This window comes from Rhyacophila brunnea, unplaced genomic scaffold (assembly GCF_057557595.1).
Source record: "Rhyacophila brunnea isolate RB1 unplaced genomic scaffold, BYU_Rbru_1.0 scaffold_24, whole genome shotgun sequence".
In the NCBI taxonomy this organism is placed as follows: Eukaryota; Metazoa; Arthropoda; class Insecta; order Trichoptera; family Rhyacophilidae; genus Rhyacophila; species Rhyacophila brunnea.
The window spans coordinates 5622432-5758995 of record NW_028232904.1 but is presented as its reverse complement, the minus strand read 5'-3'; the positions used below and the strand labels follow the sequence as shown (position 1 = coordinate 5758995).

At 33.7% G+C, this 136564-nt stretch overlaps 17 protein-coding genes across 17 annotated transcripts in view; all 17 read right to left on the bottom strand.

Moving 5' to 3' along the window:
• Positions 1 to 7543: 7543 nt before the first annotated feature.
• On the bottom strand, positions 7544 to 10116 carry LOC147068951 (uncharacterized). Its single transcript, XM_085951528.1, has 4 exons — positions 10102 to 10116; positions 8979 to 9413; positions 8249 to 8345; positions 7544 to 7689 (listed from the first exon to the last, which is right to left on the bottom strand). Exons 1-4 carry the CDS (start codon positions 10114 to 10116, stop codon positions 7544 to 7546), a joined length of 693 nt encoding a protein of 230 aa, XP_085807654.1.
• Positions 10117 to 13953: 3837 nt separating this feature from the next.
• Positions 13954 to 22250, bottom strand: LOC147068950 (uncharacterized). The gene is made up of 5 exons (XM_085951576.1): positions 22247 to 22250; positions 20002 to 20114; positions 14827 to 15246; positions 14569 to 14665; positions 13954 to 14096 (listed from the first exon to the last, which is right to left on the bottom strand). The coding sequence occupies exons 1-5, from the start codon at positions 22248 to 22250 to the stop codon at positions 13954 to 13956; spliced, it is 777 nt and encodes a 258-aa protein (XP_085807702.1).
• A 2305-nt stretch (positions 22251 to 24555) lies between these two features.
• On the bottom strand, positions 24556 to 27192 carry LOC147068949 (uncharacterized). Its single transcript, XM_085951265.1, has 3 exons — positions 26803 to 27192; positions 25823 to 25917; positions 24556 to 24938 (listed from the first exon to the last, which is right to left on the bottom strand). The coding sequence occupies exons 1-3, from the start codon at positions 27137 to 27139 to the stop codon at positions 24591 to 24593; spliced, it is 780 nt and encodes a 259-aa protein (XP_085807391.1). The 5' UTR covers positions 27140 to 27192; the 3' UTR covers positions 24556 to 24590.
• A 1890-nt stretch (positions 27193 to 29082) lies between these two features.
• LOC147068948 (uncharacterized) lies at positions 29083 to 31053 on the bottom strand. Its single transcript, XM_085951575.1, has 4 exons — positions 31039 to 31053; positions 29960 to 30379; positions 29696 to 29792; positions 29083 to 29225 (listed from the first exon to the last, which is right to left on the bottom strand). The coding sequence occupies exons 1-4, from the start codon at positions 31051 to 31053 to the stop codon at positions 29083 to 29085; spliced, it is 675 nt and encodes a 224-aa protein (XP_085807701.1).
• A 3173-nt stretch (positions 31054 to 34226) lies between these two features.
• Positions 34227 to 36819, bottom strand: LOC147068947 (uncharacterized). Its single transcript, XM_085951529.1, has 4 exons — positions 36805 to 36819; positions 35677 to 36111; positions 34949 to 35045; positions 34227 to 34372 (listed from the first exon to the last, which is right to left on the bottom strand). Exons 1-4 carry the CDS (start codon positions 36817 to 36819, stop codon positions 34227 to 34229), a joined length of 693 nt encoding a protein of 230 aa, XP_085807655.1.
• A 3845-nt stretch (positions 36820 to 40664) lies between these two features.
• On the bottom strand, positions 40665 to 41957 carry LOC147068946 (uncharacterized; the record flags this gene model as incomplete). The annotated part of the gene is made up of 3 exons (XM_085951663.1): positions 40665 to 40807; positions 41280 to 41376; positions 41538 to 41957. Coding segments are annotated over 3 exons (660 nt in total), but the record flags the coding sequence as incomplete, so codon positions are not given.
• A 3412-nt stretch (positions 41958 to 45369) lies between these two features.
• On the bottom strand, positions 45370 to 47271 carry LOC147068945 (uncharacterized; the record flags this gene model as incomplete). The annotated part of the gene is given in 3 exon segments (XM_085951509.1): positions 45370 to 45515; positions 46100 to 46196; positions 46828 to 47271. Coding segments are annotated over 3 exon segments (687 nt in total), but the record flags the coding sequence as incomplete, so codon positions are not given.
• A 4537-nt stretch (positions 47272 to 51808) lies between these two features.
• LOC147068944 (uncharacterized) lies at positions 51809 to 62794 on the bottom strand. Its single transcript, XM_085951574.1, has 6 exons — positions 62780 to 62794; positions 59225 to 59321; positions 57841 to 57953; positions 52682 to 53101; positions 52424 to 52520; positions 51809 to 51951 (listed from the first exon to the last, which is right to left on the bottom strand). Exons 1-6 carry the CDS (start codon positions 62792 to 62794, stop codon positions 51809 to 51811), a joined length of 885 nt encoding a protein of 294 aa, XP_085807700.1.
• A 197-nt stretch (positions 62795 to 62991) lies between these two features.
• On the bottom strand, positions 62992 to 64962 carry LOC147068943 (uncharacterized). Its single transcript, XM_085951573.1, has 4 exons — positions 64948 to 64962; positions 63869 to 64288; positions 63605 to 63701; positions 62992 to 63134 (listed from the first exon to the last, which is right to left on the bottom strand). Exons 1-4 carry the CDS (start codon positions 64960 to 64962, stop codon positions 62992 to 62994), a joined length of 675 nt encoding a protein of 224 aa, XP_085807699.1.
• Positions 64963 to 68135: 3173 nt separating this feature from the next.
• LOC147068942 (uncharacterized) lies at positions 68136 to 70727 on the bottom strand. The gene is made up of 4 exons (XM_085951487.1): positions 70713 to 70727; positions 69590 to 70024; positions 68862 to 68958; positions 68136 to 68281 (listed from the first exon to the last, which is right to left on the bottom strand). Exons 1-4 carry the CDS (start codon positions 70725 to 70727, stop codon positions 68136 to 68138), a joined length of 693 nt encoding a protein of 230 aa, XP_085807613.1.
• A 3856-nt stretch (positions 70728 to 74583) lies between these two features.
• On the bottom strand, positions 74584 to 85523 carry LOC147068941 (uncharacterized). The gene is made up of 6 exons (XM_085951572.1): positions 85509 to 85523; positions 82001 to 82097; positions 80617 to 80729; positions 75458 to 75868; positions 75199 to 75295; positions 74584 to 74726 (listed from the first exon to the last, which is right to left on the bottom strand). The coding sequence occupies exons 1-6, from the start codon at positions 85521 to 85523 to the stop codon at positions 74584 to 74586; spliced, it is 876 nt and encodes a 291-aa protein (XP_085807698.1).
• Positions 85524 to 85720: 197 nt separating this feature from the next.
• Positions 85721 to 96707, bottom strand: LOC147068940 (uncharacterized). The gene is made up of 6 exons (XM_085951571.1): positions 96693 to 96707; positions 93138 to 93234; positions 91753 to 91865; positions 86591 to 87001; positions 86327 to 86423; positions 85721 to 85863 (listed from the first exon to the last, which is right to left on the bottom strand). Exons 1-6 carry the CDS (start codon positions 96705 to 96707, stop codon positions 85721 to 85723), a joined length of 876 nt encoding a protein of 291 aa, XP_085807697.1.
• Positions 96708 to 96904: 197 nt separating this feature from the next.
• On the bottom strand, positions 96905 to 98875 carry LOC147068939 (uncharacterized). The gene is made up of 4 exons (XM_085951570.1): positions 98861 to 98875; positions 97782 to 98201; positions 97518 to 97614; positions 96905 to 97047 (listed from the first exon to the last, which is right to left on the bottom strand). The coding sequence occupies exons 1-4, from the start codon at positions 98873 to 98875 to the stop codon at positions 96905 to 96907; spliced, it is 675 nt and encodes a 224-aa protein (XP_085807696.1).
• A 3171-nt stretch (positions 98876 to 102046) lies between these two features.
• On the bottom strand, positions 102047 to 104638 carry LOC147068938 (uncharacterized). Its single transcript, XM_085951478.1, has 4 exons — positions 104624 to 104638; positions 103501 to 103935; positions 102773 to 102869; positions 102047 to 102192 (listed from the first exon to the last, which is right to left on the bottom strand). The coding sequence occupies exons 1-4, from the start codon at positions 104636 to 104638 to the stop codon at positions 102047 to 102049; spliced, it is 693 nt and encodes a 230-aa protein (XP_085807604.1).
• Positions 104639 to 108483: 3845 nt separating this feature from the next.
• LOC147068937 (uncharacterized) lies at positions 108484 to 109776 on the bottom strand (the record flags this gene model as incomplete). The annotated part of the gene is made up of 3 exons (XM_085951376.1): positions 108484 to 108626; positions 109099 to 109195; positions 109357 to 109776. Coding segments are annotated over 3 exons (660 nt in total), but the record flags the coding sequence as incomplete, so codon positions are not given.
• A 3410-nt stretch (positions 109777 to 113186) lies between these two features.
• LOC147068936 (uncharacterized) lies at positions 113187 to 115712 on the bottom strand. The gene is made up of 4 exons (XM_085951489.1): positions 115698 to 115712; positions 114570 to 115004; positions 113841 to 113937; positions 113187 to 113332 (listed from the first exon to the last, which is right to left on the bottom strand). Exons 1-4 carry the CDS (start codon positions 115710 to 115712, stop codon positions 113187 to 113189), a joined length of 693 nt encoding a protein of 230 aa, XP_085807615.1.
• Positions 115713 to 135999: 20287 nt separating this feature from the next.
• Positions 136000 to 136564, bottom strand: part of LOC147068935 (uncharacterized) — a 10196-nt gene continuing 9631 nt past the window's right edge. Inside the window, exons 4-5 of the mRNA XM_085951569.1 lie at positions 136532 to 136564; positions 136000 to 136145 (exon numbers count right to left, since the gene is read on the bottom strand). The exon at positions 136532 to 136564 is cut by the window's right edge and continues 64 nt beyond it. Of these exons, the coding sequence (XP_085807695.1) occupies positions 136000 to 136145; positions 136532 to 136564 (179 nt within the window). The remainder of the gene's footprint in view (positions 136146 to 136531) is intronic.

The window sequence follows — 136564 nt, the reverse complement described above, 5'->3', positions numbered from 1 at the left end:
TAGCTCATTGTTTGTTTTTGTTCTAGTCACTCACCATCCTAGTAATTTAATTCATTTGCAATTTCCACCCATATTAACTCTTTAATTGTATTTTATGGTATAATATATGTGCTTAGTATCATATAAACACAATGCACCTCGTACTGATTCAATCAATAATTCACTCATGTTGAAATTAATTTAGTTAAAAGCACGTACACAACCGGAAAATATTTCCGTTCAATTTATTTCGTTTCGTATTACATTTGAATTAGGAATTTCCCCGAAACACTGCTTGGTGTACTTTCTTTTTATTACTTTTATGGCTACAAAATGGAGGTATATTGATGAAGTAATTTAATATTATGTACACTTTGGATGTAGGTACTGTAGGGACGAATTTAAAATTGTGTATACACAACACAATAAAGGAGGGACTTGGATCACTGAGGTGGGTGCAAAATCATGGTTGCTATACAAGTTAACATATAACACGTTTTCTTTTATGAAATAATCGTGGATATTAAGTATGTGCTTATAGCAAAATTATCAAATCATTTATTCGTTAAACTATACTGAATTTGAACCCATAACCTGTTTCACAAGTGGAAATTTTTCCAATCGATCATGTAACTGCATTTGATGTCTTACTGTGTAATATTTTGCCAACTAACTTTGAGACGGTCCAGCGGTAACAATATTTTCTCACACGCCCTAGCAATTTATTGGTATGTTATATTTTTATCTTGAAGGTTGTCTTGTATCAAGTTAAATAATTATGTATGTACTTGAGTAGGTTTTCATCGAAATCATTTGGAATTTTCTAACTAAGATTCGTTTGTTAAGCTATACATAATAATAATTGTAATATAACGCCCGATTCCAGTAATTGAATTCTTCATGCATCGATAAAAAATCGTTATTTTGCTTAAATTTGCTTTTGTTTTTTAAAATGATTTTTCTTCTCGTATCATTGTTGCACATTACAAAGGATTTATTGGTAAGTAACAAACATCGATATTATGTTATCCTTTTGATCCTAGGACTTCATCGTCAAAGGAAAGACAGAGACTAGACGTATTTGTCAAATTCTATTTGAAGTGTGGCGCTGGATGTGGAATTGATACTGAAAGTCTCCCAGTTGGATGCAGTTATGAGTTTGACTGTGCCGATCACTCTATTTTTTAGCTTCAACCTTGAGGAAGATAACATGGAAAAATTCGTAGTATTTGGACTTGTTTAAGAGTGTGAGAAACAACTTCCTTCAGAGGGATGGCGTAAATCATGAGTGTCAAATGATTTTTCAGCCGATTATACGTGACGCGTAATACCAAGTCATGGAGAAAGCTACGGTGGCTACTGTTCTGGATACATTCTTTTGAAAACATTCTTCGCCCCTGATATATTTTACATTTTTTGTCAAAACTATTTCGTGTCAACTTTATAATTGTGTATATTTTAAAAAAATGTATGTTTTGGATGTTTACTTCTGCTATACTGTGCTTTTGTTTTATTTAAAAAAAAAGTATTAGCGAATATTAAAGTGCCCAAGAGTTGTGGAAAAATAAGAATATTACTCTGGATATATTTACATATCGACGTCTTCATTTAAATAAACAGCAACCTTTCATTGTATTTTCTCTGATCTAAGTTCATAATCTCTGCCATTTTTTTGAAAATATGTTCCTATTGTGGATCAAAATAAATTTTGAGGCAAATTGACACTGCAGTGTCATTTGATGTAGGTCAGTAATTTAAAACCTTTTTGGATGGCAAAAGCCTTGAAACATTTTGTATAATCTCAAAGAACCACTACCTTGATGACACACTACGGTCCAGAGATATACATTACAGAATAAACGCGTAAGTAATGACATACATAAGCAAAGAACTGCCTATACGAAAGCTCAAATGCCCGCCCCTAACTGTAGAGTGTAGGTATTGTCAAATTTTATGAAAGTAAGTATTTTCATAATTTTCTTCATTTTATTATTTCTGCAAGGCTTATCATAAACGGTTACAATAAAATAAAGCCCACGATGGCCGAGTGGCTTAAATGCCGGCCTATAGAGTCGAGGGTCCCAGGTTCGAATCCTGGGTCTGGCAAGTACACATATTGTTTTTCAATTTGTGTATGAGTCAGAGTAATAAGTTGAGCAAGTGGCCGACATCCATTTCTCGTAAAAACAAAAATCTGTTAATACAAACCTCCACTCTGTGGAGGCCCATATGATCCTATTAAGATCGGACATGGTCGAAAAAAAATCCTTTAATATTAAGATGGGGAGAAAGAATAGAAAGGAGATTTGTAAACATTACACAATGTGTCTCCAGAGTATTGGTATATCCCTATCTTTTGGTATTGCAGCCCCCAAGCTATCCTCCTCTGATGGTAAAAGGCAATGTCCAGATTAAAGAGGTTTAAAAAATGGTCGATTGATAAATCGGAAAATCATAAAATTCGGTTAATAACGATGGCTTTACCCATTTTACATTGTAAACAAAACAGAAACACTTTTTTAAATAATATTATTGCGATGTATTTATTTATATGCTTTCATACATAATTATTATCTAGGTCCTAGATGAATTTACACATTAATTATTTACAAATATCATTCATTCGAGTATCATAGGCAATGGCAGTTTGCAGTTCTTGGTGGGTAGGTATAATAATGGTTTATTTTAGTAACGTCCATAGTGGCCTTGTGGCACGACGTGGATTGTTGGGCCACTCTTCTTGACGACGGCGTTGAAGCCATGCACATCATCAGCGGTGTAATCTACGACGCGAACTGAACCATCTGGCTCTACCAAGGAGTACTGGCCTGAAAAAAAACCAATATTGTTTATACATGGCTTATTGTTATTCGGCACAAGGATATGTGGGACCAAATTCTAATAATATTAAAACGAATGATTGTCGTTTATTTGTAATCAAAAAACACGGGGACAGAAATAAGTTTGATTACATCTTTTTGTGTCTATTTAATGGCATTAACTGTTAAATATTAGTAGAAACACATTGTTTTACATAATATTTATTATATGTAGTGTATTTGGATGACATGAATATAATGGTTTTGTCTATGGGTGGAATTAGTGTATTATTATTGTCTTACTGTGTAATCTCGTGTGTTTTGGAGAGATGATCTATTGGATAATATAAGTACGTTTATTTTATTATATCTAGAAAATAAGAAGAGGTTTTTACCCTTGACAACATCACCATCTCTGACTTCTTGTTGTGACTTCACATCTCCTGTATGACTATCTTTCACTCCATAGTTAAACGCGTATTTTGGATGGGCCTATAATAGAGAAAATATATATTTTATTTTATTGTAACAATCGCAGAAAGATTGCGTAATTTCTTTTAGAGAATATATAAGTCTCTATGTACAGTGCAAATAGTTGAAAAGTTTATTAGCAGATAATAATATATGCATAGGAATTCATTTATATAATTACTACTTACATAGTGATCCCTTCCATATAACCCATATCCATGACCATGTCCAACGCCTCCATATCCCAATCCATTAAGAGCCAAGCTGTTGTGACCCAGTCCATTGTAATTTAATCCGTTGTACCCAAGACCACTATAGCCTAAACCGCTGTGCCCCAGTCCATTGTAGCCCAAGCCGTTATACGCCAGTTCATTGTAATCTAAGCTGTTGTACCCCAGTCCACTGTATCCAATGTTATTGTGAGCGAGTCTACCGTAGCCTAAGCTGCCGTAGCCTAAACTGCTGTAGCTTGAGCCGCCGTAGCCCAAATGATTGCTAACGAGTCCCAGCGAATGGTGGCCAACGTCTCCTCGTACAATATTACTGTGTGAGACTGCAACTCCGTGACCATTGCACATCGCGGCTAGTGCCACGACGCAAAGAGACAACTGAAAATATATACAAAAACAACGTATTATTATATTTAGCTACCATAGTAAAATCAAAATGTGAAAGCAATGAGTTAATTTGATGTGTGAAAGAATCAATACTTTTTAGAGGCATAAAGAAAATTTAGTGTTGAACCACATTGTTTGGGATCTTCTATATATTTCTATTCGAAATTTATTAGATCGGCAAGATCGAACTCACTTATTACTTTTACATATTCGGAAGTATTTATTAGTTTAATTTAGAATATTTATTTAAATTCAATTTTTAATAATATGTTAGATTTATCTCTCTTTTCCTTTCGCACACATTTTTTTTTGACAACATACGAAATACATAATTATTTGCAACAATCCCAGATGTATAGTAGGTACCTACATTGGAAAAAAATATGTTTTTGACTTTATGTAGGTATACTAATCAATATAATATTCTTAAATATTGTGTATATTTCAATTAATAATACACTAATAAATAGCAAAAATATGTTGATATTTGTATATATCAGCATTCGTCTGTCAACAAACGAATGATACTTGTATGAGAAGACCTAGATGTCTATGAGTTTGGTCTATTTAGTATTTATTTTACAAACTACATCCACTGGGATATATTATAGTAAATAATGACGATTTACCTTGATGAACACCATCGTTATGGTAGTATTGTTGACTAAACTGAAGACCTGATTGGACTGATCACTTGGTACAACTGATGTTTCTACTCCTCGAGGAGTGGGCTTATATACTCGTTCGATTGCTTTTCTGTTTCCGTTATGACAAGAATTTATATCAGTTTCAATGCCAACAGAAATGTGCGTAAAAGTTGATGAATACACATATATTTAGCAATTGCATTTGTTTTATATAGAATTGAATGCCATACCTAAAAATAAATGGCAAACATTAAACGCTTACCAGAGATACCTTAACGATATCTACATGATAAGAATAATAATGCATATTTGTTCAATAGGGATTTGCTACTTTCCAGTTCTTCACTGTGGTTTTGCGTGCAAGTTCTGTTAGGTTCATTTCCCACTGTCTCATAGAGATTATGTAGTTAATATATTGATAATATTTTCTGAGAGTGCACCTATATGTCGGTTGGAAGGTAAGAGCTTTTGTAGACGGCTACTCATTTGAAGCTCTCACTTGAAGCAGTTGGCCATTGCAACTTGGTTTCCACAAGAGAAAATCATGTTACGGCGAGCGAGAAAGTCTCTTAATAATCAAACTAGCTTCATCATAATGTCACATACACCAAAATATAGACCACGCACACTCTAGTGGGCATCAACCAAGTTTTTCTTGTGGGATACTCTTTCCACAATATTGAAAGTTACCTACCTTTCGTTACGCCACGTTAAGGAGTGTAGATGCGTGGTGGTTAGTGGACGGCAAATTACACCTTGCAAAAATAACTCGTTTTTAGAATTAAAATATATGGATTGAGGCCCACCTGATTGAGAACGCACCCCTTTCAGAAATCAATTCGATTTCTGAAGACTCAAGAAGCCATTGTCCTTAAATGTCCGGGTAGTAGTCTAAAGTAAGTACACGGCCGTCCACACTCCATGGGGGATAAAGGATACTAGAGAATACTAAAAGCATCCAAGTTACTCACCTTCCTTGGCGTTCGAATGTATAATATGTTAAATGTCGATTATCTTCAATTAGAATAATTTATTTTTCTTAACTTTCTGTACTTATTTCTCCTATGGGCACTTTTTATTAAATTAAGTCTCGGTAAACTCAGTCAACGCACACTTGAGTGCGTGGCGACCCGAGTCTTTGGCATCTGCTCCTGAAATATTCCCAGGTGTAAACAACTGCTGATGCTTAACATCCAGAAATAGGGCTTCGTGGTACGCTCGATTAAGATCCAGTATGGAGCGGGGTGGTTGGTTTGGAGGAAAGTATTAGATAGGTAAATGGAGCAAAATTCAACTTATTGCGAAATATCTGGTTTAATGTTAAAACCGAATGCCATCTGTTCAATGCTTGTATTCTTACAGTGATGGTTTAGAATTATGCATCATTGTACTTAACCTTATAGGGCAAGTTAGGAAAATGCATCCCTCTGTTAATCCAAAACAATATTGGAAATTTTAAACACTGCGGTAAGTGCAATATTCTTACTCAAATTAACAACATGAGTATTGAATGTTTACAGCAGGGAATAGAAAAATAAAGTGTTTTGCCTTCTACATGGGCTGTAAGGAGGTACATTTGTGTAGTGCAGAGAAATGGTTTGTTAAAGAAAATGTTATTTTCTTATTAACGTCTGTAATATTATAATATTCATAAATATTCCTTCGCGTAAACGATAATGTGCGCATTCAATATTGGAATATTGCATGTAGAGACCGGAACATTATTAAATCATAAACCAAAACTGACTACTAAGCCCTAGTCTATGCCGACCGGCTTTCGGATTTTTATGTTATTAAACTGTCCTGTGGTGTGTGGACTGCAGACATCACCGGAGCTGCCGAATCTTCACTCGGCCGATGTAAACCAAAGCCTTCCGGCCAGTCGCAGTGGTGGACACAGCATGTGTCGGACCTGCACGCACGACGTAGACAATACCTAATGGGGTTTTTTGTTATTTTGCAAGAAAGACTTTTTATGCGATTTCAATTTCTATTTAATTCCCACTTTTCGGGATGGTATTGATATAAAAAAATACCGTCCTTATTACAGTTTTTTTTTCCTGTGGCACTGATTATAAATCTCCCTGTGATACATAATGTGATATTATAACGCCAGACTTGATTAGTGAAAAATGCTATATTCGTAATGAAAAATGCCAAGTTTGCAATTCTGAATACTGAGATACCTACGCACTTCGTTATCTGAATGATATTTTCCGGAACAATGTTCAACTCAATTCGTAATATCAAGGCGTCAAAGTTGTTTTCGGATAAAACTAACCCCCCCCGTTTAAAGATTAAATTCTGTTTATGCTGTTTTGTGGCAGCGAGTCAAAGCGAATTATAAATATTAAACTCATCGCCGTTTTTGAGTCTTTCAGAATTTATCAATGGTTCTGTGTTCCTTCAGGATGTCCAGTGCATGATTTTATAATTCATTTTTGTAAGCTCAATTTTCTAAAGCCACATTTTCTTTGAAATAGTGGTCAACCATTTTTAAACCCTAAAAAGTATGTTTTCTGAAGTATTTCAAAATAATGTATTTTTATTACATTATAGTTTTGTCAATAGATCCACAATAAGATAATCAAGATAACTTTGCACAACAATTTATTAAATTAACTCATTTTGAATCACAAATTCAATTGTAACAATATTTTCGCGGATGTGGCTGAAAGTGAAGACTATTTTGAAATTCCGAAACATATCTCTACTTTGTCAAAGCCAAAACTCATCTCGAGTTATCCATCCCATGATAATGGAAAATAATATTCACATTGTATAATCCATCAGAAAGAATTCATCAATTTCATATGTTATTAAGAAAAGACATCTTTAAAACATCATCGCGACGTATTTATTTATATGCTTTCATACACAATTTACACAAAAAGCTATTATTAATAGCTTGCTATATACAATAATCATTTACAGAGTTCAATGTTGGATAATCATTCATAGTCAAAGCACGTTTGCGTTTTTCGGTGGGTAGGTATATTAATCATTTATTTTAATAATGTCCATAGTGTCCAGTGTGTGGTACTGCATGGATTGTTGGTCCGGTCTTCTTGACGACGGCGTTGAAGCCATTGACATCATCAGCGGTATAGTCCACGACGCGAACTGAACCGTCCGGCTCCACCAAGGAGTACTGGCCTTAAAAGAAAACAATCAATATTATAATAACGTATTTGACAACAGGACGGTGATCATGCGAGACTATTCAAATAATATTGGTGAAGCTATAAAATTCAAAACTATAATCTCTGTTGATAAGTAAGTGGGTTTTTCATTCATTATTTCATTGCACATTTGACGCACACATTCATTCATTTTATTTATAATTTATTTATTTATTTAAGAATACAAAACATTGTGGACATAACAAATTTTGATGACATACATAATATAAATCGATTACGTTATCTATGGAATCTGTCTCGTATATACGGAACATTTAGTTGCCCTAATTACATTATATATATATTATGTACTATTATGTATTCAAAAAGTAAGAAGGTCATGGTTTGAGTTATTGGCTAATAATCAATCATACTTAAATAGTCTGCTACATCTTGACCATGACTTCCTACGAATACATAAAATAAAGGCCATTCTTGGAGTAGGATAAATATTTTCTTCCATCTGTCCTTTATTTGGAAATTAGATCAACTAGTTTATCAACGACGTGCAAATATAATATATTTGTTCGTACCTTTGACAACGCCACCATCTCTGACTTCTTGTTGAGATTTCACATCTCCAGTGTGACCGTCTTTTACTCCATAATTATACGAGTATTTTGGATGAGCCTTTAATATAAGAAAACACGAATTAATGCTAGTATTAACTCAGTGGAAAACCTGTCCATGGATATACAAAATAATATCAAAATTCTTGTTAAGTATAAATAATTTTATGCTGGAATCTATAAAGCGGATATCTAGAAACGTGTCTCATGTAAAATAACTGAATAAGATTTCCTGAAGTCCCAATATAATATTGGTAACTAATTCCAATATTACTCTTTTACCACTGTCAAGGTAATTAAAATAATGTTTTGATTATGCAAAAGTATTATTTTTACAATTAAATAATACAACGTATGAAGTCATTCCAATTACCAGAATATCTTCAAAAAACGCTCATTCAATCATTTTATTGCCTGAACTATCACACTATATTTTAATATTAGGCACGTTTCTTTTGATTTATAGGCAACTATTTTTCACAGCGTAATTCGAATGACAGAAACACGATTTAAATTTATGTTATTCATCTGTCATCTGATTCAAATCTAAAAAAATTTAAAAGGATATCTAAAATAATTAATTATTGTAGAAAATGAGTTAATTTATAGCGCGATACAAAGCAGTGGAAGACATTTTATGAACACCAGAATAGATTAACAATTTAACAAAAACATTTATATCTAGAATACTCACATAGTGATCTCCTCCATGTATTCCGTTTCCATAGCCATGCCCAACGCTTCCATATCCTAATCCATTAAGAGCCAAGCTGTTGTGACCGAGTCCATTGTAGCCTAATCCGTTGTACCCAAGTCCACTATAGTCTAAACTACTGTGTCCCAGTCCATTGTAGCCCAAGCCGTTATAGCCGAGCCCATTGTAACCTAAGCTATTGTAGCCTAGTCCATTGTAACCTAAGCTATTGTCGCCCAGTGTACTGTATCCGATGTTATTGTGAGAGAGTCCCCCGTAGCCTAAGCTGCCGTAGCTTGAGCCGCCGTAGCCTAAATGATTGCCAGCGAGTCCCAGCGAATGGTGGCCAACGTCTCCTCGTACAATATTACTGTGCGATACTGCGACTCCGTGACCATTGCACACCGCAGCTAGTGCCACGATGCAGAAAGATAACTGAAATCAACATAAAATGTGAAAGCAATGAGTTAATTTTGTGTGAGAAAGAATTAATATTTTTTTGGAGGTGATGATGAAGATTGAGTATTTAACCACTTTGTATGGGATCTTTTTATATTTTTATACAAAATTGACTAGTTCGGTAGCATCGATTTTATTCACATAATCCTTTCCATATTCGCATTTATGTATTATGTTTAATTTAAAATATTTAACTCAATGTTAGATTTATATTTCTTTTCGTTACGAACACAGATTTTTTGACAACATACAAAATAAATAATTTGGAAAAATCTCAGAGAAATAGTATATATTATATATAAAAAAAATATGTTTTAGTTTATTTAGGTGTTCTAAACAATGTTGCATTCTAACATATTGTATATAATTGAATGAATAATAAAGTAATTTAATTTAAAATTCTATATTTTGATATTATTTGCAAATATATAGGTACGTTATCAAAATAGATAAAACTGCTATAGAGACATGAATGTCTACTTACAACTGTCAATGGCTGTTATTACATATTCGTTTTTTTAACACATTTATCTGCGTCTACTTATTAAACAAAGTACTGGTATTTTTATAAGAAGTCCTAGATTTCTATGAATTGGGCCTATTTCGTATTTATTTTATAGACTACACTCACTAATAAGTATTACAATAAACACTGACGATTTACCTTAATGAACACCATTGTCACGTTTGTATTTGACTAAGCTGAAGACTTAGTTGAACTAATAACTTGGTAAAACTGATGCGTGTACTCCTTGAGGAGTAGGCTTATATACTCACGCGATAGGTTTCTGCTTCCGTTATTACAAGAGTTTCTGTCAGTTTCAATGTTAATAAGTAATAATATTATGCATGCAATTTGATGGATAAAAATAATTTTAACTAGTGCATTTATTAACGATTAATACCGATTTGATGGCTATTCTATTAGTAGTGAAGATGAAATGAAAAATCTGAAAAATGGTAGTATTATATATTTGGACACTAGGGATTCACTTCACGATACTATATGGAAAAGGCTGGAGCAACATTCATTTGAATTTAATTGATTCACAGATGTATTGTATCATAAACAGATTTCGCCTGTTCAACGCTTGTATTCTTGACGGTTCTGGTTTCCAGTTGCGAGTCATAGCATCTTACCATATGCGCGGTGAGAATGAATACGTATTATAACACGGATACGTATTAAAATTGCTCGAATTTCCAAAGTTTATACACAACGGCCAAAGAACCACTTTTGTATCACCGGTTCCTCTTTCTGATTTTCGATTACCTTTTTTCTAGATATTTTGCATCTGGTACATCATACGAGATTCTCCGTTACAGCTGCAGATAAGACGGAACGGTGTCAGGCATAGTTGAAGATGTGTCAGATGCGGTATGGAAATGCATTCAACCTCTCTATATGCCATATACAGATCAAGAGGAATGGAAACAGATTGCAGTTGACTTTGAGCAAAGATGGCATTTTTCGAATCGTTGTGGTGCTTTTGATGGACAACTTGGGAAAACTTTTTAAATCGTGCTTATGGCAACCGTGAATACGAACTATAAATTAATAACAATCGATAAGGTCAATGGGTAGATTCAGTGATGGATTTATTATTGCAAATAATTTTAATCTTAATAACCCCTTCGGAAAATAAATAGGAATAACACACCTAATCTTAAGCCATTAAACGGCCAAGAAGAAACTATACCTACCAACCATATATTATGTTGTAGCGTTAAACCAGAAATTGTCTTTGATAATCGAATTATTACTGCTGGGAAGTCCAAAACATAATACAAAGATAATATTCAAATTCACATAGACTATGCCATACTATGCAAGAAAAAAGCTAGATAATTGTATATAAGATAAAAAACAAATTTATCATATATCTACATATTTATATTAATAAGTGAAGCAGTTCCATTGAAGGAAAATCTAGTGCGTCCATTTCCGAATGAACAGGACTTTAGACTTTCGTACGCGACAAACAGTTGCGGCACTTGCTCTCACAGTACGAAACAGATTTACAAATTATTTTTATGCACAAAATGCTCTTTCCTGACAAGCAGAGGCTGTAGTAAGTGGTCGTTCTTAGCTCATTGTTTGTTTTTGTTTTAGTTACTCACCATCCTAGTAATTTAATTCATATGCAATTTTCGCCCATATTAACTCTTTAATTGTATTTTATGGTATAATATATGTGCTCAGTATCATATAAACACAGTCCACCTCGTACTGATTCAGTCAATAATTCATTCATGTTGAAATTAATTTGGTTAAAAGCACGTACACAACCGGAAAATATTTCCGTCCAATTTATTTTTGACGTTTGGTTGTTTCGCATTTCATTTGAATTAGGAATTTCCCCAATTCACTGCTTGGTGTACTTTCTTTTTATTAGTTTAATGGCTACAAAATGGAGGTATATTGATTAATTAATTTAATATGTACACTTTGGATGTAGGTACTGTAAGGACGAATTTAAAATGGTGTATACACAATAAGGGAGGGACTTGGATCACCGGGGTGGGTGCAAAATCATGGTTGTTATACAAGGTAACGTATAATACGTTTTCTTTTATGAAATAATCGTGGATATTGAGTATGTGCTTCTAGCAAAATTATCAAATCATTTATTCGTTAAGCTAAGTGGAATTTGAACCCATAACCTGTTTCAGAAGCGAACATTTTTCCACTCGACCATGTAAATGCATTCGAAGTCTCATTGTGTAATATTTTGGCAACTAACTTTGAGACGGTCCAGCGGTATCAATATTTTTTCACACACCCTAGCAATTAATTGGTATGTTATATTTTTATCTTGAAGGTTGTCTTGTATCAAGCTTAATAATTATGTATGTACTTGAGTAGGTTTTCATAGAAATCATTTGAAATTTTCTAAATAAGATTAATTTGTTAAGATATATATAATAATTGTAATATATCGCCAGATTTCAGTAATTGAATTCTTCACGCATCGATTAGAAAATTGTAATTTTACTTAAATTCAAAATATGGTAAAAAAAAACAATGTAAGTATCTTTAATGCAACCAATTTAGATCAGTGAACGCTTTAACAAAATGGCTGAAATCCGTCGATTGTGTTTCCGATAATCTATTATAATATTATTATGTTAGTGACAATACATTGATATTGTATTTATAACAGTTTTAAATTTGGCAATACTGCTAAAAGGATAGCTTCTTCTTTCAAATCATAATTTCTTTTGTTTTTTAAAATGATTTTTCTTCTCGTGTCATTGTTGCACGTTACAAAGGATTTATTGGTCAGTAATAAACATCGATATTATGTTATCCTTTTGATCCTAGGACTTTAACGTCAAGGGAGAGACTAGATGTATTTGTCAATGTGAATGGAATGGATACTGAAAGTCTCCAAGTTGGATGCAATTATGAGTTTGACTGTGCCAATCACTATAATTTTTGGCTCCACCCTTGAGGAAGATGTCATGGGAAAATTCGTAGTATTTGGACAGGTTGAAGTGTGTGAGGCAGTTTCTTCAAATGGATGGCGCTAATTATGAGTGCCAAATGATTTTTCCATCGATTTTACGTGACGCGGAATGCCAAGCCATGTAGAAAGCTACATTCGCCACTATCCTGGATCCATTCTTTTGAAAACATTTTTCACCCCTGATATATTTTACATATTTGTCAAAACTGTTTCGTGTAGTCTTAAAAATTGTGTATATATAAAAAAAATGGTATGGTTTGGATGCTTAAATCTGTTTCACAATGCGTTTGTTGTATTTAAAAAAAATATCAAAGTATTAGCGAGTATTAAAGTGCCCAAGAAAAAAATAAGAATGTTACTCTGGATATGATTACGGACCGACGTCTTCATTTAAATAAACAGCAACGTTTCCTTGTATGTTCTCTTATTACTGTGATCTATGTAAGTATCATAATCTCTGCCATTTCATTAAAAGATTGTTTCTGATGCGAATCAAAATACATTTTGAGGCAAATTGACACTGTGGAGTCATTTGATGTAGGTCGGTAATTTTCAACATTTTTGGATCGCAGAAGCTTTGAAACATTTTGTTCAATCTCAAAGAACCACTACCTTGATGACACACTACGGTCCAGAGAGATACATAACAGAATAGATGCTTAAGTGATGACATACATAAACAAAGAACTGCCTATACGAAAGCTCAAATGCCCGCCCTTAACTGTAGGTAGTGTCAAATTTTATATTATTAGGACGGCAATGTCCAGATTAAAGAGGTTTATGGTCGATTAATAAATCGGCAAATCATAAAATTCGGCTAATTACGATGGCTTTACTTATTTTTCATTTAACAAAACAAAAACATCTTTTTAAATAATATCATCGCGATGTATTTATTTATATGCTTCCATACATAATTTCCACAAATAGTTATTACCTAGATGAATTTATACAATAATTATTTACAAATATCAAACATTCGATTATCATCGTCAATATCACTTCTGTTTGCGATTATTGGTGGGTAAGTATATTAATGATTTATTTTAATAATGTCTATAGTGTCTATGTGGCACGACATGGATTGTTGGGCCACTCTTCTTGACGACGGCGTTGAAGCCATTGACATCATCAGCGGTGTAATCTACGACGCGAACTGAACCATCTGGCTCTACCAAGGAGTACTGGCCTGAAAAGAAAATATTCAATATTGTTTATACCTACATGGCTTATTGGTATTCGGCACAAGGATATGTGGGACCAAATTTTAATATAATTAAAACGTATGATTGTCGTTTATTTGTAATCAAAAAACACGGGGACAGAAATAAGTTTGAATACATCTTTTTGTGTCTATTTAATGGCATTAACTGTTAAATATTAGTAGAAACTCATTGTTTTACATAATATTTATTACATGTAGTGTATTTGGATGACATGTATACAATGGTTTTGACTATTGACTGATCATTCTAAAAAAGGCTGTTAATTTCATGTTAATTATGTCCATGCAAGTTTATATTTTAATGATCAGTCTTGGGGTGGAATTAGTGTATTATTATTGTCTTACTGTGTAATCTCATGTGCTTTGGAGAGATGATCTATTAGATAATATAAGTACGTTTTATTTATTATATCTAGAAAATAAGAAGAGGTTTTACCCTTGACAACATCACCATCTCTGACTTCTTGTTGTGACTTCACATCTCCTGTATGACTATCTTTCACTCCATAGTTAAACGCGTATTTTGGATGAGTCTTTAAAAGAAAAAAATACTTATTTATTTTATTGTGACAATCGCAAGAAGGGTTTCGTAATTTCTTTTAGAGAATATATAAGTCTCTATGTACAGTGCAAATAGTTGAAAAGTTTATTAGTAGATAATAATATATGCAATTCATTTATATATACTACTTACATAGTGATCCCTTCCATATAACCCATGTCCATGTCCATGTCCAACGCCTCCATATCCTAATCCATTAAGAGCCAAGCTGTTGTGACCCAGTCCATTGTAGCCTAATCCGTTGTACCCAAGACCACTATAGCCTAAACCGTTGTGTCCCAGTCCATTGTAGCCTAAGCCGTTATAGCCCAGCTCATTGTAACCTAAGCTGTTGTACCCCTGTCCACTGTATCCGATGCTATTGTGAGCAAGCCCACTATAGCCCAAGTTCCCGTAACCGTAGCTTAAGTCGCCGTAACTTAGTTGATTGCTAGCAAGTCCCAGCGAATGATGGCCAACGTCTCCTCGTACAATATTACTGTGTGAGACTGCAACTCCGTGACCATTGCACATCGCGGCTAGTGCCACGACGCAAAGAGACAACTGGAAATATATTATAATAATGTAATATTATAATTATTTGTAATTACTTAAACAGTAAAATTAAATGTAAAAGCCATGAGTTATTTTTGTGTGTGAAAGAACTAATTATTTTTATAGACATAAAGAAAATTGAGTGTTGAACCACGTTGTGTGGGATCTTCTTTTTAAATATAATATAGCAGATCCTACACTATCCAAACATTACAACAAATTAATGATATTTGTATGAGAAGACCTTGGTCTATAAATTGGGCCTACAAACTACATCCAATGGGAAATATTATAGTAAATAATGACGATTTACCTTGATGAACACCATCGTTATGGTAGTATTGTTGACTAAACTGAAGACCTGATTGGACTGATCACTTGGTACAACTGATGTTTGTACTCCTCGAGGAGTGGGCTTATATACTCATTCGATTGCTTTTCTGTTTCGGTTATTACAAGAATTTCCATAACTTTCAATGCCAACAGAAATGTGCGTAAAAGTTGATGAATAGACATATTTTTAGCAATTGCATTTATTAACATGATTTATATCAAATTGAATGCCATACCTAAAAATAAATGGCAAACACTAAATGCTTAACAGAGATACCTACACGATGAGTAGGTACCTACATGAATGCATATTTGTTAAATAGGGATTTGCTACTTTTCAGTTCTTCACTGTGGTTTTGCGTGCAAGTTGTAAACAACTGCTGATACTTAATATCCAGACGTAGGGCTTAGTGGTACACTCGATTAAGATCTAGTATGGAGCGGGGTGTTTGGTTTGGAGGAAAGTATTATATATGTAAATGGAGCAAAATTCAACTTATTGCGGAATATTTGGTTGAATGTTAAAACCGAATTCCATCTTTCAATGCTTGTAGTATTACAGTGATGGTTTAGAATTATGCATCATTATACTTAACCTTATAGGGGAAGATAGGAAAATGCATCCCTCTGTTAATCCAAAACAATATTGGAAATTTTAAACACTGCGGTAAGTGCAATATTTTTACTCAAATTAACAACATGAGTATTGAATGTTTACAGCAGGGAATATAAAAATAAAGTGGTTTTCCTTGTACATGGGCTATAGGAGGTACATTTTTGGAGTGTAGAGAAATGGATTAAACTTAAACACGTTGTGTTAAAGAAAATGTTATTTTCTTATTAACGTCTGTAATATAATATTCATAAATATTCCTTCGCGTAAACGATAATAATATCTTATTGTTATATTAAGGTTGAGCCAAATTGTGGTGGCATTCATCCTTAGTCCCTCTACTCAAATTCCCTTATTAAGTATTACTTCAAGATGAGACGATGAGCAATTATGGGTCAAAGAAGACCATAATTGCGAACCACATTCAATTACTCCAAAACCGTTGAGTGCGTAGGCTTGCTAATAGCTGTCGATCTATATCTGATATGATAACAAGGCCGTGTTAGATACAGAGTTATTCAAAAGTTAGTTCAAGACACTGGTGTGTGTGTGCCTGTTAACGCTAAACAACCGTTATTGATTAATTCAATCCTACATGCATTCCTATCCTCATCAAACATACAACTCGTCATCATTCATCAACCACATTATCATCCATAAACAAGTGTACCGTCAAGTGCCGCGCACCAGGTAACCCAAAAAAACAATACCGCGCGAGTGACAGCGCAACCAGACCACGGTGCCATTCTAAATCATCATTGTCTGGTCTGGTCAATGTCTGGTATTCTGTTAAATCACCTCCACCCGTAGATCCGGAATCCACGTCATTCTTAAAATTACAGTCTACTCGCGAAAAGTGCCGCCATATTATGTAAATTGATTTGTGTCGTTTAGTAGTACTTTAGTTTTGTTACTTCTCAATTCTGCTCTCACCCAAGGCCAGTTTTTATTAAATTAAGTCTCAGTAAACTCAGTCATATCTCACTTGAGTGCTTGGCGACCTCGGTCTTTGGCATCCTCTCCTGAGACATTCCCAGGTATATGGGAGATATTTCACACCCACGTAGGGTCTCGTGATTCGCTCGATTGTGTGCTGCGGGCGGGTTGGTTTGGTGGAACTATTAGGTAGATAGAGCAACATTCAACTAATATCAAATTTATATAATTAAAAATATTGTGGATATAAAAAATCAATATTCAGGACGTTCACAACATTATAGTAAATATTACACTCACAAGAGAGAAAAAAAACCTAAATAATTTTATACAGTAAAATAATGTTTCAAAAACAAAATATTATATAGTTTATATCTTTGGGACAGCATTGACTAGACTTACTTAGTTAAAACCAAATGCAACCTGTTCGATGCTAGTATTCTTACAGTGTTGGTTTAGGGTTATGCATCATGGCATTTTACCATAATTATATGGGTAGATAGGAAAATGCATCCCTCTATTCTTCTTATTGTGCCATCCCCTAGCGGAGGTCGGCCACCATCAAGGCAATCTTATCTCTGTCGTCTGCTACCCGGAACAGTTCAGTGGAGCTGCACACGTACCAATCACGAAGGTTCTTAAGCCACGAAATGTGGCGCCGTCCTCTGCTACGCTTTCCATTGATCTTTCCTTGAATGACAAGCTGGGGAATGCTGTATTTTTGTCCTCTCATAATCTCTCATAAGCCCTCTATTAATCCAACAATTAATGAAAATTTTAAACACTAGGTATGCAGTAGCAGTTGGCGCGATATAATTACCCAAATTAACAATATGTATTGTAAGCAAGAGGAGTGTTTTGCTTTCTGGGTAGGCTGTAAGATGGTACATTTGTGGAGTGTGGAGAAATATGGATAAACCTAAACACGTGTTTAATAAAATGTTGTTTTTCGATTAACGTCTGTAATATAATTGCATAAAAGTTCCTTCAGGTAAACGATATGCGCATTCATTATTGGATTATTGCATGTAGAGACCGGAACATCATTGAATCATAAGCCAAAACTGACTACAGAGTCCTGGTGTATGGCGACTGGTTTTTTGTGTAAACTGCAGAAATCACCGAAGTTACCGAATCTTCACTCGGTCGCTGCATACAACAGCCTCCCGGCCCGTTGCACTGGTGAATGCAGCATATTGTGTCGTAAAAAATAATGCTAAGTTTGCATCGCTGATTACGTACCATTACACCCATGATTATTGGCCTCTTCCGATAGTCTAAATGATATAATTATTAGGTGTAACCATGTCACCTGACCTCTAGTCAACAATGGCCGTAAGCATGTCCAAAATTCCTTGATTAACTGTCAAAATGTTCAACATGTACTTAGCACGTAAGAATTGTATCTAATTATAATAATAGTATGTCAGAGAAGAATGTGATTTGCCGAATAAAAGAGACGAAAGCCAGAGGAATTTAATAATAAGAATAATAATGAGTATGTAAGGGAAGGATGGCAACACTGCTCGATATAAAAACGTCAGTCTAGGGTCGCCATTAAAAGAGTGAGCATCGTCCTGCGTCCAAGTGATACGGAGTGAAAGGCCATAGATTAAAAGTTGTGAACGATAATAATTATTAATAACGAAACTAAAATTAAGAGCATAAAACATTTGGAAGTGTAACTAACATGAGTAATAAGAAACAGAGAGCAATTTAATTAATTTTTGTGAACCCCGGGTCCTACCAACATCCCGAGCTAGCCACGGAACCCGGGATATCACAGTACCTACAAAGGTGCGCACTTTGCAAAGAAACCTCGCTATCCGAATGATATTTTTCGGACCAATGTTCAACTCAATTCATAATTCTTGTGCGTCAAAGTTGTTTTCGGTTAAGACCAAACCCGCCTGTTAAAAGTTGAAATTCTGACTGTGCTGTTATAATACTTTTATAATATTATACTGTGAAAGCGAATTATAAATATTAAACTCACCGCCATTTTTGAATCTTACAGAATTCACCAATGGTTACGTGTTCCTTCAGAATGTCCGGTGCATGATTTAATTCTTTTGTGTAGGCTCCATTTTCTAAAGCTATAATTTCTTCGATCTGGGTTAGATGCGAAGTTTCACAATTATAAGTTAGCATTAGCACGGACTGTATTGAGAGTGTACATTTGATACACAAGCAACAAAAAAAAATAACTTGAATAATTGAATAAAGGTCGATATCAAAGGATATAAGCAGTCACAATAGATGTGAGGTTAGTGCTCCATTTAGTCTACTTTAATTTTAGGGTTTCCCTGAAAAGTATGTTTTCTGAAGTATTTCAACATAATGTAATTTCGTTACGCTATAATCGTTCTTAAAAGATCCACAAAAAGATAATCAAGTTTACTTTGTCCTATATCCAGATATAGCATTAATACATACATTAAATAAGCTCATTTCGAACCACATATTCAATAAATTGTAGCATTATTTTCCACGAATGTGGCTATACCGACCGACCAAATGTGAAAGATAGTCCTCAAAGACAAAGCCCGAAAGAGATCTTTAGGTACTGGGATGGATCAAGAAGGTCAAAGCCCATCTTGATCCATCCCACGAAAGTCAGAAATAATATTCACATTGCACGGAGAGAATCCACCAATTTTACATTACATTTAAAAAGAAAAGACATTTTAAAATATCATCGCAACGTATTTATGAATATTATGCTTTCATACATAATTTATACAATTAGCTATTTAATAGCTTGTTATATACAAGATCATTTACAGAGTTCAATGTTGGATAATCATAGTCGTGGTTCGTTTGCGTTTTTCGGTTGGTAGGTATATTAATGATTTATTTTAATAATGTCCATAGTGTCCAGTATGTGGTACTGCGTGGATTGTTGGTCCGGTCTTCTTGACGACGGCGTTGAAGCCATTTACAACATCAACGGTATAGTCCACGACGCGAACTGAACCCTCCGGAACCACGAAGGAGTACTGGCCTGAAAAGATAACAATCAAGATTATTATAACGTATTGGTATTTGACAACAGGACGGTGATCATGTGAGACATATTATATTAATACATCAGTTATAATACTGTTAAACTATTGGTGAAGTTATAAAATTCAAAACCATCATCTCTGTTGATAAGTGCGTTTTTCGTTCATTATTTCATTTAAAATTTGACGCACACATATTCATTAATTTTGATTACATACATGATTATAGTGTAAAGTATAGTAAAACCTCTACATCACGTCGGGGTCACCATTTAGCGGGGGTGTTTGGAGTTGTCATCTTACCCCCGGTTAATATTTCATATTCAGACGGTTGTGTTTTTGTTGTGTTATTACATCGGCCTCTATTAAGAAATACGCGTGGTCATTTATATTGTTATATATTTTGTATATATATAAATGGGTTCGATACATAGCTCGAAGACAGGAAAATCATTGGTCAAATTTAGTCTTCTAGTAGTATCCAAGAGGTACAAAGATGGTACAAAATGTCCGCAAGGTAGTCCTAGAGGCCGCTGGATCGATGAAATGATAAAGTTCTGTGGTAGTACGTGGCAACGCAACGCACAAGACCGAGAGAAGTGTAATCAGCTTAAAGGGGCCTTATCCAGCAGTGGATAGATTCAGGCTGATGATATTTTGCATGAAGCACATTTGTATTACATTAGTGATGTTACATGGCAGGATAACACGAAAGTATAATTATTAATGTATGAATTTACATGTACAAGTACATAATGATACTTCTACATTTGATATTGTAAGGTAAGGCCGAGCGTCTCGTAACGTCTACATTTTTGAAGCTCTAATTGACAACCGGTAAAGTTTACGTCTCGTTATTGTCTATGCTCTAAACATGTCAGTTGTAGAGTTGGATAAAACATCTACAATAGATTGTTACTAATGATTAAGTAAATACGGGACATTTACTCAAGTTTCCTGACCAACGTTATATTTTATGTAATCTGTCTCGTATATTCGGGACGTTCGGCCACCCTAATTACTACATAATGTATACTATTAAGTATTCGGAATATATGAAGATCATGGTTTGAATTATTGTCTTATAATCAATCATTCTTAAATAGTCTGCTACGTCCTGATTCCTGACCATGACTTCCAACCAAGACGTAATAATGTAACGCCCTGTATTTGAGTAGGAAAATTAAATATTTTCTTCCATCTGTCTTTATTTGGAAATTAGTTCAACTACTTTGTTATCGACATGATAGTATTAGATATTTGTTTGTACCTTTGACAACGACACCATTTCTGACTTCTTGTTGAGACTTCACATCTCCAGTGTGACCATCTTTTACTCCATAATTATACGAGTATTTTGGATGAGCCTTTTATATAAGAAAACACAAATTAATATTAGTATTAACTCAGTGGAAAACTTATCCATGGATATACGAAATAATATCAAAACTCTTGTTGAGTATTAGAACAATTATGCTGGTATCGATAATTATTGAAGAACTTTTTCAATGGAAAATAACTGAATAAGATTTTCTAAAGTCCCAACATAATGTTGGTAACTAATCCCAATATTACTCATTTACCACTGCCAAGGTAATTAAAATAATGTTTTGAGCATGCAAAAGTGTTTAATTAACACAACACCTTCAGAAAACGTTCATTAAATCATTTTATTGCCTGAACTATCACACTATATTACAATATTAGGCATGCTTCTTTTGATTTTTAGGTAACTATTTTTCAGTAACAGAAACACGATTTTAATTTATTTTGTTCATGTATCATCTGATTCAAATCTATTTAAAAAAAATAATGTAAAAGTATACTAAAATAATGAATTGTTGTAGAAAAGGCATTATCATATGACTGCTATAATTTATAGCACGATACAAAGCTATGAGACATTTTATGAAAACCGGAAAAGATTCAAGTTTCTAGGTACACAGAAAGGTGGCTGGGTATAACGAATTGAATTCCATACCTATAATGCATAATATATTTTATTCAGTAGGGATATGCTACTTTTCATTTCTTCACTGCGGTTTTGTCTCAAAGCTCTGGCTGATTGATTAATTACTATATCATACGAATATAGTTATTATTATGTTGATCACATCCCCTGAAACTGTACCCATATTAAGTCGGTTGAAAGGGAAGAGCTTTTAAAGTCGGTCCGGCTCTCACTTGAACTTGTATGCAATTGCAACTTGTTTTCTTTAAAGAAAAATCATCTTATGGCAAGTAAGAATTTCTTTTTATCATCAAGACTTGATAACATATTAAATTTCGTTCACCATGCAAAGACCCAGGTCCACGAGGACGGGATAGCTTTTGTGAGATGGGGTCTGAAGATAAGGGCGCTCAGAATAGCCTATGACGCCATTTTCATGGGGATCGCTGCCAGCGTATGGTGCATGCGCATCCACAAAAGTGTGAAATTAAAAATTCTCTTTTAACTGGCAGCGCAGTGAGCTGTTGTCATTCACTAATGCCTACTGTTCAACAACCACGGACGTCCTCTTTGTACTTCCTGTTGACCTGCACATACAGGTATGCGGTGAGAAGGCCGTTAATGGTGAATTTCACCCTGCCCCGCTTCTAAGCCCTGATGCTGATAAAGTAACACTGAGGAAGCAGATAATACATCAGTTATAACGTCAAATATATGGTTAGTGTATAATAAGCACTGTGTACCTCGCACTGCTGCAATCAATAATATTTTTAGCGGTGAAATTAACGTTAAAAGCACGTACCTACACATCCGGAAAATATTTCCGTTCAATTTATTTTTGACGTTTGATTGTTTTGCATTTCATTTGAATTAGGAATTTTCCCGAGTCACTGCTTGGTTTACTTCCTTTTTTATTACTTTTATGGCTACAAAATGGAAGTATATTGACATTGGTTAAGTAATTTAATATGTATTGTATGTCATATAATATGGTATTGACTTGGATCACCGGGGTGGGTGCAAAATCATGATTGCTATACAAGGTAACGCATGTTACGTTCAATTTTATAAAATAATAGCGAACATTGAGTATATGCTCCTAGTAAAATTATCATATCATTTATTCGTATGTTATAATATAGGTATATTGGTAAATAATATATCTTGAAGGTTGTCTTGTATCAAATTAAATAATTATGTATGGAAATAGGTTTTCATCGAAATCATTTGGAATTTTCTAAATAAGATGCGTTAGTTAATATTATAATATAATAATTGTAATATATCGTCAGATTCTAGTAATTGAATTCTTCACGCATCGTTTAGAAAATTGTAATGTTACTTTAAATCCAAAATTATGTTAAAAAAACAATGTATCTTTAATGCAACCAATTTAGATCAGTAAACACTCTAATGCCAGCGCTCCATTGGCGAGCCAAAAGTCCGACGACAATAAGTCTTCAGATTTTTCTACGTTCTGCTACTGGCCAACAGACGTTCAACGAAACGAGTATATAATTAATTTGACGAGTAAAACAGTCGACTTTGACAGCATAGATAATATACGTATATCTGACAGTTAAATCGTGATGGCGTTAAATGATACCGACGTTTTATGTTTTTTGGGTTATTGGGTGGCAGATAATGTAATAACGAAGCAAAGGGTACACAAATACTGGGTGAAACATTGGATAAGGAAACGAACGACATTATCCCACACAAATTTAATACGAGAATTGCGTTTGCAACCGAGCGATTTCCGCAATTATTTGCGAATGTCGGAGGATGTATACACAGAACTGTATAATTTGGTCTCCCCATTTATTAAAAAAAAAAATACTATGATGAGGGAAGCTATTTCTCCTCATGATAGATTATGTGCAACCCTGCGATTTTTGGCTGCCGGCGGAACATTCACTGACTTGCATTATAGAACTGCGATTGGAAGACAAACTCTGGGCAAGATAATTCCCGAAACTTGCCAAGTCATCATTGACGTTTTGAAAGGAGAATATTTCAAGGTGTGTATTATATTATACGTCATCTAATAAAGTTGGGCAAATTTACAAATATATCATTAACAAGTAGACATTGGTTGGTCTTATAAAGTGAACGTTTAGTGGATTGTTTTACCTATATAAATCATAGACGGCAACATCATAAGAATGGCAGACAAGATGCATTTGAGATAGGTATATATATAGTCACAAATAAGGCCATCGTTGACATGCTAAATATTCAATAGACCATTAGAATGCTGTACCTAGCCAGGACTCTCCATATAGGCTGTAAGCAAGCTGCTTAATTATTCCTGTTGAATGTATTGTAATACTAGTCATATTCTTCGAAAAGCAAGCATGGAATTTGATTTCTAAATGAGGCCACATAATAATATAGGTTTGCTAACATAGCTCAAATACTTACCATTTGTTGTATCGCTTAAGCTAAGGTTTATAGGCATAAAAACAAACAAAAAAACAAATATTTTTACAAGATATTTATTCATACAAAAAACATTAATTTATTATACCGGCTTTTGTACATTTTTGCTTAATATACGATAAACTGGTTGAGTATGAACAGTAGTTGCTGGCATTATTTTGTCACTTTGTCCCATAAAGGCAACTTCATGCATCAGCTTCTCGGCCAGCAATCTTTGTCCCTGTGACATCGATCGTAGTTTCATGGCCATCATTTTGCCAAAAACATCAAATTCATCTTCAGTCTTGCTTAGTTTGTCGGTGATTAATTCTAACACTTTGTTGGCGCTATCATTCGATTTTTTTCGTTTGAACGATGGGGGTTCTGGTGCTCTATTGAGATTCGACCTTGGAGTAGTCGACAACGTGGATGTTGAAGGCGAATATTCTATCTGTAAATAAAATGTTGATTATTTTTTGTTGCAGTTCCCTGATACGCACGAAGAAATGGAGACGATTGCAGAAGAATTTAATAGTAAATGGCAATTTCCAAATTGCCTGGGCGCAGTTGATGGGAAACACATTGCAATCGTGCCACCTGCAGGCGCCGGCTCCCACTTTTATAATTACAAACATTTCCACAGCATTGTTTTGATGGCGATTGCAAATGCTAATTATGAATTTATTTATGTTGATGTTGGAACAAATGGACGTATTTCTGATGGAGGCGTACTGAGAAAATCTGATTTTTTCAAACGTTTAGACGAAGGCAGATTAAAAATACCTGCACCAAAAAAACCTACTGCTAATTCTGATGCACTGCCATTTGTTTATATTGGCGATGAAGCCTTTGCATTACGTAACGATTTCATAAAGCCGTATTCACAAAGGCAATTAAATCACAGTAAAAGAATATATAATTATCGGACATGCAGAGCCAGGCGAATTATAGAAAATGTTTTTGGCATTTTAGCTGCTAGATTCCGCATTTTTCAAGCTCCAATAAACATGAAAATTGAAAATATCAATACAGTTGTATTAACTTGCTGTGTGCTGCACAACTTTCTTCGTCGCAAATCAACACATACTTATACTCCTTCTCATGACCTTGATAGGGAAAATCCTGAGACAGGTTTAATAGAGCTTGGACTGAGGTCACAGGACACCTTAGCGCCTTTGGAAGCAACGACTAATCGGAACTCGACTGCCAATGCTAAGAAAGCGCGAGGAGATTTCGAAAAATATTTTAATACTACCGGGGCTGTCACATGGCAAGAAAGTATGATAAGCAATAGATAAATTAAACCAATGTAACAATTTAGTTAAAATGTTTTACCTCAATACAATCTTCGTTGTTTAACGAGTTGGAGTAACTCTCATCAGGAGACATGTTTTCCAAATCGTCCACCATGCTGGATATTGAGCTCGATTCTGTAAAACAAAATGTAAATTGTTAAAATACAACATAATACTCAAACTTGTTTTTTATTATCTCTCCCCTAAGTACCCATTCCTTCATACGGTTAATATTGATATTGGTATAATTGGTGTAATCCAGTATATCGGGTATTTTCAAAATGTGTTTTCCGCTGTATTCCTCATATCCAAACTGTACCATTAATTTTGATTGATGATTGACGATTTATTGATTGTCTCTGAAGGAACCTAACTCGAGCGATTTTTGATTTTATGATCATTTCTTTTCTTCTTCTTTCGACCATGTCCGATCATAATATGGACCTCCACGGAGTGGAGGTTTGTATTGACAGATTTTGTTTTTACGAGAAATGGATGTCAGCCACTTGCTCAACATATTAGGTCCATACTCTGACTCATACACAAATTGAAATTCAATGTGTACTTGTCAGACCCAGGATTTGAACCTGGGACCCGACCACGACTCAATAAGCCGCGCTTCCACCGCCATGATCGTACCTATATATTATTATTTCTTACCTACCTCAGCAAAGAATAAATAATTTTATTGTGACTAGAAATGATTCATAGCTGTATGTTTTAATTGCTTAATAGTAGCTAATCTAATGCGATGTCACTTTCAGAGATACGACAATGTCATAGTCTGCACGTGTATAATAAATAGCTTTAAAGCATTCCCTCGTACCTATATATTATTATTATTTATTACCTACCTCGGCAAAGAATAAGAAATTTTATTGTGACTAGAAATGATTCATAGCTGTATGTTTTAATTGCTTAATAGTAGCTAATCTAATGCGATGTCACTTTCAGAGCTAGGTACGACAATTTCATAATCTGCACGTGTATAATAAATAGCTTTAAAGCATTCCTACGTACCTTCCATTTGGTCGTTCAAGAACTCCAAATTTTTATAGTACCACAGTTTGGGTAGATAAACTGCGTCTGTGCCGGCTCCGCTTCGATATGATGTCCTTACTTTATTTCTCTCCTTTCTGTAACCCGACCTCAATGTCTGTATTTTCTTTTTAACATCGTCGACCCTTGCCTGCGGCTCCACCTTGATTAAAATCTCCAAAAGTTCCGCATACGCCAAGGACTTGGCATCACGATTCTTGTATAGTGGGCTGGTCGTCTTCCACAACGATGGGTTGTCTTTAAAACAACTAATAAAATCTTCCAAGAAACTTTTCGAATGCACTCGTAGATCTACCATTGTTGTTATCGATGTGAGATGTCCGAACACTTTGAATGACAGTAAAATAATGATGGCGCTGTCGTCCGTCGGCATAGATATAAATAATGTGACGGTAAAGCGTGGTGAACGTACGAATTTCAGCGGCTCGGCGAGTAAAATATCAAACATGTTTGAAATCCAACGAGCCTGGTCTGCGGATTAAAAAGTCCGCAGACCTGGGGTGCTCCACGCGAAAAAAAAGTCCGAAGACTGTAAATCGTCTGACTTGCGTGCCAATGGAGCGCCGGCATCAAAACGGCTGAAATGCGTCAATAATTGTGTTTCCAATAATTGATATGTTATTGATTATTATGTTAGTGAAAATACATTGATATTGTATTTATGAAAGTTTTAAATTTGGCAATACTGCTTAAAGGATAGCTTCTTTTTTCAAATTATATTTTCTTTTGTTTTTTGTTTTAATGATTTTTCTTCTCGTGTCATTGTTGCCCGTCACAAAGGATTATTGGTCGGTAATAAACATCAATATTATATTATCCTTTTGATTCTAGGACTTTAACGTCAAGGGAGAGATAAAGACTAGATGTATTTGTCAAATTCCATTTGAAGTGTGGTGCTAGATGTGGAATGGATGCTGAAAGTCTCCGAGTTTGACTGTGCCGAGCACTCTAATTTTTGGCTTCACGCCCATGTCATCTTCGTGGGAAAATTCGTAGTATTTGGACTTGTTGAAGAGTGTGATAAACTACTTACTTCAGAGGGATGTCGTAAATCATGAGTGACAAATAATTTTTCAACCGTTTTCACGTGACACGGAAATCCTAAGCTACGGAGCAAGCTTCGGTCGCTACTGTTCTGGATTCATTTTTTTGAAAACATTCTTCGCCCCTGATATATTTTACATTTGTCAAAACTGTTTTGTGTAGTTTTTAAAATTGACTGTGTATATTAGAAAAAAGTATGTGTTGAATGTTTAATTCTATTTCACTATGCTCTTGTTGTATTCAAAAAAAGTATTAGCGAGTATTAAAGTGCCCAAGAGTTGTGGAAAAATAGGAATGTTACTCTGGATATAATTACGTACCGAAGTCTTCATTTAAATAAACAGCAACGATTTCTTGTATTTTCTCTTATTACAGTGATCTAAGTAAGTATCAAAATCTCTGCCATTTCATTAAAAGTTTGTTCCTGTTGTGGATCAATAATTAACTTTTTAGACAAATTGACACTGTGGTGTCATTTGATGTAGGTCGGTAATTTTCAACCTTTTTGGATGGCAGAAGCTTTGAAACATTTTGTACAATCTCAAAGAACACTACCTTGATGACACATTACGGTCCAGAGAGATACATTACAGAATACATGCGTAAGTAATATACATAGTAAGCATACATACATAAGCAAAGAACTGCCTATACGAAAGCTGAAATGCCCGAACCAAACTATAGAGTGTAGGTAATTTTATGTAAGTGAGTATTTTCATAATTTTCTTCATTTTATTATTTCTACAAGACTATCATAAACGGTTACAAGTAAATAAATCCTTTATTATTTAGATGGGGATAAATAATAGAAAGAACATAGTCTATGGAAAGAACACATTTTTCCAGAGTATTGGTATATCCCTATCTTTTGGTATTGCAGCCCCCAAGCTATCCTCCTCTGATGGTAAAAGGCAATGTCCAGATTAAAGAGATTTAAAAAATGGTCGATTGATAAATCGGCAAATCATAAAATTCGGTTAATAACGATGGCTTTACCCATTTTATATTGTAAACAAAACATAAACACTTTTTTAAATAATATCATCGCGATGCATTTATTTATATGCTTTCATACATAATTATTATCTAGGTCCTAGATGAATTTACACATTAATTATTTACAAATATCATTCATTAGAGTATCATAGGTAATGGCAGTTTGCAGTTCTTGGTGGGTAGGTATAATAATGGTTTATTTTAGTAATGTCCATAGTGGCTATGTGGCACGACGTGGATTGTTGGGCCACTCTTCTTGACGACGGCGTTGAAGCCATGCACATCATCAGCGGTGTAATCTACGACGCGAACTGAACCATCTGGCTCTATCAAGGAGTACTGGCCTGAAAAAAACCAATATTGTTTAAACATGGCTTATTGTTATTCGGCACAAGGATATGTGGGACCAAATTCTAATAATATTAAAACGAACGATTGTCGTTTATATGTAATCAAAAACACGGGGACAGAAATAAGTTTGATTACGTCTATTTATGTCTATTTAATGGCATTAACTGTAAATTAATAGTAAAAACACATTGTTTTATACAATATTTATTACATGTAGTGTATTTAGATGACATGGAAACAATGGTTTTGTCTATTGACTATTGACTGATCATTCTAAAAAAGGCTGTTATTTTCATGTTAATTATGTCCAAGCAAGTTTATATTTTAATGATCAGTCTTGGGGTGGAATTAGTGTATTATTATTGTCTAACTGTGTAATCTCATGTGTTTTGGAGATATGATCTATTGGATAATATAAGAACGTTTATTTCATTATATCTAGAAAATAAGAAGAGGTTTTTACCCTTGACAACATCACCATCTCTGATTTCTTGTTGTGACTTCACATCTCCTGTATGACTATCTTTTACTCCATAGTTATACGCGTATTTTGGATGGGCCTATAATAGAGAAAATACATATTTTATTTTATTGTAACAATCGCAGAAAGATTGCGTAATTTCTTTTAGAGAATATATAAGTCTCTATGTACAGTGCAAATAGTTGAAAAGTTTATTAGCAGATAATAATATATGCATAGGAATTCATTTATATAATTATTACTTACATAGTGATCCCTTCCATATAACCCATGTCCATGACCATGTCCAACGCCTCCATATCCCAATCCATTAAGAGCCAAGCTGTTGTGACCCAGTCCATTGTAATTTAATCCGTTGTACCCAAGACCACTATAGCCTAAACCGCTGTGTCCCAGTCCATTGTTGCCCAAGCCGTTATAGCCCAGTCCATTGTAATCTAAGCTGTTGTACCTCAGTCCACTGTATCCAATGTTATTGTGAGCGAGTCTACCGTAGCCTAAGCTGCCGTAGCCTAAACTGCTGTAGCTTGAGCCGCCGTAGCCCAAATGATTGCTTACGAGTCCCAGCGAATGGTGGCCAACGTCTCCTCGTACAATATTACTGTGTGAGACTGCAACTCCGTGACCATTGCACATCACGGCTATTGCCACGACGCAAAGAGACAACTGAAAATATATACAAAAACAACGTATTATTATATTTAGCTACCATAGTAAAATCAAAATGTGAAAGAACCAATACTTTTTAGAGGCATAAAGAAAATTTAGTGTTGAACCACATTGTTTGGGATCTTCTATATATTTCTATTCGAAATTTATTAGATCGGCAAGATCGAACTCACTTATTACTTTTACATATTCGCAAGTATTTATTAGTTTAATTTAGAATATTTATTTAAATTCAATTTTCAATAATATGTTAGATTTATATCTCTTTTCCTTTCGCACACATTTTTTTTGACAACACACGAAATACATAATTATTTGAAACAATCCCAGATGTATAGTAGGTACCTACATTGGAAAAAAATATGTTTTTGACTTTATGTAGGTATAATAATAAATATAACCTTCTTAAATATTGTGTATATTTCAATTAATAATACAATAATAAATAGCAAAAATATGTTGATATTTGTAGATGAGTTAATTTAGATTTGTAACAATGGCCATGATTACATTTTAGATATTATACATTCTTATACAAATTCATCAGCATTCATCTGTCAAAAAACGAATGATACTTGTATGAGAAGACCTAGATGTCTATGAGTTGGGCCTATTTAGAATTTATTTTACAAACATAAAAAATAATGACGATTTACCTTAATGAACACCATCGTTATGGTAGTATTGTTGACTAAACTGAAGACCTGATTGGACTGATCACTTGGTACAACTGATGTTTGTACTCCTCGAGGAGTGGGCTTATATACTCATTCGATTGCTTTTCAGTTTCCGTTATTACAAGAATTTACATCAGTTTCAATGCCAACAGAAATGTGCGTAAAAGTTAATGAATACCTACACATATTTTAGCCATTGCATTAATTAACATGATCTATATCGAAATGGCAAACACTAAATGCTTCACAGAGATACCTACACGATGATTAACTACCTACATGAAAAGAATAAAAATGTATATCTGTTCAATAGGGATTTGCTACTTTTCAGTTCTTCACTGTGGTTTTGCGTGCAAGTTCTGTTAGCTTTATTTCCCACTGTCTCATACATATTATGTAGTTATTATGTTAATAATACCCTCTGAGAGTGCACATAAATGTCGGTTGGAAGGTAAGAGCTTTTGTCGCGACGGCCCGGCTCTCACTTGAAGCAGTTGGCCATAGCAACTTGGTTTCCACAAGGGAAAATCATGTTACAGCGAGCGAGAAAGTTTCTTCATAATCAAACTAGCTTGATCATAATGGCACATACATCAAAATATAGACCATGCACACTCTAGTGGGCATCAACCAAGTTTTTCTTGTGGGACACTATTTGCAGAATATTGAAAGTTACCTACCCTTCGTTACGCCACGTTAAGGAATATGAAACACTCGTTTTCAGAATTAAAATATATGGATTGAGGCCCACCTGATTGAGAACGCACCGCTTTCAGAAATCAATTCGGTTTCAGAAGAGGCAAGAAGCCATTGTCCTTAAATGTCCAGGTAGTAGTTCAAAGTAAGTACGCGGCCGTCCACACTCCATTGGAGATGGGGGATACTAGAGAATACTAAAAGCATCCAAGTTAGTCACCTTACCTGGCGTTCGAATGTATAATATGTTAAATTTCGATTATCTTCAATTAGAATAATTTATTTGTCTTAATTTTCTGTACTTCTTTCTCCCATGGGCACTTTTTATTAAATTAAGTCTCGGTAAACTCAGTCAACGCACACTTGAGTGCGTGGCGACCCGAGTCTTTGGCATCTGCTCCTGAGATAATCCCAGTTGTAAACAACTTCTGATGCTTAACATCCATACGTAGGGCTTCCTGGTACGCTTGATTAAGATCCAGTAAGTATGGAGCGGGGTGGTCGGTTTGAAGGAAAGTATTAGATAGGTAAATGTAGCAAAATTCAACTTATTGCGGAATATCTGGTTGAATGGTAAAACAGAATGCCTTCTATTCAATGCTTGTATTCTTACAGTGATGGTTTAGAATTATGCATCATTGTACTTAAACTTATATGGGGAAGATAGGAAAATGCATCCCTTTGTTAATCCAAAACTATATTGGAAATTTTAAACACTATGCAGTAAGTGCAATATTCTAACACAAATTAACAACATGAGTATTGAATGTTTACAGCAGAGAATAGAAAAATAAAGTGTTTTGCCTTCTACATGGGGTGTAAGGAGATAAATTTGTGTAGTGTAGAGAAATGGATTGTTAAAGAAAATGTTATTTTCTTATTAACGTCTGTAATATTATTTATAAATATTCCTTCGCGTAAACGATAATGTGCGCATTCAATATTGGAATATTGCATGTAGAGACCGGAACATTATTAAATCATAAACCAAAACTGACTAAGTCTATGCCGACCGGCTTTCGGATTTTTATGTTATTAATCTGTCCTGTGGTGTGTGGACTGCAGACATCACCGGAGCTGCCGAATCTTTACTCGTCCGCTGTAATCCAAAGCCTCCCGGCCAGTCGCAGTGGTGGACACAGCATGTGTCGGACCTGCACCCAGGACGTAGACAATACCTAACGAGATTTTTTGTTATTTCGCAAGAAAATTTTTTTATGCGATTTCAATTTCTATTTAATTCCCACCTTTCGGGATGGTATTGATATAAAAAAATACCGTCCTTACAGCTTATATTTTTTTATTGCCTGTGGCACTGATTATAAAAATCTCTGTGATATATAATGTGATATTATAACGCCAGACTTGATTAGTGGAAAATTGCTAGATTCGTAAAGAAAAATGCCAAGTTTTCAACTCCGAATAATGAGATACCTACGCATCTCGCTATCTAAATGATATTTTCCGGAACAATGTTCAACTCGATATGTAATATCAGGGCGTCAAAGTTGTTTTCGGATAAAACTAAATCCCCCCCCCCCCCGTTTAAAGATTAAATTCTGACAATGCTGTTTTGTGGCAGCGAGTCAAAGCGAATTATAAATATTAAACTTATCGCCGTTTTTGAGTCTTTCAGAATTTACTAATGGTTCTGTGTTCCTTCAGGATGTTCAGTGCATGATTTAATAATTCATTTTTGTAAGCTCAATTTTCTAAAGCCACATTTTCTTTGAAATAGTGATAAACCATTTTTTTTCAAGATATCAAGTTTCACAACGATAAGTTTACACCAGCACTGACTGATCTGAGAATGTACATTTGACGCATGAGCTATTGTAATAGACAACAGATTACATGAACTCAAAATAAATCAAGGTCAATATCAAAGGATATAAGCAGTCACCGCATCGTCAAAAGATGTGAGGTTTGTATCCCATTCGGTTTAATTTAATTGCAAGGTTTTCCCTGAAAGGTATGTTTTCAGAGGTATTTAGAGATAATGTATTTTTGTTACCATTATAGTTTTGTCAAAAATCCACACAAAAAATATTCAAGATAACTTTGTACAAAAATTAAATTAACTCATTTCGAATCACAAATTCAATTGTAACAATATTTTAGCGGATGTGGCTGAAAGTGAAGACTATTTTCAAATTTCGAAACATATCTCTACTTTGTCAAAGCCAAACCTCATTTCAAGTTATCCATCCCATGATAATGGAAAATAATATTTACATTGTATAATCCACCAGAAAGAATTCATAAATTTCAAATGTTATTAAGAAAAGACATTTTTAAAATATCATCGCGACGTATTTATTTATATGCTTTCATACACAATTTACACAAAAAGCTATTATTAATAGCTTGCTATATACAATAATCATTTACAGAGTTCAATGTTGGATAATCATAGTCAAAGCACGTTTGCGTTTTTCGGTGGGTAGGTACGAGTATATTAATCATTTATTTTAATAATGTCCATAGTGTCCAGTGTGTGGTACTGCATGGATTGTTGGTCCGGTCTTCTTGACGACGGCGTTGAAGCCATTGACATCATCAGCTGTGTAGTCCACGACGCGAACTGAACCGTCCGGCTCCACCAAGGAGTACTGGCCTGAAAAGAAAACAATCAATATTATAATAACGTATTGGTATTTGACAACAGGACGGTGATCATGCGAGACTATTCAAATAATATTGGTGAAGTTATAAAATTCAAAACTATAATCTCTTTTGATAAGTAAGTGTGTTTTTCATTCATTATTTCATTGCATATTTGACGCAAACATTCATTCATTTTATTTATTATTTATTTAAGAATACAAAACATTGTGGACATAATAAATTTTGATGACATACATAATATAAATCGATTACGTTATCTATGGAATCTGTCTTGTATATACGGAACATTTAGCTGCCCTAAATACATTACATATATATATATATATATTATATATATCATGTACTATTATGTATTCAAAAAGTAAGAAGGTCATGGTTTGAGCTATTGGCTAATAATCAACAATACTTAAATAGTCTGCTACATCTTGACTATGATTTCCTACCAGGACAGAAAATAAAGGCCATTCTTGGAGTAGGATAAATATTTTCTTCCATCTCTCTTTTATTTGGGAATTAGATCAACTAGTTTGTTATCGACATGTTAATGTAATATATTTGTTTGTACCTTTGACAACGCCACCATCTCTGACTTCTTGTTGAGATTTCACATCTCCAGTGTGACCGTCTTTTACTCCATAATTATACGAGTATTTTGGATGAGCCTTTAGTATAAGAAAAAACGAATTGATGTTAGTATTAACTCAGTGGAAAACCTGTCCATGGATGTACAAAATAATATCAAAATTCTTGATAAGTATAAATAAATTTATGCTGGAATCTATAAAGCGGATATCTAGAAACGTGTCTCATGTAAAATAACTGAATAAGATTTCCTGAAGTCCCAATATAATATTGGTAACTAATCCCAATATTACTCTTTTACACTGCCAAGGTAATTAAAATAATGTTTTGATTATGCAAAAGTATTATTTTTACAATTAAATAATAAAACGTATGAAGTCATTCCAATTACCAGAATATCTTCAAAAAACGCTCGTTCAATCATTTTATTGCCTGAACTATTACACTATATTTTAATATTAGGCATGTTTCTTTTGATTAATAGGCAACTATTTTTCACAGCGTAATTCGAATGACAGAAACACGATTTAAATTTATGTTATTCATCTGTCATCTGATTCAAATCTAAAAAAATTAAAAGGATATCTAAAATAATTAATTATTGTAGAAAATGAGTTAATTTATAGCACGATACAAAGCAGTGGAAGACATTTTATGAAAACCAGAACAGATTAACAATTTAACAAAAACATTTATATCTAGAATACTCACATAGTGATCTCCTCCATGTATTCCGTTTCCATAGCCATGCCCAACGCCTCCATATCCCAATCCATTAAGAGCCAAGCTGTTGTGACCGAGTCCATTGTAGCCTAATACGTTGTACCCAAGTCCACTATAGCCTAAACTACTGTGTCCCAGTACATTGTAGCCCAAGCCGTTATAGCCCAGCCCATTGTAACCTAAGCTATTGTAGCCTAGTCCATTGTAACCTAAGCTATTGTCGCCCAGTGCACTGTATCCGATGTTATTGTGAGAGAGTCCCCCGTAGCCTAAGCTGCCGTAGCTTGAACCGCCGTAGCCTAAATGATTGCCAGCGAGTCCCAGCGAATGGTGGCCAACGTCTCCTCGTACAATATTACTGTGCGATACTGCGACTCCGTGACCATTGCACACCGCAGCTAGTGCCACGATGCAGAAAGATAACTGAAATCAACATAAAATGTGAAAGCAATGAGTTAATTTTGTGTGAGAAAGAATTAATATTTTTTTGGAGGTGATGATGAAGATTGAGTATTTAACCACTTTGTATGGGATCTTTTTATATATCTATACAAAATTGACTAGTTCGGTAGCATCAATTTTATTCACATAATCCTTTTCCATATTCGCATGTATGTATTATGTTTTATTTAAAATATTTAACTCAATGTTAGATTTATATTTTTTTTCGTTATGAACACAGATTTTTTTGACAACATACAAAATAAATAATTTGGAAAAATCTCAGAGAAATAGTACATTATATTTAAAAAAAATATGTTTTAGTTTATTTAGGTATTCTAAACAATGTTGCATTCTAAAATATTGTATATTATTGAATGAATAATAAAATAATTTAATTTAAAATTCTATATGTTGATATTATTTGCAAATATATAGGTACGTTATCAAAATAGATAAAACTGCTATAGAGACATGAATGTCTACTTACAATTGTCAATGACTGTTATTACATATTCGTTTTTTAACTGAATTATATATATGTGCTTCTATTTATTAAACAAAGCACTGGTATTTTTATAAGAAGTCCTAGATTTCTATGAATTGGGCCTATTTCGTATTTATTTTATATACTACACTCACTAATAAGTATTACAATATACACTGACGATTTACCTTAATGAACACCATTGTCACGTTTGTATTTGACTAAGCTGAAGACTCAGTTGAACTAATAACTTGGTAAAACTGATGCGTGTACTCCTTGAGGAGTAGGCTTATATACTCACGCGATAGGTTTCTGCTTCCGTTATTACAAGAGTTTCTGTCAGTTTCAATGTTAATAAGTAATAATATTATGCATGCAATTTGATGGATAAAAATAATTTTAACTAGTGCATTTATTAACGATTAATACCGATTTGATGGCTATTCTATTGGTAGTGAAGATGAAATGAAAAATCTGAAAAATGGTAGTATTATATATTTGGACACTAGGGATTCACTTCACGATACTGTATGGAAAAGGCTGGAGCAACATTCATTTGAATTTAATTGATTCACAGATGTATTGTATCATAAACAGATTTCGCCTGTTTAACGCTTGTATTCTTGACGGTGCTGGTTTACAGTTGCGAGTCATAGCATCTTACCAAATGCGCGGTGAGAATGAATACGTATTATAACACGGATACGTATTAAAAACTCCATTTGTTGCTCGAATTTCCAAAGGTTATACACAACGGCCAAAGAACCACTTTTGTATCACCGGTTCCTCTTTCTGATTTTCGATTACCTTTTTTCTAGATATTTTGTATCTGGTACATCATACGAGATTCTCCGTTACAGCTGCAGATAAGACGGAACGGTGTCAGGCATAGTTGAAGATGTGTCAGATGCGGTATGGAAATGCATTCAACCTCTCTATATGCCATCCACAGATCAAGAGGAATGGAAACAGATTGCAGTTGACTTTGAGCAAAGATGGCATTTTTCGAATTGTTGTGGTGCTCTTGATGGACAACTTGGGAAAACTTTTTAAATCGTGCTTATGGCAACCGTGAATACGAACTATAAATTAATAACAATCGATAAGGTCAATGGGTAGATTCAGTGATGGATTTATTATTGCAAATAATTTTAATCTTAATAACCCCTTCGGAAAATAAATCGGAATAACACACCTAATCTTAAGCCATTAAACGGCCAAGAAGAAACTAACCTACCAACCATATGTTATGTTGTGGCGTTAAACCAGAAATTGTCTTTGATGATCAAATTATTACTGCTGGGAAGTCCAAAACATAATACAAAGATAATATTCAAATTCACATAGACTATGCCATACTATGCAAGAAAAAAGCTAGATATTTGTATATAAGATAAAAAACAAATTTATCATATATTAGTACATATTTATATTAATAAGTGAAGCAGTTCCATTGAAGGAAAATGTAGTGCGTCCATTTCCGAATGAACAGGACTTTAGACTTTCGTACGCGACAAACAGTTGCGGCACTTGCTCTCACAGTACGAAACAGATTTACAAATTATTTTTATGCACAAAATGCTCTTTCCTGACAAGCAGAGGCTGTAGTAAGTGGTCGTTTTTAGCTCATTGTTTGTTTTTGTTTTAGTTACTTACCATCCTAGTAATTTAATTCATTTGCAATTTTCGCCCATATTGAGTCTTTAATAGTATTTTATGGTATAATATATGTGCTTAGTATCATATCAACACAGTGCACCTCGTACTGATTCAATCAATAATTCACTCATGTTGAAATTAATTTGGTTAAAAGCACGTACACATCCGGAAAATATTTCCGTCCAGTTTATTTTTGACGTTTGGTTGTTTCGCATTTCATTTGAATTAGGAATTTCCCCAATTCACTGCTTGGTGTACTTTCTTTTTATTAGTTTAATGGCTACAAAATGGAGGTATATTGATTAATTAATTTAATATGTACACTTTGGATGTAGGTACTGTAAGGACGAATTTAAAATGGTGTATACACAATAAGGGAGGGACTTGGATCACCGGGGTGGGTGCAAAATCATGGTTGTTATACAAGGTAACGTATAATACGTTTTCTTTTATGAAATAATCGTGGATATTGAGTATGTGCTTCTAGCAAAATTATCAAATCATTTATTCGTTAAGCTAAGTGGAATTTGAACCCATAACCTGTTTCAGAAGCGAACATTTTTCCACTCGACCATGTAAATGCATTTGAAGTCTCATTGTGTAATATTTTGGCAACTAACTTTGAGACGGTCCAGCGGTATCAATATTTTTTCACACACCCTAGCAATTTATTGGTATGTTATATTTTTATCTTGAAGGTTGTCTTGTATCAAGCTTAATAATTATGTATGTACTTGAGTAGGTTTTCATAGAAATCATTTGAAATTTTCTAAATAAGATTAATTTGTTAAGATATATATAATAATTGTAATATATCGCCAGATTTCAGTAATTGAATTCTTCACGCATCGATTAGAAAATTGTAATTTTACTTAAATTCAAAATATGGTAAAAAAAAACAATGTAAGTATCTTTAATGCAACCAATTTAGATCAGTGAACGCTTTAACGAAATGGCTGAAATCCGTCGATTGTGTTTCCGATAATTGATTATAATATTATTATGTTAGTGACAATACATTGATATTGTATTTATAACAGTTTTAAATTTGGCAATACTGCTAAAAGGATAGCTTCTTTCAAATCATAATTTCTTTTGTTTTTTAAAATGATTTTTCTTCTCGTGTCATTGTTGCACGTTACAAAGGATTTATTGGTCAGTAATAAACATCGATATTATGTTATCCTTTTGATCCTAGGACTTTAACGTCAAGGGAGAGACTAGATGTATTTGTCAATGTGAATGGAATGGATACTGAAAGTCTCCAAGTTGGATGCAATTATGAGTTTGACTGTGCCGATCACTATAATTTTTGGCTTCACCCTTGAGGAAGATGTCATGGGAAAATTCGTAGTATTTGGACAGGTTGAAGTGTGTGAGGCAGTTCCTTCAAATGGATGGCGCTAATTATGAGTGCCAAATGATTTTTCCATCGATTTTACGTGACGCGGAATGCCAAGCCATGTAGAAAGCTACATTCGCCACTATCCTGGATCCATTCTTTTGAAAACATTTTTCACCCCTGATATATTTTACATATTTGTCAAAACTGTTTCGTGTAGTCTTAAAAATTGTGTATATATAAAAAAAATGGTATGGTTTGGATGCTTTAATCTGTTTCACAATGCGTTTGTTGTATTTAAAAAAAATATCAAAGTATTAGCGAGTATTAAAGTGCCCAAGAAAAAAATAAGAATGTTACTCTGGATATGATTACGGACCGACGTCTTCATTTAAATAAACAGCAACGTTTCCTTGTATGTTCTCTTATTACAGTGATCTATGTAAGTATCATAATCTCTGCCATTTCATTAAAAGATTGTTTCTGATGCGAATCAAAATACATTTTGAGGCAAATTGACACTGTGGAGTCATTTGATGTAGGTCGGTAATTTTCAACATTTTTGGATCGCAGAAGCTTTGAAACATTTTGTACAATCTCAAAGAACCACTACCTTGATGACACACTACGGTCCAGAGAGATACATAACAGAATAGATGCTTAAGTGATGACATACATAAACAAAGAACTGCCTATACGAAAGCTCAAATGCCCGCCCTTAACTGTAGGTAGTGTCAAATTTTATATTATTAGGACGGCAATGTCCAGATTAAAGAGGTTTATGGTCGATTAATAAATCGGCAAATCATAAAATTCGGCTAATTACGATGGCTTTACTTATTTTTCATTTAACAAAACAAAAACATCTTTTTAAATAATATCATCGCGATGTATTTATTTATATGCTTCCATACATAATTTCCACAAATAGTTATTACCTAGATGAATTTATACAATAATTATTTACAAATATCAAACATTCGATTATCATCGTCAATATCACTTCTGTTTGCGATTATTGGTGGGTAAGTATATTAATGATTTATTTTAATAATGTCCATAGTGTCTATGTGGCACGACATGGATTGTTGGGCCACTCTTCTTGACGACGGCGTTGAAGCCATTGACATCATCAGCGGTGTAATCTACGACGCAAACTGAACCATCTGGCTCTACCAAGGAGTACTGGCCTGAAAAGAAAATATCCAATATTGTTTATACCTACATGGCTTATTGGTATTCGGCACAAGGATATGTGGGACCAAATTTTAATATAATTAAAACGTATGATTGTCGTTTATTTGTAATCAAAAAACACGGGGACAGAAATAAGTTTGAATACATCTTTTTGTGTCTATTTAATGGCATTAACTGTTAAATATTAGTAGAAACTCATTGTTTTACATAATATTTATTACATGTAGTGTATTTGGATGACATGTATACAATGGTTTTGACTATTGACTGATCATTCTAAAAAAGGCAGTTAATTTCATGTTAATTATGTCCATGCAAGTTTATATTTTAATGATCAGTCTTGGGGTGGAATTAGTGTATTATTATTGTCTTACTGTGTAATCTCATGTGCTTTGGAGAGATGATCTATTAGATAATATAAGTACGTTTAATTTATTATATCTAGAAAATAAGAAGAGGTTTTACCCTTGACAACATCACCATCTCTGACTTCTTGTTGTGACTTCACATCTCCTGTATGACTATCTTTCACTCCATAGTTAAACGCGTATTTTGGATGAGTCTTTAAAAGAAAAAAATACTTATTTATTTTATTGTGACAATCGCAAGAAGGGTTTCGTAATTTCTTTTAGAGAATATATAAGTCTCTATGTACAGTGCAAATAGTTGAAAAGTTTATTAGTAGATAATAATATATGCAATTCATTTATATATACTACTTACATAGTGATCCCTTCCATATAACCCATGTCCATGTCCATGTCCAACGCCTCCATATCCTAATCCATTAAGAGCCAAGCTGTTGTGACCCAGTCCATTGTAGCCTAATCCGTTGTACCCAAGACCACTATAGCCTAAACCGTTGTGTCCCAGTCCATTGTAGCCTAAGCCGTTATAGCCCAGCTCATTGTAACCTAAGCTGTTGTACCCCTGTCCACTGTATCCGATGCTATTGTGAGCAAGCCCACTATAGCCCAAGTTCCCGTAACCGTAGCTTAAGTCGCCGTAACTTAGTTGATTGCTAGCAAGTCCCAGCGAATGATGGCCAACGTCTCCTCGTACAATATTACTGTGTGAGACTGCAACTCCGTGACCATTGCACATCGCGGCTAGTGCCACGACGCAAAGAGACAACTGGAAATATATTATAATAATGTAATATTATAATTATTTGTAATTACTTAAACAGTAAAATTAAATGTAAAAGCCATGAGTTATTTTTGTGTGTGAAAGAACTAATTATTTTTATAGACATAAAGAAAATTGAGTGTTGAACCACGTTGTGTGGGATCTTCTTTTTAAATATAATATAGCAGATCCTACACTATCCAAACATTACAACAAATTAATGATATTTGTATGAGAAGACCTTGGTCTATAAATTGGGCCTACAAACTACATCCAATGGGAAATATTATAGTAAATAATGACGATTTACCTTGATGAACACCATCGTTATGGTAATATTGTTGACTAAACTGAAGACCTGATTGGACTGATCACTTGGTACAACTGATGTTTGTACTCCTCGAGGAGTGGGCTTATATACTCATTCGATTGCTTTTCTGTTTCCGTTATTACAAGAATTTCCATAACTTTCAATGCCAACAGAAATGTGCGTAAAAGTTAATGAATACCTACACATATTTTAGCGATTGCATTAATTAACATGATCTATATCAAAATGGCAAACACTAAATGCTTCACAGAGATACCTACACGATGATTACCTACATGAAAAGAATAATAATGTGTATCTGTTCAATAGGGATTTGCTACTTTTCAGTTCTTCACTGTGGTTTTGCGTGCAAGTTCTGTTAGCTTCATTTCCCACTGTCTCATACATATTATGTAGTTATTATGTTAATAATACCCTCTGAGAGTGCACATAAATGTCGGTTGGAAAGTAAGAGCTTTTGTCGCGACGGCCCGGCTCTCACTTGAAGCAGTTGGCCATTGGAACTTGGTTTCCACAAGGGAAAATCATGTTACAGCGAGCGAGAAAGTTTCTTCATAATCAAACTAGCTTGATCATAATGGCACATACATCAAAATATAGACCATGCACACTCTAGTGGGCATCAACCAAGTTTTTCTTGTGGGACACTATTTGCAGAATATTGAAAGTTACCTACCCTTCGTTACGCCACGTTAAGGAATATGAAACACTCGTTTTCAGAATTAAAATATATAGATTGAGGCCCACCTGATTGAGAACGCACCGCTTTCAGAAATCAATTCGGTTTCAGAAGAGGCAAGAAGCCATTGTCGTTGTGGGGATACTAGAGAATACTAAAAGCATCCAAGTTAGTCACCTTCCCTGGCGTTCGAATGTATAATATGTTAAATTTCGATTATCTTCAATTAGAATAATTTATTTGTCTTAATTTTCTGTACTTCTTTCTCCCATGGGCACTTTTTATTAAATTAAGTCTCGGTAAACTCAGTCAACGCACACTTGAGTGCGTGGCGACCCGAGTCTTTGGCATCTGCTCCTGAGATAATCCCAGTTGTAAACAACTTCTGATGCTTAACATCCATACGTAGGGCTTCGTGGTACGCTCGATTAAGATCCTGTATGGAGCGGGGTGGTCGGTTTGGAGGAAAGTATTAGATAGGTAAATGGAGCAATATTCAACTTATTGCGGAATATCTGGTTGAATGGTAAAACAGAATGCCTTCTATTCAATGCTTGTATTCTTACAGTGATGGTTTAGAATTATGCATCATTGTACTTAACCTTATATGGGGAAGATAGGAAAATGCATCCCTTTGTTAATCCAAAACTATATTGGAAATTTTAAACACTATGCAGTAAGTGCAATATTCTTACACAAATTAACAACATGAGTATTGAATGTTTACAGCAGAGAATAGAAAAATAAAGTGTTTTGCCTTCTACATGGGGTGTAACGAGATAAATTTGTGTGGTGTAGAGAAATGGATTGTTAAAGAAAATGTTATTTTCTTATTAACGTCTGTAATATTATAATATTCATAAATATTCCTTCGCGTAAACGATAATGTGCGCATTCAATATTGGAATATTGCATGTAGAGACCGGAACATTATTAAATCATAAACCAAAACTGACTTAGTCTATGCCGACCGGCTTTCGGATTTTTATGTTATTTATCTGTCCTGTGGTGTGTGGACTGCAGACATCACCGGAGCTGCCGAATCTTCACTCGTCCGCTGTAATCCAAAGCCTCCCGGCCAGTCGCAGTGGTGGACACAGCATGTGTCGGACCTGCACGCAGGACGTAGACAATACCTAATGAGATTTTTTGTTATTTCGCAAGAAAATTTTTTTATGCGATTTCAATTTCTATTTAATTCCCACCTTTCGGTATGGTATTGATATAAAAAAAATACCGTCTTTATTATGGCTTATATTTTTTATTGCCTGTGGCACTGATTATAAGTCTCCCTGTGATATTATAACGCCAGACTTGATTAGTGAAAAATGCTAGATTCGTAAAGAAAAATGCCAAGTTTGCAACTCTGAAGACTGAGATACCTACGCACTTCGCTATCTGAATGATATTTTCCGGAACAATGTTCAACTCTATTCATAATGTCAGGGCGTCTAAGTTGTTTTCGGATAAAACTAAACCCCCCCCCCCCACCGTTTAAAGATTAAATTCTGTTTATGCTGTTTTGTGGCAGCGAGTCAAAGCGAATTATAAATATTAAACTCATCGCCGTTTTTGAGTCTTTCAGAATTTATCAATGGTTCTGTGTTCCTTCAGGATGTCCAGTGCATGATTTTATAATTCATTTTTGTAAGCTCAATTTTCTAAAGCCACATTTTCTTTGAAATAGTGGTAAACCATTTTTTTTCAAGATATCAAGTTTCACAACTATAAGTTAACACTAGCACTGACTGATCTGAGAATGTACATTTGAGGCATGAGCTATTGTAATAGACAACAGATAACATGAACTCAAAATAAATCAAGGACGATATCAAAGGATATAAGCAGTCACCGCATCGTCAAAAGATGTGAGGTTTGTATCCCATTTGGTTTAATTTAATTGTAAGGTTTTCCCTGAAAGGTATGTTTTCTGAGGTATTTCAAAATAATGTATTTTTATTACATTATAGTTTTGTCAATAGATCCACAATAAGATAATCAAGATAACTTTGCACAACAATTTATTAAATTAACTCATTTTGAATCACAAATTCAATTGTAACAATATTTTCGCGGATGTGGCTGAAAGTGAAGACTATTTTCAAATTCCGAAACATATCTCTACTTTGTCAAAGCCAAAACTCATCTCGAGTTATCCATCCCATGATAATGGAAAATAATATTCACATTGTATAATCCATCAGAAAGAATTAATCAATTTCATGTGTTATTAAGAAAAGACATTTTTAAAATATCATCGCGACGTATTTATTTATATGCTTTCATACACAATTTACAGAAAAAGCTATTATTAATAGCTTGCTATATACAATAATCATTTACAGAGTTCAATGTTGGATAATCATAGTCAAAGCACGTTTGCGTTTTTCGGTGGGTAGGTATATTAATGATTTATTTTAATAATGTGCATAGTGTCCAGTGTGTGGTACTGCATGGATTGTTGGTCCGGTCTTCTTGACGACGGCGTTGAAGCCATTGACATCATCAGCGGTATAGTCCACGACGCGAACTGAACCGTCCGGCTCCACCAAGGAGTACTGGCCTGAAAAGAAAACAATCAATATTATAATAACGTATTGGTATTTGACAACAGGACGGTGATCATGCGAGACTATTCAAATAATATTGGTGAAGTTATAAAATTGAAAACTATAATCTCTTTTGATAAGTAAGTGTGTTTTTCATTCATTATTTCATTGCATATTTGACGCACACATTCATTCATTTTATTTATTATTTATTTAAGAATACAAAACATTGTGGACATAATAAATTTTGATGACATACATAATATAAATCGATTACGTTATCTATGGAATCTGTCTTGTATATACGGAACATTTAGCTGCCCTAAATACATTACATATATATATATATATATATATATATTATATATATCATGTACTATTATGTATTCAAAAAGTAAGAAGGTCATGGTTTGAGCTATTGGCTAATAATCAACAATACTTAAATAGTCTGCTACATCTTGACTATGATTTCCTACCAGGACAGAAAATAAAGGCCATTCTTGGAGTAGGATAAATATTTTCTTCCATCTCTCTTTTATTTGGGAATTAGATCAACTAGTTTGTTATCGACATGTTAATGTAATATATTTGTTTGTACCTTTGACAACGCCACCATCTCTGACTTCTTGTTGAGATTTCACATCTCCAGTGTGACCGTCTTTTACTCCATAATTATACGAGTATTTTGGATGAGCCTTTAGTATAAGAAAAAACGAATTGATGTTAGTATTAACTCAGTGGAAAACCTGTCCATGGATGTACAAAATAATATCAAAATTCTTGATAAGTATAAATAAATTTATGCTGGAATCTATAAAGCGGATATCTAGAAACGTGTCTCATGTAAAATAACTGAATAAGATTTCCTGAAGTCCCAATATAATATTGGTAACTAATCCCAATATTACTCTTTTACACTGCCAAGGTAATTAAAATAATGTTTTGATTATGCAAAAGTATTATTTTTACAATTAAATAATAAAACGTATGAAGTCATTCCAATTACCAGAATATCTTCAAAAAACGCTCATTCAATCATTTTATTGCCTGAACTATCACACTATATTTTAATATTAAGCACGTTTCTTTTGATTAATAGGCAACTATTTTTCACAGCGTAATTCGAATGACAGAAACACGATTTAAATTTATGTTATTCATCTGTCATCTGATTCAAATCTAAAAAAATTAAAAGGATATCTAAAATAATTAATTATTGTAGAAAATGAGTTAATTTATAGCACGATACAAAGCAGTGGAAGACATTTTATGAAAACCAGAACAGATTAACAATTTAACAAAAACATTTATATCTAGAATACTCACATAGTGATCTCCTCCATGTATTCCGTTTCCATAGCCATGCCCAACGCCTCCATATCCCAATCCATTAAGAGCCAAGCTGTTGTGACCGAGTCCATTGTAGCCTAATCCGTTGTACCCAAGTCCACTATAGCCTAAACTACTGTGTCCCAGTCCATTGTAGCCCAAGCCGTTATAGCCAAGCCCATTGTAACCTAAGTTATTGTAGCCTAGTCCATTGTAACCTAAGCTATTGCCGCCCAGTGCACTGTATCCGATGTTATTGTGAGAGAGTCTCCCGTAGCCTAAGCTGCCGTAGCTTGAACCGCCGTAGCCTAAATGATTGCCAGCGAGTCCCAGCGAATGGTGGCCAACGTCTCCTTGTACAATATTACTGTGCGAGACTGCGACTCCGTGACCATTGCACATCGCAGCTAGTGCCACGATGCAGAAAGACAATTATCAACATAAAATGTGAAAGCAATGAGTTAATTTTGTGTGAGAAAGAATTAATATTTTTTTTGGAGGGCATGATGAAAATTAAGTAATAAACCACTTTGTATGTGATCTTTTTATTTCTATACAAAATTGACTAGTTCGGTAGCATCGATTTTATTCACATAATCCTTTTCCGTATTCGTGCATGTATTATGTTTAATTTAGAATATTTAACTCAATGTTAGATTTATATTTTTTTTCGTTACGAACATAGATTTTTTGACAACATACAAAATAAATGATTCGAAAAAACCTCAGAAAAATAGTACATTATATCAAAAAATATATGTTTGAGTTTATTTAGGTATACTAAACAATGTTGTATTCTGAAATATTGTGTATTATTGATTGAATAATAAAATAATTTAATTTAAAATTTTATATGTTGATATTATTTGCAAATAGATAGGTACGTTATCAAAATAGATAAAACTGCTATAGAGACATGAATGTCTACTTACAATTGTCAATGACTGTTATTACATATTCGTTTTTTTAACACATTTATCTGCGTCTACTTATTAAACAAAGTACTGGTATTTTTATAAGAAGTCCTAGATTTCTATGAATTGGGCCTATTTCGTATTTATTTTATATACTACACTCACTAATAAGTATTACAATATACACTGACGATTTACCTTAATGAACACCATTGTCACGTTTGTATTTGACTAAGCTGAAGACTCAGTTGAACTAATAACTTGGTAAAACTGATGCGTGTACTCCTTGAGGAGTAGGCTTATATACTCACGCGATAGGTTTCTGCTTCCGTTATTACAAGAGTTTCTGTCAGTTTCAATGTTAATAAGTAATAATATTATGCATGCAATTTGATGGATAAAAATAATTTTAACTAGTGCATTTATTAACGATTAATACCGATTTGATGGCTATTCTATTGGTAGTGAAGATGAAATGAAAAATCTGAAAAATGGTAGTATTATATATTTGGACACTAGGGATTCACTTCACGATACTGTATGGAAAAGGCTGGAGCAACATTCATTTGAATTTAATTGATTCACAGATGTATTGTATCATAAACAGATTTCGCCTGTTTAACGCTTGTATTCTTGACGGTGCTGGTTTACAGTTGCGAGTCATAGCATCTTACCAAATGCGCGGTGAGAATGAATACGTATTATAACACGGATACGTATTAAAAGCTCCATTTGTTTCTCGAAATTCCAAAGTTTATACACAACGGCCAAAGAACCACTTTTGTATCACCGGTTCCTCTTTCTGATTTTCGATTAAGTACCTTTTTTCTAGATATTTCGCATCTGGTACATCATACGAGATTCTCCGTTACAGCTGCAGATAAGACGGAACGGTGTCAGGCATAGTTGAAGATGTGTCAGATGCGGTATGGAAATGCATTCAACCTCTCTATATGCCATCCACAGATCAAGAGGAATGGAAACAGATTGCAGTTGACTTTGAGCAAAGATGGCATTTTTCGAATTGTTGTGGTGCTCTTGATGGACAACTTGGGAAAACTTTTTAAATCGTGCTTATGGCAACCGTGAATACGAACTATAAATTAATAACAATCGATAAGGTCAATGGGTAGATTCAGTGATGGATTTATTATTGCAAATAATTTTAATCTTAATAACCCCTTCGGAAAATAAATCGGAATAACACACCTAATCTTAAGCCATTAAACGGCCAAGAAGAAACTATACCTACCAACCATATATTATGTTGTAGCGTTAAACCAGAAATTGTCTTTGATGATCAAATTATTACTGCTGGGAAGTCCAAAACATAATACAAAGATAATATTCAAATTCACATAGACTATGCCATACTATGCAAGAAAAAAGCTAGATAATTGTATATAAGATAAAAGACAAATTTATCATATATCTACATATTTATATTAATAAGTGAAGCAGTTCCATTGAAGGAAAATGTAGTGCGTCCATTTCCGAATGAACAGGACTTTAGACTTTCGTACGCGACAAACAGTTGCGGCACTTGCTCTCACAGTACGAAACAGATTTACAAATTATTTTTATGCACAAAATGCTCTTTCCTGACAAGCAGAGGCTGTAGAAAGTGGTCGTTTTTAGCTCATTGTTTGTTTTTGTTTTAGTTACTCACCATCCTAGTAATTTAATTCATATGCAATTTTCGCCCATATTAACTCTTTAATTGTATTTTATGGTATAATATATGTGCTCAGTATCATATAAACACAGTCCACCTCGTACTGATTCAGTCAATAATTCATTCATGTTGAAATTAATTTGGTTAAAAGCACGTACACAACCGGAAAATATTTCCGTCCAATTTATTTTTGACGTTTGGTTGTTTCGCATTTCATTTGAATTAGGAATTTCCCCAATTCACTGCTTGGTGTACTTTCTTTTTATTAGTTTAATGGCTACAAAATGGAGGTATATTGATTAATTAATTTAATATGTACACTTTGGATGTAGGTACTGTAAGGACGAATTTAAAATGGTGTATACACAATAAGGGAGGGACTTGGATCACCGGGGTGGGTGCAAAATCATGGTTGTTATACAAGGTAACGTATAATACGTTTTCTTTTATGAAATAATCGTGGATATTGAGTATGTGCTTCTAGCAAAATTATCAAATCATTTATTCGTTAAGCTAAGTGGAATTTGAACCCATAACCTGTTTCAGAAGCGAACATTTTTCCACTCGACCATGTAAATGCATTCGAAGTCTCATTGTGTAATATTTTGGCAACTAACTTTGAGACGGTCCAGCGGTATCAATATTTTTTCACACACCCTAGCAATTTATTGGTATGTTATATTTTTATCTTGAAGGTTGTCTTGTATCAAGCTTAATAATTATGTATGTACTTGAGTAGGTTTTCATAGAAATCATTTGAAATTTTCTAAATAAGATTAATTTGTTAAGATATATATAATAATTGTAATATATCGCCAGATTTCAGTAATTGAATTCTTCACGCATCGATTAGAAAATTGTAATTTTACTTAAATTCAAAATATGGTAAAAAAAAACAATGTAAGTATCTTTAATGCAACCAATTTAGATCAGTGAACGCTTTAACAAAATGGCTGAAATCCGTCGATTGTGTTTCCGATAATTGATTATAATATTATTATGTTAGTGACAATACATTGATATTGTATTTATAACAGTTTTAAATTTGGCAATACTGCTAAAAGGATAGCTTCTTCTTTCAAATCATAATTTCTTTTGTTTTTTAAAATGATTTTTCTTCTCGTGTCATTGTTGCACGTTACAAAGGATTTATTGGTCAGTAATAAACATCGATATTATGTTATCCTTTTGATCCTAGGACTTTAACGTCAAGGGAGAGACTAGATGTATTTGTCAATGTGAATGGAATGGATACTGAAAGTCTCCAAGTTGGATGCAATTATGAGTTTGACTGTGCCAATCACTATAATTTTTGGCTCCACCCTTGAGGAAGATGTCATGGGAAAATTCGTAGTATTTGGACAGGTTGAAGTGTGTGAGGCAGTTCCTTCAAATGGATGGCGCTAATTATGAGTGCCAAATGATTTTTCCATCGATTTTACGTGACGCGGAATGCCAAGCCATGTAGAAAGCTACATTCGCCACTATCCTGGATCCATTCTTTTGAAAACATTTTTCACCCCTGATATATTTTACATATTTGTCAAAACTGTTTCGTGTAGTCTTAAAAATTGTGTATATATAAAAAAAATGGTATGGTTTGGATGATTAAATCTGTTTCACAATGCGTTTGTTGTATTTAAAAAAAATATCAAAGTATTAGCGAGTATTAAAGTGCCCAAGAAAAAAATAAGAATGTTACTCTGGATATGATTACGGACCGACGTCTTCATTTAAATAAACAGCAACGTTTCCTTGTATGTTCTCTTATTACTGTGATCTATGTAAGTATCATAATCTCTGCCATTTCATTAAAAGATTGTTTCTGATGCGAATCAAAATACATTTTGAGGCAAATTGACACTGTGGAGTCATTTGATGTAGGTCGGTAATTTTCAACATTTTTGGATCGCAGAAGCTTTGAAACATTTTGTTCAATCTCAAAGAACCACTACCTTGATGACACACTACGGTCCAGAGAGATACATTACAGAATAGATGCTTAAGTGATGACATACATAAACAAAGAACTGCCTATACGAAAGCTCAAATGCCCGCCCTTAACTGTAGGTAGTGTCAAATTTTATATTATTAGGACGGCAATGTCCAGATTAAAGAGGTTTATGGTCGATTAATAAATCGGCAAATCATAAAATTCGGCTAATTACGATGGCTTTACTTATTTTTCATTTAACAAAACAAAAACATCTTTTTAAATAATATCATCGCGATGTATTTATTTATATGCTTCCATACATAATTTCCACAAATAGTTATTACCTAGATGAATTTATACAATAATTATTTACAAATATCAAACATTCGATTATCATCGTCAATATCACTTCTGTTTGCGATTATTGGTGGGTAAGTATATTAATGATTTATTTTAATAATGTCCATAGTGTCTATGTGGCACGACATGGATTGTTGGGCCACTCTTCTTGACGACGGCGTTGAAGCCATTGACATCATCAGCGGTGTAATCTACGACGCGAACTGAACCATCTGGCTCTACCAAGGAGTACTGGCCTGAAAAGAAAATATTCAATATTGTTTATACCTACATGGCTTATTGGTATTCGGCACAAGGATATGTGGGACCAAATTTTAATATAATTAAAACGTATGATTGTCGTTTATTTGTAATCAAAAAACACGGGGACAGAAATAAGTTTGAATACATCTTTTTGTGTCTATTTAATGGCATTAACTGTTAAATATTAGTAGAAACTCATTGTTTTACATAATATTTATTACATGTAGTGTATTTGGATGACATGTATACAATGGTTTTGACTATTGACTGATCATTCTAAAAAAGGCTGTTAATTTCATGTTAATTATGTCCATGCAAGTTTATATTTTAATGATCAGTCTTGGGGTGGAATTAGTGTATTATTATTGTCTTACTGTGTAATCTCATGTGCTTTGGAGAGATGATCTATTAGATAATATAAGTACGTTTTATTTATTATATCTAGAAAATAAGAAGAGGTTTTACCCTTGACAACATCACCATCTCTGACTTCTTGTTGTGACTTCACATCTCCTGTATGACTATCTTTCACTCCATAGTTAAACGCGTATTTTGGATGAGTCTTTAAAAGAAAAAAATACTTATTTATTTTATTGTGACAATCGCAAGAAGGGTTTCGTAATTTCTTTTAGAGAATATATAAGTCTCTATGTACAGTGCAAATAGTTGAAAAGTTTATTAGTAGATAATAATATATGCAATTCATTTATATATACTACTTACATAGTGATCCCTTCCATATAACCCATGTCCATGTCCATGTCCAACGCCTCCATATCCTAATCCATTAAGAGCCAAGCTGTTGTGACCCAGTCCATTGTAGCCTAATCCGTTGTACCCAAGACCACTATAGCCTAAACCGTTGTGTCCCAGTCCATTGTAGCCTAAGCCGTTATAGCCCAGCTCATTGTAACCTAAGCTGTTGTACCCCTGTCCACTGTATCCGATGCTATTGTGAGCAAGCCCACTATAGCCCAAGTTCCCGTAACCGTAGCTTAAGTCGCCGTAACTTAGTTGATTGCTAGCAAGTCCCAGCGAATGATGGCCAACGTCTCCTCGTACAATATTACTGTGTGAGACTGCAACTCCGTGACCATTGCACATCGCGGCTAGTGCCACGACGCAAAGAGACAACTGGAAATATATTATAATAATGTAATATTATAATTATTTGTAATTACTTAAACAGTAAAATTAAATGTAAAAGCCATGAGTTATTTTTGTGTGTGAAAGAACTAATTATTTTTATAGACATAAAGAAAATTGAGTGTTGAACCACGTTGTGTGGGATCTTCTTTTTAAATATAATATAGCAGATCCTACACTATCCAAACATTACAACAAATTAATGATATTTGTATGAGAAGACCTTGGTCTATAAATTGGGCCTACAAACTACATCCAATGGGAAATATTATAGTAAATAATGACGATTTACCTTGATGAACACCATCGTTATGGTAGTATTGTTGACTAAACTGAAGACCTGATTGGACTGATCACTTGGTACAACTGATGTTTGTACTCCTCGAGGAGTGGGCTTATATACTCATTCGATTGCTTTTCTGTTTCGGTTATTACAAGAATTTCCATAACTTTCAATGCCAACAGAAATGTGCGTAAAAGTTGATGAATAGACATATTTTTAGCAATTGCATTTATTAACATGATTTATATCAAATTGAATGCCATACCTAAAAATAAATGGCAAACACTAAATGCTTAACAGAGATACCTACACGATGAGTAGGTACCTACATGAATGCATATTTGTTAAATAGGGATTTGCTACTTTTCAGTTCTTCACTGTGGTTTTGCGTGCAAGTTGTAAACAACTGCTGATACTTAATATCCAGACGTAGGGCTTAGTGGTACACTCGATTAAGATCTAGTATGGAGCGGGGTGTTTGGTTTGGAGGAAAGTATTATATATGTAAATGGAGCAAAATTCAACTTATTGCGGAATATTTGGTTGAATGTTAAAACCGAATTCCATCTTTCAATGCTTGTAGTATTACAGTGATGGTTTAGAATTATGCATCATTATACTTAACCTTATAGGGGAAGATAGGAAAATGCATCCCTCTGTTAATCCAAAACAATATTGGAAATTTTAAACACTGCGGTAAGTGCAATATTTTTACTCAAATTAACAACATGAGTATTGAATGTTTACAGCAGGGAATATAAAAATAAAGTGGTTTTCCTTGTACATGGGCTATAGGAGGTACATTTTTGGAGTGTAGAGAAATGGATTAAACTTAAACACGTTGTGTTAAAGAAAATGTTATTTTCTTATTAACGTCTGTAATATAATATTCATAAATATTCCTTCGCGTAAACGATAATAATATCTTATTGTTATATTAAGGTTGAGCCAAATTGTGGTGGCATTCATCCTTAGTCCCTCTACTCAAATTCCCTTATTAAGTATTACTTCAAGATGAGACGATGAGCAATTATGGGTCAAAGAAGACCATAATTGCGAACCACATTCAGTTACTCCAAAACCGTTGAGTGCGTAGGCTTGCTAATAGCTGTCGATCTATATCTGATATGATAACAAGGCCGTGTTAGATACAGAGTTATTCAAAAGTTAGTTCAAGACACTGGTGTGTGTGTGCCTGTTAACGCTAAACAACCGTTATTGATTAATTCAATCCTACATGCATTCCTATCCTCATCAAACATACAACTCGTCATCATTCATCAACCACATTATCATCCATAAACAAGTGTACCGTCAAGTGCCGCGCACCAGGTAACCCAAAAAAACAATACCGCGCGAGTGACAGCGCAACCAGACCACGGTGCCATTCTAAATCATCATTGTCTGGTCTGGTCAATGTCTGGTATTCTGTTAAATCACCTCCACCCGTAGATCCGGAATCCACGTCATTCTTAAAATTACAGTCTACTCGCGAAAAGTGCCGCCATATTATGTAAATTGATTTGTGTCGTTTAGTAGTACTTTAGTTTTGTTACTTCTCAATTCTGCTCTCACCCAAGGCCAGTTTTTATTAAATTAAGTCTCAGTAAACTCAGTCATATCTCACTTGAGTGCTTGGCGACCTCGGTCTTTGGCATCCTCTCCTGAGACATTCCCAGGTATATGGGAGATATTTCACACCCACGTAGGGTCTCGTGATTCGCTCGATTGTGTGCTGCGGGCGGGTTGGTTTGGTGGAACTATTAGGTAGATAGAGCAACATTCAACTAATATCAAATTTATATAATTAAAAATATTGTGGATATAAAAAATCAATATTCAGGACGTTCACAACATTATAGTAAATATTACACTCACAAGAGAGAAAAAAAACCTAAATAATTTTATACAGTAAAATAATGTTTCAAAAACAAAATATTATATAGTTTATATCTTTGGGACAGCATTGACTAGACTTACTTAGTTAAAACCAAATGCAACCTGTTCGATGCTAGTATTCTTACAGTGTTGGTTTAGGGTTATGCATCATGGCATTTTACCATAATTATATGGGTAGATAGGAAAATGCATCCCTCTATTCTTCTTATTGTGCCATCCCCTAGCGGAGGTCGGCCACCATCAAGGCAATCTTATCTCTGTCGTCTGCTACCCGGAACAGTTCAGTGGAGCTGCACTCGTACCAATCACGAAGGTTCTTAAGCCACGAAATGTGGCGCCGTCCTCTGCTACGCTTTCCATTGATCTTTCCTTGAATGACAAGCTGGGGAATGCTGTATTTTTGTCCTCTCATAATCTCTCATAAGCCCTCTATTAATCCAACAATTAATGAAAATTTTAAACACTAGGTATGCAGTAGCAGTTGGCGCGATATAATTACCCAAATTAACAATATGTATTGTAAGCAAGAGGAGTGTTTTGCTTTCTGGGTAGGCTGTAAGATGGTACATTTGTGGAGTGTGGAGAAATATGGATAAACCTAAACACGTGTTTAATAAAATGTTGTTTTTCGATTAACGTCTGTAATATAATTGCATAAAAGTTCCTTCAGGTAAACGATATGCGCATTCATTATTGGATTATTGCATGTAGAGACCGGAACATCATTGAATCATAAGCCAAAACTGACTACAGAGTCCTGGTGTATGGCGACTGGTTTTTTGTGTAAACTGCAGAAATCACCGAAGTTACCGAATCTTCACTCGGTCGCTGCATACAACAGCCTCCCGGCCCGTTGCAGTGGTGAATGCAGCATATTGTGTCGTAAAAAATAATGCTAAGTTTGCATCGCTGATTACGTACCATTACACCCATGATTATTGGCCTCTTCCGATAGTCTAAATGATATAATTATTAGGTGTAACCATGTCACCTGACCTCTAGTCAACAATGGCCGTAAGCATGTCCAAAATTCCTTGATTAACTGTCAAAATGTTCAACATGTACTTAGCACGTAAGAATTGTATCTAATTATAATAATAGTATGTCAGAGAAGAATGTGATTTGCCGAATAAAAGAGACGAAAGCCAAAGGAATTTAATAATAAGAATAATAATGAGTATGTAAGGGAAGGATGGCAACACTGCTCGATATAAAAACGTCAGTCTAGGGTCGCCATTAAAAGAGTGAGCATCGTCCTGCGTCCAAGTGATACGGAGTGAAAGGCCATAGATTAAAAGTTGTGAACGATAATAATTATTAATAACGAAACTAAAATTAAGAGCATAAAACATTTGGAAGTGTAACTAACATGAGTAATAAGAAACAGAGAGCAATTTAATTAATTAGTACCAACATCCCGAGCTAGCCACGGAACCCGGGATATCACAGTACCTACAGAGGTGCGCACTTTGCAAAGAAACCTCGCTATCCGAATGATATTTTTCGGACCAATATTCAACTCAATTCATAATTCTTGTGCGTCAAAGTTGTTTTCGGTTAAGACCAAACCCGCCTGTTAAAAGTTGAAATTCTGACTGTGCTGTTATAATACTGTTATAATATTATACTGTGAAAGCGAATTATAAATATTAAACTCACCGCCATTTTTGAGTCTTACAGAATTCACCAATGGTTACGTGTTCCTTCAGAATGTCCGGTGCATGATTTAATTCTTTTGTGTAGGCTCCATTTTCTAAAGCTATAATTTCTTCGATCTGGGTTAGATGCGAAGTTTCACAATTATAAGTTAGCATTAGCACGGACTGTATTGAGAGTGTACATTTGATACACAAGCAACAAAAAAAAATAACTTGAATAATTGAATAAAGGTCGATATCAAAGGATATAAGCAGTCACAATAGATGTGAGGTTAGTGCTCCATTTAGTCTACTTTAATTTTAGGGTTTCCCTGAAAAGTATGTTTTCTGAAGTATTTCAAAATAATGTAATTTCGTTACGCTATTATCGTTCTTAAAAGATCCACTAAAAGATAATCAAGTTTACTTTGTCCTATATCCAGATATAGCATTAATACATACATTAAATAAGCTCATTTCGAACCACATATTCAATAAATTGTAGCATTATTTTCCACGAATGTGGCTATACCGACCGACCAAATGTGAAAGATAGTCCTCAAAGACAAAGCCCGAAAGAGATCTTTATGTACTGGGATGGATCAAGAAGGTCAAAGCCCATCTTGATCCATCCCACGAAAGTCAGAAATAATATTCACATTGCACGGAGAGAATCCACCAATTTTACATTACATTTAAAAAGAAAAGACATTTTAAAATATCATCGCAACGTATTTATGAATATTATGCTTTCATACATAATTTATACAATTAGCTATTTAATAGCTTGTTATATACAAGATCATTTACAGAGTTCAATGTTGGATAATCATAGTCGTGGTTCGTTTGCGTTTTTCGGTTGGTAGGTATATTAATGATTTATTTTAATAATGTCCATAGTGTCCAGTATGTGGTACTGCGTGGATTGTTGGTCCGGTCTTCTTGACGACGGCGTTGAAGCCATTTACAACATCAACGGTATAGTCCACGACGCGAACTGAACCCTCCGGAACCACGAAGGAGTACTGGCCTGAAAAGATAACAATCAAGATTATTATAACGTATTGGTATTTGACAACAGGACGGTGATCATGTGAGACATATTATATTAATACATCAGTTATAATACTGTTAAACTATTGGTGAAGTTATAAAATTCAAAACCATCATCTCTGTTGATAAGTGCGTTTTTCGTTCATTATTTCATTTAAAATTTGACGCACACATATTCATTAATTTTGATTACATACATGATTATAGTGTAAAGTATAGTAAAACCTCTACATCACGTCGGGGTCACCATTTAGCGGGGGTGTTTGGAGTTGTCATCTTACCCCCGGTTAATATTTCATATTCAGACGGTTGTGTTTTTGTTGTGTTATTACATCGGCCTCTATTAAGAAATACGCGTGGTCATTTATATTGTTATATATTTTGTATATATATAAATGGGTTCGATACATAGCTCGAAGACAGGAAAATCATTGGTCAAATTTAGTCTTCTAGTAGTATCCAAGAGGTACAAAGATGGTACAAAATGTCCGCAAGGTAGTCCTAGAGGCCGCTGGATCGATGAAATGATAAAGTTCTGTGGTAGTACGTGGCAACGCAACGCACAGAACCGAGATAAGTGGAATCAGCTTAAAGGGGCCTTATCCAGCAGTGGATAGATTAAGGCTGATGATATTTTGCATGAAGCACAATAAAATTACATTAGTGATGTTACATGGCAGGATAACACGAAAGTATAATTATTAATGTATGAATTTACATGTACAAGTACATAATGATACTTCTACATTTGATATTGTAAGGTAAGGCCGAGCGTCTCGTAACGTCTACATTTTTGAAGCTCTAATTGACAACCGGTAAAGTTTACGTCTCGTTATTGTCTATGCTCTAAACATGTCAGTTGTAGAGTTGGATAAAACATCTACAATAGATTGTTACTAATGATTAAGTAAATACGGGACATTTACTCAAGTTTCCTGACCAACGTTATATTTTATGTAATCTGTCTCGTATATTCGGGACGTTCGGCCACCCTAATTACTACATAATGTATACTATTAAGTATTCGGAATATATGAAGATCATGGTTTGAATTATTGTCATATAATCAATCATTCTTAAATAGTCTGCTACGTCCTGATTCCTGACCATGACTTCCAACCAAGACATAATAATGTAACGCCCTGTATTTGAGTAGGAAAATTAAATATTTTCTTCCATCTGTCTTTATTTGGAAATTAGTTCAACTACTTTGTTATCGACATGATAGTATTAGATATTTGTTTGTACCTTTGACAACGACACCATTTCTGACTTCTTGTTGAGACTTCACATCTCCAGTGTGACCATCTTTTACTCCATAATTATACGAGTATTTTGGATGAGCCTTTAATATAAGAAAACACAAATTAATATTAGTATTAACTCAGTGGAAAACTTATCCATGGGTATACGAAATAATATCAAAACTCTTGTTGAGTATTAGAACAATTATGCTGGTATCGATAATTATTGAAGAACTTTTTCAATGGAAAATAACTGAATAAGATTTTCTAAAGTCCCAACATAATGTTAGTAACTAATCCCAATATTACTCATTTACCACTGCCAAGGTAATTAAAATAATGTTTTGAGCATGCAAAAGTGTTTAATTAACACAACACCTTCAGAAAACGTTCATTAAATCATTTTATTGCCTGAACTATCACACTATATTACAATATTAGGCATGCTTCTTTTGATTTTTAGGTAACTATTTTTCAGTAACAGAAACACGATTTTAATTTATTTTGTTCATGTATCATCTGATTCAAATCTATTTAAAAAAAAATAATGTAAAAGTATACTAAAATAATGAATTGTTGTAGAAAAGGCATTATCATATGACTGCTATAATTTATAGCACGATACAAAGCTATGAGACATTTTATGAAAACCGGAAAAGATTCAAGTTTCTAGGTACACAGAAAGGTGGCTGGGTATAACGAATTGAATTCCATACCTATAATGCATAATATATTTTATTCAGTAGGGATATGCTACTTTTCATTTCTTCACTGCGGTTTTGTCTCAAAGCTCTGGCTGATTGATTAATTACTATATCATACGAATATAGTTATTATTATGTTGATCACATCCCCTGAAACTGTACCCATATTAAGTCGGTTGAAAGGGAAGAGCTTTTAAAGTCGGTCCGGCTCTCACTTGAACTTGTATGCAATTGCAACTTGTTTTCTTTAAAGAAAAATCATCTTATGGCAAGTAAGAATTTCTTTTTATCATCAAGACTTGATAACATATTAAATTTCGTTCACCATGCAAAGACCCAGGTCCACGAGGACGGGATAGCTTTTGTGAGATGGGGTCTGAAGATAAGGGCGCTCAGAATAGCCTATGACGCCATTTTCATGGGGATCGCTGCCAGCGTATGGTGCATGCGCATCCACAAAAGTGTGAAATTAAAAATTCTCTTTTAACTGGCAGCGCAGTGAGCTGTTGTCATTCACTAATGCCTACTGTTCAACAACCACGGACGTCCTCTTTGTACTTCCTGTTGACCTGCACATACAGGTATGCGGTGAGAAGGCCGTTAATGGTGAATTTCACCCTGCCCCGCTTCTAAGCCCTGATGCTGATAAAGTAACACTGAGGAAGCAGATAATACATCAGTTATAACGTCAAATATATGGTTAGTGTATAATAAGCACTGTGTACCTCGCACTGCTGCAATCAATAATATTTTTAGCGGTGAAATTAACGTTAAAAGCACGTACCTACACATCCGGAAAATATTTCCGTTCAATTTATTTTTGACGTTTGATTGTTTTGCATTTCATTTGAATTAGGAATTTTCCCGAGTCACTGCTTGGTTTACTTCCTTTTTTATTACTTTTATGGCTACAAAATGGAAGTATATTGACATTGGTTAAGTAATTTAATATGTATTGTATGTCATATAATATGGTATTGACTTGGATCACCGGGGTGGGTGCAAAATCATGATTGCTATACAAGGTAACGCATGTTACGTTCAATTTTATAAAATAATAGCGAACATTGAGTATATGCTCCTAGTAAAATTATCATATCATTTATTCGTATGTTATAATATAGGTATATTGGTAAATAATATATCTTGAAGGTTGTCTTGTATCAAATTAAATAATTATGTATGGAAATAGGTTTTCATCGAAATCATTTGGAATTTTCTAAATAAGATGCGTTAGTTAATATTATAATATAATAATTGTAATATATCGTCAGATTCTAGTAATTGAATTCTTCACGCATCGATTAGAAAATTGTAATGTTACTTTAAATCCAAAATTATGTTAAAAAAACAATGTATCTTTAATGCAACCAATTTAGATCAGTAAACACTCTAACAAAACGGCTGAAATGCGTCAATAATTGTGTTTCCAATAATTGATATGTTATTGATTATTATGTTAGTGAAAATACATTGATATTGTATTTATGAAAGTTTTAAATTTGGCAATACTGCTTAAAGGATAGCTTCTTTTTTAAAATTATATTTTCTTTTGTTTTTTGTTTTAATGATTTTTCTTCTCGTGTCATTGTTGCCCGTCACAAAGGATTATTGGTCGGTAATAAACATCAATATTATATTATCCTTTTGATTCTAGGACTTTAACGTCAAGGGAGAGATAAAGACTAGATGTATTTGTCAAATTCCATTTGAAGTGTGGTGCTAGATGTGGAATGGATGCTGAAAGTCTCCGAGTTTGACTGTGCCGAGCACTCTAATTTTTGGCTTCACGCCCATGTCATCTTCGTGGGAAAATTCGTAGTATTTGGACTTGTTGAAGAGTGTGATAAACTACTTACTTCAGAGGGATGTCGTAAATCATGAGTGACAAATAATTTTTCAACCGTTTTCACGTGACACGGAAATCCTAAGCTACGGAGCAAGCTTCGGTCGCTACTGTTCTGGATTCATTTTTTTGAAAACATTCTTCGCCCCTGATATATTTTACATTTGTCAAAACTGTTTTGTGTAGTTTTTAAAATTGACTGTGTATATTAGAAAAAAGTATGTGTTGAATGTTTAATTCTATTTCACTATGCTCTTGTTGTATTCAAAAAAAGTATTAGCGAGTATTAAAGTGCCCAAGAGTTGTGGAAAAATAGGAATGTTACTCTGGATATAATTACGTACCGAAGTCTTCATTTAAATAAACAGCAACGATTTCTTGTATTTTCTCTTATTACAGTGATCTAAGTAAGTATCAAAATCTCTGCCATTTCATTAAAAGTTTGTTCCTGTTGTGGATCAATAATTAACTTTTTAGACAAATTGACACTGTGGTGTCATTTGATGTAGGTCGGTAATTTTCAACCTTTTTGGATGGCAGAAGCTTTGAAACATTTTGTACAATCTCAAAGAACACTACCTTGATGACACATTACGGTCCAGAGAGATACATTACAGAATACATGCGTAAGTAATATACATAGTAAGCATACATACATAAGCAAAGAACTGCCTATACGAAAGCTGAAATGCCCGAACCAAACTATAGAGTGTAGGTAATTTTATGTAAGTGAGTATTTTCATAATTTTCTTCATTTTATTATTTCTACAAGACTATCATAAACGGTTACAAGTAAATAAATCCTTTATTATTTAGATGGGGATAAATAATAGAAAGAACATAGTCTATGGAAAGAACACATTTTTCCAGAGTATTGGTATATCCCTATCTTTTGGTATTGCAGCCCCCAAGCTATCCTCCTCTGATGGTAAAAGGCAATGTCCAGATTAAAGAGATTTAAAAAATGGTCGATTGATAAATCGGCAAATCATAAAATTCGGTTAATAACGATGGCTTTACCCATTTTATATTGTAAACAAAACATAAACACTTTTTTAAATAATATCATCGCGATGCATTTATTTATATGCTTTCATACATAATTATTATCTAGGTCCTAGATGAATTTACACATTAATTATTTACAAATATCATTCATTAGAGTATCATAGGCAATGGCAGTTTGCAGTTCTTGGTGGGTAGGTATAATAATGGTTTATTTTAGTAATGTCCATAGTGGCTATGTGGCACGACGTGGATTGTTGGGCCACTCTTCTTGACGACGGCGTTGAAGCCATGCACATCATCAGCGGTGTAATCTACGACGCGAACTGAACCATCTGGCTCTATCAAGGAGTACTGGCCTGAAAAAAACCAATATTGTTTAAACATGGCTTATTGTTATTCGGCACAAGGATATGTGGGACCAAATTCTAATAATATTTAAACGAACGATTGTCGTTTATATGTAATCAAAAACACGGGGACAGAAATAAGTTTGATTACGTCTATTTATGTCTATTTAATGGCATTAACTGTAAATTAATAGTAAAAACACATTGTTTTATACAATATTTATTACATGTAGTGTATTTAGATGACATGGAAACAATGGTTTTGTCTATTGACTATTGACTGATCATTCTAAAAAAGGCTGTTATTTTCATGTTAATTATGTCCAAGCAAGTTTATATTTTAATGATCAGTCTTGGGGTGGAATTAGTGTATTATTATTGTCTAACTGTGTAATCTCATGTGTTTTGGAGATATGATCTATTGGATAATATAAGAACGTTTATTTCATTATATCTAGAAAATAAGAAGAGGTTTTTACCCTTGACAACATCACCATCTCTGATTTCTTGTTGTGACTTCACATCTCCTGTATGACTATCTTTTACTCCATAGTTATACGCGTATTTTGGATGGGCCTATAATAGAGAAAATACATATTTTATTTTATTGTAACAATCGCAGAAAGATTGCGTAATTTCTTTTAGAGAATATATAAGTCTCTATGTACAGTGCAAATAGTTGAAAAGTTTATTAGCAGATAATAATATATGCATAGGAATTCATTTATATAATTATTACTTACATAGTGATCCCTTCCATATAACCCATGTCCATGACCATGTCCAACGCCTCCATATCCCAATCCATTAAGAGCCAAGCTGTTGTGACCCAGTCCATTGTAATTTAATCCGTTGTACCCAAGACCACTATAGCCTAAACCGCTGTGTCCCAGTCCATTGTTGCCCAAGCCGTTATAGCCCAGTCCATTGTAATCTAAGCTGTTGTACCTCAGTCCACTGTATCCAATGTTATTGTGAGCGAGTCTACCGTAGCCTAAGCTGCCGTAGCCTAAACTGCTGTAGCTTGAGCCGCCGTAGCCCAAATGATTGCTAACGAGTCCCAGCGAATGGTGGCCAACGTCTCCTCGTACAATATTACTGTGTGAGACTGCAACTCCGTGACCATTGCACATCACGGCTATTGCCACGACGCAAAGAGACAACTGAAAATATATACAAAAACAACGTATTATTATATTTAGCTACCATAGTAAAATCAAAATGTGAAAGAACCAATACTTTTTAGAGGCATAAAGAAAATTTAGTGTTGAACCACATTGTTTGGGATCTTCTATATATTTCTATTCGAAATTTATTAGATCGGCAAGATCGAACTCACTTATTACTTTTACATATTCGCAAGTATTTATTAGTTTAATTTAGAATATTTATTTAAATTCAATTTTCAATAATATGTTAGATTTATCTCTCTTTTCCTTTCGCACACATTTTTTTTGACAACACACGAAATACATAATTATTTGAAACAATCCCAGATGTATAGTAGGTACCTACATTGGAAAAAAATATGTTTTTGACTTTATGTAGGTATAATAATAAATATAACCTTCTTAAATATTGTGTATATTTCAATTAATAATACAATAATAAATAGCAAAAATATGTTGATATTTGTAGATGAGTTAATTTAGATTTGTAACAATGGCCATGATTACATTTTAGATATTATACATTCTTATACAAATTCATCAGCATTCATCTGTCAAAAAACGAATGATACTTGTATGAGAAGACCTAGATGTCTATGAGTTGGGCCTATTTAGAATTTATTTTACAAACATAAAAAATAATGACGATTTACCTTAATGAACACCATCGTTATGGTAGTATTGTTGACTAAACTGAAGACCTGATTGGACTGATCACTTGGTACAACTGATGTTTGTACTCCTCGAGGAGTGGGCTTATATACTCATTCGATTGCTTTTCAGTTTCCGTTATTACAAGAATTTACATCAGTTTCAATGCCAACAGAAATGTGCGTAAAAGTTAATGAATACCTACACATATTTTAGCCATTGCATTAATTAACATGATCTATATCGAAATGGCAAACACTAAATGCTTCACAGAGATACCTACACGATGATTAACTACCTACATGAAAAGAATAAAAATGTATATCTGTTCAATAGGGATTTGCTACTTTTCAGTTCTTCACTGTGGTTTTGCGTGCAAGTTCTGTTAGCTTTATTTCCCACTGTCTCATACATATTATGTAGTTATTATGTTAATATTACCCTCTGAGAGTGCACATAAATGTCGGTTGGAAGGTAAGAGCTTTTGTCGCGACGGCCCGGCTCTCACTTGAAGCAGTTGGCCATAGCAACTTGGTTTCCACAAGGGAAAATCATGTTACAGCGAGCGAGAAAGTTTCTTCATAATCAAACTAGCTTGATCATAATGGCACATACATCAAAATATAGACCATGCACACTCTAGTGGGCATCAACCAAGTTTTTCTTGTGGGACACTATTTGCAGAATATTGAAAGTTACCTACCCTTCGTTACGCCACGTTAAGGAATATGAAACACTCGTTTTCAGAATTAAAATATATGGATTGAGGCCCACCTGATTGAGAACGCACCGCTTTCAGAAATCAATTCGGTTTCAGAAGAGGCAAGAAGCCATTGTCCTTAAATGTCCAGGTAGTAGTTCAAAGTAAGTACGCGGCCGTCCACACTCCATTGGAGATGGGGGATACTAGAGAATACTAAAAGCATCCAAGTTAGTCACCTTACCTGGCGTTCGAATGTATAATATGTTAAATTTCGATTATCTTCAATTAGAATAATTTATTTGTCTTAATTTTCTGTACTTCTTTCTCCCATGGGCACTTTTTATTAAATTAAGTCTCGGTAAACTCAGTCAACGCACACTTGAGTGCGTGGCGACCCGAGTCTTTGGCATCTGCTCCTGAGATAATCCCAGTTGTAAACAACTTCTGATGCTTAACATCCATACGTAGGGCTTCCTGGTACGCTTGATTAAGATCCAGTAAGTATGGAGCGGGGTGGTCGGTTTGAAGGAAAGTATTAGATAGGTAAATGTAGCAAAATTCAACTTATTGCGGAATATCTGGTTGAATGGTAAAACAGAATGCCTTCTATTCAATGCTTGTATTCTTACAGTGATGGTTTAGAATTATGCATCATTGTACTTAATCTTATATGGGGAAGATAGGAAAATGCATCCCTTTGTTAATCCAAAACTATATTGGAAATTTTAAACACTATGCAGTAAGTGCAATATTCTAACACAAATTAACAACATGAGTATTGAATGTTTACAGCAGAGAATAGAAAAATAAAGTGTTTTGCCTTCTACATGGGGTGTAAGGAGATAAATTTGTGTAGTGTAGAGAAATGGATTGTTAAAGAAAATGTTATTTTCTTATTAACGTCTGTAATATTATTTATAAATATTCCTTCGCGTAAACGATAATGTGCGCATTCAATATTGGAATATTGCATGTAGAGACCGGAACATTATTAAATCATAAACCAAAACTGACTAAGTCTATGCCGACCGGCTTTCGGATTTTTATGTTATTAATCTGTCCTGTGGTGTGTGGACTGCAGACATCACCGGAGCTGCCGAATCTTTACTCGTCCGCTGTAATCCAAAGCCTCCCGGCCAGTCGCAGTGGTGGACACAGCATGTGTCGGACCTGCACCCAGGACGTAGACAATACCTAACGAGATTTTTTGTTATTTCGCAAGAAAATTTTTTTATGCGATTTCAATTTCTATTTAATTCCCACCTTTCGGGATGGTATTGATATAAAAAAATACCGTCCTTACAGCTTATATTTTTTTATTGCCTGTGGCACTGATTATAAAAATCTCTGTGATATATAATGTGATATTATAACGCCAGACTTGATTAGTGGAAAATTGCTAGATTCGTAAAGAAAAATGCCAAGTTTTCAACTCCGAATAATGAGATACCTACGCATCTCGCTATCTAAATGATATTTTCCGGAACAATGTTCAACTCGATTCGTAATATCAGGGCGTCAAAGTTGTTTTCGGATAAAACTAAATCCCCCCCCCCCCCGTTTAAAGATTAAATTCTGACAATGCTGTTTTGTGGCAGCGAGTCAAAGCGAATTATAAATATTAAACTTATCGCCGTTTTTGAGTCTTTCAGAATTTACTAATGGTTCTGTGTTCCTTCAGGATGTTCAGTGCATGATTTAATAATTCATTTTTGTAAGCTCAATTTTCTAAAGCCACATTTTCTTTGAAATAGTGATAAACCATTTTTTTTCAAGATATCAAGTTTCACAACGATAAGTTTACACCAGCACTGACTGATCTGAGAATGTACATTTGACGCATGAGCTATTGTAATAGACAACAGATGACATGAACTCAAAATAAATCAAGGTCAATATCAAAGGATATAAGCAGTCACCGCATCGTCAAAAGATGTGAGGTTTGTATCCCATTCGGTTTAATTTAATTGCAAGGTTTTCCCTGAAAGGTATGTTTTCAGAGGTATTTAGAGATAATGTATTTTTGTTACCATTATAGTTTTGTCAAAAATCCACACAAAAAATATTCAAGATAACTTTGTACAAAAATTAAATTAACTCATTTCGAATCACAAATTCAATTGTAACAATATTTTAGCGGATGTGGCTGAAAGTGAAGACTATTTTCAAATTTCGAAACATATCTCTACTTTGTCAAAGCCAAACCTCATTTCAAGTTATCCATCCCATGATAATGGAAAATAATATTTACATTGTATAATCCACCAGAAAGAATTCATAAATTTCAAATGTTATTAAGAAAAGACATTTTTAAAATATCATCGCGACGTATTTATTTATATGCTTTCATACACAATTTACACAAAAAGCTATTATTAATAGCTTGCTATATACAATAATCATTTACAGAGTTCAATGTTGGATAATCATAGTCAAAGCACGTTTGCGTTTTTCGGTGGGTAGGTACGAGTATATTAATCATTTATTTTAATAATGTCCATAGTGTCCAGTGTGTGGTACTGCATGGATTGTTGGTCCGGTCTTCTTGACGACGGCGTTGAAGCCATTGACATCATCAGCTGTGTAGTCCACGACGCGAACTGAACCGTCCGGCTCCACCAAGGAGTACTGGCCTGAAAAGAAAACAATCAATATTATAATAACGTATTGGTATTTGACAACAGGACGGTGATCATGCGAGACTATTCAAATAATATTGGTGAAGTTATAAAATTCAAAACTATAATCTCTTTTGATAAGTAAGTGTGTTTTTCATTCATTATTTCATTGCATATTTGACGCACACATTCATTCATTTTATTTATTATTTATTTAAGAATACAAAACATTGTGGACATAATAAATTTTGATGACATACATAATATAAATCGATTACGTTATCTATGGAATCTGTCTTGTATATACGGAACATTTAGCTGCCCTAAATACATTACATATATATATATATATATATATTATATATATCATGTACTATTATGTATTCAAAAAGTAAGAAGGTCATGGTTTGAGCTATTGGCTAATAATCAACAATACTTAAATAGTCTGCTACATCTTGACTATGATTTCCTACCAGGACAGAAAATAAAGGCCATTCTTGGAGTAGGATAAATATTTTCTTCCATCTCTCTTTTATTTGGGAATTAGATCAACTAGTTTGTTATCGACATGTTAATGTAATATATTTGTTTGTACCTTTGACAACGCCACCATCTCTGACTTCTTGTTGAGATTTCACATCTCCAGTGTGACCGTCTTTTACTCCATAATTATACGAGTATTTTGGATGAGCCTTTAGTATAAGAAAAAACGAATTAATGTTAGTATTAACTCAGTGGAAAACCTGTCCATGGATGTACAAAATAATATCAAAATTCTTGATAAGTATAAATAAATTTATGCTGGAATCTATAAAGCGGATATCTAGAAACGTGTCTCATGTAAAATAACTGAATAAGATTTCCTGAAGTCCCAATATAATATTGGTAACTAATCCCAATATTACTCTTTTACACTGCCAAGGTAATTAAAATAATGTTTTGATTATGCAAAAGTATTATTTTTACAATTAAATAATAAAACGTATGAAGTCATTCCAATTACCAGAATATCTTCAAAAAACGCTCGTTCAATCATTTTATTGCCTGAACTATTACACTATATTTTAATATTAGGCATGTTTCTTTTGATTAATAGGCAACTATTTTTCACAGCGTAATTCGAATGACAGAAACACGATTTAAATTTATGTTATTCATCTGTCATCTGATTCAAATCTAAAAAAATTAAAAGGATATCTAAAATAATTAATTATTGTAGAAAATGAGTTAATTTATAGCACGATACAAAGCAGTGGAAGACATTTTATGAAAACCAGAACAGATTAACAATTTAACAAAAACATTTATATCTAGAATACTCACATAGTGATCTCCTCCATGTATTCCGTTTCCATAGCCATGCCCAACGCCTCCATATGCCAATCCATTAAGAGCCAAGCTGTTGTGACCGAGTCCATTGTAGCCTAATCCGTTGTACCCAAGTCCACTATAGCCTAAACTACTGTGTCCCAGTCCATTGTAGCCCAAGCCGTTATAGCCCAGTCCATTGTAACCTAAGCTATTGTAGCCTAGTCCATTGTAACCTAAGCTATTGTCGCCCAGTGCACTGTATCCGATGTTATTGTGAGAGAGTCCCCCGTAGCCTAAGCTGCCGTAGCTTGAACCGCCGTAGCCTAAATGATTGCCAGCGAGTCCCAGCGAATGGTGGCCAACGTCTCCTCGTACAATATTACTGTGCGATACTGCGACTCCGTGACCATTGCACACCGCAGCTAGTGCCACGATGCAGAAAGATAACTGAAATCAACATAAAATGTGAAAGCAATGAGTTAATTTTGTGTGAGAAAGAATTAATATTTTTTTGGAGGTGATGATGAAGATTGAGTATTTAACCACTTTGTATGGGATCTTTTTATATATCTATACAAAATTGACTAGTTCGGTAGCATCAATTTTATTCACATAATCCTTTTCCATATTCGCATGTATGTATTATGTTTTATTTAAAATATTTAACTCAATGTTAGATTTATATTTTTTTTCGTTATGAACACAGATTTTTTTGACAACATACAAAATAAATAATTTGGAAAAATCTCAGAGAAATAGTACATTATATTTAAAAAAAATATGTTTTAGTTTATTTAGGTATTCTAAACAATGTTGCATTCTAAAATATTGTATATTATTGAATGAATAATAAAATAATTTAATTTAAAATTTTATATGTTGATATTATTTGCAAATAGATAGGTACGTTATCAAAATAGATAAAACTGCTATAGAGACATGAATGTCTACTTACAATTGTCAATGACTGTTATTACATATTCGTTTTTTTAACACATTTATCTGCGTCTACTTATTAAACAAAGTACTGGTATTTTTATAAGAAGTCCTAGATTTCTATGAATTGGGCCTATTTCGTATTTATTTTATATACTACACTCACTAATAAGTATTACAATAAACACTGACGATTTACCTTAATGAACACCATTGTCACGTTTGTATTTGACTAAGCTGAAGACTCAGTTGAACTAATAACTTGGTAAAACTGATGCGTGTACTCCTTGAGGAGTAGGCTTATATACTCACGCGATAGGTTTCTGCTTCCGTTATTACAAGAGTTTCTGTCAGTTTCAATGTTAATAAGTAATAATATTATGCATGCAATTTGATGGATAAAAATAATTTTAACTAGTGCATTTATTAACGATTAATACCGATTTGATGGCTATTCTATTGGTAGTGAAGATGAAATGAAAAATCTGAAAAATGGTAGTATTATATATTTGGACACTAGGGATTCACTTCACGATACTGTATGGAAAAGGCTGGAGCAACATTCATTTGAATTTAATTGATTCACAGATGTATTGTATCATAAACAGATTTCGCCTGTTTAACGCTTGTATTCTTGACGGTGCTGGTTTACAGTTGCGAGTCATAGCATCTTACCATATGCGCTGTGAGAATGAATACGTATTATAACACGGATACGTATTAAAAACTCCATTTGTTGCTCGAATTTCCAAAGGTTATACACAACGGCCAAAGAACCACTTTTGTATCACCGGTTCCTCTTTCTGATTTTCGATTACCTTTTTTCTAGATATTTTGTATCTGGTACATCATACGAGATTCTCCGTTACAGCTGCAGATAAGACGGAACGGTGTCAGGCATAGTTGAAGATGTGTCAGATGCGGTATGGAAATGCATTCAACCTCTCTATATGCCATCCACAGATCAAGAGGAATGGAAACAGATTGCAGTTGACTTTGAGCAAAGATGGCATTTTTCGAATTGTTGTGGTGCTCTTGATGGACAACTTGGGAAAACTTTTTAAATCGTGCTTATGGCAACCGTGAATACGAACTATAAATTAATAACAATCGATAAGGTCAATGGGTAGATTCAGTGATGGATTTATTATTGCAAATAATTTTAATCTTAATAACCCCTTCGGAAAATAAATCGGAATAACACACCTAATCTTAAGCCATTAAACGGCCAAGAAGAAACTATACCTACCAACCATATGTTATGTTGTAGCGTTAAACCAGAAATTGTCTTTGATGATCAAATTATTACTGCTGGGAAGTCCAAAACATAATACAAAGATAATATTCAAATTCACATAGACTATGCCATACTATGCAAGAAAAAAGCTAGATAATTGTATATAAGATAAAAGACAAATTTATCATATATCTACATATTTATATTAATAAGTGAAGCAGTTCCATTGAAGGAAAATGTAGTGCGTCCATTTCCGAATGAACAGGACTTTAGACTTTCGTACGCGACAAACAGTTGCGGCACTTGCTCTCACAGTACGAAACAGATTTACAAATTATTTTTATGCACAAAATGCTCTTTCCTGACAAGCAGAGGCTGTAGAAAGTGGTCGTTTTTAGCTCATTGTTTGTTTTTGTTTTAGTTACTCACCATCCTAGTAATTTAATTCATATGCAATTTTCGCCCATATTAACTCTTTAATTGTATTTTATGGTATAATATATGTGCTCAGTATCATATAAACACAGTCCACCTCGTACTGATTCAGTCAATAATTCATTCATGTTGAAATTAATTTGGTTAAAAGCACGTACACAACCGGAAAATATTTCCGTCCAATTTATTTTTGACGTTTGGTTGTTTCGCATTTCATTTGAATTAGGAATTTCCCCAATTCACTGCTTGGTGTACTTTCTTTTTATTAGTTTAATGGCTACAAAATGGAGGTATATTGATTAATTAATTTAATATGTACACTTTGGATGTAGGTACTGTAAGGACGAATTTAAAATGGTGTATACACAATAAGGGAGGGACTTGGATCACCGGGGTGGGTGCAAAATCATGGTTGTTATACAAGGTAACGTATAATACGTTTTCTTTTATGAAATAATCGTGGATATTGAGTATGTGCTTCTAGCAAAATTATCAAATCATTTATTCGTTAAGCTAAGTGGAATTTGAACCCATAACCTGTTTCAGAAGCGAACATTTTTCCACTCGACCATGTAAATGCATTTGAAGTCTCATTGTGTAATATTTTGGCAACTAACTTTGACACGGTCCAGCGGTATCAATATTTTTTCACACACCCTAGCAATTTATTGGTATGTTATATTTTTATCTTGAAGGTTGTCTTGTATCAAGCTTAATAATTATGTATGTACTTGAGTAGGTTTTCATAGAAATCATTTGAAATTTTCTAAATAAGATTCATTGGTTAAGATATATATAATAATTGTAATATATCGCCAGATTTCAGTAATTGAATTCTTCACGCATCGATTAGAAAATTGTAATTTTACTTAAATTCAAAATATGGTAAAAAAAAACAGTGTAAGTATCTTAAATGCCATAGATTTAGATCAGTAAACGCTTTAACAAAATGGCTGAAATCCGTCGATTGTGTTTCCGAGAATTGATTATAATATTATTATGTTAGTGACAATACATTGATATTGTATTTATAACAGTTTTAAATTTGGCAATACTGCTAAAAGGATAGCTTCTTCTTTCAAATCATATTTTCTTTTGTTTTTTAAAATGATTTTTCTTCTCGTGTCATTGTTTCACGTTACAAAGGATTTATTGGTCAGTAATAAACATCGATATTATGTTATCCTTTTGATCCTAGGACTTTAACGTCAAGGGAGAGACTAGATGTATTTGTCAATGTGAATGGAATGGATACTGAAAGTCTCCAAGTTGGATGCAATTATGAGTTTGACTGTGCCGATCACTATAATTTTTGGCTTCACCCTTGAGGAAGATGTCATGGGAAAATTCGTAGTATTTGGACAGGTTGAAGAGTGTGAGGCAGTTCCTTCAAATGGATGGCGCAAATTATGAGTGCCAAATGATTTTTCCATCGATTTTACGTGACGCGGAATGCCAAGCCATGTAGAAAGCTACAGTCGCCACTATCCTGGATCCATTCTTTTGAAAACATTTTTCACCCCTGATATATTTTACATATTTGTCAAAACTGTTTCGTGTAGACTTAAAAATTGTGTTTATTAAAAAAAATGGTATGGTTTGGATGTTTAATTCTGTTTCACAATGCGTTTGTTGTATTTAAAAAAAATATCAAAGTATTAGCGAGTATTAAAGTGCCCAAGAAAAAAATAAGAATGTTACTCTGGATATGATTACGGACCGACGTCTTCATTTAAATAAACAGCAACGTTTCCTTGTATGTTCTCTTATTACAGTGATCTATGTGAGTATCATAATCTCTGCCATTTCATTAAAAGATTGTTTCTGATGCGAATCAAAATACATTTTGAGGCAAATTGACACTGTGGAGTCATTTGATGTAGGTCGGTAATTTTCAACATTTTTGGGTCGCAGAAGCTTTGAAACATTTTGTACAATCTCAAAGAACCACTACCTTGATGACACACTACGGTCCAGAGAGATACATTACAGAATAGATGCTTAAGTGATGACATACATAAACAAAGAACTGCCTATACGAAAGCTCAAATGCCCGCCCTTAACTGTAGGTAGTGTCAAATTTTATATAAGTAAGTATTTTAGGACGGCAATGTCCAGATTAAAGAGGTTTATGGTCGATTAATAAATCGGCAAATCATAAAATTCGGCTAATTACGATGGCTTTACTTATTTATCATTTAACAAAACAAAAACACCTTTTTTAAATAATATCATCCCTTTGTATTTATTTATATGCTTCCATACATAATTTACACAAATAGTTATTACCTAGATGAATTTATACAATAATTATTTACAAATATCAAACATTCGATTATCATCGTCAATATCACTTCTGTTTGCGATTCTTGGTGGGTAAGTATATTAATGATTTATTTTAATAATATCCATAGTGTCTATGTGGCACGACATGGATTGTTGGGCCACTCTTCTTGACGACGGCGTTGAAGCCATTGACATCATCAGCGGTGTAATCTACGACGCGAACTGAACCATCTGGCTCTACCAAGGAGTACTGGCCTGAAAAGAAAATATCCAATATTGTTTATACCTACATGGCTTATTGCTATTCGGCACAAGGATATGTGGGACCAAATTTTAATAATATTAAAACGTATGATTGTCGTTTATTTGTAATCAAAAAACACGGGGACAGAAATAAGTTTGAATACATCTTTTTGTGTCTATTTAATGGCATTAACTGTTATTTATTAGTAGAAACACATTGTTTTACATAATATTTATTACATGTAGTGTATTTGGATGACATGTATACAATGGTTTTGACTATTGACTGATCATTCTAAAAAAGGCTGTTAATTTCATGTTAATTATGTCCATGCAAGTTTATATTTTAATGATCAGTCTTGGGGTGGAATTAGTGTATTATTATTGTCTAACTGTGTAATCTTATGTGTTTTGGAGAGATGATCTATTGGATAATATAAGATCATTTAATTTATTATATCTAGAAAATAAGAAGAGGTTTTACCCTTGACAACATCACCATCTCTGACTTCTTGTTGTGACTTCACATCTCCTGTATGACTATCTTTCACTCCATAGTTAAACGCGTATTTTGGATGAGTCTTTAAAAGAAAAAAAATACTTATTTATTGTATTGTGACAATCGCAAGAAGGGTTTCGTAATTTCTTTTAGAGAATATATAAGTCTCTATGTACAGTGCAAATAGTTGAAAAGTTTATTAGTAGATAATAATATATGCAATTCATTTATATATACTACTTACATAGTGATCCCTTCCATATAACCCATGTCCATGTCCATGTCCAACGCCTCCATATCCTAATCCATTAAGAGCCAAGCTGTTGTGACCCAGTCCATTGTAGCCTAATCCGTTGTACCCAAGACCACTATAGCCTAAACCGTTGTGTCCCAGTCCATTGTAGCCTAAGCCGTTATAGCCCAGCTCATTGTAACCTAAGCTGTTGTACCCCTGTCCACTGTATCCGATGCTATTGTGAGCAAGCCCACTATAGCCCAAGTTCCCGTAACCGTAGCTTAAGTCGCCGTAACTTAGTTGATTGCTAGCAAGTCCCAGCGAATGATGGCCAACGTCTCCTCGTACAATATTACTGTGTGAGACTGCAACTCCGTGACCATTGCACATCGCGGCTAGTGCCACGACGCAAAGAGACAACTGGAAATATATTATAATAATGTAATATTATAATTATTTGTAATTACTTAAACAGTAAAATTAAATGTAAAAGCCATGAGTTATTTTTGTGTGTGAAAGAACTAATTATTTTTATAGACATAAAGAAAATTGAGTGTTGAACCACGTTGTGTGGGATCTTCTTTTTAAATATAATATAGCAGATCCTACACTATCCAAACATTACAACAAATTAATGATATTTGTATGAGAAGACCTTGGTCTATAAATTGGGCCTACAAACTACATCCAATGGGAAATATTATAGTAAATAATGACGATTTACCTTGATGAACACCATCGTTATGGTAGTATTGTTGACTAAACTGAAGACCTGATTGGACTGATCACTTGGTACAACTGATGTTTGTACTCCTCGAGGAGTGGGCTTATATACTCATTCGATTGCTTTTCTGTTTCGGTTATTACAAGAATTTCCATAACTTTCAATGCCAACAGAAATGTGCGTAAAAGTTGATGAATAGACATATTTTTAGCAATTGCATTTATTAACATGATTTATATCAAATTGAATGCCATACCTAAAAATAAATGGCAAACACTAAATGCTTAACAGAGATACCTACACGATGAGTAGGTACCTACATGAATGCATATTTGTTAAATAGGGATTTGCTACTTTTCAGTTCTTCACTGTGGTTTTGCGTGCAAGTTGTAAACAACTGCTGATACTTAATATCCAGACGTAGGGCTTAGTGGTACACTCGATTAAGATCTAGTATGGAGCGGGGTGTTTGGTTTGGAGGAAAGTATTATATATGTAAATGGAGCAAAATTCAACTTATTGCGGAATATTTGGTTGAATGTTAAAACCGAATTCCATCTTTCAATGCTTGTAGTATTACAGTGATGGTTTAGAATTATGCATCATTATACTTAACCTTATAGGGGAAGATAGGAAAATGCATCCCTCTGTTAATCCAAAACAATATTGGAAATTTTAAACACTGCGGTAAGTGCAATATTTTTACTCAAATTAACAACATGAGTATTGAATGTTTACAGCAGGGAATATAAAAATAAAGTGGTTTTCCTTGTACATGGGCTATAGGAGGTACATTTTTGGAGTGTAGAGAAATGGATTAAACTTAAACACGTTGTGTTAAAGAAAATGTTATTTTCTTATTAACGTCTGTAATATAATATTCATAAATATTCCTTCGCGTAAACGATAATAATATCTTATTGTTATATTAAGGTTGAGCCAAATTGTGGTGGCATTCATCCTTAGTCCCTCTACTCAAATTCCCTTATTAAGTATTACTTCAAGATGAGACGATGAGCAATTATGGGTCAAAGAAGACCATAATTGCGAACCACATTCAGTTACTCCAAAACCGTTGAGTGCGTAGGCTTGCTAATAGCTGTCGATCTATATCTGATATGATAACAAGGCCGTGTTAGATACAGAGTTATTCAAAAGTTAGTTCAAGACACTGGTGTGTGTGTGCCTGTTAACGCTAAACAACCGTTATTGATTAATTCAATCCTACATGCATTCCTATCCTCATCAAACATACAACTCGTCATCATTCATCAACCACATTATCATCCATAAACAAGTGTACCGTCAAGTGCCGCGCACCAGGTAACCCAAAAAAACAATACCGCGCGAGTGACAGCGCAACCAGACCACGGTGCCATTCTAAATCATCATTGTCTGGTCTGGTCAATGTCTGGTATTCTGTTAAATCACCTCCACCCGTAGATCCGGAATCCACGTCATTCTTAAAATTACAGTCTACTCGCGAAAAGTGCCGCCATATTATGTAAATTGATTTGTGTCGTTTAGTAGTACTTTAGTTTTGTTACTTCTCAATTCTGCTCTCACCCAAGGCCAGTTTTTATTAAATTAAGTCTCAGTAAACTCAGTCATATCTCACTTGAGTGCTTGGCGACCTCGGTCTTTGGCATCCTCTCCTGAGACATTCCCAGGTATATGGGAGATATTTCACACCCACGTAGGGTCTCGTGATTCGCTCGATTGTGTGCTGCGGGCGGGTTGGTTTGGTGGAACTATTAGGTAGATAGAGCAACATTCAACTAATATCAAATTTATATAATTAAAAATATTGTGGATATAAAAAATCAATATTCAGGACGTTCACAACATTATAGTAAATATTACACTCACAAGAGAGAAAAAAAACCTAAATAATTTTATACAGTAAAATAATGTTTCAAAAACAAAATATTATATAGTTTATATCTTTGGGACAGCATTGACTAGACTTACTTAGTTAAAACCAAATGCAACCTGTTCGATGCTAGTATTCTTACAGTGTTGGTTTAGGGTTATGCATCATGGCATTTTACCATAATTATATGGGTAGATAGGAAAATGCATCCCTCTATTCTTCTTATTGTGCCATCCCCTAGCGGAGGTCGGCCACCATCAAGGCAATCTTATCTCTGTCGTCTGCTACCCGGAACAGTTCAGTGGAGCTGCACTCGTACCAATCACGAAGGTTCTTAAGCCACGAAATGTGGCGCCGTCCTCTGCTACGCTTTCCATTGATCTTTCCTTGAATGACAAGCTGGGGAATGCTGTATTTTTGTCCTCTCATAATCTCTCATAAGCCCTCTATTAATCCAACAATTAATGAAAATTTTAAACACTAGGTATGCAGTAGCAGTTGGCGCGATATAATTACCCAAATTAACAATATGTATTGTAAGCAAGAGGAGTGTTTTGCTTTCTGGGTAGGCTGTAAGATGGTACATTTGTGGAGTGTGGAGAAATATGGATAAACCTAAACACGTGTTTAATAAAATGTTGTTTTTCGATTAACGTCTGTAATATAATTGCATAAAAGTTCCTTCAGGTAAACGATATGCGCATTCATTATTGGATTATTGCATGTAGAGACCGGAACATCATTGAATCATAAGCCAAAACTGACTACAGAGTCCTGGTGTATGGCGACTGGTTTTTTGTGTAAACTGCAGAAATCACCGAAGTTACCGAATCTTCACTCGGTCGCTGCATACAACAGCCTCCCGGCCCGTTGCAGTGGTGAATGCAGCATATTGTGTCGTAAAAAATAATGCTAAGTTTGCATCGCTGATTACGTACCATTACACCCATGATTATTGGCCTCTTCCGATAGTCTAAATGATATAATTATTAGGTGTAACCATGTCACCTGACCTCTAGTCAACAATGGCCGTAAGCATGTCCAAAATTCCTTGATTAACTGTCAAAATGTTCAACATGTACTTAGCACGTAAGAATTGTATCTAATTATAATAATAGTATGTCAGAGAAGAATGTGATTTGCCGAATAAAAGAGACGAAAGCCAAAGGAATTTAATAATAAGAATAATAATGAGTATGTAAGGGAAGGATGGCAACACTGCTCGATATAAAAACGTCAGTCTAGGGTCGCCATTAAAAGAGTGAGCATCGTCCTGCGTCCAAGTGATACGGAGTGAAAGGCCATAGATTAAAAGTTGTGAACGATAATAATTATTAATAACGAAACTAAAATTAAGAGCATAAAACATTTGGAAGTGTAACTAACATGAGTAATAAGAAACAGAGAGCAATTTAATTAATTAGTACCAACATCCCGAGCTAGCCACGGAACCCGGGATATCACAGTACCTACAGAGGTGCGCACTTTGCAAAGAAACCTCGCTATCCGAATGATATTTTTCGGACCAATATTCAACTCAATTCATAATTCTTGTGCGTCAAAGTTGTTTTCGGTTAAGACCAAACCCGCCTGTTAAAAGTTGAAATTCTGACTGTGCTGTTATAATACTGTTATAATATTATACTGTGAAAGCGAATTATAAATATTAAACTCACCGCCATTTTTGAGTCTTACAGAATTCACCAATGGTTACGTGTTCCTTCAGAATGTCCGGTGCATGATTTAATTCTTTTGTGTAGGCTCCATTTTCTAAAGCTATAATTTCTTCGATCTGGGTTAGATGCGAAGTTTCACAATTATAAGTTAGCATTAGCACGGACTGTATTGAGAGTGTACATTTGATACACAAGCAACAAAAAAAAATAACTTGAATAATTGAATAAAGGTCGATATCAAAGGATATAAGCAGTCACAATAGATGTGAGGTTAGTGCTCCATTTAGTCTACTTTAATTTTAGGGTTTCCCTGAAAAGTATGTTTTCTGAAGTATTTCAAAATAATGTAATTTCGTTACGCTATTATCGTTCTTAAAAGATCCACTAAAAGATAATCAAGTTTACTTTGTCCTATATCCAGATATAGCATTAATACATACATTAAATAAGCTCATTTCGAACCACATATTCAATAAATTGTAGCATTATTTTCCACGAATGTGGCTATACCGACCGACCAAATGTGAAAGATAGTCCTCAAAGACAAAGCCCGAAAGAGATCTTTATGTACTGGGATGGATCAAGAAGGTCAAAGCCCATCTTGATCCATCCCACGAAAGTCAGAAATAATATTCACATTGCACGGAGAGAATCCACCAATTTTACATTACATTTAAAAAGAAAAGACATTTTAAAATATCATCGCAACGTATTTATGAATATTATGCTTTCATACATAATTTATACAATTAGCTATTTAATAGCTTGTTATATACAAGATCATTTACAGAGTTCAATGTTGGATAATCATAGTCGTGGTTCGTTTGCGTTTTTCGGTTGGTAGGTATATTAATGATTTATTTTAATAATGTCCATAGTGTCCAGTATGTGGTACTGCGTGGATTGTTGGTCCGGTCTTCTTGACGACGGCGTTGAAGCCATTTACAACATCAACGGTATAGTCCACGACGCGAACTGAACCCTCCGGAACCACGAAGGAGTACTGGCCTGAAAAGATAACAATCAAGATTATTATAACGTATTGGTATTTGACAACAGGACGGTGATCATGTGAGACATATTATATTAATACATCAGTTATAATACTGTTAAACTATTGGTGAAGTTATAAAATTCAAAACCATCATCTCTGTTGATAAGTGCGTTTTTCGTTCATTATTTCATTTAAAATTTGACGCACACATATTCATTAATTTTGATTACATACATGATTATAGTGTAAAGTATAGTAAAACCTCTACATCACGTCGGGGTCACCATTTAGCGGGGGTGTTTGGAGTTGTCATCTTACCCCCGGTTAATATTTCATATTCAGACGGTTGTGTTTTTGTTGTGTTATTACATCGGCCTCTATTAAGAAATACGCGTGGTCATTTATATTGTTATATATTTTGTATATATATAAATGGGTTCGATACATAGCTCGAAGACAGGAAAATCATTGGTCAAATTTAGTCTTCTAGTAGTATCCAAGAGGTACAAAGATGGTACAAAATGTCCGCAAGGTAGTCCTAGAGGCCGCTGGATCGATGAAATGATAAAGTTCTGTGGTAGTACGTGGCAACGCAACGCACAGAACCGAGATAAGTGGAATCAGCTTAAAGGGGCCTTATCCAGCAGTGGATAGATTAAGGCTGATGATATTTTGCATGAAGCACAATAAAATTACATTAGTGATGTTACATGGCAGGATAACACGAAAGTATAATTATTAATGTATGAATTTACATGTACAAGTACATAATGATACTTCTACATTTGATATTGTAAGGTAAGGCCGAGCGTCTCGTAACGTCTACATTTTTGAAGCTCTAATTGACAACCGGTAAAGTTTACGTCTCGTTATTGTCTATGCTCTAAACATGTCAGTTGTAGAGTTGGATAAAACATCTACAATAGATTGTTACTAATGATTAAGTAAATACGGGACATTTACTCAAGTTTCCTGACCAACGTTATATTTTATGTAATCTGTCTCGTATATTCGGGACGTTCGGCCACCCTAATTACTACATAATGTATACTATTAAGTATTCGGAATATATGAAGATCATGGTTTGAATTATTGTCATATAATCAATCATTCTTAAATAGTCTGCTACGTCCTGATTCCTGACCATGACTTCCAACCAAGACATAATAATGTAACGCCCTGTATTTGAGTAGGAAAATTAAATATTTTCTTCCATCTGTCTTTATTTGGAAATTAGTTCAACTACTTTGTTATCGACATGATAGTATTAGATATTTGTTTGTACCTTTGACAACGACACCATTTCTGACTTCTTGTTGAGACTTCACATCTCCAGTGTGACCATCTTTTACTCCATAATTATACGAGTATTTTGGATGAGCCTTTAATATAAGAAAACACAAATTAATATTAGTATTAACTCAGTGGAAAACTTATCCATGGGTATACGAAATAATATCAAAACTCTTGTTGAGTATTAGAACAATTATGCTGGTATCGATAATTATTGAAGAACTTTTTCAATGGAAAATAACTGAATAAGATTTTCTAAAGTCCCAACATAATGTTAGTAACTAATCCCAATATTACTCATTTACCACTGCCAAGGTAATTAAAATAATGTTTTGAGCATGCAAAAGTGTTTAATTAACACAACACCTTCAGAAAACGTTCATTAAATCATTTTATTGCCTGAACTATCACACTATATTACAATATTAGGCATGCTTCTTTTGATTTTTAGGTAACTATTTTTCAGTAACAGAAACACGATTTTAATTTATTTTGTTCATGTATCATCTGATTCAAATCTATTTAAAAAAAAATAATGTAAAAGTATACTAAAATAATGAATTGTTGTAGAAAAGGCATTATCATATGACTGCTATAATTTATAGCACGATACAAAGCTATGAGACATTTTATGAAAACCGGAAAAGATTCAAGTTTCTAGGTACACAGAAAGGTGGCTGGGTATAACGAATTGAATTCCATACCTATAATGCATAATATATTTTATTCAGTAGGGATATGCTACTTTTCATTTCTTCACTGCGGTTTTGTCTCAAAGCTCTGGCTGATTGATTAATTACTATATCATACGAATATAGTTATTATTATGTTGATCACATCCCCTGAAACTGTACCCATATTAAGTCGGTTGAAAGGGAAGAGCTTTTAAAGTCGGTCCGGCTCTCACTTGAACTTGTATGCAATTGCAACTTGTTTTCTTTAAAGAAAAATCATCTTATGGCAAGTAAGAATTTCTTTTTATCATCAAGACTTGATAACATATTAAATTTCGTTCACCATGCAAAGACCCAGGTCCACGAGGACGGGATAGCTTTTGTGAGATGGGGTCTGAAGATAAGGGCGCTCAGAATAGCCTATGACGCCATTTTCATGGGGATCGCTACCAGCGTATGGTGCATGCGCATCCACAAAAGTGTGAAATTAGAAATGCTCTTTTAACTGGCAGCGCAGTGAGCTGTTGTCATTCACTAATGCCTACCGTTCAACAACCACGGACGTCCTCTTTGTACTTCCTGTTGACCTGCACATACAGGTATGCGGTGGGAAGGCCGTTGTTGGTGAATTTCACCCTGCCCCACTTCTAAGCCCTGATGCTGATAAAGTAACACCAAGGAAGCAGATAATACATCAGTTATAACGTCAAATATATGGTTAGTATCAAATAAGGATTGTGTACCTCGCACTGCTGCGATCAATAATATTTTTGGCGATGAAATTAACGTTCAAAGCACGTACACATCCGGAAAATATTTCCGTTCGATTTATTTTTGACGTTTGATTGTTTTGCATTTCATTTGAATTAGGAATTTTCCCGAGTCACTGCTTGGCTTACTTTCTTTTTTATTACTTTTATGGCTACAAAATGAAAGTATATTGATATTGGTTAATTAAAGTATTGTAAGTAATAAAATATGGTATTGACTTGGATCACCGGGGTGGGTGCAAAATCATGATTGCTATACAAGGTAACGTATGTTACGTTCAATTTTATAAAATAATAGCGAACATTGAGTATATGCTCCTAGTAAAATTATCATATCATTTATTTGTATGTTATAATATAGGTATATTGGTATATAATATATCTTGAAGGTTGTCTTGTATCAAATTAAATAATTATGTATGGAAATAGGTTTTCATCGAAATCAATTGGAATTTTCTAAATAAGATGCGTTAGTTAATATTATAATAAAATAATTAATGTATCGCCAGATTCGAGTAATTCAATTCTTCACGCATCGATTAGAAATGTGTAATGTTACTTTAAATCCAAAATTATGTTAAAAAAACAATGTATCTTTAATGCAACCAATTTAGATCAGTAAACGCTTTAAAAAAACGGCTGAAATGCGTCAATAATTGTGTTTCCAATAATTGATATATTATTGATTATTATGTTAGTGAAAATAAATTAATATTGTATTTATGAAAGTTTTAAATTTGGCAATACTGCTTAAAGGATAGCTTCTTTTTTCAAATTATATTTTCTTTTGTTTTTTGTTTTAATGATTTTTCTTCTCGTGTCATTGTTGCCCGTCACAAAGGATTATTGGTCGGTAATAAACATCAATATTATATTATCCTTTTGATTCTAGGACTTTAACGCACGTCAATGGAGAGATAAAGACTAGACGTATTTGTCAAATTCCATTTGAAGTGTGGTGCTAGATGTGGAATGGATGCTGAAAGTCTCCGAGTTTGACTGTGCCGAGCACTCTAATTTTTGGTTTTTATGTCATCTTCATGGGAAAATTCGTAGTATTTGGACTTGTTGAAGAGTGTGAGAAACAACTTCCTTCAGAGGGATGGCGTAAATCATGAGTGCCAAATAATTTTTCAACCGTTTTCACGTGACACGGAAATCCCAAGCCATGGAGCAAGCTACGGTCGCTACTGTTCTGGATTCATTTTTTTGAAAACATTCTTCGCCCCTGATATATTTTACATTTGTCAAAACTGTTTTGTGTAGTTTTTAAAATTGACTGTGTATATTAGAAAAAAGTATGTGTTGGATGTTTAATTCCATTTCACTATGCTCTTGTTGTATTTAAAAAAGTATTAGCGAGTATTAAAGTGCCCAAGAGTTGTGGAAAAATAAGAATGTTACTCTGGATATAATTACGTACCGAAGTCTTCATTTAAATAAACAGCAACGATTTCTTGTATTTTCTCTTATTACAGTGATCTAAGTAAGTATCACAATCTCTGCCATTTCATTAAAAGATTGTTCCTGTTGTGGATCAATAATTAACTTTTAAGACAAATTGACACTGTGGTGTCATTTGATGTAGGTCGGTAATTTTCAACCTTTTTGGATGGCAGAAGCTTTGAAACATTTTGTACAATCTCAAAGAACACTACCTTGATGAGACACTACGGCCCAAAGAGATACATTACAGAATACACGCGTAAGTAATATACATAGTAAGCATACATACATAAGCAAAGAACTGCCTATACGAAAGCTGAAATGCCCGAACCAAACTATAGAGTGTAGGTAATTTTATGTAAGTGAGTATTTTCATAATTTTCTTCATTTTATTATTTCTTACGGTTACAAGTAAATAAATCCTTTATTATTTAGATGGGGATAAATAATAGAAAGAACACATGTTTACAGAGTATTGGTATATCCCTATCTTCTGGTATTGCAGCCCCCAAGCTATCCTCCTCTGATGGTAAAAGGCAATGTCCAGATTAAAGAGGTTTAAAAAATGGTCTATTGATAAATCGGCAAATCATAAAATTCGGTTAATAACGATGGCTTTACCCATTTTACATTGTAAACAAAACAGAAACACTTTTTTAAATAATATCATCGCGATGCATTTATTTATATGCTTTCATACATAATTATTATCTAGGTCCTAGATGAATTTACACATTAATTATTTACAAATATCATTCATTCGAGTATCATAGGCAATGGCAGTTTGCAGTTCTTGGTGGGTAGGTATAATAATGGTTTATTTTAGTAATGTCCGTAGTGTCTATGCGGCACGACGTGGATTGTTGGGCCACTCTTCTTGACGACGGCGTTGAAGCCATGCACATCATCAGCGGTGTAATCTACGACGCGAACTGAACCATCTGGCTCTACCAAAGAGTACTGGCCTGAAAAAAAACCAATATTGTTTATACATGGCTTATTGTTATTCTGCAAGGATATGTGGGACCAAATTCTAATAATATTAAAACGAATGATTGTCGTTTATTTGTAATCAAAAAACACGGGGACAGAAATAAGTTTGATTACATCTTTTTGTGCCTATTTAATGGCATTAACTGTTAAATATTAGTAGAAACTCATTGTTTTACATAATATTTATTACATGTGGTGTATTTAGATGACATGGATACAATGGTTTTGTCTATTGACTGATCATTCTAAAAAAGGCTGTTGATTTCATGTTAATTATGTCCTTGCAAGTTTATAATTTAATGATCAGTCTTGGGCTGGTATTAGTGTAATATTATTGTCTAACTGTGTAATCTCATGTGTTTTGGAGAGATGATCTATTGGATAATATAAGAACGTTTATTTCATTATATCTAGAAAATAAGAAGAGGTTTTTACCCTTGACAACATCACCATCTCTGACTTCTTGTTGTGACTTCACATCTCCTGTATGACTATCTTTTACTCCATAGTTATACGCGTATTTTGGATGGGCCTATAATAGAGAAAATACATATTTTATTTTATTGTAACAATCGCAGAAAGATTGCGTAATTTCTTTTAGAGAATATATATGTCTCTATGTACAGTGCAAATAGTTGAAAAGTTTATTAGCAAATAATAATATATGCATAGGAATTCATTTATATAATTACTGCTTACATAGTGATCCCTTCCATACAACCCATGTCCATGACCATGTTCAACGCCTACATATCCTAATCCATTAAGAGCCAAGCTGTTGTGACCCAGTCCATTGTAATTTAATCCGTTGTACCCAAGACCACTATAGCCTAAACCGCTATGTCGCAGTCCATTGTAGCCTAAGCCGTTATACGCCAGTTCATTATAACCTAGACTGTTGTATCCCAGTCCACTGTATCCGATGTTATTGTGAGCGAGGCCGCTATAGCCCAAGCTTCCGTAACTGGAGCCTAAGCCGCCATAGCTTAGATGATTGCCAGCGAGTCCCAGCGAATGGTGGCCAACGTCTCCTCGTACAATATTACTGTGTGAGACAGCAACTCCGTGACCATTGCACATTGCGGCTAGTGCCACGACGCAAAGAGACAACTGGAAATATATTATTATTATATTTGTATTTTTACTTAAATAGTAAAATCAATTTTGTGTGTGAAAAAACTGATTCTTTTCATAGACATAAATAATATTGAGCGTTGAACCACGTTGTGTGGGATCTTCTATAATATAAATATAATAAAGCAGATCCTACACTATCTATACATTACAACAAATTAATGATATTTGTATGAGACGACCTAAGTCATAGATATTTTCTATAAATTGGGCCAATTTAGTAGGTATTTATTTTACAAACTACATCCACTGGGAAATATTATAGTAAGTAATGACGATTTACCTTGATGAACACCATCGTCATGGTAGTATTGTTGACTAAACTGAAGACCTGATTGGACTGATCACTTGGTACAACTGATGTTTGTACTCCTCGAGGAGTGGGCTTATATACTCATTCGATTGCTTTTCTGTTTCGGTTATTACAAGAATTTCCATAACTTTCAATGCCAACAGAAATGTGCGTAAAAGTTGATGAATACACATATTTTTAGCAATTGCATTTATTAACATGATTTATATCAAATTGAATGCCATACCTAAAAATAAATGGCAAACACTAAATGCTTAACAGAGATACCTACACGATGAGTAGGTACCTACATGAATGCATATTTGTTAAATAGGGATTTGCTACTTTTCAGTTCTTTACTGTGGTTTTGCGTGCAAGTTGTAAACAACTGCTGATACTTAATATCCAGACGTAGGGCTTAGTGGTACACTCGATTAAGATCTAGTATGGAGCGGGGTGTTTGGTTTGGAGGAAAGTATTATATATGTAAATGGAGCAAAATTCAACTTATTGCGGAATATTTGGTTGAATGTTAAAACCGAATGCCATCTTTCAATGCTTGTAGTATTACAGTGATGGTTTAGAATTATGCATCATTATACTTAACCTTATAGGGGAAGATAGGAAAATGCATCCCTCTGTTAATCCAAAACAATATTGGAAATTTTAAACACTGCGGTAAGTGCAATATTTTTACTCAAATTAACAACATGAGTATTGAATGTTTACAGCAGGGAATATAAAAATAGAGTGGTTTTCCTTGTACATAGGCTATAAGAGGTACATTTTTGGAGTGTAGAGAAATGGATTGAACTTAAACACGTTGTGTTAAAGAAAATGTTATTTTCTTATTAACGTCTGTAATATAATATTCATAAATATTCCTTCGCGTAAACGATAATAATATCTTATTGTTATATTAAGGTTGAGCCAAATTGTGGTGGCATTCATCCTTAGTCCCTCTACTCAAGTTCCCTTATTAAGTATTACTTCAAGATGAGACGATGAGCAATTATGGGTCAAAGAAGACCATAATTGCGAACCACATTCAGTTACTCCAAAACCGTTGAGTGCGTAGGCTTGCTAATAGCTGTCGATCTATATCTGATATGATAACAAGGCCGTGTTAGATACAGAGTTATTCAAAAGTAAGTTCAAGACACTGGTGTGTGTGTGCCTGTTAACGCTAAACAACCGTTATTGATTAATTCAATCCTACAGACATTCCTATCCTCATCAAACATACAACTAGTCATTATTCATCAACCACATTATCATCCATAAACAAGTGTACCGTCAAGTGCCGCGCACCAGGTAACCCAAAAAAACAATACCGCGCGAGTGACAGTGCAACCAGACCACGGTGCCATTCTAAATCATCATTGTCTGGTCTGGTCAATGTATGGTATTCTGTTAAATCACCTCCACCCGTAGATCCGGAATCCACGTCATTCTTAAAATTACAGTCTACTCCCGAAAAGTGCCACCATATTATGTAAATTGATTTGTGTCGTTTAGTAGTAATTTAGTTTTGTTACTTCTCAATTCTGCTCTCACCCAAGGCCAGTTTTTATTAAATTAAGTCTCAGTAAACTCAGTCATATCTCACTTGAGTGCTTGGCGACCTCGGTCTTCGGCATCCTCTCCTGAGACATTCCCAGGTATATGGGAGATATTTCACACCCACGTAGGGTCTCGTGATTCGCTCGATTGTGTGCTGCGGGCGGGTTGGTTTGGTGGAACTATTAGGTAGATAGAGCAACATTCAACTAATATCAAATTTATATAATTAAAAATATTGTGGATATAAAAAATCAATATTCAGGACGTTCACAACATTATAGTAAATATTACACTCACAAGAGAGAAAAAAAACCTAAATAATTTTATATAGTAAAATAATGTTTCAAAAACAAAATATTATATAGTTTATATCTTTGGGACAGCATTGACTAGACTTACTTAGTTAAAACCAAATGCAACCTGTTCGATGCTAGTATTCTTACAGTGTTGGTTTAGGGTTATGCATCATGGCATTTTACCATAATTATATGGGTAGATAGGAAAATGCATCCCTCTATTCTTCTTATTGTGCCATCCCCTAGCGGAGGTCGGCCACCATCAAGGCGATCTTATCTCTGTCGTCTGCTACCCGCAACAGTTCAGTGGAGCTGCACTCGTACCAATCACGAAGGTTCTTAAGCCACGAAATGTGGCGCCGTCCTCTGCTACGCTTTCCATTGATCTTTCCTTGAATGACAAGCTGGGGAATGCTGTATTTTTGTCCTCTCATAATCTCTCATAAGCCCTCTATTAATCCAACAATTAATGAAAATTTTAAACACTAGGTATGCAGTAGCAGTTGGCGCGATATAATTACCCAAATTAACAATATGTATTGTAAGCAAGAGGAGTGTTTTGCTTTCTGGGTAGGCTGTAAGATGGTACATTTGTGGAGTGTGGAGAAATATGGATAAACCTAAACACGTGTTTAATAAAATGTTGTTTTTCGATTAACGTCTGTAATATAATTGCATAAAAGTTCCTTCAGGTAAACGATATGCGCATTCATTATTGGATTATTGCATGTAGAGACCGGAACATCATTGAATCATAAGCCAAAACTGACTACAGAGTCCTGGTGTATGGCGACTGGTTTTTTGTGTAAACTGCAGAAATCACCGAAGTTACCGAATCTTCACTCGGTCGCTGCATACAACAGCCTCCCGGCCCGTTGCAGTGGTGAATGCAGCATATTGTGTCGTAAAAAATAATGCTAAGTTTGCATCGCTGATTACGTACCATTACACCCATGATTATTGGCCTCTTCCGATAGTCTAAATGATATAATTATTAGGTGTAACCATGTCACCTGACCTCTAGTCAACAATGGCCGTAAGCATGTCCAAAATTCCTTGATTAACTGTCAAAATGTTCAACATGTACTTAGCACGTAAGAATTGTATCTAATTATAATAATAGTATGTCAGAGAAGAATGTGATTTGCCGAATAAAAGAGACGAAAGCCAAAGGAATTTAATAATAAGAATAATAATGAGTATGTAAGGGAAGGATGGCAACACTGCTCGATATAAAAACGTCAGTCTAGGGTCGCCATTAAAAGAGTGAGCATCGTCCTGCGTCCAAGTGATACGGAGTGAAAGGCCATAGATTAAAAGTTGTGAACGATAATAATTATTAATAACGAAACTAAAATTAAGAGCATAAAACATTTGGAAGTGTAACTAACATGAGTAATAAGAAACAGAGAGCAATTTAATTAATTAGTACCAACATCCCGAGCTAGCCACGGAACCCGGGATATCACAGTACCTACAGAGGTGCGCACTTTGCAAAGAAACCTCGCTATCCGAATGATATTTTTCGGACCAATATTCAACTCAATTCATAATTCTTGTGCGTCAAAGTTGTTTTCGGTTAAGACCAAACCCGCCTGTTAAAAGTTGAAATTCTGACTGTGCTGTTATAATACTGTTATAATATTATACTGTGAAAGCGAATTATAAATATTAAACTCACCGCCATTTTTGAATCTTACAGAATTCACCAATGGTTACGTGTTCCTTCAGAATGTCCGGTGCATGATTTAATTCTTTTGTGTAGGCTCCATTTTCTAAAGCTATAATTTCTTCGATCTGGGTTAGATGCGAAGTTTCACAATTATAAGTTAGCATTAGCACGGACTGTATTGAGAGTGTACATTTGATACACAAGCAACAAAAAAAAATAACTTGAATAATTGAATAAAGGTCGATATCAAAGGATATAAGCAGTCACAATAGATATGAGGTTAGTGCTCCATTTAGTCTACTTTAATTTTAGGGTTTCCCTGAAAAGTATGTTTTCTGAAGTATTTCAAAATAATGTAATTTCGTTACGCTATTATCGTTCTTAAAAGATCCACAAAAAGATAATCAAGTTTACTTTGTCCTATATCCAGATATAGCATTAATACATACATTAAATAAGCTCATTTCGAACCACATATTCAATAAATTGTAGCATTATTTTCCACGAATGTGGCTATACCGACCGACCAAATGTGAAAGATAGTCCTCAAAGACAAAGCCCGAAAGAGATCTTTAGGTACTGGGATGGATCAAGAAGGTCAAAGCCCATCTTGATCCATCCCACGAAAGTCAGAAATAATATTCACATTGCACGGAGAGAATCCACCAATTTTACATTACATTTAAAAAGAAAAGACATTTTAAAATATCATCGCAACGTATTTATGAATATTATGCTTTCATACATAATTTATACAATTAGCTATTTAATAGCTTGTTATATACAAGATCATTTACAGAGTTCAATGTTGGATAATCATAGTCGTGGTTCGTTTGCGTTTTTCGGTTGGTAGGTATATTAATGATTTATTTTAATAATGTCCATAGTGTCCAGTATGTGGTACTGCGTGGATTGTTGGTCCGGTCTTCTTGACGACGGCGTTGAAGCCATTTACAACATCAACGGTATAGTCCACGACGCGAACTGAACCCTCCGGAACCACGAAGGAGTACTGGCCTGAAAAGATAACAATCAAGATTATTATAACGTATTGGTATTTGACAACAGGACGGTGATCATGTGAGACATATTATATTAATACATCAGTTATAATACTGTTAAACTATTGGTGAAGTTATAAAATTCAAAACCATCATCTCTGTTGATAAGTGCGTTTTTCGTTCATTATTTCATTTAAAATTTGACGCACACATATTCATTAATTTTGATTACATACATGATTATAGTGTAAAGTATAGTAAAACCTCTACATCACGTCGGGGTCACCATTTAGCGGGGGTGTTTGGAGTTGTCATCTTACCCCCGGTTAATATTTCATATTCAGACGGTTGTGTTTTTGTTGTGTTATTACATCGGCCTCTATTAAGAAATACGCGTGGTCATTTATATTGTTATATATTTTGTATATATATAAATGGGTTCGATACATAGCTCGAAGACAGGAAAATCATTGGTCAAATTTAGTCTTCTAGTAGTATCCAAGAGGTACAAAGATGGTACAAAATGTCCGCAAGGTAGTCCTAGAGGCCGCTGGATCGATGAAATGATAAAGTTCTGTGGTAGTACGTGGCAACGCAACGCACAGGACCGAGAGAAGTGTAATCAGCTTAAAGGGGCCTTATCCAGCAGTGGATAGATTCAGGCTGATGATATTTTGCATGAAGCACATTTGTATTACGTTAGTGATGTTACATGGCAGGATAACACGAAAGTATATTAATCTATGAATTTACATGTACAAGTACATAATGATACTTCTACATTTATTTTGATATTGTAAGGTAAGGCCGAGCGTCTCGTAACGTCTACATTTTTGAAGCTCTAATTGACAACCGGTAAAGTTTACGTCTCGTTATTGTCTATGCTCTAAACATGTCAGTTGTAGAGTTGGATAAAACATCTACAATATATTGTTACTAATGATTAAGTAAATACGGGACATTTACTCAAGTTTCCTGACCAACGTTATATTTTATGTAATCCGTCTCGTATATTCGGGACGTTCGGCCACCCTAATTACTACATAATGTATACTATTAAGTATTCGGAATATATGAAGATCATGGTTTGAATTATTGTCTTATAATCAATCATTCTTAAATAGTCTGCTACGTCCTGATTCCTGACCATGACTTCCAACCAAGACGTAATAATGTAACGCCCTGTATTTGAGTAGGAAAATTAAATATTTTCTTCCATCTGTCTTTATTTGGAAATTAGTTCAACTACTTTGTTATCGACATGATAGTATTAGATATTTGTTTGTACCTTTGACAACGACACCATTTCTGACTTCTTGTTGAGACTTCACATCTCCAGTGTGACCATCTTTTACTCCATAATTATACGAGTATTTTGGATGAGCCTTTAATATAAGAAAACACAAATTAATATTAGTATTAACTCAGTGGAAAACTTATCCATGGATATACGAAATAATATCAAAACTCTTGTTGAGTATTAGAACAATTATGCTGGTATCGATAATTATTGAAGAACTTTTTCAATGGAAAATAACTGAATAAGATTTTCTAAAGTCCCAACATAATGTTGGTAACTAATCCCAATATTACTCATTTACCACTGCCAAGGTAATTAAAATAATGTTTTGAGCATGCAAAAGTGTTTAATTAACACAACACCTTCAGAAAACGTTCATTAAATCATTTTATTGCCTGAACTATCACACTATATTACAATATTAGGCATGCTTCTTTTGATTTTTATGTAACTATTTTTCAGTAACAGAAACACGATTTTAATTTATTTTGTTCATGTATCATCTGATTCAAATCTATTTAAAAAAAAATAATGTAAAAGTATACTAAAATAATGAATTGTTGTAGAAAAGGCATTATCATATGACTGCTATAATTTATAGCACGATACAAAGCTATGAGACATTTTATGAAAACCGGAAAAGATTCAAGTTTCTAGGTACACAGAAAGGTGGCTGGGTATAACGAATTGAATTCCATACCTATAATGCATAATATATTTTATTCAGTAGGGATATGCTACTTTTCATTTCTTCACTGCGGTTTTGTCTCAAAGCTCTGGCTGATTGATTAATTACTATATCATACGAATATAGTTATTATTATGTTGATCACATCCCCTGAAACTGTACCCATATTAAGTCGGTTGAAAGGGAAGAGCTTTTAAAGTCGGTCCGGCTCTCACTTGAACTTGTATGCAATTGCAACTTGTTTTCTTTAAAGAAAAATCATCTTATGGCAAGTAAGAATTTCTTTTTATCATCAAGACTTGATAACATATTAAATTTCGTTCACCATGCAAAGACCCAGGTCCACGAGGACGGGATAGCTTTTGTGAGATGGGGTCTGAAGATAAGGGCGCTCAGAATAGCCTATGACGCCATTTTCATGGGGATCGCTGCCAGCGTATGGTGCATGCGCATCCACAAAAGTGTGAAATTAAAAATTCTCTTTTAACTGGCAGCGCAGTGAGCTGTTGTCATTCACTAATGCCTACTGTTCAACAACCACGGACGTCCTCTTTGTACTTCCTGTTGACCTGCACATACAGGTATGCGGTGAGAAGGCCGTTAATGGTGAATTTCACCCTGCCCCGCTTCTAAGCCCTGATGCTGATAAAGTAACACTGAGGAAGCAGATAATACATCAGTTATAACGTCAAATATATGGTTAGTGTATAATAAGCACTGTGTACCTCGCACTGCTGCAATCAATAATATTTTTAGCGGTGAAATTAACGTTAAAAGCACGTACCTACACATCCGGAAAATATTTCCGTTCAATTTATTTTTGACGTTTGATTGTTTTGCATTTCATTTGAATTAGGAATTTTCCCGAGTCACTGCTTGGTTTACTTCCTTTTTTATTACTTTTATGGCTACAAAATGGAAGTATATTGACATTGGTTAAGTAATTTAATATGTATTGTATGTCATATAATATGGTATTGACTTGGATCACCGGGGTGGGTGCAAAATCATGATTGCTATACAAGGTAACGCATGTTACGTTCAATTTTATAAAATAATAGCGAACATTGAGTATATGCTCCTAGTAAAATTATCATATCATTTATTCGTATGTTATAATATAGGTATATTGGTAAATAATATATCTTGAAGGTTGTCTTGTATCAAATTAAATAATTATGTATGGAAATAGGTTTTCATCGAAATCATTTGGAATTTTCTAAATAAGATGCGTTAGTTAATATTATAATATAATAATTGTAATATATCGTCAGATTCTAGTAATTGAATTCTTCACGCATCGATTAGAAAATTGTAATGTTACTTTAAATCCAAAATTATGTTAAAAAAACAATGTATCTTTAATGCAACCAATTTAGATCAGTAAACACTCTAACAAAACGGCTGAAATGCGTCAATAATTGTGTTTCCAATAATTGATATGTTATTGATTATTATGTTAGTGAAAATACATTGATATTGTATTTATGAAAGTTTTAAATTTGGCAATACTGCTTAAAGGATAGCTTCTTTTTTAAAATTATATTTTCTTTTGTTTTTTGTTTTAATGATTTTTCTTCTCGTGTCATTGTTGCCCGTCACAAAGGATTATTGGTCGGTAATAAACATCAATATTATATTATCCTTTTGATTCTAGGACTTTAACGTCAAGGGAGAGATAAAGACTAGATGTATTTGTCAAATTCCATTTGAAGTGTGGTGCTAGATGTGGAATGGATGCTGAAAGTCTCCGAGTTTGACTGTGCCGAGCACTCTAATTTTTGGCTTCACGCCCATGTCATCTTCGTGGGAAAATTCGTAGTATTTGGACTTGTTGAAGAGTGTGATAAACTACTTACTTCAGAGGGATGTCGTAAATCATGAGTGACAAATAATTTTTCAACCGTTTTCACGTGACACGGAAATCCTAAGCTACGGAGCAAGCTTCGGTCGCTACTGTTCTGGATTCATTTTTTTGAAAACATTCTTCGCCCCTGATATATTTTACATTTGTCAAAACTGTTTTGTGTAGTTTTTAAAATTGACTGTGTATATTAGAAAAAAGTATGTGTTGAATGTTTAATTCTATTTCACTATGCTCTTGTTGTATTCAAAAAAAGTATTAGCGAGTATTAAAGTGCCCAAGAGTTGTGGAAAAATAGGAATGTTACTCTGGATATAATTACGTACCGAAGTCTTCATTTAAATAAACAGCAACGATTTCTTGTATTTTCTCTTATTACAGTGATCTAAGTAAGTATCAAAATCTCTGCCATTTCATTAAAAGTTTGTTCCTGTTGTGGATCAATAATTAACTTTTTAGACAAATTGACACTGTGGTGTCATTTGATGTAGGTCGGTAATTTTCAACCTTTTTGGATGGCAGAAGCTTTGAAACATTTTGTACAATCTCAAAGAACACTACCTTGATGACACATTACGGTCCAGAGAGATACATTACAGAATACATGCGTAAGTAATATACATAGTAAGCATACATACATAAGCAAAGAACTGCCTATACGAAAGCTGAAATGCCCGAACCAAACTATAGAGTGTAGGTAATTTTATGTAAGTGAGTATTTTCATAATTTTCTTCATTTTATTATTTCTACAAGACTATCATAAACGGTTACAAGTAAATAAATCCTTTATTATTTAGATGGGGATAAATAATAGAAAGAACATAGTCTATGGAAAGAACACATTTTTCCAGAGTATTGGTATATCCCTATCTTTTGGTATTGCAGCCCCCAAGCTATCCTCCTCTGATGGTAAAAGGCAATGTCCAGATTAAAGAGATTTAAAAAATGGTCGATTGATAAATCGGCAAATCATAAAATTCGGTTAATAACGATGGCTTTACCCATTTTATATTGTAAACAAAACATAAACACTTTTTTAAATAATATCATCGCGATGCATTTATTTATATGCTTTCATACATAATTATTATCTAGGTCCTAGATGAATTTACACATTAATTATTTACAAATATCATTCATTAGAGTATCATAGGCAATGGCAGTTTGCAGTTCTTGGTGGGTAGGTATAATAATGGTTTATTTTAGTAATGTCCATAGTGGCTATGTGGCACGACGTGGATTGTTGGGCCACTCTTCTTGACGACGGCGTTGAAGCCATGCACATCATCAGCGGTGTAATCTACGACGCGAACTGAACCATCTGGCTCTATCAAGGAGTACTGGCCTGAAAAAAACCAATATTGTTTAAACATGGCTTATTGTTATTCGGCACAAGGATATGTGGGACCAAATTCTAATAATATTTAAACGAACGATTGTCGTTTATATGTAATCAAAAACACGGGGACAGAAATAAGTTTGATTACGTCTATTTATGTCTATTTAATGGCATTAACTGTAAATTAATAGTAAAAACACATTGTTTTATACAATATTTATTACATGTAGTGTATTTAGATGACATGGAAACAATGGTTTTGTCTATTGACTATTGACTGATCATTCTAAAAAAGGCTGTTATTTTCATGTTAATTATGTCCAAGCAAGTTTATATTTTAATGATCAGTCTTGGGGTGGAATTAGTGTATTATTATTGTCTAACTGTGTAATCTCATGTGTTTTGGAGATATGATCTATTGGATAATATAAGAACGTTTATTTCATTATATCTAGAAAATAAGAAGAGGTTTTTACCCTTGACAACATCACCATCTCTGATTTCTTGTTGTGACTTCACATCTCCTGTATGACTATCTTTTACTCCATAGTTATACGCGTATTTTGGATGGGCCTATAATAGAGAAAATACATATTTTATTTTATTGTAACAATCGCAGAAAGATTGCGTAATTTCTTTTAGAGAATATATAAGTCTCTATGTACAGTGCAAATAGTTGAAAAGTTTATTAGCAGATAATAATATATGCATAGGAATTCATTTATATAATTATTACTTACATAGTGATCCCTTCCATATAACCCATGTCCATGACCATGTCCAACGCCTCCATATCCCAATCCATTAAGAGCCAAGCTGTTGTGACCCAGTCCATTGTAATTTAATCCGTTGTACCCAAGACCACTATAGCCTAAACCGCTGTGTCCCAGTCCATTGTTGCCCAAGTCGTTATAGCCCAGTCCATTGTAATCTAAGCTGTTGTACCTCAGTCCACTGTATCCAATGTTATTGTGAGCGAGTCTACCGTAGCCTAAGCTGCCGTAGCCTAAACTGCTGTAGCTTGAGCCGCCGTAGCCCAAATGATTGCTTACGAGTCCCAGCGAATGGTGGCCAACGTCTCCTCGTACAATATTACTGTGTGAGACTGCAACTCCGTGACCATTGCACATCACGGCTATTGCCACGACGCAAAGAGACAACTGAAAATATATACAAAAACAACGTATTATTATATTTAGCTACCATAGTAAAATCAAAATGTGAAAGAACCAATACTTTTTAGAGGCATAAAGAAAATTTAGTGTTGAACCACATTGTTTGGGATCTTCTATATATTTCTATTCGAAATTTATTAGATCGGCAAGATCGAACTCACTTATTACTTTTACATATTCGCAAGTATTTATTAGTTTAATTTAGAATATTTATTTAAATTCAATTTTCAATAATATGTTAGATTTATATCTCTTTTCCTTTCGCACACATTTTTTTTGACAACACACGAAATACATAATTATTTGAAACAATCCCAGATGTATAGTAGGTACCTACATTGGAAAAAAATATGTTTTTGACTTTATGTAGGTATAATAATAAATATAACCTTCTTAAATGTTGTGTATATTTCAATTAATAATACAATAATAAATAGCAAAAATATGTTGATATTTGTAGATGAGTTAATTTAGATTTGTAACAATGGCCATGATTACATTTTAGATATTATACATTCTTATACAAATTCATCAGCATTCATCTGTCAAAAAACGAATGATACTTGTATGAGAAGACCTAGATGTCTATGAGTTGGGCCTATTTAGAATTTATTTTACAAACATAAAAAATAATGACGATTTACCTTAATGAACACCATCGTTATGGTAGTATTGTTGACTAAACTGAAGACCTGATTGGACTGATCACTTGGTACAACTGATGTTTGTACTCCTCGAGGAGTGGGCTTATATACTCATTCGATTGCTTTTCAGTTTCCGTTATTACAAGAATTTACATCAGTTTCAATGCCAACAGAAATGTGCGTAAAAGTTAATGAATACCTACACATATTTTAGCCATTGCATTAATTAACATGATCTATATCGAAATGGCAAACACTAAATGCTTCACAGAGATACCTACACGATGATTAACTACCTACATGAAAAGAATAAAAATGTATATCTGTTCAATAGGGATTTGCTACTTTTCAGTTCTTCACTGTGGTTTTGCGTGCAAGTTCTGTTAGCTTTATTTCCCACTGTCTCATACATATTATGTAGTTATTATGTTAATATTACCCTCTGAGAGTGCACATAAATGTCGGTTGGAAGGTAAGAGCTTTTGTCGCGACGGCCCGGCTCTCACTTGAAGCAGTTGGCCATAGCAACTTGGTTTCCACAAGGGAAAATCATGTTACAGCGAGCGAGAAAGTTTCTTCATAATCAAACTAGCTTGATCATAATGGCACATACATCAAAATATAGACCATGCACACTCTAGTGGGCATCAACCAAGTTTTTCTTGTGGGACACTATTTGCAGAATATTGAAAGTTACCTACCCTTCGTTACGCCACGTTAAGGAATATGAAACACTCGTTTTCAGAATTAAAATATATGGATTGAGGCCCACCTGATTGAGAACGCACCGCTTTCAGAAATCAATTCGGTTTCAGAAGAGGCAAGAAGCCATTGTCCTTAAATGTCCAGGTAGTAGTTCAAAGTAAGTACGCGGCCGTCCACACTCCATTGGAGATGGGGGATACTAGAGAATACTAAAAGCATCCAAGTTAGTCACCTTACCTGGCGTTCGAATGTATAATATGTTAAATTTCGATTATCTTCAATTAGAATAATTTATTTGTCTTAATTTTCTGTACTTCTTTCTCCCATGGGCACTTTTTATTAAATTAAGTCTCGGTAAACTCAGTCAACGCACACTTGAGTGCGTGGCGACCCGAGTCTTTGGCATCTGCTCCTGAGATAATCCCAGTTGTAAACAACTTCTGATGCTTAACATCCATACGTAGGGCTTCCTGGTACGCTTGATTAAGATCCAGTAAGTATGGAGCGGGGTGGTCGGTTTGAAGGAAAGTATTAGATAGGTAAATGTAGCAAAATTCAACTTATTGCGGAATATCTGGTTGAATGGTAAAACAGAATGCCTTCTATTCAATGCTTGTATTCTTACAGTGATGGTTTAGAATTATGCATCATTGTACTTAATCTTATATGGGGAAGATAGGAAAATGCATCCCTTTGTTAATCCAAAACTATATTGGAAATTTTAAACACTATGCAGTAAGTGCAATATTCTAACACAAATTAACAACATGAGTATTGAATGTTTACAGCAGAGAATAGAAAAATAAAGTGTTTTGCCTTCTACATGGGGTGTAAGGAGATAAATTTGTGTAGTGTAGAGAAATGGATTGTTAAAGAAAATGTTATTTTCTTATTAACGTCTGTAATATTATTTATAAATATTCCTTCGCGTAAACGATAATGTGCGCATTCAATATTGGAATATTGCATGTAGAGACCGGAACATTATTAAATCATAAACCAAAACTGACTAAGTCTATGCCGACCGGCTTTCGGATTTTTATGTTATTAATCTGTCCTGTGGTGTGTGGACTGCAGACATCACCGGAGCTGCCGAATCTTTACTCGTCCGCTGTAATCCAAAGCCTCCCGGCCAGTCGCAGTGGTGGACACAGCATGTGTCGGACCTGCACCCAGGACGTAGACAATACCTAACGAGATTTTTTGTTATTTCGCAAGAAAATTTTTTTATGCGATTTCAATTTCTATTTAATTCCCACCTTTCGGGATGGTATTGATATAAAAAAATACCGTCCTTACAGCTTATATTTTTTTATTGCCTGTGGCACTGATTATAAAAATCTCTGTGATATATAATGTGATATTATAACGCCAGACTTGATTAGTGGAAAATTGCTAGATTCGTAAAGAAAAATGCCAAGTTTTCAACTCCGAATAATGAGATACCTACGCATCTCGCTATCTAAATGATATTTTCCGGAACAATGTTCAACTCGATTCGTAATATCAGGGCGTCAAAGTTGTTTTCGGATAAAACTAAATCCCCCCCCCCCGTTTAAAGATTAAATTCTGACAATGCTGTTTTGTGGCAGCGAGTCAAAGCGAATTATAAATATTAAACTTATCGCCGTTTTTGAGTCTTTCAGAATTTACTAATGGTTCTGTGTTCCTTCAGGATGTTCAGTGCATGATTTAATAATTCATTTTTGTAAGCTCAATTTTCTAAAGCCACATTTTCTTTGAAATAGTGATAAACCATTTTTTTTCAAGATATCAAGTTTCACAACGATAAGTTTACACCAGCACTGACTGATCTGAGAATGTACATTTGACGCATGAGCTATTGTAATAGACAACAGATGACATGAACTCAAAATAAATCAAGGTCAATATCAAAGGATATAAGCAGTCACCGCATCGTCAAAAGATGTGAGGTTTGTATCCCATTCGGTTTAATTTAATTGCAAGGTTTTCCCTGAAAGGTATGTTTTCAGAGGTATTTAGAGATAATGTATTTTTGTTACCATTATAGTTTTGTCAAAAATCCACACAAAAAATATTCAAGATAACTTTGTACAAAAATTAAATTAACTCATTTCGAATCACAAATTCAATTGTAACAATATTTTAGCGGATGTGACTGAAAGTGAAGACTATTTTCAAATTTCGAAACATATCTCTACTTTGTCAAAGCCAAACCTCATTTCAAGTTATCCATCCCATGATAATGGAAAATAATATTTACATTGTATAATCCACCAGAAAGAATTCATAAATTTCAAATGTTATTAAGAAAAGACATTTTTAAAATATCATCGCGACGTATTTATTTATATGCTTTCATACACAATTTACACAAAAAGCTATTATTAATAGCTTGCTATATACAATAATCATTTACAGAGTTCAATGTTGGATAATCATAGTCAAAGCACGTTTGCGTTTTTCGGTGGGTAGGTACGAGTATATTAATCATTTATTTTAATAATGTCCATAGTGTCCAGTGTGTGGTACTGCATGGATTGTTGGTCCGGTCTTCTTGACGACGGCGTTGAAGCCATTGACATCATCAGCTGTGTAGTCCACGACGCGAACTGAACCGTCCGGCTCCACCAAGGAGTACTGGCCTGAAAAGAAAACAATCAATATTATAATAACGTATTGGTATTTGACAACAGGACGGTGATCATGCGAGACTATTCAAATAATATTGGTGAAGTTATAAAATTCAAAACTATAATCTCTTTTGATAAGTAAGTGTGTTTTTCATTCATTATTTCATTGCATATTTGACGCACACATTCATTCATTTTATTTATTATTTATTTAAGAATACAAAACATTGTGGACATAATAAATTTTGATGACATACATAATATAAATCGATTACGTTATCTATGGAATCTGTCTTGTATATACGGAACATTTAGCTGCCCTAAATACATTACATATATATATATATATATATATTATATATATCATGTACTATTATGTATTCAAAAAGTAAGAAGGTCATGGTTTGAGCTATTGGCTAATAATCAACAATACTTAAATAGTCTGCTACATCTTGACTATGATTTCCTACCAGGACAGAAAATAAAGGCCATTCTTGGAGTAGGATAAATATTTTCTTCCATCTCTCTTTTATTTGGGAATTAGATCAACTAGTTTGTTATCGACATGTTAATGTAATATATTTGTTTGTACCTTTGACAACGCCACCATCTCTGACTTCTTGTTGAGATTTCACATCTCCAGTGTGACCGTCTTTTACTCCATAATTATACGAGTATTTTGGATGAGCCTTTAGTATAAGAAAAAACGAATTAATGTTAGTATTAACTCAGTGGAAAACCTGTCCATGGATGTACAAAATAATATCAAAATTCTTGATAAGTATAAATAAATTTATGCTGGAATCTATAAAGCGGATATCTAGAAACGTGTCTCATGTAAAATAACTGAATAAGATTTCCTGAAGTCCCAATATAATATTGGTAACTAATCCCAATATTACTCTTTTACACTGCCAAGGTAATTAAAATAATGTTTTGATTATGCAAAAGTATTATTTTTACAATTAAATAATAAAACGTATGAAGTCATTCCAATTACCAGAATATCTTCAAAAAACGCTCGTTCAATCATTTTATTGCCTGAACTATTACACTATATTTTAATATTAGGCATGTTTCTTTTGATTAATAGGCAACTATTTTTCACAGCGTAATTCGAATGACAGAAACACGATTTAAATTTATGTTATTCATCTGTCATCTGATTCAAATCTAAAAAAATTAAAAGGATATCTAAAATAATTAATTATTGTAGAAAATGAGTTAATTTATAGCACGATACAAAGCAGTGGAAGACATTTTATGAAAACCAGAACAGATTAACAATTTAACAAAAACATTTATATCTAGAATACTCACATAGTGATCTCCTCCATGTATTCCGTTTCCATAGCCATGCCCAACGCCTCCATATGCCAATCCATTAAGAGCCAAGCTGTTGTGACCGAGTCCATTGTAGCCTAATCCGTTGTACCCAAGTCCACTATAGCCTAAACTACTGTGTCCCAGTCCATTGTAGCCCAAGCCGTTATAGCCCAGTCCATTGTAACCTAAGCTATTGTAGCCTAGTCCATTGTAACCTAAGCTATTGTCGCCCAGTGCACTGTATCCGATGTTATTGTGAGAGAGTCCCCCGTAGCCTAAGCTGCCGTAGCTTGAACCGCCGTAGCCTAAATGATTGCCAGCGAGTCCCAGCGAATGGTGGCCAACGTCTCCTCGTACAATATTACTGTGCGATACTGCGACTCCGTGACCATTGCACACCGCAGCTAGTGCCACGATGCAGAAAGATAACTGAAATCAACATAAAATGTGAAAGCAATGAGTTAATTTTGTGTGAGAAAGAATTAATATTTTTTTGGAGGTGATGATGAAGATTGAGTATTTAACCACTTTGTATGGGATCTTTTTATATATCTATACAAAATTGACTAGTTCGGTAGCATCAATTTTATTCACATAATCCTTTTCCATATTCGCATGTATGTATTATGTTTTATTTAAAATATTTAACTCAATGTTAGATTTATATTTTTTTTCGTTATGAACACAGATTTTTTTGACAACATACAAAATAAATAATTTGGAAAAATCTCAGAGAAATAGTACATTATATTTAAAAAAAATATGTTTTAGTTTATTTAGGTATTCTAAACAATGTTGCATTCTAAAATATTGTATATTATTGAATGAATAATAAAATAATTTAATTTAAAATTTTATATGTTGATATTATTTGCAAATAGATAGGTACGTTATCAAAATAGATAAAACTGCTATAGAGACATGAATGTCTACTTACAATTGTCAATGACTGTTATTACATATTCGTTTTTTTAACACATTTATCTGCGTCTACTTATTAAACAAAGCACTGGTATTTTTATAAGAAGTCCTAGATTTCTATGAATTGGGCCTATTTCGTATTTATTTTATATACTACACTCACTAATAAGTATTACAATAAACACTGACGATTTACCTTAATGAACACCATTGTCACGTTTGTATTTGACTAAGCTGAAGACTCAGTTGAACTAATAACTTGGTAAAACTGATGCGTGTACTCCTTGAGGAGTAGGCTTATATACTCACGCGATAGGTTTCTGCTTCCGTTATTACAAGAGTTTCTGTCAGTTTCAATGTTAATAAGTAATAATATTATGCATGCAATTTGATGGATAAAAATAATTTTAACTAGTGCATTTATTAACGATTAATACCGATTTGATGGCTATTCTATTGGTAGTGAAGATGAAATGAAAAATCTGAAAAATGGTAGTATTATATATTTGGACACTAGGGATTCACTTCACGATACTGTATGGAAAAGGCTGGAGCAACATTCATTTGAATTTAATTGATTCACAGATGTATTGTATCATAAACAGATTTCGCCTGTTTAACGCTTGTATTCTTGACGGTGCTGGTTTACAGTTGCGAGTCATAGCATCTTACCAAATGCGCGGTGAGAATGAATACGTATTATAACACGGATACGTATTAAAAGCTCCATTTGTTTCTCGAAATTCCAAAGTTTATACACAACGGCCAAAGAACCACTTTTGTATCACCGGTTCCTCTTTCTGATTTTCGATTAAGTACCTTTTTTCTAGATATTTCGCATCTGGTACATCATACGAGATTCTCCGTTACAGCTGCAGATAAGACGGAACGGTGTCAGGCATAGTTGAAGATGTGTCAGATGCGGTATGGAAATGCATTCAACCTCTCTATATGCCATATACAGATCAAGAGGAATGGAAACAGATTGCAGTTGACTTTGAGCAAAGATGGCATTTTCCGAATTGTTGTGGTGCTCTTGATGGACAACTTGGGAAAACTTTTTAAATCGTGCTTATGGCAACCGTGAATACGAACTATAAATTAATAACAATCGATAAGGTCAATGGGTAGATTCAGTGATGGATTTATTATTGCAAATAATTTTAATCTTAATAACCCCTTCGGAAAATAAATCGGAATAACACACCTAATCTTAAGCCATTAAACGGCCAAGAAGAAACTATACCTACCAACCATATATTATGTTGTAGCGTTAAACCAGAAATTGTCTTTGATGATCAAATTATTACTGCTGGGAAGTCCAAAACATAATACAAAGATAATATTCAAATTCACATAGACTATGCCATACTATGCAAGAAAAAAGCTAGATAATTGTATATAAGATAAAAGACAAATTTATCATATATCTACATATTTATATTAATAAGTGAAGCAGTTCCATTGAAGGAAAATGTAGTGCGTCCATTTCCGAATGAACAGGACTTTAGACTTTCGTACGCGACAAACAGTTGCGGCACTTGCTCTCACAGTACGAAACAGATTTACAAATTATTTTTATGCACAAAATGCTCTTTCCTGACAAGCAGAGGCTGTAGAAAGTGGTCGTTTTTAGCTCATTGTTTGTTTTTGTTTTAGTTACTCACCATCCTAGTAATTTAATTCATATGCAATTTTCGCCCATATTAACTCTTTAATTGTATTTTATGGTATAATATATGTGCTCAGTATCATATAAACACAGTCCACCTCGTACTGATTCAGTCAATAATTCATTCATGTTGAAATTAATTTGGTTAAAAGCACGTACACAACCGGAAAATATTTCCGTCCAATTTATTTTTGACGTTTGGTTGTTTCGCATTTCATTTGAATTAGGAATTTCCCCAATTCACTGCTTGGTGTACTTTCTTTTTATTAGTTTAATGGCTACAAAATGGAGGTATATTGATTAATTAATTTAATATGTACACTTTGGATGTAGGTACTGTAAGGACGAATTTAAAATGGTGTATACACAATAAGGGAGGGACTTGGATCACCGGGGTGGGTGCAAAATCATGGTTGTTATACAAGGTAACGTATAATACGTTTTCTTTTATGAAATAATCGTGGATATTGAGTATGTGCTTCTAGCAAAATTATCAAATCATTTATTCGTTAAGCTAAGTGGAATTTGAACCCATAACCTGTTTCAGAAGCGAACATTTTTCCACTCGACCATGTAAATGCATTCGAAGTCTCATTGTGTAATATTTTGGCAACTAACTTTGAGACGGTCCAGCGGTATCAATATTTTTTCACACACCCTAGCAATTTATTGGTATGTTATATTTTTATCTTGAAGGTTGTCTTGTATCAAGCTTAATAATTATGTATGTTTAGGTTTTCATAGAAATCATTTGAAATTTTCTAAATAAGATTAATTTGTTAAGATATATATAATAATTGTAATATATCGCCAGATTTCAGTAATTGAATTCTTCACGCATCGATTAGAAAATTGTAATTTTACTTAAATTCAAAATATGGTAAAAAAAAACAATGTAAGTATCTTTAATGCAACCAATTTAGATCAGTGAACGCTTTAACAAAATGGCTGAAATCCGTCGATTGTGTTTCCGATAATTGATTATAATATTATTATGTTAGTGACAATACATTGATATTGTATTTATAACAGTTTTAAATTTGGCAATACTGCTAAAAGGATAGCTTCTTCTTTCAAATCATAATTTCTTTTGTTTTTTAAAATGATTTTTCTTCTCGTGTCATTGTTGCACGTTACAAAGGATTTATTGGTCAGTAATAAACATCGATATTATGTTATCCTTTTGATCCTAGGACTTTAACGTCAAGGGAGAGACTAGATGTATTTGTCAATGTGAATGGAATGGATACTGAAAGTCTCCAAGTTGGATGCAATTATGAGTTTGACTGTGCCAATCACTATAATTTTTGGCTCCACCCTTGAGGAAGATGTCATGGGAAAATTCGTAGTATTTGGACAGGTTGAAGTGTGTGAGGCAGTTCCTTCAAATGGATGGCGCTAATTATGAGTGCCAAATGATTTTTCCATCGATTTTACGTGACGCGGAATGCCAAGCCATGTAGAAAGCTACATTCGCCACTATCCTGGATCCATTCTTTTGAAAACATTTTTCACCCCTGATATATTTTACATATTTGTCAAAACTGTTTCGTGTAGTCTTAAAAATTGTGTATATATAAAAAAAATGGTATGGTTTGGATGATTAAATCTGTTTCACAATGCGTTTGTTGTATTTAAAAAAAATATCAAAGTATTAGCGAGTATTAAAGTGCCCAAGAAAAAAATAAGAATGTTACTCTGGATATGATTACGGACCGACGTCTTCATTTAAATAAACAGCAACGTTTCCTTGTATGTTCTCTTATTACTGTGATCTATGTAAGTATCATAATCTCTGCCATTTCATTAAAAGATTGTTTCTGATGCGAATCAAAATACATTTTGAGGCAAATTGACACTGTGGAGTCATTTGATGTAGGTCGGTAATTTTCAACATTTTTGGATCGCAGAAGCTTTGAAACATTTTGTTCAATCTCAAAGAACCACTACCTTGATGACACACTACGGTCCAGAGAGATACATTACAGAATAGATGCTTAAGTGATGACATACATAAACAAAGAACTGCCTATACGAAAGCTCAAATGCCCGCCCTTAACTGTAGGTAGTGTCAAATTTTATATTATTAGGACGGCAATGTCCAGATTAAAGAGGTTTATGGTCGATTAATAAATCGGCAAATCATAAAATTCGGCTAATTACGATGGCTTTACTTATTTTTCATTTAACAAAACAAAAACATCTTTTTAAATAATATCATCGCGATGTATTTATTTATATGCTTCCATACATAATTTCCACAAATAGTTATTACCTAGATGAATTTATACAATAATTATTTACAAATATCAAACATTCGATTATCATCGTCAATATCACTTCTGTTTGCGATTATTGGTGGGTAAGTATATTAATGATTTATTTTAATAATGTCCATAGTGTCTATGTGGCACGACATGGATTGTTGGGCCACTCTTCTTGACGACGGCGTTGAAGCCATTGACATCATCAGCGGTGTAATCTACGACGCGAACTGAACCATCTGGCTCTACCAAGGAGTACTGGCCTGAAAAGAAAATATTCAATATTGTTTATACCTACATGGCTTATTGGTATTCGGCACAAGGATATGTGGGACCAAATTTTAATATAATTAAAACGTATGATTGTCGTTTATTTGTAATCAAAAAACACGGGGACAGAAATAAGTTTGAATACATCTTTTTGTGTCTATTTAATGGCATTAACTGTTAAATATTAGTAGAAACTCATTGTTTTACATAATATTTATTACATGTAGTGTATTTGGATGACATGTATACAATGGTTTTGACTATTGACTGATCATTCTAAAAAAGGCTGTTAATTTCATGTTAATTATGTCCATGCAAGTTTATATTTTAATGATCAGTCTTGGGGTGGAATTAGTGTATTATTATTGTCTTACTGTGTAATCTCATGTGCTTTGGAGAGATGATCTATTAGATAATATAAGTACGTTTTATTTATTATATCTAGAAAATAAGAAGAGGTTTTACCCTTGACAACATCACCATCTCTGACTTCTTGTTGTGACTTCACATCTCCTGTATGACTATCTTTCACTCCATAGTTAAACGCGTATTTTGGATGAGTCTTTAAAAGAAAAAAATACTTATTTATTTTATTGTGACAATCGCAAGAAGGGTTTCGTAATTTCTTTTAGAGAATATATAAGTCTCTATGTACAGTGCAAATAGTTGAAAAGTTTATTAGTAGATAATAATATATGCAATTCATTTATATATACTACTTACATAGTGATCCCTTCCATATAACCCATGTCCATGTCCATGTCCAACGCCTCCATATCCTAATCCATTAAGAGCCAAGCTGTTGTGACCCAGTCCATTGTAGCCTAATCCGTTGTACCCAAGACCACTATAGCCTAAACCGTTGTGTCCCAGTCCATTGTAGCCTAAGCCGTTATAGCCCAGCTCATTGTAACCTAAGCTGTTGTACCCCTGTCCACTGTATCCGATGCTATTGTGAGCAAGCCCACTATAGCCCAAGTTCCCGTAACCGTAGCTTAAGTCGCCGTAACTTAGTTGATTGCTAGCAAGTCCCAGCGAATGATGGCCAACGTCTCCTCGTACAATATTACTGTGTGAGACTGCAACTCCGTGACCATTGCACATCGCGGCTAGTGCCACGACGCAAAGAGACAACTGGAAATATATTATAATAATGTAATATTATAATTATTTGTAATTACTTAAACAGTAAAATTAAATGTAAAAGCCATGAGTTATTTTTGTGTGTGAAAGAACTAATTATTTTTATAGACATAAAGAAAATTGAGTGTTGAACCACGTTGTGTGGGATCTTCTTTTTAAATATAATATAGCAGATCCTACACTATCCAAACATTACAACAAATTAATGATATTTGTATGAGAAGACCTTGGTCTATAAATTGGGCCTACAAACTACATCCAATGGGAAATATTATAGTAAATAATGACGATTTACCTTGATGAACACCATCGTTATGGTAGTATTGTTGACTAAACTGAAGACCTGATTGGACTGATCACTTGGTACAACTGATGTTTGTACTCCTCGAGGAGTGGGCTTATATACTCATTCGATTGCTTTTCTGTTTCCGTTATTACAAGAATTTCCATAACTTTCAATGCCAACAGAAATGTGCGTAAAAGTTAATGAATACCTACACATATTTTAGCGATTGCATTAATTAACATGATCTATATCGAAATGGCAAACACTAAATGCTTCACAGAGATACCTACACGATGATTACCTACATGAAAAGAATAATAATGTGTATCTGTTCAATAGGGATTTGCTACTTTTCAGTTCTTCACTGTGGTTTTGCGTGCAAGTTCTGTTAGCTTCATTTCCCACTGTCTCATACATATTATGTAGTTATTATGTTAATAATACCCTCTGAGAGTGCACATAAATGTCGGTTGGAAGGTAAGAGCTTTTGTCGCGACGGCCCGGCTCTCACTTGAAGCAGTTGGCCATTGGAACTTGGTTTCCACAAGGGAAAATCATGTTACAGCGAGCGAGAAAGTTTCTTCATAATCAAACTAGCTTGATCATAATGGCACATACATCAAAATATAGACCATGCACACTCTAGTGGGCATCAACCAAGTTTTTCTTGTGGGACACTATTTGCAGAATATTGAAAGTTACCTACCCTTCGTTACGCCACGTTAAGGAATATGAAACACTCGTTTTCAGAATTAAAATATATGGATTGAGGCCCACCTGATTGAGAACGCACCGCTTTCAGAAATCAATTCGGTTTCAGAAGAGGCAAGAAGCCATTGTCGTTGTGGGGATACTAGAGAATACTAAAAGCACCCAAGTTAGTCACCTTCCCTGGCGTTCGAATGTATAATATGTTAAATTTCGATTATCTTCAATTAGAATAATTTATTTGTCTTAATTTTCTGTACTTCTTTCTCCCATGGGCACTTTTTATTAAATTAAGTCTCGGTAAACTCAGTCAACGCACACTTGAGTGCGTGGCGACCCGAGTCTTTGGCATCTGCTCCTGAGATAATCCCAGTTGTAAACAACTTCTGATGCTTAACATCCATACGTAGGGCTTCGTGGTACGCTCGATTAAGATCCTGTATGGAGCGGGGTGGTCGGTTTGGAGGAAAGTATTAGATAGGTAAATGGAGCAAAATTCAACTTATTGCGGAATATCTGGTTGAATGGTAAAACAGAATGCCTTCTATTCAATGCTTGTATTCTTACAGTGATGGTTTAGAATTATGCATCATTGTACTTAACCTTATATGGGGAAGATAGGAAAATGCATCCCTTTGTTAATCCAAAACTATATTGGAAATTTTAAACACTATGCAGTAAGTGCAATATTCTTACACAAATTAACAACATGAGTATTGAATGTTTACAGCAGAGAATAGAAAAATAAAGTGTTTTGCCTTCTACATGGGGTGTAAGGAGATAAATTTGTGTGGTGTAGAGAAATGGATTGTTAAAGAAAATGTTATTTTCTTATTAACGTCTGTAATATTATAATATTCATAAATATTCCTTCGCGTAAACGATAATGTGCGCATTCAATATTGGAATATTGCATGTAGAGACCGGAACATTATTAAATCATAAACCAAAACTGACTTAGTCTATGCCGACCGGCTTTCGGATTTTTATGTTATTTATCTGTCCTGTGGTGTGTGGACTGCAGACATCACCGGAGCTGCCGAATCTTCACTCGTCCGCTGTAATCCAAAGCCTCCCGGCCAGTCGCAGTGGTGGACACAGCATGTGTCGGACCTGCACGCAGGACGTAGACAATACCTAATGAGATTTTTTATTATTTCGCAAAAAAGACTTTTTATGCGATTTCAATTTCTATTTAATTGCCACCTTTCGGTATGGTATTGATATAAAAAAAATACCGTCTTTATTATGGCTTATATTTTTTATTGCCTGTGGCACTGATTATAAGTCTCCCTGTGATATTATAACGCCAGACTTGATTAGTGAAAAATGCTAGATTCGTAAAGAAAAATGCCAAGTTTGCAACTCTGAAGACTGAGATACCTACGCACTTCGCTATCTGAATGATATTTTCCGGAACAATGTTCAACTCTATTCATAATGTCAGGGCGTCTAAGTTGTTTTCGGATAAAACTAAACCCCCCCCCCACCGTTTAAAGATTAAATTCTGTTTATGCTGTTTTGTGGCAGCGAGTCAAAGCGAATTATAAATATTAAACTCATCGCCGTTTTTGAGTCTTTCAGAATTTATCAATGGTTCTGTGTTCCTTCAGGATGTCCAGTGCATGATTTTATAATTCATTTTTGTAAGCTCAATTTTCTAAAGCCACATTTTCTTTGAAATAGTGGTAAACCATTTTTTTTCAAGATATCAAGTTTCACAACTATAAGTTAACACTAGCACTGACTGATCTGAGAATGTACATTTGAGGCATGAGCTATTGTAATAGACAACAGATAACATGAACTCAAAATAAATCAAGGACGATATCAAAGGATATAAGCAGTCACCGCATCGTCAAAAGATGTGAGGTTTGTATCCCATTTGGTTTAATTTAATTGTAAGGTTTTCCCTGAAAGGTATGTTTTCTGAGGTATTTCAAAATAATGTATTTTTATTACATTATAGTTTTGTCAATAGATCCACAATAAGATAATCAAGATAACTTTGCACAACAATTTATTAAATTAACTCATTTTGAATCACAAATTCAATTGTAACAATATTTTCGCGGATGTGGCTGAAAGTGAAGACTATTTTCAAATTCCGAAACATATCTCTACTTTGTCAAAGCCAAAACTCATCTCGAGTTATCCATCCCATGATAATGGAAAATAATATTCACATTGTATAATCCATCAGAAAGAATTAATCAATTTCATGTGTTATTAAGAAAAGACATTTTTAAAATATCATCGCGACGTATTTATTTATATGCTTTCATACACAATTTACAGAAAAAGCTATTATTAATAGCTTGCTATATACAATAATCATTTACAGAGTTCAATGTTGGATAATCATAGTCAAAGCACGTTTGCGTTTTTCGGTGGGTAGGTATATTAATGATTTATTTTAATAATGTGCATAGTGTCCAGTGTGTGGTACTGCATGGATTGTTGGTCCGGTCTTCTTCACGACGGCGTTGAAGCCATTGACATCATCAGCGGTATAGTCCACGACGCGAACTGAACCGTCCGGCTCCACCAAGGAGTACTGGCCTGAAAAGAAAACAATCAATATTATAATAACGTATTGGTATTTGACAATAGGACGGTGATCATGCGAGACTGTTCAAATAATATTGGTGAAGTTATAAAATTCAAAACTATAATCTCTTTTGATAAGTAAGTGTGTTTTTCATTCATTATTTCATTCAACATTTGACGCACACATTCATTCATTTTGATGACATACATAATATAAATCGATTACGTTACCTATGGAATCTGTCTCGTATATACGGAATATTTAGCTGCCCTAATTACATTATATATATATTATGTACTATTATGTATTCAAAAAGTAAGAAGGTCATGGTTTGAGTTATTGGCTAATAATCAATCATAATTAAATAGTCTGCTACATCCTGACCATGACTTCCTACGAATACATAAAATAAAGGCCATTCTTGGAGTAGTATAAATATTTTCTTCCATCTGTCCTTTATTTGGAAATTACATCAACTAGTTTATCAACGACGTGCAAATATAATATATTTGTTCGTACCTTTGACAACACCACCATCTCTGACTTCTTGTTGAGATTTCACATCTCCAGTGTGACCGTCTTTTACTCCATAATTATATGAGTATTTTGGATGAGCCTTTAATATAAGAAAACACGAATTAATGTTAGTATTAACTCAGTGGAAAACCTGTCCATGGATGTACAAAATAATATCAAAATTCTTGTTAAGTATAAATAAATTTATGCTGGAATCTATAAAGCGGATATCTAGAAACGTGTCTCATGTAAAATAACTGAATAAGATATCCTGAAGTCCCAATATAATATTGGTAACTAATTCCAATATTACTCTTTTACCACTGTCAAGGTAATTAAAATAATGTTTTGATTATGCAAAAGTATTATTTTTACAATTAAATAATACAACGTATGAAGTCATTCCAATTACCAGAATATCTTCAAAAAACGCTCATTCAATCATTTTATTGCCTGAACTATCACACTATATTTTAATATTAGGCACGTTTCTTTTAATTTATAAGCAACTATTTTTCACAGCGTAATTCGAATGACAGAAACACGATTTAAATTTATGTTATTCATCTGTCATCTGATTCAAATCTAAAAAAATTAAAAGGATATCTAAAATAATTAATTATTGTAGAAAATGAGTTAATTTATAGCACGATACAAAGCAGTGGAAGACATTTTATGAAAACCAGAACAGATTAACAATTTAACAAAAACATTTATATCTAGAATACTCACATAGTGATCTCCTCCATGTATTCCGTTTCCATAGCCATGCCCAACGCCTCCATATGCCAATCCATTAAGAGCCAAGCTGTTGTGACCGAGTCCATTGTAGCCTAATCCGTTGTACCCAAGTCCACTATAGCCTAAACTACTGTGTCCCAGTCCATTGTAGCCCAAGCCGTTATAGCCCAGTTCATTGTAACCTAAGCTATTGTAGCCTAGTCCATTGTAACCTAAGCTATTGTCGCCCAGTGCACTGTATCCGATGTTATTGTGAGAGAGTCCCCCGTAGCCTAAGCTGCCGTAGCTTGAACCGCCGTAGCCTAAATGATTGCCAGCGAGTCCCAGCGAATGGTGGCCAACGTCTCCTCGTACAATATTACTGTGCGAGACTGCGATTCCGTGACCATTGCACACCGCAGCTAGTGCCACGATGCAGAAAGATAACTGAAATCAACATAAAGTGTGAAAGCAATGAGTTAATTTTGTGTGAGAAAGAATTAATATTTTTTTGGAGGTGATGATGAAGATTGAGTATTTAACCACTTTGTATGGGATCTTTTTATATATCTATACAAAATTGACTAGTTCGGTAGCATCGATTTTATTCACATAATCCTTTTCCATATTCGCATGTATGTATTATGTTTTATTTAAAATATTTAACTCAATGTTAGATTTATATTTTTTTTCGTTATGAACACAGATTTCTTTGACAACATACAAAATAAATAATTTGGAAAAATCTCAGAGAAATAGTACATTATATTTAAAAAAAATATGTTTTAGTTTATTTAGGTATTCTAAACAATGTTGCATTCTAAAATATTGTATATTATTGAATGAATAATAAAATAATTTAATTTAAAATTCTATATGTTGATATTATTTGCAAATATATAGGTACGTTATCAAAATAGATAAAACTGCTATAGAGACATGAATGTCTACTTACAATTGTCAATGACTGTTATTACATATTCGTTTTTTAACTGAATTATATATATATGCTTCTATTTATTAAACAAAGCACTGGTATTTTTATAAGAAGACCTAGATTTTTATGAATTGGGTCTATTTCGTATTTATTTTATATGCTACACTCACTAATAAGTATTATAATAAACACTGACGATTTACCTTAACGAACACCATTGTCACGCTTGTATTTATTGACTAAGCTGAAGACTTAGTTGAACCAATAACTTGGTAAAACTGATGCGTGTACTCCTCGAGGAGTTAGCTTATATACTCACGCGATAGGTTTTCTGCTTCCGTTATTACAACAATTTCTATGAGTTTCAATGTTAAAAGCATTGTGCGTATAAATTTATAGATACAAAATAATTTTAACTGGTGCATTTATTAACATGATTTATACTGACTTGAAGGCCGTATAGCTATTAGTGGCGAAGACGATTTATTAAATAGAGATAGGTATTTTATTTTAAGTATTTGAAAAGAATTTAGTCTGTATTATATATATATAGACAATAGGGGTGCTCTTCAAGATACTGCATGGGAAAGGCTGGAGCAACATTTAACTCAATTTTATTCACAAAATATATTTGGTTATAAACAGATATCACTTGTTCAATGCTTGAATTCTTGACGGTGATGTTTTACAGCTATAAATCATGACACCTTACCAAATGCGCTGTGAGGATAAATAGTTGAGAAAAGCTTTTCTCCGGTTAATCCAATATATCAAAGGAAACTATATATTTTTGAATGACCATAGTAATGAGATAAGGAAACGGGCCATGCAGCCTCTCATCATGCCGAGTGTGAAGAGGCGACGTTGAATTTGTTCCGGTAACGTGATAGGGAGAGAATGAAACAACTGGCCGCTAGCTAGGATAATTGGGCGCCGCACTGTCGAATGAAATAAATAGACATTTGTTACGATTTTATACAGAAAGTATTTATTTATGCCTGAGACTTTATATAAAAATAAAAGAACTCTTTTCTCGTTGGAAATTAAACATAATATTATGCACAATTAAATCATTATTTACGTGTGCTATTATATAATAATATAATACGTAGATATTACTAAATTTAAATAAAAATAATAATATTAAATATAATATTTTCAAGGTAGCTGTAAAATTCACGAACGTCTATTTATTTTCGAATTTCAATTCGAATCATTCTAGACCCGCTGCGTATGCATGAAGAGAATTCCAACATCACTTGCCTACTCTTCAAGCCAACGAATTTAATATATTATGGCGGAGCCCCTCGGGGACGTGGTTAATGAAAATTTTTGACCAAGTTTTATTTGTCCTCATTAGTAGTCCCAATAATTATAAGTATTTATTTATTTAGAAAAGAGTATTATGGCATTACAGAGATTGGCCAATGCGCCATTAATACATTATAATTAAAAATTATAAAAAATGACTTAATTACAAATAACAACCAATATAACAAGAAAGTATGTGCTATGTAGATACGAGTATAAAGTAAAATGATCAATACAATTATAAATTTAACCTATTCACACGTTCATAAACATGATATAGTTAATAAAAAAATAAATCAACCTTTATGGTGCCATCAAATAAGTCAATCGCACGATACACAGCATCATAAAACATCATATTACCCGTACTGCGACGGGGTATCATGAAGACCGTAGAGTTACCTAGAGTGATATTGGTGGGAATATGAAAATTAATATTTGCCAGTGTATACGGATTGTAAATGAACCCACAAAGAAGTAAAAAGAAATGCTTTAAAAGAGCAATCACTCTTCGGGTGGACAAAGATTGCATTGATAGCATACCCAGAAAAAAAATAGTCGAAAAATTAATTTTATTAACATTATCATAAGGAAAGAATCCGTATGTAATTAAGTAGAGGAATCTAAGAAATCTATTGTGGACTCGATCTAACTTAATTGCGTGGACGGACCTGTTAAGACTCCAAATTAGGGATTCTAATCCCGGGATCCCGAGCTATTTTCGATATCTATGAATCCCGGGATTGATTTTTTTTTATCAAGTTTTAATAAAATAAAAACGAAAACATAACAGAAAAAAATATTTTTAATAACAAATAACTACATTAGAAATAAATTGAGTTTCAATGAAGTTTGACTTATACCCATGTGTAAGTTGCCGATTCATTTTATTTTTTCACATAAATTAATAAAAATGAGAAAGATTGAAAAAACAATGCTTAGCATTAACAAAGTAATTCCACCATGATCTCATACGTTTTACGGCAGTTTCATATTTGGCTGACTAATTAGATTTATGAAGCGGAAAGGCCTTATAAGTACACCATGATTTGCTTTACTATTTTAAATCTCGCTAACCCATTCATTAACTCTTTACTATCAGAAACAGCAATCTCATATTAAATTCACATTATTATTTATATAACAATATTATTTACTCCATTAAACTTATGTTATGTATATGTATTTCCAAGATTGAACGTATACAATATTCACAATAAATGTCTTAAATAGTATAAATTATACTAGATTTATTTTTGACCGGTTTTATCAATGTTATTTGTAAATATAAAATTTTTATATTAAAAATGGAAGAAATGCCAATCCCGGGATTGTCAAATTGTAATCCCAAAATCCCGGGATCAGAATTTTGACTCGGGATTGGATTCCCTACTCCGAATAATGCTGGCATATTCAAGTGTTATGTCCTCAGTATACTGGGCGAAGCGCTCATATTTATAGCACGTATTCAGAAGACTTATTCTACTATAAAATGTTGTAAAAGTAATTGTGTCTCCTTTCTTGTATCAATGTCATAATAATTCCGATGTTGCAATATTCAAAAATATCGGAAATCGCTATTAAATGTTGCAATAAATAAATAAATATCATATGATTCCCCTTGGTATACTTTTGTCGAAACTCTATAAGCTACACACTCATTAATATTTCTTTTAAACTGACTAATTAATTATACGAGGCTAAGTAAATGTGATAATGTTTTGAATCCTTTAAATTAGTTCAATTAATAGAATTAAATATAGAAATAATGAGCATTCAAAGCACATTCATTTTTATTAATATTTATACAATATATCTATATTAGACTAGAAATCTTACGTATTTTTTTTGTAATTTTAAGTGTTGATTTAACCAATTATGAAATATTTCACAGTTGAACGCGCCTGAAATAATACCTATAGACTAAAATCGTGTTCACAATTTTACATAATAATTCCCAAATGCATTATGTAATTGAAAACAAAACGCTGCAAATAATTGCATTATTTTGTAATGGACTTAACACGAACATTACTATAAACTGCTATCCATTATAGTTATACTATGCATTCCATGTATGACCCACTAGTTTAAATCGTCAGAATTATATAGGAGACTTATACGAGTTCAAATCCCATCGAGTTTCGTATTTTTTCAAATATGATTTTTTTATAGTGGGTATATTTTATCTGTGTTTTCGAGTTATGTATTACATTCTCAAAATCTTGTGAATTATTAATTGAATAAAAAAATGGTTTATTGAAAATCCACTTGAATTTATTGTCAGTACTCCGTATTATATTATTATCGTGGCCCCCTTTTGTAATAGCCAAGTAACATGCGACCCTTCGCTATATTGGATAAAATATAGTCATTTTTACAACGTTTTTATTACGACTTACTCTTGTTTGTCCGATGGTTGTTATTCGATTTTTAACAAAATTCCCGACTAGCTATACATTCGAAACTTTTAGAATATATCGGAACACGACGACAATGCATTCTTTCAATACTTTTGGCCATCCTTAACGCTTTCGCTGCTGAGTAGATAATGAGATTTTAATTGCCCCCTTTAAAATGCACGTTAATTACATCGATCGGCCGCCTGGTCATTACGCACCGTGTGCGTCTTCCGCGTCCAAAGTATTAAGCAGAATTGAATTCATTTTCAGTTAATTCTGTTTTGTATGTTTCGGAAAAAAATCGTATCGGAAACTAAATTTACTACTCATTATTATTGGTTGCTAAGTGGGTCCTAGCAACTAAATTATTAATATATACGTGCGTTACTATGGAAATCAATATGAAATGTCAAAATGACATTTCTGTATTCTATATTTATGTTATTTAGTATTTCTATCAAGGACAATAATTTTTTTTTATTAATACATAGAATTGTCAAGTTTATATTGTGATTCAACAGAAAATTTAAAAAGGTGGTATATAAAAAGTTCTTTTTATTTTATAATTATTATTTATCAGTAATTACGCCAAAAATAATTGTAAGATGAGAATCCTCGTAAAATAGGACCGCAGGCGACTTTTTTATTATTTTAAAATTTGTGGCGTGTGTTTATCTCATTTAACTGGTCGAACCGCCACGCCGGGCCTCTTATAAACCCGGGCTCCCAAGCTAGAGTCCTGTCAGCCTTCCTCTTTTGAGGGCCATGACGGCTAGTCGACTCATAGTCAACGATCGTTGATAGTTGTCAATGATGATTGATGACATACATTCTGATGTTCCCAGCTTTTTATTCCAAGTGCCGTTGTTTTTCCAGTGTTGACTGTGTTGAATGTATTATTAGTGATTAGGTATTTATCTAATTATCTATCAGGTTGGGTTTTCTACAAACACTTCAACTATTCATGTTTTTTTAAATTGTATTTGATCGTTGATTTAATAGGTAGGTAATAAAGTGTTTACCTACTTTATTGTATTAATGTATTATATAAGTATGAATTAAGTAGGTATATTCGTTGTCAGTGTGTAGGTATTTGCCATTGGTGAATGCGAATAGTGCCTGAAGATGCCGAAAGACCAAACCAGGGTCGCATAAAACGAGTCAAATAGAATAGTACAAAACTAAATCCATTAGAATTTAAATTTAAATTCCATCAAGTACCCTTGGTTGATTGTATATAATAAGGATTGCAATACCGAATGAAAATGTCAATACCGGTTTTCACTTCATCTGAGGCATGTTCTAAAACTCTTAAAAGATCGTGACTACGCCCCGCGCAGATTGTGCAAACGACGCGTGACGAACAAAACATAATTTGTCATAAAAATTCAACATGCGTCCATGTAACGTTACGTTTTTTGTAATATTAGTAATAATAATAATATATTAATTGCTGATATGTTTTCTTTTTCGAGTAAATGCGTAACGTTTTTTAGTAATCTTTACACGATTTAAGAATATATTCCTCCAACACCATCACAAAAGAAATTGACGTGCTCACAGCTCGACTATCGCTTTCTGATTGGCAACGAGTGCAAAATTACGTCCCACCAAGTAGGTGCTTATCAATAAATATAGCGATGAAAATCTTTTTAAAATATTTTTTTATAGCAAAAACCTACCTACATTTATTATGATGACATTAAAAAATATGTAGGTACCTATTGATCATAATTGTAGACCTAGTGATTTTTTACAAATAATTTGAATATATTGATAATTTTAACTAAGGCCCGCAAAGTTTATCAAGTGCAAATAAGTCCGGCTGCAGGAAAAGTTTCTTAAATTCAACACTTTTGTACAGTCATCAATAATTATTATAGAATAATTTGTCACGGATGTTTTCTAATTTTTCGAAATAATATTATGATAATTAATCACGACAATTACTTATATAAATATATTTTATTTTGTTTTATTATTTTTTCACCTCTGTTGGATTCACTCGATATATTTGCATTTTAGCAGCACATAACTTATAGTTCATTTTCAAAAATGTGAACGAGTGTGCTTTCTTAATACCGAAAATTCCGGTATTTTAGATTTTTAAAACCGGTATTGATAAATGCTGGAATACCGGTTATAAAATACCGGTATTGCAATCCCTAATTGTATACATATAATGACATAAATCATGTTTTAGTTTTAGATTCAGTATTTATATTATGCAATCATTTAAAAAATAAATTTAAATTTTTATTTTATAATGAATTTCTTTCCGGTCCCCATATTTTAACTTATTAAATAAATTAACTAGGTACCCACTAGAAGATAAATAATGTTAAAAAGTCGACCCACATTTAAAAATGCCAATACGTTATTAAATTACATATCTCTAGGGATTGCTTATATTAAGCCATAATAAATCGACTTTGCTTTCAAAAATTGCATGTCTCTTGGATTTATATAATTTTGAAGCCTTATTATTCTTTATATTTATTTTAAGCATTTGATGACTGCATAAAGTATTTTTATTACATAAAATAGTATTCTTTTAAACCTCTCGCACTAATGTTTTAGAATATAGTCATATTTCTGTACATAAATGTGCAGCGGTGTTAAGATTTTTTACATTTATTAATTTTTAAACGCATTTATAAAACATCTTAGTAACATAAAGTATCTTTAGAATTATCTTCAAATGTGTTAATATTGTACATTTTTAAAATAATAAAATGCCTAATTCTTGTCAAATTTGGGATCACAGTGATTATGAATATAATTTTTTATCGTAAATATTTCACTATAATAATGTCGATATAAATTGTACTGATGGTTAAAAATTAATAAATGTAAAAAATCTTAACACCACTGCAAATTTATTTACTGAAATATGACTATATTCTAAGACATTAGAGCAAGAGGTTTAAAAGAATACTATTTTATGTAATAAAAATACTTTATGCAGTCATCAAATGTTTAAAATAAATATAAAGGATAATACGGCTTCAAAATTATATAAATAGATTATCTACAATGTTTAATGTATGTCCAGGATCATGCTCTGAAAATAGAACAAAAGTTCCATTTTGACTTACGCTGAGCATGTCCCTTCTTAAAGCCTACGAACAATGCCATAATTTGTCATCGTCCAAGGATCTAATTCCATCGAACCATAAAAAGGCCGGAATCATTAGCGGGCTAACTCATAGAAATACGAACAGGATTGATTACGAAGCGTATCATTAAAAAGCATTGTAGATATTTATTCTAAGTTGATGATACTCGTATTAATAATTTATAAAACACGTAAATTTTTAAATAATAACAAGTAGGTAATGGTACTCGTAATAAGTAATAAGTAATGTTGTAGCCCCGCAACTTTGAGCATATCTTTGTATTCTTATCAAGTATTATTAAGCAGCATAATTAATGTCTCATAATGCGTTTGATAAAGATTTGCTTTATCGCACCATTATTCTTATCAATCTAATCAACTGAAATGAAATGCGTCTTTATCGCTCATTGTTTCAAACTTCTTTCTAACAGATATTGTTTTATAATTAAATATTTCTTTTATTCAACGAATAATTCACAAGATTTAAGAATGTACCATTCTAATTATTAAACACACATAATTTAAAAAAGACTTTCTGAGAAAATATATTATAACCAATAGAAAAAATCTATATCTAAAAAAAAAGATTTTTTCTATTATTTCAAGCTCAAGCAAGTTACATCATAAAAAATATTGGAGAAATCCACGACGTCGGTTAGTAATTGAAGTAATAGGTATCTACTTTGATTTAATAAACAAAAACCGATTGCCAAAGTAGCTTGATTTAGAAGATCGCTGATGAGTGGGTATTAAAAAGGTCAATAGTTATAATTTGTCGCAATTAGTACGTCACCTTGTAGCATAGAGGTAATGCACGGACGGGGCGTAAACCCAGGAGATGCAGGGTTCGATTCCCTGCTGGGGTGGCTTACTTTTTTCAATTTTTTTTTCTATTGGTTATAATATATTTTCTCAGAAAGTGTTTTTCAAAATTATGGATACTGTTTTATATGTAGGTACTTTTTACCTCTTACTTCTTACTTAGTACCACTTTTCTTATCAACGTCTGGGAATGCCAAGCCTAATATTAATACTGTTTGTTTTATATAGAATCAAAATAGCTTTTCAATTTAGTTTAAATTCATCCTTATAGACCAATGATACTCAACCTTTTTTTTCTTCGGGCCAAATACATATATTTGTAAAGTAACGCGGGCCGCATCACTACTGGTGTGACGAAAAAAATCATGAAACCCCCCCTTTTTTACAAAACATTTTTGAGATTTTAAAAATTATGCGTGTTTTTTAAATTAATCGTGTACAATAGTAACACTCTTATACCAGATCTGATGTGGACCATAATGACAATCCTCTTCGGGTGTCACTATCTGTGCGTCAAAGTCGAAACGAATCTCAAGATATACGAAATTCCTGATAATAAATGTGTTTTGGGCCGCACATAAAAGCTTAAAGGGCCGCAGGTTGAGTATCGCTGTTATAGTTGGACGCATCGACTGCATTCAATTACTGTATCGAATCAGACTGTTAACTCGTTATTGTCTAAAACATAATATATTATATATTATATTAGGTACCTTCTAATAAAGCCAATTTAAATACAAAAGGTATTTGAGGAGCAAACATTTAAAAAGTGATTTGTCACACAGTTGAGCTGAGATAATCACGAAAAACATATTGTTTAATCCTTTCTATGCCGCAATTAATTAATTGATAGTAATTAACATAATAATTGGTGTAATTAGGGCGTCCAAAGACGCTTTGGGCACTTAACCGGTTAATAACCTAGTCCATGTACTCAAAATGTTTTTTTTATTATTATAAAACTGTTTAAGAAAAGAATTTTAATCCTCGTATTTTGTATAATCTAAAACTCATGGAAGTGGTTCATTTTTTGATTTGAAATTTGGACACAACACGATTTGCATGAAACTTGTGGACAAAACATCATTTGAATGAAAATCAAGGCATTTCATTTATATCATATATTATTTTAATACAATGTATTAGGGAGCATATTGTATTATATTATGTACAGATTGTTAAATAGTAATATTAAACATATGACCTCCTGCTCTTCTATATTGGCCGATGGTTCATCAAAAAGTTTTTTTTTGTACCATTCTAGTCCTCCATCTCCGAGATTCTTCCAGTCGCCAAACATAACTTTTACATCATTTTTCTTCTCTTGGGATATGAAATGTGATAAGGGCAACGTGTATGGTTGCACTCGTTGCAAATGTGAATAATAAGATAAGTATACCTTTCTTCACTAAGTAACTGTATTCTTCCGGGCTATCGCTAATATAATGAAAATTTATATTTCCTTTGACCAGTACACGTTTTTGGCCACGTGGTGTTATTTCCACTTTTAGTGATAATTGTTTTAAATCACTAATGCATGGGAAGTCTTTATACAGTTTATTCAGGGACTTAGTGTCCACTATGTTCCAGTGAGTCACCCAGCAAATTTTATGGGCCGATTCGTTTATACACTTCTTGGTATTTCTCCGGTGTCAAAAGAGTTTGCTTTTTTCTTAGCATTTATGAAATGCAACCATCACAAAACAGTCGAAGTAATTTTTTCCCTTGGAAATCCATGTTTCTTAAATGGTGCAGCAAAGCTGAAAATATTTTTCGACTACCTTTCCCAGCTTTTTCTTCTGTCCAGGTATAAAAATGTGGCATAGAATATCTTTTTTTTGCTTCAGATCGTTTCCCACATGTAGAAATCTTTTTTATAGAGCCAATATTGGCTTGGCCAACTTCGATATGGTCCTCACTATCTTCTTGCATCGTAAATTGTTATACTTAATTAAATTTTATTGACGTCTTGTTGAAAACACAACCTCTTTAAACAATACTGTCACTGAAGAAACAGCTCACAGTTACCGTGCAAAATGTGATTAGTCACATATTATGCAATATGGAGGCTCCTACGCTGTGATTGGTTAATAGGACAAAACATCGTATGATTGAAATTGAGTGCTGATGGTTTGCTTGAATTTGTCATTTTAAGGATTAATTTTTTATATGATAAAACGTTCTTTGAACACTGATTCTGGTTTCCTTTCATAGATTTCAATGTGGACTATCAGAATTGACAATAAACGGCATTTTTCAAAATATGTGACAAATGACTTTTTGAATGTTTGCTCCTTATATTATTTCGGCTTCAAGGGAATAGGTTTTTAAGTAGGGTCTGGCTCTCACTTAAACCTGTAGGGCGTAGGCAATTGCAACTTGCTTTCTTTAAGAGAAAATTATCTTACGGTGAGTGAGAAGGTCTCTTTATCATTAAAGCTTGATTTATTATATGATAATTTTTTATGGTAAATATTTCACTATATAATGTTAATATTAATTTTACTAATGGTTTTATAAATGCGTTTAAAAATGAATAAATCTAAAAAATCTTAACACCACTGCACATGGATGTACTGAAATATTCTAAAAAATTATATCGAGAGGTTTAAAAGAATACTGTAATAAAACTACTTGAAGCAGTCATCAAATGTTTAAAATATATAAAAGGTTAATAAGACTACAAAATTATATAAATAGATTATCTACAATGTTTAAGGAATGTCCAGGATTATGCTATAAAAATACCATAAACTTCCATTTTGACCTACGTGGCGCACGTGGGCCGTTAAGGCAAAGTATTTACCTGGCAGAGGCATCTAGCGAAAGAAATACGAAGTTTACAATTTGAGACATTCTTTTGATAATTTACAATTTCAACTGTAATAATAATAACTATGTACATATCTGAAAACATTAAAAAGAGAAATATTTTTTATTTTAAGTCAAAGTTAAGGATGCAAACCACATACTCTGTGAATGTCAAGAATATGCTCTGAAACGGAAGATATACAAGTTGGTATAGCGACTTCTTGGGTACCTACGTGAAGATTCACACTCATTACATAGTTTTGTATGTCAGTATTGTTTAAGCTTTGCTTTTCGTATATTTTATATAAAAAGAATATTTTTTTGTTAGTTCTCTGTGCGTTCCAATAAATTAAGCCTCTGTTAAATCAGTCAAACCACACTTGAATGCGTGGCGAGCTTAGTCTTAGGCCCGTTTCAGACGGGACACCGGTGTCGCGCTCGATATAATATAGAAGGGCTTTGTATTCGAATAAACGGGCCTTTGTATTATGTTTATGAACGCCCTAGAGATAGTGAGTCAACGAATAATTTTGGGTTATAAATTAGAACATAAAATTGGCTACGGTAATAAAAACAAGTGTATCGGCGGCTTCAGAATGTAGCGGCCGACGGAAAAGTACACCGGCCACGCGTTGACTGATTAGCTATGTGGCGTTCATAAACATAATACAATGGACCCTTTATTCGAATTCAATGGCCTCCTTATTATATACGAGCGCGACACCGGTGTCCCGTCTGAAACGAGCCTTACGGGCCCAATTGCGCCACGTAGGTCAAAATGGAGCTTTTATGGTATTTTAAGAGCATAAGCCTGGACATTCCTTAAACGTTGTAGATAATTTCTATCTGCTTAGGCATTCCCAGGCGTAATTGACTGCTAATACTGTATATCTAACATGTATTAAACCCTAAGTTATATGTACAAACAGTGCATGAGCTTTTTTATTACAATTTTTATTTATTTTCCACTTTTTGAGATGGTCTTGAAGATAAAATAATACTGTCTTTATGAAAGCGTATATTTTTGGTGGTGATAAGCTCTCCCTGAGAAAATGTGGTATCAGGAAGACGTGTTTAGCAAGTAACGTTGATTACTGTGGTACGAGTACCTATATGATTTTCAAAAAAGTTCCCTATCCGAATGAGACTTTTAGAACATTGTTCAACTCTGAATTCGAAATATCTGGGCGTTAAAGTTGTTTTCGGTTAAAACGAAAAACAAATAGCTGAAAATATAGATAAAATAGCCAAAATCTTCTTTTTCTTCTTTCACCCTGTCACGATCCAGCATTGGGGCATAGGAAAAGCACAAGTTTGCGCTGCTTTCCTCGATCAATCGCCAACTTTTGCGCCTCCCACCATGCCAGACCTGCAGCGCGTCGATCGCTTTTATAGCACCACAGCAGGGTGAGGGAAGGCCAGCCACGACGATGGAACCCTTGAGTCGAAGAAAGACTGTGCGATTTGGAGGATGCAGATGACGCAGGGGCTGTTCTGGGTGGGCTGTAAAAAGGTAGATGCATTTGTGGAGTGTGTAAAAAATATATGGACGTGTTAAAGAAAATGTCATTTTCTTATTTACGTCTATAACAAAATATGTATAAAAGTTCCTTCGCTTAAATATGATATGCGCATTCAATATTTAAATATTGCATTTAGAGACAGGTACATTATTGGATCATAAACCAAAACTGACCCCAAAGTTAATCCTAATCTGCCTTGTGATGTGTTGACTGCAAACATCACTGGAGCTGCCGAATCTTCACTCAGCTGTTGTAAACCAAAGCCTTCCCGGTCTGTCGCAGTGGTGAACGTAGCACGTGATTTCAATTTCTGTTCGATTTCTACCTATTGGGATGGTCTTGGTAAAAAATACTAAAAATGATAAGTTTGCAACGCTGATTACTGAGGTACCTACGCACTTTGCTATCCGAATTATATTTTCCGGAACAATTTTCAACACAATCAAAATGTTCAGACAGTTGGACAGTTCGGAATGTCAGGGCGTCAAAGGTATTTTCGGTTAAAACCAAATACCTCCTGTTTAAAGTTTAAATTCTAACTATGCTCTTTTGTGGCAGCAAATCATTGGGCCTTATAATTAATTACATCTCTAAGCACCGTTTTTGAGCATTACAGGATTTACCAATGGTTCTATGTTCCTTCAGGATGTCCAGTGCATGATTTAATATTTCCTTTCCCAACAAAAAAACTATTTAATAGCTTGCTATATACAATATCATTTACAGAGTTCTATGTTGGATAATCATAGTCAAAGTACGATTTCGTTTTTCGGTGGGTAGATATATTAATGATTTATTTTAATAATATCCATATTCTCCAGTATGTGGTACTGTGTGGATTGTTGGTGCGGTCTTCTTGACGACGGCGTTGAAGCCATTGACATCATCAGCGGTGTAGTCCACGACGCGAACTGAACCGTCCGGCTCCACCAAGGAGTACTGGCCTGAAAAGAAAACAATCAATATTATTATAACGTATTGGTATTTGACAACAGGACGGTGATCATGCGAGACTGTTCAAATAATATTGGTGAAGTTATAAAATTCAAAACTATAATCATTCATAATTTTTCATTCATTATTTCATTCAACATTTGACGCACACATTCATTCATTTTGATTACATACACAATATAAATTGATTAAGTTACATATGGAATCTGTCTCGTATATACGGGACAGTTAGATGCCCTAATTACATAATATGTTTGTGTACTATTATGTATTCAAAATGTACGAGGGTCATGGTTTGAGTTATTGGCTAATAATCAATCATACTTAAATAGTCTGCTACATCCTGACCATGATTTCTTACCAAGACATAAAATAAAAGCCATTCTTGGGAGTCGGATATTGATATTTCACATCTCCAGTGTGATTTTACTCCATAATTATACGAGTATTTTGGATGAGCCTTTAATATAAGAAAACATGAATTAATATTTGTATTAACTCAGTGGAAAGCCTATCCATGGATGTACAAAATAATAAAAAAAATATTGTTAAGTGTTAAGAAATTTATACTGGAATCTATAATTTAGAAATGTGTCTCTTGTACAATAACTGAATAAGATTTCCTAAAGTCCCGAAATAATGTTGGTAACTAATCCCAATATTACTCTTTTACCACTGCCAAGGTAATTAAAATGCTTTTTTGAGCATGCAAAAGTGTTTAATTAACACAACACCTTCAGAAAATGTTCATTCAATCATTGTATTGCCTGAACCATCACAATATATTATAATATTCGGAACGTTTATTTTAATTTATATGCAACTATTTTTCATTGCGTAATACGAATGAAAAAAACGCGATTCTAATTTATTTTGTTCATCTGTCATCGGATTCAAAATGATGTGTTTAAAATAGGAGCTACACTGAAAGCACCCGCGCATTTCAGGCTTAGTATTTAAAAATTATAAAAGCACTTATATCTAAATAATTAATTATTGTAGAAAAGGGGGTACTCCATAATTATACGAGTATTTTGGATAAGCCTTTAACTGAATAAGATTTCAGAGTTTCAAGAAGTCCCAATATAATATTGGTAACTAATCCCAATATTACTCTTTTACCACAGCCAAGGTAATTAAAATAATGTTTTGACCATGCAAAAGTATTATTTTTACAGTTAATAATATAATTTACTTAAACTTACGCGGCATCGGTCTGAAATAAAGCAACTCACAGAAAGTCGATCTAAAAAAGACTGAATTCCGCGCAAAGACCTTTCGCAATATCAATTTGCAAGGGATATCGCACAATATCGCTAACGTCAGCACAAGTCCTGGCAGGAATAGCGCCAATAGATATAAAAATACAAGAACTTACAGGAATATACCAAGTTAAAACAAGCCACATACTTCCCCGACACTTACCTACAGACAGAACATATGAAAACAAAATACACTACACACAACTTCCACATCCTGGTAACAGACATCTATAAAATATAGAACACATAGGAACAGTTGACGAAGACACTAAAACAAAATACCACATCACGGGATTGGAGATCTACACAGATGGTAGTCTAATCGATAACAAAGTAGGGGCAGCTTTTGTAGCCTACGAAAATGGAACATTAATAACAAGCAGAAATATTTACTATCAGAGAATCTCTCGAGTGGACACTCAAAAGATTAAAGTTCCACAGACACGACTATGTAAACATATTCTCAGATAGGTAGCCAATCCAGTCTGGTAGCTCTCCAAAACCCATCATCGACACACCCACTTGTAAGAGACATTTTAACACTGTCAACACAGCTTCGCATTATTAGTATTAAATAAGTGGAAAGCCTATCCAAGGATATACGAAATAATATCAAAGTTCTTGTTAAGTATTAGAACAATTATTATGCTTGTATCGATAATTATTGAGGAACTTTTTCAATGTAAAATAACTGAATAAGATTTCAGAGTTTCAAGAAGTCCCAATATAATATTGGTAACTAATCCCAATATTACTCTTTTACCACAGCCAAGGTAATTAAAATAATGTTTTGACCATGCAAAAGTATTATTTTTACAATTAATAATACAATTTATGAAGTCATTCCAATTACCAGAATATCTTCAAAAAACGCTCATTTGATCATTTTATTGCCTGAACTATCACATTACATTTTTATATTACGCACGCTTCTTTCGATTTATAGGGAACTATTTTTTCACTGCGTAATACGAATGACAGAAACACGACTTTAATTTTTTTTGTTCATCTGTCATCTGATTCATATCTATTTAAAAAAAATGTAAAATTATATCACTAAAATAATTAATTGTTGTAGAAAAGGCGTTATCATATGGCTGCTATAATTTATAGCACGATACAAAGCGATGAAAGACATTTTATGAAAACCAGAATAGATTCAAGTTTCTGGGTACACAGAAATTAGATGGAAAATTTATTAACAATTATTGAACAAAAACATTGATATCTAAAATAGGTACTCACATAGTGATCTCCTCCATATATTCCGTTTCCATAGCCATGCCCAATGCCTCCATATCCCAATCCATTAAGAGCCAAGCTGTTGTGACCGAGTCCATTGGAGCCTAATCCGTTGTACCCATGTCCACTATAGCCTAAACTACTGCGTCCCAGTCCATTGTAGCCCAAGCTGTTATAGCCCAGCCCATTGTAACCTAAGCTATTGTAGCCTAGTCCATTGTATCCGATGTTATTGTGAGAGAGTCTCCCGTAGCCTAAGCTGCCGTAGCTTGAACCGCCGTAGCCTAAATGATTGCCAGCGAGTCCCAGCGAATGGTGGCCAACGTCTCCTCGTACAATATTACTGTGCGAGACTGCGACTCCGTGACCATTGCACATTGCAGCTAGTGTCACGATGCAGAAAGATAATTATCAACATAAAATGTGAAAGCAATGAGTTAATTTTGAGTGAGAAAGAATTAATATTTTTTTGGAGGGCATGATGAAAATTAAGTATTAAACCACTTTGTATGTGATCTTTTTATTTCTATACAAAATTGACTAGTTCGGTAGCATCGATTTCATTCACATAATCCTTTTCCATATTCATGCATGTATTATGTTTAATTTAGAATATTTAACTCAATGTTAGATTTATATTTCTTTTCGTTACGAACATAGATTTTTTGACAACATACAAAATAAATAATTCGAAAAAACCTCAGAAAAATAGTACATTATATCAAAAAATATATGTTTGAGTTTATTTAGGTATACTAAACAATGTTGTATTCTGAAATATTGTGTATTATTGATTGAATAATAAAATAATTTAATTTAAAATTCTATATGTTGATATTATTTGCAAATAGATAGGTACGTTATCAAAATAGATAAAACTGCTATAGAGACATGAATGTTTACTTACAATTGTCAATGACTGTTATTACATATTTGTTTTTTTAACACATTTATCTGCGTCTACTTATTAAACAAAGTACTGGTATTTTTATAAAAAGTCCTAGATTTCTATGAATTGGGCCTATTTCGTATTTATTTTATATACTACACTCACTAATAAGTATTACAATAAACACTGACGATTTACCTTAATGAACACCATTGTCACCTTTGTATTTGACTAAGCTGAAGACTTAGTTGAACTAATAACTTGGTAAAACTGATGCGTGTACTCCTTGAGGAGTAGGCTTATATACTCATGCGATAGGTTTCTGCTTCCGTTATTACAAGAGTTTCTGTCAGTTTCAATGTTAATAAGTAATAATATTATGCGTGTAATTTGATGGACTAACGATTAATACCGATTTGAAAGCTATTCTATTGGTAGTGAAGATGAAATGAAAAATCTGAAAAATGGTAGTATTATATATTTGGACACTAGGGATTCACTTCACGATACTGTATGGAAAAGGTTGGAGCAACATTCATTTGAATTTAATTGATTCACAGATGTATTGTATCATAAACAGATTTCGCCTGTTTAACGCTTGTATTCTTGACGGTGCTGGTTTACAGTTGCGAGTCATAGCATCTTACCAAATGCGCGGTGAGAATGAATACGTATTATAACACGGATACGTATTAAAAACTCCATTTGTTTCTCGAATTTCCAAAGTTTATACACAACGGCCAAAGAACCACTTTTGTATCACCGGTTCCTCTTTCTGATTTTCGATTAAGTACCTTTTTTCTAGATATTTCGCATCTGGTACATCATACGAGATTCTCCGTTACAGCTGCAGATAAGACGGAACGGTGTCAGGCATAGTTGAAGATGTGTCAGATGCGGTATGGAAATGCATTCAACCTCTCTATATGCCATCCACAGATCAAGAGGAATGGAAACAGATTGCAGTTGACTTTGAGCAAAGATGGCATTTTTCGAATTGTTGTGGTGCTCTTGATGGACAACTTGGGAAAACTTTTTAAATCGTGCTTATGGCAACCGTGAATACGAACTATAAATTAATAACAATCGATAAGGTCAATGGGTAGATTCAGTGATGGATTTATTTTATTTCCCCTTCGGAAAATAAATCGGAATAACACACCTAATCTTAAGCCATTAAACGGCCAAGAAGAAACTATACCTACCAACCATATGTTATGTTGTAGCGTTAAACCAGAAATTGTCTTTGATGATCAAATTATTACAGCTGGGAAGTCCAAAACATAATACAAAGATAATATTCAAATTCACATAGACTATGCCATACTATGCAAGAAAAAAGCTGGATAATTGTATATAAGATAAAAAACAAATTTATCATATATCTACATATTTATATTAATAAGTGAAGCAGTTCCATTGAAGGAAAATGTAGTGCGTCCATTTCCGAATGAACAGGACTTTAGACTTTCGTACGCGACAAACAGTTGCGGCACTTGCTCTCACAGTACGAAACAGATTTACAAATTATTTTTATGCACAAAATGCTCTTTCCTGACAAGCAGAGGCTGTAGTAAGTGGTCCTTTTTAGCTCATTGTTTGTTTTTGTTTTAGTTACTCACCATCCTAGTAATTTAATTCATTTGCAATTTTCGCCCATATTGAGTCTTTAATAGTATTTTATGGTATAATATATGTGCTTAGTATCATATAAACACAGTGCACCTCGTACTGATTCAATCAATAATTCACTCATGTTGAAATTAATTTGGTTAAAAGCACGTACACATCCGGAAAATATTTCCGTCCAGTTTATTTTTGACGTTTGGTTGTTTCGCATTTCATTTGAATTAGGAATTTCCCCGATTCACTGCTTGGTGTACTTTCTTTTTATTAGTTTAATGGCTATAAAATGGAGGTATATTGATTAATTAATTTAATATGTACACTTTGGATGTATGTACTGTAAGGACGAATTTAAAATGGTGTATACACAATAAGCGAGGGACTTGGATCACCGGGGTGGGTGCAAAATTATGGTTGTTATACAAGGTAACGTATAATACGTTTTCTTTTATAAAATAATCGTGGATATTGAGTATGTGCTTCTAGCAAAATTATCAAATCATTTATTCGTTAAGCTAAGTGGAATTTGAACCCATAACCTGTTTCAGAAGCGAACATTTTTCCACTCGACCATGTAAATGCATTCGAAGTCTCATTGTGTAATATTTTGGCAACTAACTTTGAGACGGTCCAGCGGTATCAATATTTTTTCACACACCCTAGCAATTTATTGGTATGTTATATTTTTATCTTGAATGTTGTCTTGTATCAAGCTTAATAATTATGTATGTACTTGAGTAGGTTTTCATAGAAATCATTTGGAATTTTCTAACTAAGATTCGTTTGTTAAGCTATACATAATAATAATTGTAATATAACACCCGATTCCAGTAATTGAATTCTTCATGCATCGATAAAAAAATCGTTATTTTGCTTAAATTCAAAATTATGGTAAAAAACAATGTAAGTATCTTAAATGCCATAGATTTAGATCAGTAAACGCTTTAACAAAACGGCTGAAATACGTCAATAATTGTATTTCCCATAATTGATATATTATTATGTTAGTGAAAATACATTGATATTGTATTTATGACAGTTTTAAATTTGGCAATACTGCTCAATGGATAGCTTCTTCTTTCAAATCATATTTTCTTTTGTTTTTTAAAATGATTTTTCATCTCGTATCATTGTTGCACATTACAAAGGATTTATTGGTAAGTAATAAACATCGATATTATGACGTTATCCTTTTGATCCTAAGACTTCAACGTCAAAGGAAAGACAGAGACTAGACGTATTTGTCAAATTCTATTTGAAATGTGGTGCTGGATGTGGAATGGATACTGAAAGTCTCCCAGTTGGATGCAGTTATGAGTTTGACTGTGCCGAGCACTCTAATTTTTAGCTTCACCCTTGAGGAAGATGACATGAAAAAATTCGTAGTATTGGGACTTGTTGAAGAGTGTGAGAAACAACTTCCTTCAGAGGGATGGCGTAAATCATGAGTGTCAAATGATTTTTCAACCGATTATACGTGGCGCGTAATACCAAGTCATGGAGAAAGCTACGGTGGCTACTGTTCTGGATTCATTCTTTTGAAAACATTCTTCGCCCCTGATATATTTTACATTTTTTATCAAAACTGTTTCGTGTAAACTTTAAAATTGAGTATATTTAAAAAAATAGTATGTTTTGGATGTTTACTTCTGTTTTACTGTGCTTTTGTTTTATTTAAAAAAAAAGTATTGGCAAGTATTAAAGCGCCCAAGAGTTGTGGAAAAATAAGAATATTACTCTGGATATATTTACATATCGACGTCTTCATTTAAATAAACAGCAACCTTTCATTGTATTTTCTCTGATCTAAGTTCATAATCTCTGCCATTTTTTTGAAAATATGTTCCTATTGTTACAACAAAAACCTAACGGTTACAATAAAATAAAGCCCACGATGGCCGAGTGGCTTAAATGCCGACCTATAGAGTCGAGGGTCTCAGGTTCGAATCCTGGGTCTGGCAAGTACACATATTGTTTTTCAATTTGTGTATGAGTCAGAGTATGGACCTAATAGGTTGAGCAAGTGGTAGAGACATCTATTTCTCGTAAAAACAAAAATCTGTCAATACAAATCTCCACTCTGTGGAGGCCCATATGATCCTATTAAGATCGGACATGGTCGAAAAAAAATCCTTTAATATTAAGATGGGGAGAAAGAATAGAAAGGGGATTTGTAAACATTACACAATGTGTCTCCAGAGTATTGGTATATCCTTATCTTTTGGTATTGCAGCCCCCAAGCTATCCTCCTCTGATGGTAAAAGGCAATGTCCAGATCAAAGAGGTTTATGATCGATTAATAAATCGGTAAATCATGAAATTCGGTTAATAACGATGGCTTTACCCATTTTACATTGTAAACAAAACAGAAACACTTTTTTAAATAATATCATCGCGACGTATTTATTTATATGCTTTCATACATAATTATTATCTAGGTCCTAGATGAATTTACACATTAATTATTTACAAATATCATTCATTCGAGTATCATAGGCAATGGCAGTTTGTAGTTCTTGGTGGGTAGGTATAATAATGGTTTATTTTAATAATGTCCATAGTGTCCAGTGTGTGGTACTGCGTGGATTGTTGGTCCGGTCTTTTTGACGACGGCGTTGAAGCCATTGACATCATCAGCGGTATAGTCCACGACGCGAACTGAACCGTCCGGCTCCACCAAGGAGTACTGGCCTGAAAAAAAACCAATATTGTTTATACATGGCTTATTGTTATTCGGCACAAGGATATGTGAGACCAAATTCTAATAATATTAAAACGAATGATTGTCGTTTATTTGTAATCAAAAAACACGGGGACAGAAATAAGTTTGATTACATCTTTTTGTGTCTATTTAATGGCATTAACTGTTATTTATTAGTAGAAACACATTGTTTTACATATTATTTATTAAATGTAGTGTATTTGGATGACATATATATAATGGTTTTGTCTATGGGTGGAATAAGTGTATTATTATTGTCTAACTGTGTAATCTCGTGTGTTTTGGAGAGATGATCTATTGGATAATATAAGTACGTTTATTTTATTATATCTAGAAAATAAGAAGAGGTTTTTACCCTTGACAACATCACCATCTCTGACTTCTTGTT

Bases quoted from the DNA above. Each gene is read 5' to 3' on its own strand.
- LOC147068951 (XM_085951528.1), bottom strand. The intron at 8,346-8,978 runs GTGAGTATTCTA...CTTATATTAAAG, and splicing joins TACATGGAGGAGATCACTAT to GCTCATCCAAAATACTCGTA. The intron at 7,690-8,248 runs GTACGAACAAAT...TTTTCTTTTAAG, and splicing joins AGATGGTGGCGTTGTCAAAG to GCCAGTACTCCTTGGTGGAG.
- LOC147068950 (XM_085951576.1), bottom strand. The intron at 14,666-14,826 runs GTAAGTAGTATA...TTTCTTTTAAAG, and splicing joins TATATGGAAGGGATCACTAT to ACTCATCCAAAATACGCGTT. The intron at 14,097-14,568 runs GTAAAACCTCTT...TTTTCTTTTCAG, and splicing joins AGATGGTGATGTTGTCAAGG to GCCAGTACTCCTTGGTAGAG.
- LOC147068949 (XM_085951265.1), bottom strand. From the start codon at position 27,139: ATGGTAGATCTACGAGTGCATTCGAAAAGTTTCTTGGAAGATTTTATT. The intron at 25,918-26,802 runs GTACGTAGGAAT...TTTGTTTTACAG, and splicing joins CTTGAACGACCAAATGGAAG to AATCGAGCTCAATATCCAGC. The intron at 24,939-25,822 runs GTAAAACATTTT...TTTTATTTACAG, and splicing joins ACAACGAAGATTGTATTGAG to ATAGAATATTCGCCTTCAAC.
- LOC147068948 (XM_085951575.1), bottom strand. The intron at 29,793-29,959 runs GTAAGTAATAAT...TCTCTATTATAG, and splicing joins TATATGGAAGGGATCACTAT to GCCCATCCAAAATACGCGTA. The intron at 29,226-29,695 runs GTAAAAACCTCT...GGTTTTTTTCAG, and splicing joins AGATGGTGATGTTGTCAAGG to GCCAGTACTCCTTGATAGAG.
- LOC147068947 (XM_085951529.1), bottom strand. The intron at 35,046-35,676 runs GTGAGTATTCTA...CTTATACTAAAG, and splicing joins TACATGGAGGAGATCACTAT to GCTCATCCAAAATACTCGTA. The intron at 34,373-34,948 runs GTACAAACAAAT...TTTTCTTTTCAG, and splicing joins AGATGGTGGCGTTGTCAAAG to GCCAGTACTCCTTGGTGGAG.
- LOC147068944 (XM_085951574.1), bottom strand. The intron at 57,954-59,224 runs GTACAAACAAAT...TTATCTTTTCAG, and splicing joins AAATGGTGTCGTTGTCAAAG to GCCAGTACTCCTTCGTGGTT. The intron at 53,102-57,840 runs GTACCACATACT...ATTATTATAATA, and splicing joins CCGGACCAACAATCCACGCA to TATTTCCAGTTGTCTCTTTG.
- LOC147068943 (XM_085951573.1), bottom strand. The intron at 63,702-63,868 runs GTAAGTAATAAT...TCTCTATTATAG, and splicing joins TATATGGAAGGGATCACTAT to GCCCATCCAAAATACGCGTA. The intron at 63,135-63,604 runs GTAAAAACCTCT...GGTTTTTTTCAG, and splicing joins AGATGGTGATGTTGTCAAGG to GCCAGTACTCCTTGATAGAG.
- LOC147068942 (XM_085951487.1), bottom strand. The intron at 68,959-69,589 runs GTGAGTATTCTA...CTTATACTAAAG, and splicing joins TACATGGAGGAGATCACTAT to GCTCATCCAAAATACTCGTA. The intron at 68,282-68,861 runs GTACAAACAAAT...TTTTCTTTTCAG, and splicing joins AGATGGTGGCGTTGTCAAAG to GCCAGTACTCCTTGGTGGAG.
- LOC147068941 (XM_085951572.1), bottom strand. The intron at 75,869-80,616 runs GTACCACATACT...ATATATTTCCAG, and splicing joins CCGGACCAACAATCCACGCA to TTGTCTCTTTGCGTCGTGGC. The intron at 75,296-75,457 runs GTAAGTAGTATA...TTTCTTTTAAAG, and splicing joins TATATGGAAGGGATCACTAT to ACTCATCCAAAATACGCGTT.
- LOC147068940 (XM_085951571.1), bottom strand. The intron at 86,424-86,590 runs GTAAGCAGTAAT...TCTCTATTATAG, and splicing joins TGTATGGAAGGGATCACTAT to GCCCATCCAAAATACGCGTA. The intron at 85,864-86,326 runs GTAAAAACCTCT...GTTTTTTTTCAG, and splicing joins AGATGGTGATGTTGTCAAGG to GCCAGTACTCTTTGGTAGAG.
- LOC147068939 (XM_085951570.1), bottom strand. The intron at 97,615-97,781 runs GTAAGTAATAAT...TCTCTATTATAG, and splicing joins TATATGGAAGGGATCACTAT to GCCCATCCAAAATACGCGTA. The intron at 97,048-97,517 runs GTAAAAACCTCT...GGTTTTTTTCAG, and splicing joins AGATGGTGATGTTGTCAAGG to GCCAGTACTCCTTGATAGAG.
- LOC147068938 (XM_085951478.1), bottom strand. The intron at 102,870-103,500 runs GTGAGTATTCTA...CTTATACTAAAG, and splicing joins TACATGGAGGAGATCACTAT to GCTCATCCAAAATACTCGTA. The intron at 102,193-102,772 runs GTACAAACAAAT...TTTTCTTTTCAG, and splicing joins AGATGGTGGCGTTGTCAAAG to GCCAGTACTCCTTGGTGGAG.
- LOC147068936 (XM_085951489.1), bottom strand. The intron at 113,938-114,569 runs GTGAGTATTCTA...CTTATATTAAAG, and splicing joins TACATGGAGGAGATCACTAT to GCTCATCCAAAATACTCATA. The intron at 113,333-113,840 runs GTACGAACAAAT...TTTTCTTTTCAG, and splicing joins AGATGGTGGTGTTGTCAAAG to GCCAGTACTCCTTGGTGGAG.